This window comes from Sorex fumeus, unplaced genomic scaffold (genome assembly GCF_029834395.1).
Source record: "Sorex fumeus unplaced genomic scaffold, SorFum_2.1 ptg000034l, whole genome shotgun sequence".
Classification (NCBI taxonomy): domain Eukaryota; kingdom Metazoa; phylum Chordata; class Mammalia; order Eulipotyphla; family Soricidae; genus Sorex; species Sorex fumeus.
Window position 1 is genome coordinate 33946752 of NW_026606091.1, and position 142069 is coordinate 34088820.

The following is a 142069-nucleotide window of genomic DNA, read 5'->3' on the forward strand; positions in this document are numbered from 1 at the left end:
TCCCTGATTGTCAGGTCTGGGAAATAACGCCCTTCGTTCTACATAGTTTCACACCAGAAAATTCCCAACATCCTCACTGAGCCGCATGCTGAAAACCAAAGGAAACTTATGGGCTTTACCTGGAATTTGGGAGTCAACATCCTAGACCAAACAATGCCCTCAACCCCACATTAAAAGATCAATTCCAGAGTCAGTTTGGCGGGGACCCCACATTGTAGATGCAAGAGAGAAATTGTCACAGGCTAGGAAACAGCAGAGACCCGAGGAGGCCCGTGTTGGATCCTCACACTCCGCACTACGCTGACAGGCAGCTCCTGGGACACGGCCAGGGCAAGGCTGACTTCTCAGTGGGATACCAAGCAGGTCCCCTCTTCTGCCAACACTCTCTGGGACCCCTGTGTCTTCCTGAGTGTGGTGAGTCTAGGTCATGATACCTGCCGCTGTGAGAGCCTTGCAAGAGGGTCCGTTCCTGGGGCAGTTGAGGGGGCACGTGGAGGGCTTCATCCTTCCAGTCCTCACCCAACACTAGCCCACAGTTGGAAATTTTGTGCCTCAGCCCCGAAGGTCACATGGTATTTCCCCAGGGCTAGGAAATACATGTCATCTTGCACTTCCTGAAAGTCACGGGGTAGGTGGAAGGCTCCTCTTAGGGCAGAAAGGTGGCAGGGTGAGGGGGGTGCTGGACATGTGCCAGCCCTGACGTCCGGCAGCTAAGAAAAAGTAGCGGCCCTTGAGCACAGTTCCTGACCTCCCAAAGAACACCAGACCCCCACTCTGTTCTTCCAAGACTGTGGTGAGCCACCCTGGAGATACACGTATAATACTATGAGTATTTTACCTGTCATGTCATGTCACGGTTACCCAGGCCGGGCTATTGTGAAGATGAGAATCCAGGCCAGTTTAGTGAGCCCAGGTGGCCTGAGGACTTCATCCTCTGTAGGAGTGTCCTGGCAGGCAGGTGTCCATCCCATTCCGATCTGGGGTAGGGAGACCTCCCGGACTTCAGGACTTGTCTGGACACTGAGAGCAGGGCCCAGGGTGTGGTCAGTCATTGCAGATCTGCAGATCCCTGGTTGTCCATAGCAGAGACATTTCCAGTTCTCCCTTGGCCAACGTGCCTGAAACAACAATTTTATTTTTTGTCCAAATTTGAAATCCTTGAATGTTAAAAGTAGGTAAAGGGATATTCCTGATACCCTTTCAGTATCTATATTGTAAACCACAAAAAGGAAGACAGAGAGAGAGAGAGAGAGAGAGAGAGAGAGAGAGAGAGAGAGAGAGAGAGGGCAGAGACAGAGACAGACAAAGACAGGAACAAACAGAGAGAAAGATAGATAATAAAAACATCTTCCAAAAAGGCTGAACTGAATATCTGGAAAAAAAACCCAAGTGCCTGAGAACGGATGACTGGTTAAAAAACTTTGGTATATCTACACAATGGAATACAATGCAGCTGTTAGAAAGGATGAATTCATGAAATTTGCATACAAGTGATACTACATGGAAAGTACCATGCTAAGTGAAATGAGTCAGAAAGAGAGGGACAGACATAGAAAGACTGCATTTATCTGTAGAATATCAAGTAACAAAATAGGAGACTAACACCCAAGAATAGTCACGATAAGTACCAGGAGGTTTGCTCCATGGCTTGGAGGCCAGCCACACATGGTGGGGGAAAAGGCAGCTCAGATAGGGAAGGGAGCACCAAGTAAAGTGTATTGGGAAGATCCTCCCAGGATGGGAGATGCATGCTGGAAATAAACTATAGACCAAACTTGATTGCCACTCAATGCCTCTTTTGCAAACTCCAGCACCCAAAAGGAGAGAGAGAACAAAAGGGAATGCCCTGCCACAGAGGCAGGGTGAGATGAGGGGAAGGGGGGTGGGAAGGATACTGGGATCCGTGGTGGTGGAGAATGGGCACTGGTGGAGGGATGGGTACTCGATCATTGTATAACTGAAATCCAAACACAAAAATTTGTAAGTCTATAACTGTACCTTATGGTGTTTCACTAATAAATTTTTTTAAAAAAAGGCTGGCCTAGGTGGAGAGGTGGAGGGTGTTGGGAGGGAAACTGGAAACACTGGAGGTGGGAAATGTACACTGGTGGAGGGATGGGTGAACAATGATGACTGAAGCCTAATCATGAGCAGCTTTGTAAGGGTCTATCTTACATCGATTCAATAAAAAATTTTTAAGAGGAGAATGGATTATATTTGGATTTATAGAATTAGACGTGTAGTACATTTTCTGAGGTAAAATCTAGAGCTCAGCTGAGTCGCTGCGATCATTATAGAATTGGGGAAGTGTGATGCTGAACTTGACTTTAGAGACATTCCATGATGAGTAGATCAGTGGTTCAAATGTGTCCTGCTTTGAGCACCATTCAACATGTCATTACTTAATTTCTTTTTTAAAAATAATTATTTCATTTACTTTAAGGGGAAACTCTATATGGGCACTTATAAATGGCAAACAAATTATATTTGCATTAGATATGGAAGTGGGACTTCAGTCTATCTGACTTCAATCTCTGGCGTCCCATAGAGGCCCTTGAGCATGGCTGGGACTGATCCCTGCTGTGGTTCCAAAACCAAAGAAGCAAACAAACAAGGAAATGTAATATATCAAAAGCTAGAACAGGTGGTGAGGTGTCTGCTTTGCATACTTCTATCCTAGGCTGATTCCTGGCACCTCGTATGGATCCTTGAGCACCATTAGGGGTGATCCCTGAGCACAGGACAGGAGACAGGGTCCCCAGTCAAGGGAGGTCTCATCTCTTAGGCCCCTGGAGCAAGACCATGGGGGCCTGTGCAGGGCACAGATTGCCCAGGTGCTGCCAGCCTTGGGCCTGGGAGTCGGTGCTTGACCTCCACATCCCTGGACCCAGAGCAGGATGCCCTGGCTGCCTGTCCTCACTCCCAGCCTTGTGCCCACAGGTGGGACTGCAGGACAAACAGGTGAGTGTCTGCGGCAGCAACAAGACTGGGATCTCGGCCTCCCGCAGTAGGACGTGGCCTCTGACCAGTGTCGGTCTCTGAGAATAAGCAGGAGGAGGAGCAGGTGCTACTGCAGAGTCAGCTCTGGATCGGCTGCAAGGGGAGTGAATCAGGACAAGGTGGATATGGAGAAATGACAGAAGGTGCCGGGGGAGACCCACTGTGAGGGTAGGAGCCCGCCTGGGTTGGTGGGAGGAAGGACAGGCCAGGACGCCACCCACTATAATATATCAAAATCTAGAAAAGGCTAGAGGGGTTGTGGGGGTGTGGATTGGCCCTCACTGAACAGAGAGGGTCCTAGGAGCAGGGAGGCTGCGGGGTCGAGGTATAGGGAGGCCCCCTCTCTTAGGTCTTGGGAGAAAGACCCCCAGGGGAATGTGCAGGGGACAGGTAACCCCATGTGCTGTTTTCCTTGGGCCTGTGTGTGTGTGTCTGGGCCCTGAATGTTGTGGTGGGATCTGGACAGCCTTCGACCCTGTCTCATGACAGAGATGTGCATGCAAGACCAGAAGGTGCAGTGCCTGCAGCCTGGAATGCTTCTACTGGTGCCAAAAGCAGCACACAGCTGCAACCCCACACCTGAATGGCCCACTCACATGGCCTCCAAGGTTGAGCAGGTGCTGAGGCACAAGGAGCTCATGGACCAGCTGCAGCAAGTGCTAACAAGGCAGCAGGCCCTGCTGGAGGCCACCTTCAGGGAGCTGAGGGAAACCCAGGTGAGGGGATGGGCAGGGGCTCAGGGACAGGAAGGCGCATCAGGCCCTAGACCTGCCTACTCACCTGGTGCCTTCATCTTGAGGGGATCCTCAGTCCTGAAATCAGGAGCAACTGAGCCCCAGGCCTTGCTGGAATTCCAAGGGTACCCTGAAGAGGGTGAGTGGTGCGGTGGGTCTCCAGGAGGGAGAAGTTCCTGATGGGGATCTGGAGGTGGGGCTATATGGGAGGTGGAGCCAGGCGGGACCCCTGAGATGCCTCCACCTTCCTTGCTTGGCTGAGACCCTGGAGTGCCCCATAGCCAATCCAGTGTCGAAGAACACGGAGTTGGAGGTGAACATAGTGGAGGTTTGTGAGACCATGACCTCTATGGAACTCGAGGTGATGGTCATGAAGGACAGGCTGGTGGCGTGTGAGAAGACTAAGGATCTGGATGACTAAGGTCTGAGACTAAGGTCTGGTGTCCAGACCTGGGGAGCGGGATGATGGATTGTCTGTGAGGAACAGGAGGCCGCAGACCTCAGATCCGGATCCTGTAATGACCTGCCCACAAATAACCAGAATCCAGCTCGTCCGCTTGAGTTCAGCTGGCAAGCTTGTTCACCATTAATCCACTTTTTCTACCCTGATGATGTACTCTGTGTTCTTCAATTCCAACTAATCTAGCCCTGATCCAGTTCTTCCCACCCTCCTCCTTCCTCCCTCCTCCCCACTCTTCCACTTTCCCTCAGCACTAGACCCTAGGGATCAAGGGGGCAGAAAGGTCCCCCAACACTAGACCGCAGGGATCAGTGGGACAAAAATGTCTCCTACCTCTAGGCACCAGGGATGTTGGGAGCAGAAATTTAAACTGGGCCACACTCAAACTTCAGTCATGATAGCTCCAAAAGCCAAACAAGGGCTTGAGGTGGGAGCTCTCCCTCCCCAGTACACAGTCCCGTTTCTCCATATGGCAGCCCTGAAGCTAATGGGGGCTGGAAACATCAGAGCAACCAGTTCTAGACACTCTTTGGGGGCTGGTTGGGCACTAATGAATTGAGGAGAAGAGAGAGGAAGGAGGCATGCTGGGTCACTCTCTGACAGTCACTGTCCTATTTCCAAGCTTGTTTCAAGAAATGGATCCATCCCAGGCCGTGTGGGTATGTGTATCGGGCGAGGTGTGTCCTGCCAGCAGTTGGCAGTTGCTTCTAGATTGTGGGTGGCCCTTGCCATGGGATTCACCATGTCTAGAGCCTGTCATCTGCATGCCCCTGAGTACAATGTCAATGACCCCAGGAGAGTACCTCTAAGATTTGGAGTGGTAACATTCAAAATATGGTGGTTGGAAGGTACGATGGTGGTGGAATTGGTGTTTGCATATTAAATGTACTAAATTATTGTAAACAACTTTATAAAAACAAAATAAAAATTTGCAAAAAAGTCAGCAAAATATAAAGCATGAAAAGAGAACAGAAAAATCAAAGATACACCAATATAAAACTTTTATTTAAAAAAAAAAGCAATGGCGTCTAAGCTACTAAGATAGCCCACAGAATGGGAAAAATTATTTACCCAATACCTAGCTGATGAAAGGCTAATATCCAAGTTATATAGCACATTGGTAGAACTTTACCAAAAAAATATCTCCCAACCCCATCAAACAAATGCAGAGAGGAATAATGAACAGAAACTTCCTCCAAGAAGAAATTCAAGGGCTGGAGCGATACTACAGTGGTAGGTTGTTGCTTTGCACGTGGCTGATCTGGGTTTGATCCCCGCCATCCTACGGGCTACACCCGCCTTGGAACCCCAAGTGTTCTGTGAGAACCAGAAGGCAGTGTCCTTCCTAAAGACACCCCATGCACACCCCATCCTCCCTTTCACCTAGAGGTGGAAATCACACCCAGATCCAAGACAGACCTGAGCCAACAACCCGTCAAAGACAAATTGTGTTGGCAGAAGATCAGACAGACTGTGATGCCCGTGAGGTAAGGAGGCTGCAGACACCCATCCCAGGGCACAAAGTGACCTGCCTGAAAGTGATGTGTTCCCCCCAAGAGTCAGAAATGGTTCAACAGAATTCTTACTCACCTGTAATTCCATCTTTTACCTACCCTGTCAAAATCATATTCATTTACCCCAACCTTGTCTTTCTTCCCTCTTCCTTCCCGCCCTTCTCCTCTCCCCCTCCTCCTTCCTGCCCCCTCCCTTCTCCCCTCCTCTGCCCCTCCCATTGAGGAATGGGGCTATGGGACTATGAGGCTATGCGGCTACACAAAGCAATTGCAGACGTGCCCCCATGGCAGGGATGCTGCGTACTAGGAGTGGCGAGATGACCCAAACAGAACAACATTGAGACTCGTACTCTGCAATTAAAGAAGTTACACAGTCTCCAAGGAAGCTCAGCTAGAGAAGAGGGCACCAAATAAAGGGTGCTGGGAGGATCCTCCCAGGGTGGGAGAAACATGCTGAAAGTAGACTATAGACCAAACATGACTACCACTCAGTTCCTCTCTTGCAAACCACAGCACCCAAAAGGAGAGAGAGAACAAGGGGGAATCCCCTGCCACAGAGGTAGGGTGGGAAAGGAGGGGGAAGGGAGGTGGGAGGGATGCTGGGACCCGTGGTGGTGGAGGATGGGTACTTGATCATTGTGTGACTGAAACCCAAGCAAAAAATTTATGTCTACAACTGTACCTCATGGTGTTTCACTAATGAAAAAATAATAAAAAAATTATTGAATAAAAAAATAGTTACACAGCCTCCAACACATCCATATGTGCAGGAACAAACTCAAACATAAAATAAAGAACCAGTAAAAAATCCAAAGAAATAAATTTCAATTTTTAATATGAAAATTAAGAGATCATGGGGTCTCACCATGTTTTGCGCTTGTCCCTATCCCTCCCCGAGTGCACCCCTCCCCCCCCAGCCTTTCCAGAGGGATTCAGGGCTTCTTTATTATGGTCTTTACCCAGATGCCACTCAGGTTGGAAACTGTTCCTGAACTGTTCAGTGGTTCTGAGCAAGAGATGTAATCCACTGCTTCTTTTTTTTTTCCCTTTATTTTATTTTATTTTTTTTAAAGTTGTAGATTTACAATTTTTTGTGCTTTGGTTTCAATTATACAATGATCAGATACCCATCCCTCCACCAGTGCCCATTTTCCACCACCATGGATAATATCCCTCCCACCCCCATCCCCCCATCCCCCCTGTCTCTGTGGCAGGGCAATCCCCTGTGTTCTCTCTCTCCTTTTGGGTGTTGTGGTCTGCAAAAGAGGCATTGAGTGGCAAACATGTTCAGTCCATAGTCTACTTTCGACATGCATCTCCCCTCCTGGGAGGATCCTCCAAACATCCTTTATTTGGTGCTCCCTTCTCTATCTGAACAGCCCTTTCCTCTAGGATACCCGGCTGGCCTCTAAGTTATGGAGTAATCCTCCTGGTGCTGATCTCAGCTATTCTTGGGTATTAATCTCATACTTTGTTACTTTATATCCCCCAGATGAATGCAATCTTTCTATGTCTATCCCTCTCTTTCTGACTCATTTCGCTTAGCATGATACTTTCCATATTGTACCACTTGTATGTAAATTTCATGACTTCATCTTTTCTAAGAGCTACATAGTACTCCATTGTGTAGATGTACCAAAGTTTCTTTAACCAGTCATCTGTTCTTGGGCATTCAGGTTTCTTCCAGTTTCTGGCTATTGTAAAGAGTGCTGCAATGAACAAACAAGTGTAGATGTCACTTCGACTATACATTTTTGCCTCTCTTGGATATATTCCCAGGAGTGGTATTGCTGGGTCAAATGGAAGCTCAATTTCTAATTTTTTAAGAATCGTCCATACTGTTTTCCAGAAGGGCTGAACCAGTGGACATTCCCACCAACAGTGAAGGAGTGTCCCTTTCTCGCCACATCCACGCCAGCATCGGTTGCTTTTGTTCTTTTGAATGTGGGCCAGTCTCTGAGGTGTGAGATGGTATCTCATTGTGGTTTTGATCTGCATCTCCCTGATGATTAATGATGTAGAGCATTTTCTCATGTGCTTTTTTGCCATTCGGAATAACTTCCACCAAAAACTCCTAGAAACAATAGACTCGTATAGTAAAGTTGCAGGTTATAAAATCAATACCCAAAAGTCCATGGCTTTCCTATACGCAAACAGTGAGAGAGAAGAAAGCAACATGAAAAAAACAATCCCATTCACAATTGTGCCCCAGATAATCCACTGCTTCTTGCAAGTCAGAGGATGGGGTCCCATCCGACAGGCAGAAAGGCTAGGGGATTAATCTAGAGTTGCAAAAGTTAGATGTGGGTTTTCACATCATAATCACAGGGACTGTGCCATCTGGGCAATTGGTAGCCACTGGGGCCCTTTGTTAGTCATGAGTGTCACCCCTGAATGGGGACCTGGAGGTAGATAGTTTGTTTACCTCTGTGGCACAGCGAGAGATCAGAGCCCCCTGCCTCAGAGACAGGTATGCCCAGACCTCTGCCAATGGCCCTACCCTGGGTCAGGGCACCTAGAACCTGGTGCCCTTTCTCAGGCACTAAGAGGATCAACCTCTTTGCCTCTGGGTCCTACTGCTGATTAGAAAGGGTTTTTTGGGGTTATTTTTCTTTTTTTCACTTCTGAATGCTCATTCTTCCAGGAGGTCTGGTGCCCAGCCTCAACCAAGAGCTGGAGCAGTGCCTCTGAGGCTCTCTTTCAGTCCTCTTGGGCTTCTGACACTAAGACCTTATCATCTACAGAGTGCAGGATGGTCCATTCCAGGGCCCCAACGAGGATTTTCTTAAGTCCAGAGCCAGGGTCTTCCTGAAGAAGGTGGTCGAGTTTTTGAATCCTTGGGCAATGGGTCCACAGTAACTGAGGTTTCCTCCTGTCGCTGGATCCTTTGGCCCAAACGCAACCAGGGGTCTGCTTCCTGGAACAATTTGCAAAGGGGGAAACACATCTTTTGAGGTTCAGGCCGGTCAATCATTGGGCACTAGAGGAAGACAGACTCAAGAGAGTGGAAGGGCTGGGTACCACAAGGTGACCAGCAGGAGCGACCACACTGACTCGGCGCTGGTCATGACTTCTCAACTGAGGCCAATGGGTTGCTCCCAGTTGAGCTGCATCCCACCACTATTCCTGCCTCCCAGACCTGCGCAGTATCTTTCCCTATCCCTAGCCACACCTCACGGTCTACCTGACATTGTCGCTGTCTCTGGAGGCTCACTCCTAGCATGAGTTTACCAGCAGAGGGGCATGATACTGCCATTAGAGAGCGCCTGGAGAGGGTATTTTCCAAAGGGGGAATCCACAGTGTCAAGATGGACATTTATTTGCTCTTCTAGCTCTGTCGGGAGATCGAACGCCAATAAGATACTAAAGTGGGGAACAGGGAGAGCCTTGTTTTCCATATGGAACCCCCAGCATCTGCTGACACCATGGATTCTCAGGCCCAGCAAAAGCCGGGAAGGGCTGCACCTCCGATACCTTCATCGAGCTCTGCTTCCTATGTTGCCCTGTCTTGAGGTCATGGGGCGACCGTTTCCACGAGGCTCTTCTTGGGAGTGTAGGTACCAAGTTACCCTGCCTTCCCTGCCTGCCTGGGGACTCCCTGTGACTCTGTCAGACTGTCCTAGTGGCCCTGGTGTCAGTAGACATTTCTGGAAGCTACCCAACATTTAATGTCTGCCACTCCCATTCACAGAGGGTCACAGCTTGTCTGGTGTCATATTGGCACTTTGTTCTCTCCTGCAGCATGTCATGGCCCTCTGGGGCAATGATCTGGGGCCTGCCTTCTGCCCCTCCGCATCCTCCACCCCTGACTCCTGCTCCTGCTCTGGCTCCCCTCTTTCTCCCTGCCCCTTGTCTGCCCTGCCAGTTCTCACCTCCTCTAGACCAAGGGGCACACTGGAGGTGCTGGGGTCTGGCCTTAAGCACTTCACTGGGGTAGTGCTGTCTCCACTGGACGAGTGGCAGTGCCACCCAGCTGCCCTGATCTCTGCCAACTCCTCCTGGGCACCAGGTGCCACTGCTTGGGTGTTGCTCTTTTTCCTTTTGGTCTTGTCTTGCTTTCTCCCCTGCTTGGTAGTGAGTTTTGTTGTTTCACAAATGAGAATTGTAGCACTAATATAACTTTGAATTTTCAACGACTATGAACTCATACGAACTTTGCCAAAATTTCTGCCTGAAGCTAACTAAAAACCAAGCAGCAGGGACTGGAGTGATAGCACAGCGAGTAGGGTGTTTGCCTTGCACACGGCTGACCTGGATTTGATTCCCAGAATCCTATAAGGTTCCCTGAGTACCACCAGGAGTAATTCCTGAGTGCATGAGCCAGGAGTAACCCCTGTGCATCGCTGGGTGTGACCCGTAAAGGGAAAAAAAGCACATTTTGGAATGTGGGAGAACATGATGAGATAATAGTGCTAATGGAATGAACAGCTCCAAAGTCTGAACACCGCACAAGGCGAGAGATCAGTTTTACAGCAGATCTGATGGGCGACGGGGTATTAGCAAGCAGCTGACAGGAGAGTATGGAACAAGAAATGACCAAGCTTTCTTGGTGCAGAGAAGGATCTGGAGCATATCAATAACGTAGGAAAATTCGGGGGATTTTCCCAGGTTTCTATGTTGAACAGTGTGACAGACCACCTCTGGGCCATCCCGGGTGATTTCAGTGCCTGTCTCGTCTCTCCCAGACCCTGTGCCTCATTGCAGATCCTGCTCCCCAGGGTAGCCTGTCTGAAATTAGCCTGCAAAAAATGTGGGTAGAGGTGCACTCTCCTCTACAGCAGGGCTCAGGAGATCCTAGTATCAGGACTTGAACAGGGCTGGGCCGCATCAAGGCAAGCACCTTAAACCCTGCAATATCCCTGGGGCCCATTCTTGAAAAGTCTGAAAGTGCTCGGGAGTGGAAGCCTCGGGTTCCACGGGGCTGTCTCCCTGGGCACGGTGCCGTACAGAAGGGGGAGTGAGGCATCTTTAAGGGAGCCCAACTCTACAGGAAGGAGATTTAGGTGGGAAGCAGCTGAAAAAAAAAATACCGCTTGGAGCAGGGCATTAGTCCAGCAGATAAAGTGATCGTCTTGCACACTGCTGACGTTGGATCAATGGGCCCCCCTAGTTCCACTAGGTATGGTCCCTGAGCTAAGTCAGGGGTAAAGCCTGAGCATGTCTGGGTGTGATGCCAACACCCAAAGAAAAGTGCTGCAAGCAGACAGGGCCGGCCTTTTCCCAGTGCCCTAAGGAAGGACTGCTCAAATTCTTAGAGGCCATAAGAGGGATTTCCCTGTTAGGTGGTAGGGGTGAGGGAGGGGAAGGAGGTGACAGCACTGGGTCTCCAGTCGTGACTCTGCCTGAGCAGTGACAGTCCACTTGGACAGTCCATAGTGGCCTGACTCAGGGCAGGACTTGGCTGCTGCTTTGACAGAAAAGTGTCCTGAAAATGTGTGTCAGAGTCCTCAGGAGGAAGAAGCCCACAGTGGGGGTCAAGAGGCAGGACACCCGGGGGGGCAGAACCAGGCGGACCCTGCTCCCGAGCCCTCCACCTCCCTTGGTTGGCTGAGAGCCTGGGGCTGTCCCGCAGTCTATCCAGTTTCAGTCAATCCAAGGGCACTGAAGTGGAGGCGAACACAGTGGAGATCATAAAGCCTGAGGAGCTGGAGGTGGTAACAGTCAAGAAGGACAAGCTGGCGGTGTGGGGAAGACCGTGCATCTGGAGGCAGAAATGTCCCCCAACACTGGGCAATGGGGATGTGGGGGGCAGAAATGTCCCCTAGTAATAGACACTAGTGGTCTGGGAGGCAAAAACAGGCCCCAAGCAGTAGGCACCAGTGACATGGGGTGCAGAGGTTTCCCCTAACAATAGACAGCAGGGTTCCGAGGACAGAAATGTTCACAATTACTCGACACCAGGAATGAGCAGAGCTGAAATTTCCTCCAAAAAAAAACACACCAGGGATGTTGGGGAAAATTGTTTTCCAAACTAGACACAAGAGCTCTGGGGTAAGAAATATCCCACAACAGAGAACAGAGCTCAGATAAGAGACATGTCCTCCAAAACTACACAATAAGGAGTCCCAGGAGCAGAAATACTCACCCCCATAGAAATAGTTCAAAGAGTAGCAATAATAAATGACCACCTCCCCACCCCCCACCTTAGACTATATCCCAGGAGAGAGGAGTGGAGAATGCCTCTCACCCCTGCTTTCCCACCTAAATGTTGAGATATTTCCGGTTTGTGGGTTGTCCTTGCATGGTCCAGGGCATTTTCCACTTTTAGAGTAAAAATTCTGTCCAGAAGGCCAGAGAGAAGTCTCAGGAGACTCAGTACAGGCTTGGGATGCATGAGGTCAAGAACGTTCCCTGGCACCACAGGGTCTCCTGATCACAAAGGCTGGAGCAAATAGAGATCCCCACAAACCCCAAACCTCTCAGGTATGTACACAGGCCATGAGGGTCAATGAAGAAGTACTTGGAAGGATCTCAGTGCTTAGAGGAAACACTCATTCAGAGCATCCGATTTTCAAAACAGCACTTGGGTTCAACCATCTACCCCTCCTTAACCCAGGGAAAACGAGGCCACACTCAAACCTTTGGTTCATGGGCTACAGACCAAGCAAAAGTCTGAGCCGAGAGTTCCCCGTCCTCCTGTGCACATTTTTTCTATTCTGGGAAAGGACGTCCTGAAAAGGATGGAGGCTGGAACAGTCAGCAACTGATTTCTAGGCACTACCTGGGACAGTTTCGGGGATCATGAATTGGTGGCAGAGGAGAGAGAGGGGAGAGGGCTGAATCAGTCTCCCTGACAGCCACTGTCCTGTTTCCAAGATTGTTTCTACAAATGGATGCATCTCAGCCTGTGTGGGTGTGTGGCATTGGGTGTGTGGGTCCTGCCAGGGAACGGCTCATGCTTCTTGATGAAGCATGAGCTGTCCTGTGGGGGTCTCCCCATGGATCAGAACCTGACATGACATGCCCATGCCATGGTGCCTGTTGCGTCTAAACCCCCTCTGCAGTGCCCACCGGGAAGAGCCCCTACCTTGCCCCCAATGCTTCATGGGTGCCAGGCCCCTTAGTGGCCATATCATGCCTCAGGAAAAGGACCTGCAAACCTCCAGGTATTTCCCAAACCTCTCAAGGACTGGATGGACTTTCTCTGCCCAGAGCCTCACCCCAGTGTGGAACCCTTCACTGCCCACAGGCTCCCCAGACAGCACAAGCCAACAGTGACCCTGTGCCCCAACATCAGAGATGGATTTGATTCTCAGACCATTGAAAGTGAGAGGGGGAGATGTCAGAGCTACAGGAGACAGCCGCAGACCACTGGGGCCTGAATGTGCTCAGGGCAGGGAGAACAGGGGCACTCTGGGGTGCCATAGTGGGCACGGGCGATATGGGGAAGTTGGGGTTCCTTTTAGGCTGCAGGACTCATGAGGGCAGCGTGGCCAGGCTTAGTGGCCCTAGTTGGAAGTGTGTGTATTGAAAGGGATTTCCAGAACAGGCCGGGAGCAATATGAGAGAAGCGTCCAGCTTCCCCAAGGCCAAGTCTGGTGTCCAGCTCCCAATAGGATGGACTGAGTCTCAGAGAAAGGGGCAGAGCTGGGATAGGGAGGTTCTGTGGGGTCATTAAGAGCCCTCCAGGGCTCAGAAAGGGAAGTCTCTGTGCAACATGGGGAACTGGTCAGGGACTGACTGGGTCTGCGGGCTCAAAAGCCCCACAAAGTGGCTGCTGCTAGTCTGGGACGAAGCAGAGACAGGACAGAGAGAACGTGGACACCGGATAAGGCGGGAGCAAGAACTCTGCGGGCCTAGGAGAGGAGAGAGGAAGGGCAGGGAGGGCAGGGGCTCCAAGGAGAGAAAGGAGAGGGGCCTGGGGAGTGAGGGGCGGTGGGGTCAGCCACCAGGACAGCCCCTCTGCCAGGCTCGCTGGGCTCCCACAGCAGCAGCCAGGCCAGACATAGGGGTGCTCTGGGGCGAATCCTGGCAGCTGCACCCCATCCTGGGCAGGGGGAGACGTGGTCTCTGGGAATGAGAACGTCGTGGACTGAGCTACGGGAGACCGAAAAGGTCAGTGCTCCTGGCCCACCGTGGGGCCCACAGAGTTCCAAGCCACCATGGTCGGTAGGGGGCAGTGCCCGAGGGTCCGGGTGGGGGCGGGGAGGCCCGTCAGGCCCACCAGGGCAGAGGCTGGTGCAGCCTTCACTGTGAGGTTACCCCTGGGAGCTCTAGATTTCTCCCTGGCCAATGGGGTTGCAGCCCCGAGGACACACCCCCATCCCTGCCTATAAAAAAGCTCGTGGCCCCGCCCCTCGGGGACCCTCTCTCAAGGATGCTTGAGGGAGAAGTGGCCCCATCACACCTTTGCCGTTGACCCTTCGAGGGGTCATCTAGGGGTCACCTCCAGATGGTGACCCTTCTTCGGGTCATCTATGGGTCACCTCTAGGGGTCATCTCTAGGGGAACGTTGGAAATTGGCAGAGCGCAACGGACGGTAAGAAAAGGCCCTGCGTTGGTCCTGCACTGGTCAGTGTATGGCCCCGAGGGCACAGGATCAAGCCCGGGCCCATTTCCAGCAAGTCTTCCGGCAGTTTTGTCCCCAGCAGCCTCTGTCCTCGTCAGGGTCTCCCGGGACTCTGGGATGGGAGTCCCCAGAGAGCCCCTCTCCAGGACCTGTCCGTTCCTGTCCCCAGAATAGGACCACCTGGGCTCCTGCTGTCCAAAGACCTGAGTGGCTGGACACTGGTCCGCCCAGCTCAGGAAACAATGGGGGTGGGAGCTCAGGGCAGCACTGAGGAGCTGGGGAGTCAAAGCAGGGTCCCCGACTCCCAGACCCCTCATCACAGACCCTCCTGGCAGTGGGTCTAACTGTGCGAAAACACCCCTCCCCTATTGTTTGGGACAGAAAGAGCTGAAAGAACATAATTTTAAAACATCAAGTGAATCTTATAAAGGCGGAAGATTGCTTGGCAGAGCGTCATCCTTTAGGGGAGAGTGATATGGGCTGGTGCACAGCACCAGGAGCTTGAAGCCTGTGATGTCTGAGGAGGGCAAGGCGGGGAGGAGTGACTTCGAGTGTTGAGGGAGGGGCCCTGTGAATGGGTCACTGTGACAGGGGAGACAGGCTGGGAGCAGGAGCTGGGCGAGTCTCCCCATCCCTCCGCACCTGTGTCCTGCTCTGCGGGCAGCCAGAGGAGATGGGGTCTGCTGTACACTCCCCAGAATGATACGACCCTGAAAATGCAGAGAGGTCTAGGGCCGGGACATAGAACGCTTGTTTCTAGTTGTCCCTCGTGTCCCTGCCAGCACTGCCAGGAGGGCTCCAGTGGGTCCAAAGCAGGAAAGAATCTACTTAGCAAGGGGCCCGGAGCAGCAGATGGCGGTGAGAAATGAGCAGCCCCCGAGATGAGCAGGAGGAACCAAGAGTCGGGGCTGTGGACCATGAAGTTTGGGTGGGGTTGAAGGTCTGGGGTCCTTGACTGTCTGCTTCCTCTCAGGTTTACCGGCCTCTGGGTGCCCCCGAAACAGCCACATCGTTGAAAACATTTCGAAGGACAGGTGGAGGCAGGAGGTTCCAGGAACAACGGGTGAACCCGGAGAACAACTGCGGATGCGAGTGGGGGCTGAGGGGACTGAGCTGGGGTGAGAGAAGCGGGCACAGTGCCGCCTGGAGTCTGAGGGCTGTGGGGTGGCCGGCCGGGAGCCCGGCCAGGCTCGAGTTGTGTCTCTGTAACAGTGGAAGGGGTCTGGGTAACATTCCCCAGTCTTGGAGCTGAGCGAGTCTCCTATCATCTCCAATTATCACCTATCATTCCAACATGTCTTCACTGTGAGCCCACGAAAAGTTGCCGAACACGAAGAGTTTTGAGAGAGGGTGCAGGGGTTTGCTGGCCATCAGCTCCCCTCCACCCTGGGGTATTCTTGGGGCATAACAATTCAGTCTTCTGGGCTGTGACTTTCCTGGTCTGTGAAATGGGCTGGTGAGACCCCCTGTGAGGCCAAGAGCCTGCCTTGGGTGATGGCAGGAAGGACAGGTCAGAATGCCCTAACTGAGGGCTGTGGTGGCACTGACTGGCCCACACTACACGGAGGGGTCTGGAGTTGGCAGTTGCCAGGTAGGAGTCAGGGTCCGAGGCAGAGGAAGACCCAACTCCTAGGCTCTGGGACAAAGACCCCATGGGGGCCTGTGGCTGAGGGTCTGAGCCCTTCATCTCCTGGCTGGGAAGTAGTCGGCCCTGCTGCCTGTCCTCACAGACACTGTCCTACCTCCCACAGATGCCGGTGCACGACGAAAAGGTGCAGTGCCAGTGGCTTCCCGGGGGAATTTTCTGCTGGTACCTGGAAATGCACATAGCTGCTGACAAGAGCACCTGGATGCCCGCAGTCACCTGGGCTCCAAGGAGGAGCAGCTGTACCAGCGGATGCTGCGGCAAAAACAGCCCGTAGACCAGCTGCTGCAGGTGCCACCAAGGCAGCAGGCCCTGCTGGAGGCCGCCATCAGGGAGCTGAGGGAGACCAGGTGAGAGAGGGGCCATGGGCTCTGGGGCAGGAAGGCCCTAGACCTGCCTCCTCAGCTAGTGCCTTCACCCCAGGTGCTCTTCTGTGGGACTCAGCAGCAGAAACAGCAGCTGCAGAACCTGGTAAAGTGGAAAGGAGACCCGGAAAAGGGTGAGTGACAGGGAGAAGCCCCTGTGGGTCAGAGGGCGGGGCTACTGGGGAGGGGAGCCAGGCGGCCCCACCCCCAGCCCCCCACCTCCCCTGCTTGGCTGAGACCCTTATGCTACCCCACATCCCATCCACTCCAAAGGGATTGGCGTGGAGACGAACAACACACAGGTGCTCCTGGACACAAAACGTGAGGAGCTGGAGGCCACAGAGAAGGAGGAGGCACAGGAGGCCAGGCAGGAGGAGTGCCAGAGTCCAGGAGCTGGAGGAGTCAGTCAAGTCCCAGGGGGCAGGGACCATGGCCTGTGTGAGATCCAAAGACGCTCCTGTTGCTGTCCTTAAGGAAGAGGAGTCCACCCACATCGGACCCAGTTCCTGTAACGACCCGCCAAAAATCCAGAAAACGCAGCTGGTCAGCAAGAACTGCACTGGCAGCCTGACACCCCTCTGACACCTCGATTTTACTGCACCGACGCACGCTGCCGCTCTCACCCAATTGATCTAGCCCAGACCCGTCCTCCCCACGCCACCTGAGTTCTGCCTTCTGCCTTGGCCCTTTGCTCTTCTCCCTCCACTAGAACCAGGGATATCCCTCACTGCAAGACCAGGGATCAGGGCAAAGGAAAACTATTCTCCATCTCAAGAAACGGGAGATCAGGGGGACAGTAAACTCTCCATCCACTAGACCCCGAGATGTGGGGTAAGAAATGTCCCCATCCCAAGGCACCCCAGGGATCAGGGGGCACAGTTTCCCCCTCCACTAGACCCCAGGAAATGGGGGTGCCAGAGATGGCCCCCCACCACTAGACGCCAGGGATCGGGGGGGCCAGAGATTCCCCCCCCACTAGAGGGCAAGGATCAAGGGGGGGCCAGAGATCCCCCCAAGCACTAGACGCCAGGGATCGGGTGGGGGGGCAGAGATTCTGCCCCCACTAGAGGGCAAGGATCAAGGGGGGGCCAGAGATGCCCCCCACCACTAGACGCCAGGGATCGGGGGAGGCCAGAGATTTCCCCCCCCACTAGAGGGCAAGGATCAAGGGGGGGCCAGAGATGCCCCCCCACCACTAGACTCCAGGGATGGGGGGCAGAGATTTCCCCCCCCACTAGAGGGCAAGGATCAAGGGGGGGGCCACTGATGCCCCCCCACTAGATTCCAGGGATCGGGGGGGGCCAGAGATTCCCCCCCCACTAGAGGGCAAGGATCAAGGGGGGGCCAGAGATGCCCCCCCACCACTAGACTCCAGGGATGGGGGGGCAGAGATTTCCCCCCCCACTAGAGGGCAAGGATCAAGGGGGGGCCAGAGATGCCCCCACACCACTAGACGCCAGGGATCGGGGGGGGCAGAGATTCCCCCCCCACTAGAGGGCAAGGATCAAGGGGGGGCAAATATGCCCCCCCATCACTAGACACCAGGGATCAGGGGGCCAGTGATGCCCCCCCACCACTAGACACCAGGGATCGGGGGGGCCAGAGATGCCCCCCCACCACTAGACGCCAGGGATGGGGGGGCCAGTGATGCCTTCCCACCACTAGACACCAGGGATTGGGGGGGCCAGAGATGCCCCCCCACCACTAGACGCCAGGGATGGGGGGGGCCAGTGATGCCTCCCCACCACTAGACACCAGGGATCGGGGGGGCCAGAGATGCCCCCCCACCACTAGACGCCAGGGGTGGGGGGGCCAGTGATGCCTCCCCACCACTAGACACCAGGGATCGGGGGGTCCAGAGATGCCCCCCCACCACTAGACGCCAGGGATGGGGGGGCAAGTGATGCCTCCCCACCACTAGACGCCAGGGATCGGGGGGGCCAGAGATGCCCCCCACCACTAGACGCCAGGGATCGGGGGGGCCAGTGATGGCTCCACACCACTAGATGCCAGGGATCGTGGGGACCAGAGATGCCCCCCCAACCACTAGATGCCAGGGATGGGGGGTCAGAGATGCCCCCCCACCACTAGACACAAGGGATTGGGGGGGCCAGAGTTGCCCCCCCAACCACTAGACGCCAGGGATCGGGGGGGCCAGAGATGCCTCCCCCCACCACTAGAGCTATTGATCGAGGGGGGCCAGACATGCCCCCCACCTCTAGACGCCATTGATCAGGGGGGCAAATATGCCGCCCACCACTAGACGCCAGGGATCAGTGGGGCCAGAGATGCTCCCCCAATCACTAGACGCCAGGGATGGGGGAGCAGAGATGCCTCCCCCTACCAGTAGACGCCATTGATCGAGGGGGGGCCAGAGATGCCCCCCACCACTAGACGCCAGGATCGGGGTGTGCCGATGTGTCCCCTTACACTAGACCCCAGGTATTAGAGGGGCCGAGATGTCCCCCTCCACAAGGTCAGGGGGATCAGGATGGCAGTTATATCCCGCCAGCACTAGCAAACAATGATTTGGAGGTCAGAAGTTACAACTCAGCTCTCCCCTCCCCATTGTGGGGTCCTGTTTCTGCGCATGACAGCCCTGAAGCTTGGCCGCTGGTACCATCCAGTCACCGGATTCTACACACTCTTTGGGGCTGTTTGGGGACTTTGTATTGCTGGCTGAGAAGAGGGGAAGGAGGAAGGCGGGCTTTCTCCCTGACTGCCACTGTCTGATTTTCACGATTGTTACAATAAATGGATCTATCCCAGGCCTGTGTGGGTGTGTGTGTCACTGGGTGGGGCAGGTCTGGCCAGTAGCTGACAATTGCTTCTAGATTGTGGGAAGCCTTGGCCATGTCACCATGCCAAGACGCTTCACCTGCCTGCCCCTGTGTGAAGCCTGTCAATGACCCCAGGAGAGTCCACCCCAAGGGTTGAAGGTCTCAATCACGGATGCGTCCCCAGGAGGGAGGGCAGGATGCAGCACCCAGAGCCCTGCCTTCCACTGCAGCACCTCCATGGCCTCCCCTGCCCCTGGTGCCTGTTTCCCCATTCCCCTCTGCAGTGGCACCAGGGACAGACCCCACTTTGCTCCCTAGTGGCCACATCAGGTTTCTCAGGATGAGAACTTGAAAGTGCTCCTGCAGCAGGTGGGTCCAAGGTGCTGTCCCCTCAGCCAGGGTCCCTCTCCATGGCACCTGCCCTGGCAGGAAGACAGTGTGTTATCAGTGGAGCAGGATGGGGCCGTGGATGAAACATGTTTCTAGTGTCCCCGAGTCTGTACAGAGCTGATCCAGGAGAATAGCGCCCCACTTCTGTGTGGACCATCAGGTTCCCTAATACAAGTCCCACTGCCACCATCACAGCACGGTCAGACCCCATGAAATAGAGAACCAGACCCTGACTCCTCTTTGTTCCTGCACGCCTGGACCTGGTGGGACAGCCTTGGCTGAGTGACACTCTACTGGTGACAAGAATTGTGTCCAGATCCATGTGTCAGACCAGATGGCAAAGCCTCAGAAGGAAGAGCCATCCTGTTCCAGTCATTTCCAGGAATTTGGTCAGCCATGCCCCTTCCTGCCAGTCACATTTCTACTGGGAGTCACACTCCTGGTAAGGCAGCCCAGGGCAGGCACAGGCAGCTCCTGGTTTACCCCTTGGTGCCCAGTTCATAGCCCTGCCCCTCTACCTGCACCATGGGCCTGGGGTCGCCCATTCACTCTCACGGTTCTGCACACCTCACACATGTCCTGCACACCCTCTCGCAGCCTCTATGGGGCTCTGGGCTTAGCTCCCCGTGTCCTGCCTCTGGGTCCCTGGGCTCTGGAAACACCAAGTCAGGTTTGCCTTGAGGTTTGGGGAGCTGAGAGACTGTGGGGATCAGAGGCTCTCCCCTATCCACGCTTGCCGGTGGGGAGAGCTGTTCTCCCATTGAACGACTGTCTTGGGAGTTTTTCCTCTTAGAATCTGACAGAGTCTCACCCAGACACAGGTGGCACCCAAGAGTTTGCCAGAAGCATCCCAGTGTATTCCATGTGTGCAGGCTCTATCCAGCTACCCCCAAACGGGCATTAGCAGGTCAGAGCATAATTATGTAGGTTGTTAACAGGCTACCTCGATTCTGCATTAACAACTTTCATCTAACAAACAGTGGTGCCTACTGCTCTCAGGTGGTCCCACAGTAGTGACTCCAGTTTCTAAGCTCCATTGTTTGAGCGTTCCCGTGAGCCTCTTCCATTCCTGCTCGGGCAAACTGCTCTCACTCTCTTCCTCGGTGAGAGATTTGGGAACCCCGTCCGGGTCATACAGAGGGACAGAGACATATAAATAAAGTTAAGGAAATAGGAGAAGCTTGCTGGGGGCGCTCCCGGGTGGACCCTCCGAACCTCAGGTGAGGCAATGGTACACCCGCCCCCTGGGTTAGATGAAGGGGCCTTTGGAGTTGTCTTGGTCTGCTCCGAGTCATCTCTTCGTGGGTCAATGGTAAGGATCCTGGAATGAAGCTGGTGGCTTCCTGTCACCAGGTGGGCGATACGTCTTGTCTTCCTCACCTGGAACAAGGTGATCTCTGACTCCAGGAATGTTGCTGTCCACTCACCCGGTTGCCATTTGGTTTTGGTCACCATCTTGTCAGAGCAAACCTCACATTTGATTCTTGTCAAATTCGGTGATTCCTGACTCATCCATCTTCTCCACCTCCTAGAGTGGGTCTCTCAGAGGTCCTGCCTAGTATTTCTCTTCTGGCTCTTGTTGCCTGCTTGGTTCCCTCCCCTTAGGCTTGGCAGACAGAATCATGGGCTACAGACCAAGCAAAAGTCTGAGCCGAGAGTTCCCCCTCCTCCAGTGCACTTTTTCTATTCTGGGAAAGGAAGTCCTGAAAAGGATGGAGGCTGGAACAGTCAGCAACTGAGTTCTAGGCACTACCTGGGACGGTTTAGGGGATCATGAATTGGTGGCAGAGGAGAGAGAGGGGAGAGGGCTGAATCAGTCTCCCTGACAGCCACTGTCCTGTTTCCAAGATTGTTTCTACAAATGGATGCATCCCAGCCTGTGTGGGTGTGTGGCATTGGGTGGGGCGGGTCCTGCCAGGGAACGGCTCATGCTTCTTGATGAAGCATGAGCTGTCCAGTGGGGGTCTCACCATGGATCAGAACCTGACATGACATGCCCATGGTGCCTGTTCCGTCTAAACCCCCGCTGCAGTGTCCACCGGGAAGAGCCCCAACCTTGCCCCCAATGCTTCGTGGGTGCCAGGCCCCCTAGTGGCCAGATCATGCCTCAGGTAAAGGACCTGCAAACCTCCAGGTATTTCCCAAACCTCTCATGGACTGGATGGAATTTCTCTGCCCAGAGCCTCACCCCAGTGTGGAACCCTTCACTGCCCACAGGCTCCCCAGACAGCACAAGCCCACAGTGACCCTGTGCCCCCCCATCAGAGATGGATTTGATTCTCAGCCAGACATACGTTTTCCCGAACCTCCTCTCCCCACAAGGCTGCCCCGTGGTGTCCACCAGTGTCCCTAGCATTCTTGTGCCCCAGCCCCAAGCCTCGCATGAGTCAAACGTGTCTGTGAGGAGACTTGGGGCGTGGGAGGAGGGGATGAGTGGAGGGTACATGAGTTTGTGGTATGCAGGAATGGGAGACGGTTGGAGGGAGCGGACACCCCAGACAGGTGTTCTCCACACAGGGATTTTTCCAAGTGGTTCTGGAAGGAGGGCAGGGAGGGTGCCAGGCAGAGGAGGAGAGAGCTGAGTAGAAGCTGGGCAGTGGGGTTGAAGTGGGAGTGGACAGAGGTGAAACCTACACAGCCTGAGGATGGAACCGTCTTCCTGTCTTTGGAGCCTGCCTAGGTTTTGGGTGGCAAAACTGTGAACGTTGCTGCCCAGCTTAAATACACAACCTCAGAGCAGGGAAAGAGCTCAGGGTCAGGGGACCGTGTGAAAAGACACAAGTGCCTCCTTGGACACTGCCTGCCTCCTGGGCACCATCAAGTTTGGCTCTGGGGGATCCCATCCCAGCCCAGGGATGGCCCTGTAGCATTGGATCTGAGCCAGGTTCATCATTGGGCCATCTGGCCCTGGAGGCCATGTCAACAGTACGACTTATAGGGAGACCCAGCCTGCCCTTACCAGAGTGACTTCAGGCTTTTTGGGTGTCATTGTACAACCTTTCTTGGGAGCTACCGAGGCTTCCAGGAGGCTCCAGGGCAAAGCATTTCTAGAAGATGCGACCAAATTCTATGGCAGGTCTCAACTGTGATTGACGTTCCCTTCAGAGGTCCTTCGAAGCACCGTGCCAGGCCTGGGATGCCCCGGTGCAGGGTGTTCCCCGTCCCTGAGGCTGTGTTGCTTCTGCAGGTGCAGAGAGCAGAAGTACAATTATGAAAGTCTGCCAACGACGTCCGTGATCATCGTGTTTTATAACGAAGCTTGGTCAACCCTCCTTCGCACCGTTTACAGTGTCCTTGAGACGTCCCCAGACATCCTGCTGGAGGAGGTCATCCTGGTGGATGACTACAGCGATAGAGGTGCCCGGCCTCCCCTCTTCCCTCCCCTGGCCTCCCCTCCCCCCACCCCGCCCTCCCTTGACCCCCATCCTCCCCTCCCCTGCTCTTGACTCTGAGCTCTGTCTGGTTCTCGCTGTGGACGGGTTCTGATTGAAAGCTGTGCTGGGCTGTTCTCTGGGAGGCTCTAGATAACAGTGATTTACAGGAGATAACAGGGAACGTCTCCGTGCAGTTGGGGTATGGCTGTAGAGGGCAGGTGTGGGAGCAGGTGTGGGGGACAGGTGTGGGGGATAGGTATGGGCTATAGGCATGGGGGAACAGGTGTAGAGGGCAGGTGTTGGGGGGTGGGTGTGAGAGAGAGGTCTTGGGGACAGAGGTGGGGGAGAGGTGTTGGGGGCCAACTGTGAGGGAGGGTGTGAGGGCAGGTGTGGAGGCAGGTGTGGGGGCCAGGGGTGGGGACAGGGGTGAACACTCGCCTTCTTTGGAGTGCTGTGCTCCCTGGGATGCCCCAGCCTTGCCCCTCCCCTCTCTCTCTCACTCCCACCTGTACTGAAGGGTGTCCAGGGGACTTGGGCAGCACCTAGTAGGGGGTCTCACCTCCCACCCTGCAGAAGAACAGTCACCTGGCCACACCTGGCTGCAGGGGACGCTCAGGACTGTAGTCTCGCTTGTTTGTTCTGGGGGCCGCTGGGCGGTTCTCCGGGCTTGCTCCTGGCACTGTGCTCAGGGCTCACTCCTGGTGTGCTCAGAGGACCAGGTGGGGCGTTGGGATCACACATCTTAACCTGGGGGACTGATGTCTTTGGGGTGGTGGCCATGTACTCGGCTGGAAATCGTGGAGAGAGTATTCGGGGTCATTCAGCGTTGCCCATGACAGCGTTGCCCATGACAGAGTGCAGGGCAGGTGAGCGTGAGGCGATGCCGATAGAGCCAGCTGGGCACCAAGTCCTGACAGTCCTGAGACCTGGGCGTCTGGGTCCAAGGGGGGCACGTGGGAACGTTGCTGGTGGTTCTAGAGTTCTCCATCCCAGCCTTCCCTTGCCCGGGCAGGGCGGGAGTGAGCCGGCTGCCCCATTCTCCTCCCCAGAGCACCTGAAGGAGCGCCTGGAAGCCCACCTGCCCAAGGTGCACCTCATCCGCGCCACCAAGAGGGAGGGCCTGGTGCGCGCCCGGTTACTCAGGGCTTCGGGGGCCAAGGGCGACATCCTCACCTTCCTGGACTGCCACTGCGAGTGCCACGAGGGCTGGCTGGAGCCGCTGCTGCAGAGGTGCGTGGGCAGTGCCCAGTGGGAACACGGGAGACCCAGCTCCGTGGGCCTCGGGCTCGGCCTGGGTGCCCCGTCCCCCAGTCTCAGGCCACGGCTCCATCCCTGGTCACATGATCAGGGACCCTGGTCTGGGAGCCTTCGAGGGCATCAGGCGCTGCTGTACCCACGGCTTACTGGTGCAGGGGAGTTGCTTTTACTGCCGCTGGTCAGGTGCCTGAGTCGAAAAGTGCTGCCATGGGCAGAGAGGCCAAGAACAGGATGGTGTGGATCTTATCAGATCACAGCCCTAGGCAGCACATTTTGGTCGTCTTTCCTTCATGCTGGGCTGACTTTCCCAGGTCATCCAGTACCTGTGTTGCCTGGGGCTCCTCAAGTCTGAAGGGACCCACAGAAATGGTGATTCACAGTAATTTCTCTTATGTATTTATTTATTATTTATTTTTTGCTTTTTTGGGTCGCACCCGGCAATGCACAGGGAGTCACTCCTGGCTCATGCACTCAGGAATTATTCCTGGTGGTGCTCAGGGTATTATATGGGATTCTGGGAATCAAACCCGGGTCAGCCGCGTGGAAGGCAAATGCCCTACCCACTGTGTTATGGCTCCAGCCCCTGCATTTTATTTTTGGGGGGGGGGATTTGTGTGTGTGAAGGGGCTTACCCGTGAGTGCTCAGGGCTTACTCTTGGCTCTGCTCAGGGATCACTCCTGGTGGTGTTCAGGGGACCACATGGGGTGCCGGGGATTGAACCAGGGCAGCCACCTGTCGGGCAGGCACCTTCCCTGGGGTCCTGTGTCTCTGGCCCCCACCTTCCTTAGCGTCACTAGGAAACCATGAGCAGAATCATGGACAGGAAGCAGATGGCCCTCGCCTGGGTTATTTTTTATCTTCTTACCCCTGTAGTCTTAAACTATGCTTTTAAGTATCATTGTTTGAAAGGGTTTTAAATGCAGGGGGGAGGGGAACCACTCCAGGCTGCCCTTCCCCCAGACCCACCTTACTCCCTCCACTTCCTCCCTCCTGATGCTGCATCACTATTGTCAGCTACCCCCAGATTCCTCCGGGTGGGCTGTGCCCCCATGTGGCGTGGACAAGGATGCGGGGGGAGGGGTTCAGGGTCTGCGCAGCTGGCCTCTGGAGCACATGTACCCACTGTCTCCTCTCCCAGGCGTGGGTGTCCATCATCTGGCCCCCAGCCTCACCCTGCTGCTCTCTGCCCTCCCCATCTCTGTCCTCACCCACTCTGGCTCCCTTCATGGCTTCTTTCTCTTCCCCAGCTTCAAAGAGGGTCCCGGCAGCTGGACTCCCAGGGGCCCAGGCCAGTGCCAGGGGCTGAGAGCAGAGCCATCATCGTGTCTCGCTCTCCCTCTGAATCCCAGGCTGGAGGGTGGCATTGGGGACCGATGCCATGCAGGGTCCAGAAGCAGGGGACCTGAGGGCACACACTGGCCCTGAGTGGAGTGGGAGCGAGCACGGCTTGGATGGGGGGGCTGTTCCTGGTCACCCCGGTCCTGGTCACATCTGGGTGGTGTGCGTATGTGTGCGTGTGTGTGCGTGTGTGTGTGTGTGTGTGTGTGTGTGTGTGGTCACTGCAGGATCGGGGAGGAGGAGACGGCGGTGGTGTGCCCCGTGATCGACGTTATTGACTGGAACACTTTTGAGTACCTGGGCAACTCCGGAGAGCCTCAGATCGGTGGCTTTGACTGGCGGCTGGTGTTCACGTGGCACGTGGTCCCTGAGCGGGAGCGGAAGCGGATGCGGTCCCCCATCGTTGTCATCAGGTCAGGACTGGCTGGGAGCGTAACACCCCCCCCCCCAACAACTGCAGCAGACGCCCGGGGGGAGGGGAGGGATGCTTCGCTGGGGCCCCACCTGGTTTTGTTCTAAAGCATCTGCTGATTATTTTTTTACTCTACACCCACCCCGCTCTAAGTGTGGGGTTCATATTCATTGGCCTATTTTGTTTATTTAAAAACAAAGGTGAGGGGGCTGGAGAGAGAGTTCAGTGGGTAGGGCGCTTGCCTTGCAGGAGTTTGCCCTGGGTTCGATCCCCCAGGCACCCTGTTATGGTTTCCCGAGCACCGCCAGGAGTGATTCCTGAGTGCAGAGCCAGAAGTTGCCCCCGAGCATTGCCGGGTGTGGTCCCAAGCCAAAGCCAAAACAAGATAAATAAAAATAGGGTGAAGTATGTATCCTAAAATGTACTGCTCTGACCGTTCTTAAATATATAACTTGGGAGACTCAAGCGCGCTTTTCCCTCGACCTCGCAGAATCTCTCCAACCGTCAGGCGGTGCGTGTCAACCCCAGCCCCTAACGGCTCCATGGCCTCTAACACACCCCCACAAAAACTTTCCCCCTTCCAGACGCCTCACGCGAATGAGGCCACCACGCTTTGTCCCTTCGCGTTTGCCTTCTTGCCGGTCCCGAGATGTTTGCCTTGGGAACCCATAATTCTGCCTTGTGTCAACGTGGCCGGTTTTGTTGGCGCCTTCACCTCCGGTGGGTGTGTCCGCCGTCCAGGAGTTGTGTGCCGTGCCCCGGGGAGGACTGATATCACAGGTGCCCTGCCCCCTGGACTGGTGCCAGTCTCCAGGGCCCGAGGTGGCTGGCTGCCACTTCCGGCTGTCCAAGTGGGCGTGGGGTTCTGGGTCAGGTGGCGACTCCATGGTGACGACTCTGAGCACTTAGTGGCAGGCCTCTGTGGGACTGAAGCCAGTTAGGGGATGGGTGAGGGCGCAGGGTGAGGGCGGCCGAGAGCCAGCGTTGGTCAGTGGGTGAGCCTGGGTCTGAGCCCGGCTGCTCGCGTTCTGTTTCATTTGTTTGGCTTAGTTTTCGGGCCACACTTGCTGAGGCTCGGGGTTACTCCTGGCTCTGCACTCAGGAATTACTCCTGGTGCCTCGTGGTGAGGGAGCTGGTGGGCACAGGATGGGGTGCAGGGACCAGGCATGTGTTAGGAGGCTCTGCAGACTTCCCCGTCAGAAATGCGGGCGCAGGAGAAGACGGAGGCTGAGACTGGGGGGTGGGGGGACCTCAGGGGCGGTGGGGGGATTTGGAGAAGCTGATTGACCCTGCACCCCATCCTGTGCCCAGCAGCTCCCTCACCACGAGGCACCAGGAGTAATTCCTGAGTGCAGAGCCAGGAGTAACCCCGAGCCTCAGCAAGTGTGGCCCGAAAACTAAGCCAAACAAATGAAACAGAACGCGAGCAGCCGGGCTCAGACCCAGGCTCACCCACTGACCAACGCTGGCTCTCGGCCGCCCTCACCCTGCACCCTCACCCATCCCCTAACTGGCTTCAGTCCCACAGAGGCCTGCCACTGGGAAAAAGGACAGATTGAGGGTGGCACCCGGATTGCTGGAGTGGCCACTGGGGGGCCGCTGGCATTGCCGCTCACACAGCAGATTTAGAGACTGAGGCAGAGGAGGAGGGATCATGTGTCAGGTCACAGATGCAGCCTGTGATGTCGAGACGCACTCCCCCCCCAACCCCCTCCTCCAGTGCACACATATGAAGACATGTGCACACACCCACACACATGCACACATGCAGCAGCTTCATGGTCAGTTGCCTGCCCCCTCCCACCTCTCAGTTTTTGGTTGTTTTTTTTTTAATGTAGGAGTACTGCTATTTATTCAGCCACTGATTTGCTGATTGAATTGTGCATGAACTCCACACATCATCTCAGCTTTCTTGCATGTTTCAGTCACCCTGTTCCCTAGTCTTATACCCTAAAGCCATGTGAAAGTGCTCTCATGCTGGCATCCCTCCCTCCCTCCCTCCTTTCCTCCCTCCCTCCTTCCCTCCCTCCTTTCCTCCCTCCCTCCCTCCCTCCCTCCCTTCTTCCTTCCTTCCTTCCTTCCTTCCTTCCTTCCTTCTTTCCTTCCCTCCTTCTTTCCCTCCTTCCTTCCTTCCTTCCTTCCTTCTTTCCCTCGCTCCTTCTTTCCCTCCTTCCTTCCCTCCTTCCTTCCTTCCTTCCTTCCTTCCTTCCTTCTTTCCCTCCCTCCTTCTTTCCCTCCTTCCTTCCTTCCTTCCTTCTTTCCCTCCCTCCTTCTTTCCCTCCTTCCTTCCTTCCTTCCTTCCTTCCCTCCTTCCTTCTTTCCCTCCCTCCTTCTTTCCCTCCCTCCTTCCTTCCTTCCTTCCTTCCTTCCCTCCTCCCTTCTTTCCCTCCTTTCCTTCCTTCCTTCCTTCCTTCCTTCCTTCCTTCCTTCCTTCCTTCCCCTTCCTTCGTTCCTTCCTTCCTTCCCCTTCCTTCCTTCCTTCCTTCCTTCTCCTTCCTTCCTTCCTTCCTTCCTTCCTTCCCCTTCCTCCCTTCCTCCCTTCCTTCCTTCCTTCCTTCCTTCCTTCCTTCCCTCCCTCCCTCCCTCCTTCTTTCTCCTTCTTTCCTTCCTTCCTTCCTTCCTTCCTTCCTTCCTTCCTTCCTCTCTCCCTTTTCTCCTTCCTTCCCTTTTCTCTCTCTTCTCTCCCTTCCTTGGTCTTCCCTCCCTCCTGTTCTTCCATTCCCCATCAAGGAGTCCCACTGGCCTTTCCCAGTGTACTCTGAGCCTGCAATGCTGGGAGGGCCCCCCCAGTGGCACCGCAGGGACCCGGCTGCCACCAGTTTCCCACACCCACATCTGCACTCTGGGGTGCTTCCCTTCCAGCTTTCGACCTGAGCCACCTCTGGGGGCCGGGGAAGACGCCAGAATCGAGGGCTTCAGGGAAATGTGCTAGAATCATCTTTCATGGCCTCCAGCAGCCCCCAGCTGCATCTGTGAGTGCCTGGGCTCTGCTGTGAGACCACCACCACCGCCCACCCCGCCACCATCCCAGCCATGTGCTCTCTCCGCCCTCTCTCCGGGTCCATCTGCAGCTGCCGGGGTCCTCTCATGCTTAGACTTTGCCCATGCTGAGGCCTTCCCAGCACCGTTCATTCCTCTGTACTGGACACGCCCCGGGCCTGTACCCTCTCCGCCCTGGAACAGCTGTCCCTGCCCTTGACCCCTCGTGAGCACATGCATCACACTCAGTTCTCTGATTATCTGGAGGGGTCTGGGAGCTTCCCCAGCTAGGACTCCCAGCAGAGCCCCCCCACCACCAGTGCTCCCAGACTGATGAAGGCAGATCAGGCCTGGGTAAGGGTTCCTGCGGCCGGCACTGAGACGCAGGTGTTGCAACTCTTCCAGGTCCCCGACAATGGCTGGTGGGCTGTTTGCTGTGAGTAAGAAATATTTTCAGTATCTGGGGTCTTATGATACAGGAATGGAAGTTTGGGGCGGAGAAAACCTCGAATTCTCCTTTCGGGTCTGTCTCTCTTTCTGTAGCCGTGCTTGTCTGTCTGTCTGTCTGTCTCTCTCTCTCTCTCTCTCTCTCTCTCTCTCTCTCTCTCTCTCTCTCTCTCTCTCCCCATGCCTCTGTCTCTCTGGATTTCATGAAAACCTGTTGGGCTTTTCCCCGCCTTGGCCTTTTGTCCAGTGTCCTGAGAGTGGACACGTGGACAGCCTATATATGTGCTTCTCTCATCTGACCTTCTCACAGAACGTGCTTTTAAGTAGAAAAGCAGGAGGCAGGGAAGGAACCTCCTAGGTCCCCTGATTCTTTTCTTTCCCTCTGCTGCCCTGGGCCGAGGTTGGCCCCAGACACAGCATCCTGCCTCCTGGTCCACCTTTGGTCGCCAGGCTTGCTGAGTCTTTAGGAAGTCGCCTCTGTATGTAGATAGCAGGGTGACATTCAGAGTTTGACACCGAGAAGAATTCTCGGGAGAGCTTGTTAAAGGGGTCAGGTTCAGTGGCTGGACGTGCAGGCAGGAGCAAGAGTCACATTCTAAACGAGTGAACCCCCTGAGGCCGCCCTCTGCCCTCAGAATCCCCGAGTGACAGTTCTGTGAGAACCCCCGCCATTTCCGTGGGATTCCCAATGAACTTGTGTCTGGCATATTACATTTCAAGACCATATGCCATTGGTCTTGCTTTTTGATGATGTTAAAAATTTCTGTTTAAGTTTTTTTTTTGGGGGGCTATTTGGGTCACACCCTGCGATGCTCAGGAGTTCCTCCTGTCTCTGTGCTCAGAAATTACTCCTGGCGGTGCTTGGGGGGCCATATGGGATGCTGGGAATCAAACTTGGGTCAGCCTTGTGCAAGGGAAACGCCCTACCCACTCTGCTATCGCTCCAGCCCCTCTGTTTAATTTTTGTGAGAATTTTTTTCATCTTTTCTGATTGCTTGTTTTGTTTTGGGACCACACACAGTGGGGCTCAGGGGATACACCGGGCTCTACCCTCAGAGATGACTCCTGTCTGTGCTCGAGGGACCCTATGGGATGTCGGGGATTGAACCTGGGTTGGCCCCATGCCAGGCAGTATGCTCTACTCGCTGTACTAGTGTTCTGGCCCCTGGAATTTTTTTTTAAGTAACAGAACATCCCAGCTTTGCATAAAGAGTGAACCAAATAGAAATTTTATCTTCCACGCAGGGCTTTCCTTCTCCCATCGTAAGGTACTGTCCTTTTGGGTCTTATTTTTCAAAAAAAAATTTTCTTTTTGAATTTGGTTGAAACCCAAACTCAGGGCTCACTCCTGGCGGTGCTCAGGGGACCGTCGGAGCTGCCAGAAACTGAACCTGGGTCAGGTACATGCAAGGCAGGTGCCCAACCCCATTGTACTGTGTCTCCAGCCCTTCAGCTGCTTTTCTGGATGGTTCATCCTGGGGGCCAGTGGTGGGGTGTGGTGGTTCACACCCCTCTGCCCTTGCATGAGTCTACCTCGTTGGGTTTTGAGGTGTGCTTTTAATGGTCTTTCTGCCTCTCCTCCAGGTGCCAGGCTGCTCTTCCTGTGTCTGGCAGTTCCTCTTTCTCCCTTCCCAACTTCTCTCCTTCCTAGCTGCTTTCCTCTCTTCTCTGGCTAGGAGATCAGGTAATCCGCCCGTGTGGACTGTCACCCACCCACGAGCTCCTGGCCGGGCCCACTCTGGGCCCTGTGAGCCCCACGCATGAACAAACAGTGCATGGGCTTGTGGTCTTGGTTCTGATGGCTAGACCTTGGGCCGCTCCCTTGTTCTTTGGCTGCGCTCTGGAGCCCGTGTGTGCATGGGGGTGGGTGAGGCAGGGATGGGCGGTGGGGTGAGGAGTGGGGTGGAGGGGGCCGCCTGTTTCATGCCCTGGAGGGTGCGGTCTCGGCAGTGTCTCTTTGGGTGATGCTTGGTGCCCGGCCTCTGTACTCAAGGGACAGCCGTGCCGATGGACCCGCTCCCCTCACCCAGCCACTCCTCTGCCCTGCAGATCTGCCAGTGCGGCGGGACCCTGGAAACGCACCCCTGCTCACACGTCGGCCACGTCTTCCCCAAGCAAGCTCCCTACTCACGCAAAAAGGCTCTGGCCAACAGTGTCCGCGCTGCCGAAGTGTGGCTGGATGAGTTCAAGGAGCTCTTGTACCACCGCAACCCCCACGCACACCTGGTGAGCTCCTCCCACCCGCCCCGTCTGCCTTCACCCCTGCAGGCCTCCTCAGAACCAACCCCCCCTTCCTCCTCCGTCCTCCCTCTACCCTCCGTGCCCGCACATCCACTTCCGGAGGGAGAAGCTGCGGTGGGCCTTGGTGAGGCCAGTGGGGGACTGCTTGATTCCTCCATGGTTGTGATGACCCTCTGCTGATGTCTCTTGATGCCCACCCGGCCTTGAGAATCACACCCAGCAGCTCATGCTGCCCACCCCAGGTTGGGGGACCCTGAGCTTGTTGCTTCTAGGAAAATCAGGGCTGGGTTTCGGCTACCTCCAGCCACTGCATGTTCTTCAGATCGTGGGTATTTCTGTCGTGGAGGGGAGGTCAGGCCCCATGCCATGGTCGCCAGGGCCTCTTCCTGGCTCTGCACTCAGGGATCATGCCTGGTGATTTTTTTTCTGGGAACCAAATGAGGTGGCAGGGACCAGGGCAGGGTGGCTACCTGCCAGGCAAGCGCCCTGCCCTTTGCACGAGCTCTCTGGTTCCTGTTTACTTATGACCCCCACCTGGAGGTGCTTGGGTTCTACCCTTGACTCAGTGCTGGGGGTTCCCTGCCGTGCCGGGACTCGGACCTGGGCCTCCTGTATGTGCTCTTGACCATTGAGCTATCTCTTCAACACAGAGTATGTATGTGTGTGTGTGTGTGTGTGTGTGTGTGTGTGTGTGTGTGTGGTGCCGGGGATGGGTCATGCATATGTGCGCTATCTCATCTCATCCCAGCCCCGTCTCTTGGCTTTGCATGCGTGTCTACCTCAGCCAGCCTTCCTCAATCTGTCCCATTGAAGAAGTGCTGTGTGTCCAGGGATGCCCACAGGGCTGGGGTTTGGGGCTCCCATCATGTCCTAGGCGCTTCATGACCATCGAGGTGCACTGGGTCTCCCCAGGCTGGAGCTGGGCAACGGGGAACCCTGTGTGTGTGTGCGCGCGCATGTGTGTGTGTGGGGGGGTGGTACCCCGGCTGCCACAGCTCTCTCCCTAGGCACCCACCCACACCTGCACAGCTAGGGCTTGGGGGTATCATCACGCCCCAGGACTGGGGTGGGGTGGAGTGGGGGACTGTGGAGGGCCTTCAGGCTGACCGCATGGACCCCCCCTTAGGAGTCCTTTGGAGACGTGACCGAGAGGCAGCAGCTCCGTGAGAAGCTCAAGTGTATGGACTTCAAGTGGTTCCTGGAGAACGTGTATCCTGAGCTGCACGTGCCCGAGGACCGGCCCGGCTGCTTCGGGATGGTGAGAGGGCTGCGCCCGGGGGGGCTGCCGGCAGGGTCCCCACGCCCTGCATGAGGCAGGTCCTCGATGGGGTCCCTTGGGCTCCCCAGCCCCGGCCCTCTCCCCGGCTCTTCCCCTCCCCCGGCTGGGTTTGGCTCTCAGCTCGCTCACGTGGGAGCATGTGAACGAGAGTCAGGTTCTGCCTGTGATTTTGTGCATGAGGAGACTGAGGCTTGCCTGGACTCTCCACACCACCTCTACCCATCACATCACTTCACACCCGAGTCTCAGTGTCTGGGCCAGTCAGTCATTCCCACCGCAGGGGTCCTTGGGGACCAGTGGGGGGGTACAGGAGGATGGGGCAGGAAAAGGAGAGTCACTTCTGTTGTTCACCAAAAGAAAGAGAAAAGAAATCTTTGGGGGGGGGGGGGGCAGAGAGATAGTCCCGGGGTTAAGTTTAAGCTTTGCCCTCTGTGTGGCCAACCCTAGTTTGATCCCCGGTGCCAGACGTGGTCCCCTGAACACCGTCAGGAGTGGCCGTTGAGTATCTCGAAGTATGGCCTAAACACCCGTTCCGCTCCCCCCCAAACCCCTGCACACAAATGGGAAGTATTTGGGCTGTGGGGGTTGGGGTTGGGCTTCACCCGGTGGTGCTCAGTGGTGACTCATGATGGTGCTGGCATCAGACTGGGGCTTGGTTGCCTGCCTGGCAAGTGCCCTCACCCCCCAGACCCTCTCCGGCCCCAGTGCCATTCACTCTGGAGAGAAATCACGCCAAGGTAGAGACTCCCCTCTCCTGGGCTGCACGGCTGGGCGACGCTGCTTCCCCCATTCTGGAAGCCTTTTGTCAGCGCCCAGCGGGCTCTGAACACGTTTGAATCCTTGGCCACTGTGAAGTGTCCAGGTCTCCCGAGGTGCCGAGAGGATCAGGAGGCCGTCGTGGGCTGCCTGCCCCAGGGAGTGTGTCACTCTTGCTCGCCCTGCCTCTGTCTCCTGCATCCCCACCCCACCCCGTCCCACTGCATTTCTCTTTTGTCCAAGTGCAGCCCTGGAGGGGATGATGGAGCATGATGCTCTTCAGGCCTTTGCACGTGACCAAACTGGGCACTATCCCCAGCACCCCATAGGATTCCCCACCAAGCACCACCAGGTGTGATCTCTGAGCACAGAGCCAGAAGTAAGCCCTGAGCATTGCTAGATGTGATGGTCCCCTCCTCCCCCCCCAAAAAAAATCCAAAATGAATAAATTCATAATAGGTAAAAATATCAGAAGATCTTATTTATTTGTTTATTTTTGGGATGGGGGCCATGCCTGGCGGTGCTCAGGGATTTACTCCTGGCTCTGCGCTCAGGGATCACTCTTGGCGGTGCTCAGGAGGTCCTGTGGGGTGCTGGGGTTTGTCCATGTGCAAGGCCAGCCACCTGACCTGCTATACTGTCGCTCAGGTCCCAGAAGCTCTTACTTTTGGGCCTGGCTCTTGTGCCGGGCCCTCCTCACTCGCTGTTTCTCCTCCCGCAGCATCCTGGGTTGACTCAGTTGTGTGTAAACCTGAACTGGAAACTCCCGTTATGTTTCTTGGTAGCTCCAGAATAAAGGATTGCAAGGACTCTGCTTTGACTATAATCCTCCTGATGAAAACCAGATTGTGGGGCACCAGGTCATTTTGTACACCTGTCATGGCCTGGGCCAGAACCAGGTAGGTGACGCTTCTCTCTGGAAAAAGGCAGCAGGGGCCCCTGGGTTCAAGGTCTTGGGAGCCTCTTAAAGAGGAAAATTGGGGAAGATCTATGTGTGTTGTTGTTTTTTAATTTTAATTTTTTTTTTTGTTGAATCACTGTGGTATTCAGTTACAGGGCTTTCATGATTGAGTTTCAGTCATACAATGATCAGACACCCATCCCTCCACCAGTGCTCATTTTCCACCACCAATGTTCCCAGTGTCCCTCCTGCCACCCCCATCCCCTGCCTCTACGGCAGACAATTTCTTTCTTACTCTCTCTCTACTTTTGGGCATTATGGTTTGCAATACAGATACTGAGAGGCCATTATGTTTGGTCCTTTATCTACTTTCAGCACCTCTATGTGTGTTTTTTAAAAAGTGAATATTTGACCTCTTCAATTTATAAAGGTAATAGAGACTCATTGTAAAATATTTGAGAACTAGAAAGTGAAGCAAGTGTGCCCGAGAGGACCTGGAGAAACCGCCTTAGGATGAAGGTGAGTTTCTTGTCCCTCTTTCCTCTATGCACAGACTCTAGATTCTGTGTTTTAACTTAATCACTTAATCACTTAACTTCCCGTTAGTCGTCGATTTGCTCGAGCGGGCGCCAGTAACGTCTCCATTTGTCCCTGTCGCGTGCTAGTGTAGCCCAATGGCATCTGTTCGCTCCGGGAACATGAAGGGCTTCAAACCGATTGTTCATGATCTTGACGAAGAAGTCTGACCATCTGGTAGGTGGGCGGCCACGCGGTCTTTTGACATCCTGTGGAATCCAGTCGGTAACAGCTCTAGTCCAGTGGTCGTCTTTAAACCTCATTACATGACCAGCCCATCTGATTTTTGACACCTTGGCAAATGAGACAGTGTCCCTGATTCTTGATCGTCGACGGATGTCGGAACTCCGGATTCTTTCTCTCATTTGAGTGAAACGTGATATTCCAAGCATAGCTCTTTCTATTCTTCTTTGGGAGACCTGAATAGAGTTCTCATCCTGTTTGCGTAGGGCCCAAGTCTCTGAGGCATATGTTAATGCAGGAAGAACAGTGGAATCAAAGAGGTGTGCCCGGAGCTGGAGGTTCTTCATCCTCTTAGCTATTTCTTCGACGTTCTTGAAGGCGTTCCAAGCCGCTCTCTTCCTCCTGCGCAGCTCGGGTGCCAGGTCATTTGTCATGTTGATCTCTCGACCTAGGTACACATAGCTGTTGCATTCGGAGATGGTTGTTCCATTGAGAGCGATTAGGGCATCAGGTACGAGGCTGTTTCTCATAAACATTGTCTTCGTAAGATTCAGCTGTAGTCCTACCTTTCCACACTCACGGTCAAAGTCAGCCAGCATTTGTGCTGCTTGGCTGATGTTTGGTGTTACTAAAACAATGTCATCAGCAAAGCGGAGGTGGTGTAGTTGCCGACCATCTATCTTCACTCCCATTCCTTCCCATTCCAGTCGTCGCATGATGTTCTCGAGGGTGGCACTGAAGAGTTTCGGTGAAATGGTATCACCCTGCTGCACCCCTCTCTTGACATCAACGATCACTTCTTTGTAGAATGGTGAGATCCTGGTAGTGAATCCGCAATACAGCTCATGGAGGATCCTGATGTATTGGGCTTGAATGCCCTGATTGGCTAGGGCTTCAATGACTGCTTCCGTCTCAACAGAATCAAAGGTCTTCTTTAAATCAATGAACGTTAAACAAAGCGGCATCTTGAACTCCCGAGAAACCTCAATGAGCTTGGTTATCGTGTGGATATGGTCGATGGTGCTGAATCCTTTGCGGAACCCGGCTTGCTCGCATGGTTGTCCTTCATCTAGTGTTCTGCCAATCCTATTTAGGATGACTCGAGTGAACAACTTGTAGATGACAGACAATAGGCAGATCGGGCGATAGTTGCCAATGTCATGGATGTCTCCCTTCTTGAACAGTAGTACGGTCCTGCTGGTTTTCCATTGGGACGGAACCTTGCATTCAGACAGGTAGCGAGTGAAGAGCCGAGCCAGTGTATTGATGAGTACTGACGGCAGGTTTTTCAGGTGTTCAGGTCTGACCTTGTCTGGGCCAGGTGCTGTTTGTTTCTTTACCGACGAAATGGTGTGTCGGATTTTGGAAGGGAGAACATTGGGAACGACATATCCATCCTGTAGAATTTGGTATGTTGGCAAGTGGACATGGCTGTCGAAGAGATTTGAGTAGAAGTCATAGATAATCTTCTCCATTGCCGTTTTGGAGGATGTGATGGATCCATCAGGACATTGGAGGGCAGTCATCTTGGTCTTGTAGTTGGCGAAGGACAGGCGGGCGTTATGAATACTTTTCCCGGCTTCTGCCGCATCTCCCAGTACTTCTGCTCTTTTCTCTTTGAGGTCTTCCTTGATTGCATCTCTGCACTGCTTTGGGAGCTTGGACGTTAGCTTGCGGTTGCCTGAGGCATGCGCCAAACCACGCTGGCGAATTAGCTCAAGAGTTTTTGAAGATAGGTGATTTTTTGTGGCTATCTCTCTCTTGGCGTTCCTCGCACATTCATGGAGGTGCTGAACCAGTCGATCGTATTCCTCGTCAATGTTGTCAACAATGGCATCTTCCCATGTTGCCGCAATAGTACCAAAGAGTTCCCAGTTGGTGGTCATTCTGGGAGTTCTCTTTTTGAACTTTGCAGCCCTTTCTCCCCGCTCTGTGAAGTAGAATTTTGCACGAAGGAGACGGTGGTCCAATCCCGTTCGAAATTTTGGGACAACAGCGACATCAGTCAGGCAAAACCGTCGATTGAATATGATGTGGTCTATTTCGTTGTGGAATCGTCCACCGGGAGACTCCCATGTCCATCGTTTAGATTCTGCCTTCTGGAACTGTGAGTTACCATGAATGGTCTTGGTCGACATGATGAACTCAGACAGTCTCTCACCCTGTTCGTTCCATTCTAGGCCATGGGTCCCGATGTGAAGTTCTTCAGCTGATCTTCTCGGTCCTATCTTGGCATTAAAATCACCCACAATGATCTTGTAGAAGGTGTGGTCTTCTTTATAGAACTTCTCTAGCTCCATGTAGAACTTCTCGATTTCTCTTTCATCATAATGAGATGTTGGTGCATAGACAACAAAGATAGAAACTGCAGGCAGTGAGCCACATCATTCAAATGTAAACGTCCAATTCTGGTTGTTAGGCATTCGAATGAATCAATGCTCTTGGCCAAGTTTGTGTTGACAAGTTAAAATTAGTTTTAACTAATTGTCATCATTGTATGTTTATGGTTTATATTTGATTGTTTCCTCTTGCATGATCCATGCATGCTCAGATGTCTTTTTTGGGAATATTGTGCCTTTTGACCTCTTGGTGGTTCACATCATGTAGTTCTTTTTTTGTTTTTATTTTTGTTTTTGAGTCATACCTGGGGTTACTCAGGGGTTACTCCTGGCTCTGTACTCAGGAATCACTCCTGGCAGTGCTCAGGGGACCATATGGGATGCCAGGGATTGAACTCAGGTCAGCAAGGCTAACACCATCTCCACTGTATTATCCCTCTGGCCCTGCACCATGTAATTCTGGAGCGGTGAGATGAACTGATTCTCTGCCTGCAAAGGTAATACAGACTCATTGTAGCTCACAGTCACGGTCCTCCCGTTGTTCATCGATTTGCTCAAGCGGGCCCAGTAACGTCTCCATTGGAGACTTTATTGTTACTGTGTTTGGCATATGGAATACATCACGGGCAGCTTGCCAGGCTCTCCCGTGCAGGCAAGACATTGTAGAACATCTGGGAAATAGAAAATGAAGCAAGCAGTGCCCGATAGGACTCAGAGAAACCCGTTTGTGCAGTTATGACTAACTGTGCACCAATACCTACAGTTAGAGGAAGAAAAAGGAAAACCCTGCAGATCTGGGTCGGCTCAGGAGGGCACCTACTTGGCCGGAGAAGCTGGATTCCAGCACCCTGTCTCCCTGTGTGACCCAGGCCTGCCCTCTCCCTGGCAGTGCAATTCCTGCCTGCAAAGGACATTTTAGTGATTCTACAGTGCCATTGCTTTGGATCAAACTCCCTCAAGTTTGCCGGGAAGAGGCAGAAAAGCCCAGAGAAGAGAAAGGGCAGCTCAGGCCTCAGAGTTGCCCACTCAGCTACTGAGACCGTCCATTTTCTGGCCAGCTCAAGGGTAGGGACAGCGTGGGGTCTCAAACACCCAGGGAAGAAGCAGAGCATGAGAAGGGGGCCTTGGGGAACTCTGGCCAGACACTCACAGACCCTCAAGACTGGACACTCAGGCTCTCTGCCTGGCCTCTGTGCTCTGATCCTGCCTGGTGTCCGTCCATTCCTCCATGGCCGACAGTAACCGTTGCTCATGGACGGCTCCTTTGCAGTTCTTCGAGTATACATCCCGGAAGGAGATCCGCTACAACACCCACCAGCCCGAGGGGTGCTTGGCGGTGGAGGCGGGCGGGGAGAGCCTGGTCATGGAGCTCTGCCAGGACCCGGTCCCCAAGAACCACTACTTCCTCCTGCGCTAGGTGAGTGGGCAGTGTCATCTGTGCTGTCAATCTTGGGGCTGAAGTAGACCCCGGGAGTCTCAGGGAGGAGCAGGCCCCAGGCATGCTGTGATAAGGGACATGCTGGGAATGGGGGGGGGGGTGGGATGGGGAACTGTTGGTGCCTTTGTCTTGCAGGATCCCTAATGCTTGGCCTGTCTTGTTCACTTGGAGTTGCTGGGGTCTGGGCGGGGCTTGAGACCAGCCTGGGGGCTGCTGCTGCTGCTGCTGGAATGGGGTCTCCTTAAAGCAGATGTGAGGGCAGATCCTGCGGGGGGAGGGTTGGGGTGGTGGGGAAACTGTTTTACTTCTGTAAACCTCACCCCCATTTTCCCCAGCTCTGGAATCAGGGGGAGCGGAAGGGGAGATGGTCACAGGGGTCACCAAAGCACACACCCAGCCCTGGATTTATCCCACGTGGCCCCTCCTGAACTTCACCATTTACAGCCCTGGAGGTCCCGAGCATCACCGGGATGGCCCTGGTGGTCCCCAGCACCAGTGAGAACATACGTCTGACTTTTATGTTCGTGTGTAGACGTGAGGATGGCACTGTATGTACATGGTGTGTGTATGCATGTGTATAGATGTGTGGATTGTACTGTATGTGCATGTGTAAAAGTGTGCATTTTTATGTGTGTGCACGTGTATGTAAAAGTGAAGATGGACTATGTGTATGCATGTATGTGTGCACACTTTTGTTCACATATGTGTAGAAATAAGGGTAGCACTTTGTGTGAGCACCAGGCCTGGCTTCTTAAACTGTAGATCAAGACTACACACGGGGTTTGCATAACTTAAAAGATACTTGTTTTACTTTAAATTTATTTATGACGTAGGGGTCTGGAGCGATAGCACAGCAGGTAGGGTGTTTGCCTTTCAGGCGGCCAACCCAGGTTCAATTCCCAGCATCCCATATGGTCCCTCGAGCACTGCCAGGAGTAATTCCTAAGTGCAGAGCCAGGAGTAACCCCTGTGCATCGCTGGATGTGACCCAAAAAGAAAGAAAAAATCAAATAAATTTATTTATGATTTATCAAATAAATATTTGTATCCTTATTTTACATACCTCAAAATCAGGGGCCACGGAAAAAATTTCCTAACAAAAAGAGGTTGCTAATGGGAAACTTTAAGAAGCTCAGAGAGAGAGAGAGAGAGAGAGAGAGAGAGAGAGACAGAGAGACAGAGAGAGAGAGAGAAAGAGTGGGAGAGGAAGAAGGAGGAGAAAGAGAAACTTTATTATACATAATAGAGATTGAATAATAACAGTAAAACCTGAAAAATTGCCAGAAACAAGGACTAATAAGTTACTGTAGCATCAGACAGTAGAAGTCAGAGCAACTGAGTGGTAGGTATGTCTTGGGGAAGTTTAGGAAATCATAAATTGGTGGCAGAGGAGAGAGAGGAGGAGGACTGGGCCACTCTCCCTGACAACCACCATCCTGTTACCACGACTATTTCAATAAATGGATCCATCATAGTCTGTGTGGGTGTGTGGCATTGGGCGGGGCGGGTCCTGCCAGGAATGGCTCGTGCTTCTGGATGATGAGGAATCCGTGCCATGGGGTCTCACCATGTCCAGAGCCTGTCACTGCCCACCCATAGTGCCTATCCCGTCTATACCCCCTCTGCAGTGCCCCCCAGGAAGAGCCCCCCACCTTGCCCCAATGCTATGTGAGTTCCCACCCCTAGTGGCCAGTCGATGTTTCAGGATAAGGACCTACAAACCTCCAGGTATTTTCTAAGCCTCTCAAGGACTGGATGGACCTTTTCTGCCCAGAGCCTCACCCCAGTGTGGAACCCTTCACTGCCCACAAGCTCCCCAGACAGCACAAGCCCACAGTGACCCTGTGCCCCAACATCAGAGATGGATTTGATTTTCAGCCCAGCGAATGTGAGAGGTGGAGATGTCAGAGCTACAGGAGACAGCCGCAGACCACTGGGGCCTGAATGTGCTCAGGGAAGGGAGGACAGGGGCACTCTGGGGTGCCATAGTGGGCACGGGCGATATGGGGGAGTTGGGGTTGCTTTCAGGCTGCAGGACTCGTGAGGGCAGCGTGGCCAGGCTGAGTGGCCCTAGTTGGGAGTGTGTGTATTGAGAGGGATTTCCAGAACAGGCTGGGAGCAACATGAGAGAAGCGTCCAGCTTCCCCAAGGCCAAGTCTGGTGTCCAGCTCCCAATAGGATGGACTGAGTCTCAGAGAAAGGGGCAGAGCTGGGATGGGGAGATTCTGTGGGGTCATTAAGAGTCCTCCAGGGCTCAGAAAGGGAAGTCTCTGTGTAACACGGGGAACTGGTCAGGGACTGACTGGGTCTGGGGGCTCAAAGGCCCCACAAACTGGCTGCTGGCAGTCTGGGAGGAAGCAGAGACAGAAGGACAGAGCGAACGTGGACAACGGATATGGCGGGAGCAAGAACTCTGCGGGCCTGAGGAGAGGAGAGGGGAAGGGCAGGCAGGGCAGGGGCTCCAAGGACAGAAAGGAGAGGGGCCTGGGGAGGGAGGGGCGGTGAGGACAGCAACCAGGACAGCCCCTCTGCCAGGCTCGCTGGGCTCCCACAGCAGCAGCCAGGCCAGACCTAGGGGTGCTCAGGGGCTAATCCTGGCAGCTGCAGCTCAGCCTGGGCACGGGGGGACGTGATCTCTTGGAATGAGAAAGTCGTGGACTGAGCTATGGGAGACCGAAAGGGTCAGTGCTCCTGGCCCACCATGGGGCCCACAGAGTTCCAAGCCACCATCGTCGGTAGGGGGCAGTGCCCGAGGGTCCGGGTGGGGGTGGGGAGGCCCGTCAGGCCCACCAGGGCAGAGGCTGGTGCAGCCTTCATCCTGAGGTTGCCCCTGGAGCTCTAGGTTTCCCCCTGGCCAATGGGGTTGCAGCCCCGAGGCCACGCCCCCATCCCTACCTATAAAAAAAGCTCGTGGCCCCGCCCCTCGGGGCACCCTCTCTCCAGGATGCTTGAGAGGGAAGTGGCCCTAACACACCTTCCCCCTGTTGACACTTCGAGGGGTCATCTAGGGGTCACCTCCAGATGGTGACCCTTCTACGGGTCATCTACGGGTCACCTCTAGGGGTCATCTCTAGGGGATCTTTGGAAATTGGCAGAGCACAACGGACGGTAAGAAAAGGCCCTGCGTTGGCCCTGCACTGGTCACTGTATGGCCCCGAGGCCACAGGATCAAGCCCGGGCCCATTTCCAGCAAGTCTTCCGGCAGTTTTGTCCCCAGCAGCCTCTGTCCTCGTCAGGGTCTCCCGGGACTCTGGGATGGGAGTCCCCAGAGAGCCCCTCTCCAGGACCTGTCCGTTCCTGTCCCCAGAATAGCACCTCCTGGGCTTCTGCTGTCCAAAGACCTGGGTGGCTGGACACTGGCTCCCCAGCTCAGGAAACAATGGGGGTGGGAGCTCAGGGGAATGCTGAGGAGCTGCCTCAGTGGCGCTGGGGAGTCAAAGTAGGGTCCTCGGGTGCGCAGACCCCTCACCACAGACCCTCCTGCCAAAAACCTCTTAGCGTGTGACCACACTCTTCCCCCTAAGTTAGGACTGAAAGAGATGGAAGAACAGAATTTTAAAACATCAGATATATCTTGTAAAGGCGGAGAGTCACATGACACCGCGTCATCTGTTAGGGGTGAATGATTTGGGCTGGTGCTTGGCACGAGGAGTTTGAAGCCTGTGATGTCTGAGGAGGGCAAGGCAGGGAGGAATCACTCAGAGTGTCCCGAGGCCACGGCCACATCCCTGCCTATAGAAAAGGCTCCTGGCACGCCCCACGTGACACCCTCTCTCAAGGAGGCTTAAGGGAGAAGTGGCCCCAATGCACCTTCTGCATGTTGACCCTTTCCCTAGGGGATCATTGGAAATCGGCAGAGCATGAAAAGATGGTAATAAAAAGTGCTAGGTCGGTGCAAACCCGCAAGCCCAGGGCCATGCGCTGGTTCTGCACTGGTCAGTGTGTGGCCAGGAGGCCCAGGATAAAGCCCCCGGCCATTTCCAGCCAAGTTTTCAGGCATTCTTGTCCTCCAGCAACTTCTGCCCTCGCCAGGGTCTCTCGGGACTCTGGGATGGGAGTCCCCAGAGACCCTCTCTCCAGGCCCAGTTTCCTCCTGCCACCAGAATAGGATCTCCTGGGTTCCCACTGATCAAAGAACTGGGTGGCTGTACACTGGCCCACCCAGCTCAGGAAATGATGGGGGTGGGATCTCAGGGCAGCACTGAGGAACTGGGGAGTCAAAGCAGGGTCCCCGACTCCCAGACCCCTCATCACAGTCCCTCCTAGCAGTGGGTCTAACTGTGCGAAAACACCCCTTCCCTCTTGTTTGGGACAGAAAGAGCTGAAAGAACAGAATTTTAAAACATCAAGTGTATCTTATAAAGGCGGAAGATTGCTTGGCAGAGCGTCATCCTTTAGGGGAGAGTGATTTGGGCTGGTGCACAGCACCAGGAGCTTGAAGCCTGTGATGTCTGAGGAGGGCAAGGCGGGGAGGAGTGACTTCGAGTGTTGAGGGAGGGGCCCTGTGAATGGGGCACTGTGACAGGGGAGACAGGCTGGGAGCAGGAGCTGGGCGAGTCTCCCCGTCCCTCCGCACCTGTGTCCTGCTCTGCGGGCAGCCAGAGGAAATGGGGTCAGCTGTCCACTCCCCAGAATTTTACGACCATGAAAATGCAGAGAGCTCTAGGGCCGGGACATAGAACGCTTGTTTCTAGTTGTCCCTCGTGTCCCTGCCAGCACTGCCAGGAGGGCTCCAGTGGGTCCAAAGCAGGAAATAATCTACTTAGCAAGGGGCCCGAAGCAGCAGTTGGCGGTGAGAAATGAGCAGCCCCCGAGATGAGCAGGAGGAACCAAGAGTCGGGGCTGTGGACCATGAAGTTTGGGTGGGGTTGAAGTTCTGGGGTCCTTGACTGTCTGCTTCCTCTCAGGTTTACCGGCCTCTGGGTGCCCCCGAAACAGTCACATCGTTGACAACATTTCCAAGGACAGGTGGAGGCAGGAGGTTCCAGGAACAACGGGTGAACCCGGAGAACAACTGCGGATGTGAGTGGGGGCCGAGGGTGAGAGAAGCGGGTGCAGCACCGCCTGGAGTCTGAGGGCTGAGGGGTGGCCGGCCGGGAGCCCGGCCAGGATTGAGTTGTGTCTCAGCAACAGTGGAAGGGGTCTGGGTAACATTTCCCAGTCTTGGAGCTGGGCGAGTCTCCTATCATCTCCAATTATCACCTATCATTCCAACATGTCTTCACTGCGAGCCGACGAAAAGTTGCCGTACTCGAAGAGTTTTGAGAGAGGGTGCAGGGGTTTGCTGGCCATCAGCTCCCCTCCACCCTGGGGTATTCTTGGGGCATAACCATTCAGTCTTCTGGGCTGTGACTTTCCTGGTCTGTGAAATGGGCTGGTGAGACCCCCTGTGAGGCCAAGAGCCTGCCTTGGGTGATGGCAGGAAGGACAGGTTAGAATGCCCTAACTGAGGGCTGTGGTGGCACTGACTGGCCCACACTACACAGAGGGGTCTGGAGTTGGCAGTTGCCAGGTAGGAATCAGGGTCCGAGGCAGAGGGAGACCCAACTCCTACGCTCTGGGACAAAGCACCCATGGGAGCTTGTGGGTGAGGGTCCGAGCCCTGCATCTCCTGGCTGGGATCTAGTCGGCCCTCCTGCCTGTCCTCACAGACACTGTCCTACCTCCCCCAGATGCCAGGGCAGGACGAATAGGTGCAGTGCCAGTGGCTTCCCTGGGGCCGATCTGCTGGTACCTGGACATGCACATGGCTGCCGACAAGAGCACCTGGATGCCCGCAGTCACCTGGGCTCCAAGGAGGAGCAGCTGTACCAGCGGATGCTGCGGCAGAAGCAGCCCATAGACCAGCTGCTGCAGGTGCCACCAAGGCAGCAGGCCCTGCTGGAGACCGCCATCAGGGAGCTGAGGGAGACCAGGTGAGAGAGGGGCCACGGGCTCTGGGGCAGGAAGGCCCTAGACCTGCCTCCTCACCTAGTGCCTTCACCCCAGGTGCTCTTCTGTGGGACTCAGCAGCAGAAACAGCAGCTGCAGAACCTGGTGAAAGGGAAAGGAGACCCGGAAAAGGGTGAGTGACAGGGAGAAGCCCCTGTGGGTCAGAGGGCGGGGCTACTGGGGAGGGGAGCCAGGCGGCCCCACCCCCAGCCCCCCACCTCCCTTGCTTGGCTGAGACCCTAATGCTGCCCCACATCCCATCCACTCCAAAGGGATTGGCGTGGAGACAAACAACACACAGGTGCTCCTGGACACAAAACGTGAGGAGCTGGAGGCCACAGAGAAGGAGGAGGCGCAGGGGGCCAGGCAGGAGGAGTGCCAGAGTCCAGGAGCTGGAGGAGTCAGTCAAGTCCCAGGGGGCAGGGACCATGGCCTGTGTGAGATCCAGAGACGCTCCTGTTGCTGTCCTTAAGGAAGAGGAGTCCACCGTCATCGGACCCAGGTCCTGTAATGACCCGCCGAAAATCCAGAAAACGCAGCTGGTCAGCAAGAGCTCCACTGGCAGCCTGACACCCAGCTGACACCTCGATTTTACTGCACCGACGCACCCTGCCGCTCTCACCCAATTGATCTCGCCCAGCCCCGTCCTCCCCACGCCACCCGAGTTCTGCCTTCTTCCTCTGCCCTTTGCTCTTCTCCCTCCACTAGAACCAGGGATATCCCTCCCTGCAAGACCAGGGATCAGGGCAAAGGCACAACTATTCTCCATCTCAAGACACAGGATATCAGGGGGACAGTAAAATCTCCTTCCACTAGACCCAGAGATGTCGGGGGAAAAATATCCCCACCCCTGGGCCCCCCAGGGATCAGGGGGCACAGTTTCCCCTCCACTAGACCCCGGGAGCAGGGGGACAGAAATGTCTCACCCCCTAGACCCCAGGGATCGGGGGCTAGAGATGTCCCCCCCACTAGACGCCAGGGATCAGGGGGGCCCGAGACGCCCCCTCACTAGACACCAGGGATGGGGGGCCAGAGATGTCTCCCCCAAAACTGGACGCCAGGGAACGGGGGGGCCAGAGATGTCCCCCCACCACTGGACGCCAGGGGTCGGGGGGGCCAGAGAGGTCCCCCCACCACTGGACGCCAGGGATCGGGGGCGCAGAGAGGCACCCCCAGCACGGGACGCCAGGGATCGGGGTGGGGGCCAGAAAGGCCCCCACCAAACTGGACGCCAGGGATCAGGGGGACCAGAGAGAGAGATCCCCCCCCCCACTCTACGCCAGGGATTGGGGAGGGCCAGAGAGAGAGGCCCCCCCACTAGATGCCAGGGATCGGGGGGGCAGAGAGAGAGGCACCCCCCCACTGGACGCCAGGGATCTGGGGGAGCCAGAGAGAGAGGCCCCCACACTGGACGCCAGGGATCTGGGGGGCCAGAGAGAGAGGCACCCCCACCACTGGACGCCAGGGATCGGGGGGGCAGAGAGAGAGGCACCCCCACCACTGGACGCCAGAGATCGGGGGGGTGCCATTAAGAGAGGCCCCCCACCACTGGATGCCAGGGATTGGGGGACGCCAGAGAGAGGACCCCCCCACCACTGGACGCCAGGGATTTGGAGTATACAGATAGAGACTCCCCCCCCAATGGACGCCAGGGATCGGGGGGGCAGAGAGAGGCCCCCCCACCACTGGACGCCAGGGATCGGGGGAGCCAGAGAGAGAGGCACCCCCACCACTGGACGCCAGGGATCGGGGGGAGTCAGAGAGAGAGGCCGCCCCACCACTGGACGCCAGGGATCGGGGGGTGCCATTAACAGAGGGCCCCCCCCCCACCACTGGACGCCAGAGATCGGGGGACGCCAGAGAGAGGACCCCCACCACTGGACGCCAGGGATTGGGAGGAGACAGAGACTGCCCCCCACGACCACTGGACGCCAGGGATGGGGGGGCAGAGAGAGAGGCCCCCCCACTGGACGCCAGGGATCGGGGGAGCAGAGAGAGAGGTCCCCCCCACTGGGCGCCAGGGATCGGGGGGCCAGAGAGAGAGGACCCCCCACCACTGGACGCCAGGGATCGGAGGGGCCACAGAGAGAGGCCCCCCCACGAGTGGACACCAGGGATCGTGGGGGCCAGAGAGAGAGGCCCCCCCACCACTGGACGCCAGGGATAGGGGGGTGCCATTAAGAGAGGCCCCCCCCACTGGACACCAGGGATCGGGGGAGACCAGAGAGAGGCCCCCCACCACTGGAAGCCAGGGATCGGGGGGGCCGAGATGTCCCCCCCACTAGGCCCCAGGGACCGGAAGGGCCGAGATGTCCCCCTCCACACTAGGCCCCAGGAAAAAGTGGGGAAGAAATGTCCCCCTCCACAAGACCCGAGGGATCAGGATGGCAGATATATCCCCCCAGCACTAGCAAACAATGATTTGGAGGTCAGAAGTCACAACTCAGCTCTCCCCTCCCCATTGTGGGGTCCTGTTTCTGCGCATGACAGCCCTGAAGCTTGGCCGCTGGTACCATCCAGTCACCGGATTCTACACACTCTTTGGGGCTGTTTGGGGACTTTGTATTGCTGGCTGAGAAGAGGGAAGGAGGAAGGCGGGCTTTGTCCCTGACCGCCACTGTCTGATTTTCACGATTGTTGCAATAAATGGATCTATCCCAGGCCTGTGTGGGTGTGTGTGTCACTGGGCGGGGCAGGTCTGGCCAGTAGTTGACAATTGCTTCTAGATTGTGGGAAGCCTCGGCCATGTCACCATGCCAAGACGCGTCACCTGCCTGCCCCTGTGTGAAGCCTGTCAATGACCCCAGGAGAGTCCACCCCAAGGGTTGAAGGTCTCAATCACGGATGCGTCCCCAGGAGGGAGGGCAGGATGCAGCACCCAGAGCCCTGCCTTCCACTGCAGCACCTCCATGGCCTCCCCTGCCCCTGGTGCCTGTTTCCCCATTCCCCTCTGCAGTGCACCAGGGACAGACCCCACTTTGCCCCCTAGTGGCCACATCAGGTTTCTCAGGATGAGCACTTGAAAGTGCTCCTGCAGCAGGTGGGTCCAAGGTGCTGTCCCCTCAGCCAGGCTCCCCCTGGATGGCACCCACCCTAGCAGGAAGACAGTGTGTTATCAGTGGAGCAGGATGGGGCCGTGGATGGAACATGTTTCTAGTGTCCCCGAGTCTGTACGGAGCTGATCCCTGATAATAGCGCCCCACTTCTTTGTGGACCATCAGATTCCCTAATACAAGTTCCACTGCCACCATCACAGCACGGTCAGACCCCATGTAATAGAGAACCAGGCCCCGACTCCTCTTTGCTCCTGCACACCTGGACCTGTTGGGACAGCCTTGGCTGAGTGACACTCTACTGGTGACAAGAAGTGTGTCCAGATTCATGTATCAGACCAGATGGTAAAGCCTCAGAAGGCAGAGCCATCCTGTTCCAGTCATTTCCAGGAATTTGGTCAGCCATGCCCCTTCCTGCCTGTCACATTCCTACTTGGATTGGAACCAGGGTTCGGGGAGGCACCAGGGATCAGCCTGGTAGGGCTGTTCAGGGCAGGCACAGGCTGGTCCCGGTTTACCCCTCGGTGCCCAGTTCATAGCCCTTCCCCTCTAACTGCACCATGGGCCTGGGGCCGCCCGTTCACTCTCATGGATCTTCACACCTCACACATATCCTGCACACCCTCTCGAAGCTTCTACTGGGGCTCTGGGCTTAGTTCTCTGTGTCCTGCCTCTGGGCCCCTGGGCTCTGGAAACACCAAGTCCAGGTTTTCCTAGAGGTTTGGGGAGCTGGGAGACTGTGGGGATCAGGGGCTTGAGCCCTCTCACCCCTTGCCAGTGGTGAGAGCTGTTCTCCCATTGAACGACTGTCTTTGGAGTTTTTCCTTTTAGGATCATACAGAGTATCACCAAGACAGGTGGCACCCAAGAATTTGCTGGAAGCATCCTAGTGTATTCCATGTGTGCAGGCTCTACCCAGCTATCCCCCAAACGGGCAGTAGCAGGTCACAGCATAATTATGTAGGTTGTTTACAGGCTACCTTGATTCTGCGGAAACTACTTTCATCTAACATGCAGTGGTGCCTAGTGCTCTCAGGTGCTCCCACAGTGGTGATTCCCGTTTCTACGCTCAGTGTTCGAGCGTTCCTGTGAGCCCCTTCCATCCCTGCTCGGGTAACCTGCTTTCCCTTAGTCTCTTGCTCGGTGAGAGATTTGGGAACCCCATCCGGGTCAGACAGAAGGACAGAGATATATAAATAAAGTTAAGGAAATAGGAGTAGCTTACTGGGGGCGCTCCCGGGCGGACTCTCCGAACCTCAGGTGAGGCAATGGTACACCCGCGCCCTGGGTTAGACTAAGGGGGCTATGAAGTTGTCTTGGTCTGGTCCTAGTCATCTCTTCGTGGGTCAGTGTTAAGGAACATGGAATGAAGCCTGGTGGCTTCCTGTCACCAAGTGGGCATTAAGTCTTGTCTTCCTCACCTGGGACAAGGTGATCTATGACTCCAGGAATGTTGCTGTCCACTCAGCAGGTTGCCATTTGGTTCTGGTCACCATTTTGTCAGAGCAAACCTCACATTTGATTCTTGTCAAATTTGGTGATTCCTGACCCATCCATCTTGTCCACCTCCTAGAGCGGGTCTCTCAGAGGTCCTGCCTAGTTTTTCGCTTCTGCCTCTTGTTGCCTCCTTGGTTCCCTCCCCTTAGGCTTGGCAGACAGAATCATTTGCGAGCCCCCCTTAGCTCACCCCGCTGCGGCTGATCCTGACAAACTATCACCTGCAGGTTAATCTTCTGGCGATGCTCAGTGATGAGTTTGTCTGGGATTGTTTCCCATTTCTCTCCTGACTCTGAGAGATGTCCATTCTACAGTGAGGCCCTCAGGAGTGGCCAAACCTGACCACGGCTGGGCCTGACCAGCCTCCAGCTCCCTGGCCCTTCTCGAGTTCATTCTTTCAACTGGCTCAAAGCCCCCTCCCCCTCCTGACTGGTTTGAGTAGAGCAGCATTCAGTCCTCATTGGAGAAAACACCTTTTCCTCCCTGCTGGGCACTGAGCAGGCCCAGGGCCCATTGATTGAAGAGACAACTGCAGCCAGGGAGTCAGTTTGGTTCTGGACCCTTACTGCCCATGGCATTCTGGACCTGTAAGGTGTTTTTCTACCTGGGTGGCCAGTTGAGTCAGAGACCCTCTTCCTGTTCCCAATCACCACAGCCCCCATCTGGCCTCTGGGGCACACAGAGCAGTGAGGAGACCAGAATCAGCCCTGGGGATGGGGTGATGTTTTTTCACCCTGGAGGCTCAGCACAACTCCCCATTTCTATTACTGTTAGTATTTGTGACCAAGGAGACCAGGGCTAGTCTAGGTGCTGGCAGCAGTGCCGTTGGGGCAGACCCTCAGTGCCCGAGCGTTTCCTGCCCTGCTCACACCCAGCATGCCTCCAGCTCTCCCTGCCAGAAGACCCACGGTTCTACACTTGGACACGGTAACAAGTTGCTGATGCAGATGTTTCTGTTTCCTCACCTCTTTAAGTTAAACGTTTACAGCAATGGTGAAATTTTCTTCTCATCAATGTTGCCTGTCATCTTTCATAAGCTCAGTAAGAGAATTACAGATTCCTTTAATCTGCCGCTTCAAATTTAATTCAAGGTAAAGTCAGGCATGAAAGGTCAGATCTGTTGGCTTTTTCTGGCCCATGTCTTATTCTCCTCCTCCCCAGACTCCAGTCCTGGGGCCAGTTTTATTTTGTCTATCCCAGACCCAAGGGATCTGTGTCCATTCTTTTGGCCAGAGACTGTCCCATGATGTACTCTGGATCATCTCACATGTGGGACCTTAGGCCTTCCCTTGTCCAAATCAGGGTCACCTGGCGCCTGTCCGAGGTCCATCCAAGGCCCTCCATGCGATGCACATTTGGAATGTTTGAATCAAGGACAATCACTGGGAAACTGAAGCTTTAGTAAGATGAATGTCCAGGATGAGATCAGGACCCACCTGTGACTGCATCAAGCATCAAGCAGTGTCTGTGTGGCAGTCTCTTTGCCAGGAGCCCAAGAGCATACCAAGGCCATCAAGGAGAGAAAAACTAACATTTCCCTGATAGTCTGGTCTGGGAAATGATGCCCTTCAGTCTACATAGTTTCACAGCAGAAAATTCCCAACATCCTCACTGAGCCACATGCCGAAAACCAAAGGAAACATATGGGCTTTACCTGGAACTTGGGAGTCAACATCCTAGACCAATCAATGCCCTCAACCCCACATAAAAATTCCAGAGTCATTTTGGCGGGGACCCCACATTGTAGATGCAAGAGAGAAATAGTCACAGGCTAGGAAACAGCAGAGACCCGATGAGGCCCGCGTGGGATCCTCATGCTCCCGCACTGCACTGACAGGCAGCTCCTGGTACACGGCCAGGGCGAGGCTGACTGCTCAGTGGGATACCAAGCAGGTCCCCTCTTCTGACAACACTCTCTGGGACCCCTGTGTCTTCCTGAGTGTGGTGAGTCTAGGGCATGATACCTGCCGCTGTGAGAGCCGTGGGGTTCAGGGACCTTGCAAAAGGGTCCGTTCCTGGGGCAGGGGAGGGGGCATGTGGAGGGCTTCTTCCTTCCAGTCCTTACCCAACACTAGCCCACAGTTGGAAATTTGGTGCCTGAGCCCCCAGGGTCACAAGGCACTTCCCCAGAGGCTAGTAAATACATGTCATCTTGCACTTCCTGAAAGTCACGGGGTAGGTGGAAGGCTCCTCTTAGGGCAGAAAGGTGGCAGGGTGAGGGGAGTGCTGGACGTGTGCCAGCCCTGCCCTCCGGCAGCTAAGGAAAAGTAGCGGCCCTTGAGTACAGTTCCTGACCTTCCAAAGAACACCAGACTCCCACTCTGTTCTTCCAAGACTGTGGTGAGCCACCCAGGAGATACACGTATAATACTATGAGTAATTTACCTGTATATCATGTCACTGATACCCAGGCCTGGCCATTTTGAAGATGAGAAACCAGGCCAGTTTAGTGAGCCCAGGTGGCCTGAGGCCTTCATCTTCTGTAGGAGTTCCTGGCAGGCAGGTGTCCATCCCATCCCTATCTGGAGTTTGCAGACCTCCCGGTCTTCAGGACTTGTCTGGACACTGAGAGCAGGGCCCAGGCTGTGGTCAGTCATTGCAGATCTGCAGATCCCTGGTTGTCCATAGCAGAGAACATTTCCAGTTCTCCCTTTGGCCAACGTGCCTGGAAGAACAATTCTATTTTTTGTCCAAATTTGAAATCCTTGAGTGTTAAAAGTAGGTAAAGGGATATTCCTGATACCCTTTCAGTATCTGTATTGTAAACCACAAAAAGGGAGACAGAGAAAGATAAACAGAGACAGAGACAGAGAAAGAGAGAGAGAGAGAAAAAAGGCAGAGACAGAGACAGACAGGGACAGAAACAAACAGAGAGAAAGTTAGATAATAAAAACATCTTCCAAAAAGGCTGACCTGAATATCTGGAGAAAACCCAAGTGCCTGAGAACGGATGACTGGTTAAAAAACTTTGGTATATCTACACAATGGAATACAATGCTGCTGTTAGAAAGGATGAATTCATGAAATTTGCATACAAGTGATACTACATGGAAAGTACCATGCTAAGTGAAATGAGTCAGAAAGAGAGGGACAGACATAGAAAGACTGCATTCATCTGTAGAATATCAAGAAACAAAATAGGAGACTAACACCCAAGTCGCGATAAGTACCAGGAAGTTTGCCCCATGACTTGGAGGCCAGCCACACATGCTGGAGGAAAAGGCAGCTCAGATAGAGAAGGGAGCACCAAGTAAAGGGTGTTGGGAGGATCCTCCCAGGATGGGAGATACATGCAGAAAGTAGACTATAGACCGAACATGATTAACACTCAATGCCTCTTTTGCAAACCACAACACCCAACAAGAGAGAACAAAAGTGAATGCCATGCCACAGAGCCAGGGTGGGGTGGGGGGAAGGGGGGTGGGAGGGATACTGGGATCAGTGGTGGTGGAGAATGGGCACTGGTGGAGGGATGGGTCTCGGTCATTGTATAACTGAAATCCAAACAAAAAATTTGTAAGTCTATAACTGTACCTTATGGTGTTTCACTAATAAACATTAAAAAAAAAGGCTGGCCTGGGTGGAGATGTGGGGGGGGGGGGGCGGGTGTTGTGAGGGAAACTGGAAACATTGGAGGTGGGAAATGTACACTGGTGGAGGGATGGGTGAACAACGATGACTGAAGCCTAATCATGAACAGCTTTGTAAGGGTCTATCTCACATCGATTCAATAAAAATAAATTTTAAGAGGAGAATGGCTTATATTTGGATTTATAGAATTAGATGTATAGTACATTTTCTGAGGTAAAATCCAGAGCTCAGCTGAGGCGCTGGGATCATTATAGAATTCGGGAAATGTGATGCTAGACTTGAGTTTGGAAAGAGTCCATGACGAGTAGATCTGTGGTTCAAATGTGTCCTGCTTTGAGCACCATTCAACATGTCATTACTTAATCTCTTTTGTAAAAATGATTATTTCATTTACTTTAAGGGGAAACTCTGTATGGGCATTTATAAATGGCAAACAAATTTCATTTGCATTAGATATGGAAGTGGGAAAATGCTGCAGGGAAACTGCAGAGGCCTTTTGGGGTACAGAGATGGGGGTGGGGGACAGGCCCAAGGGACCTTCCCTAGTGGCAGTTTGTGATTGACAGGTACAGGCAGTTACTGGCCATTAGAAGTTAGGGGGAGTGGTCAGCTCTTTCAGCTCACATTCTGTTTTGAACACGTCCTCCCTTCACATCTTACTGAGTAAGTTTCTTTCAAGAAAAGTATCTTGAAGGATTGGAGAGGTAGTCCAGAGGGTAGGGCATTTGCCTTGTGGACCATCCAATTCAGATGTGAACCCGGGCACCCCATATGATCCCGAAGCCCCAGCAGGAATCGTCCCTGAGTACAGAGCCAGGAGTGAGGCCTGAGCAACACTGGGTATGTCCCTCCAAAAATGTCCAAGTATAGCAAAAAGAGAGCAGGGGAGAATTAGAGGGGTGGTTCTGATTGCAGTGGGACTCGCTGGAGCATTTGGGAATTTCACACGCACCATTGTAAACTGGTATTCCTTTTGGGATGCAATATAGCAAAATCAACGGTAAGTTAAAATTTTATTTTGAAAAAGATAAAAGAGGCCGGGTGATAGTAGAGAAGGAAGAGCACTTGGGCTATCTGACTTCAATCTCTGGCGTCCCATAGAGGGCCTTGAGCATGGCTGGGACTGATCCCTGCTGTGGTTCCAAAACCAAAGAAGCAAAGAAACAAGGAAATGTAATATATCAAAAGCTAGAACAGCTGGTAAGGTGTCTGCTTTGCATACTTCTATCCTGGGTGGATTCCTGGCACCTCCTATGGATCCTTGAGCACCATTAGGGGTGATTCCTGAGCACAGGACAGGAGACAGGGTCCCCAGTCAAGGGAGGTCTCATCTCTTAGGCCCCTGGAGCAAGACCATGGGGGCCTGTGCAGGGGACAGATTGCCCAGGCGCTGCCACCCTTGGGCCTCGGAGTCGGTGCTTGACCTCCACATCCCTGGACCCAGAGCAGGATGCCCTGGCTGCCTGTCCTCACTCCAGCCTTGTGTCCACCGGTGGGACTGCAGGACAAACAGGTGAGTGTCTGCGGGAGCAACAGGAGTAGGTTCTCGGCCTCCCGCAGTAGGACGTGGCCTCTGACCAGTGTCGGTCTCTGAGAATGAGCAGGAGGAAGAGCAGGTGCTACTGCAGAGCCAGCTCCGGATCGGCTGCAAGGGGAGTGAACCAGGACAAGGTGGATATGGAGAAATGACAGAAGGTGCCGGGGGAGACCCACTGTGAGGGAAGGAGCCCGCCTGGGTTGGTGGGAGGAAGAACAGGCCAGGACGCCACCCACTATAATATATCAAAATCTAGAAGAGGCTAGAGGGGTTGTGGGGGTGCGGACTGGCCCTCACTGCACACAGAGGGTCCTAGTAGCGGGGAGGCTGCCGGGTCGAGGTAGGGGGAGGCCCATCTCTTAGACCTTGGGAGAAAGACCCCCTGAGGAATGTGCAGGGGACAGGTTACCCAATGTGCTGTTTTCCTTGGGCCTGTGTGTGAGTGTCTGGGCCCTTAATGTTGTGGTGGGATCTGGACAGCCTTCGGCCCTGTCTCATGACAGAGATGTGCATGCAAGACGAGAAGGTGCAGTGCCTGTATCCTGGAATGCTTCTGCTGGTATCAAAAGCAGCACACAGCTGGAACCCCACACCTGGATATCCCACTCACCTGGGCTCCAAGGTCGAGCAGGTTCTGAGGCACAAGCCGCTCATGGACCAGCTGCAGCAGGTGCTAACCAAGCAGCAGGCCCTGCTGGAGGCCACCTTCAGGGAGCTGAGGGAAACACAGGTGAGGGGGTGGGCAGGGGCTCAGGGACAGGAAGGCGCATCAGGCCCTAGACCTGCCTACTCACCTGGTGCCTTCATCTTTAGGGGATTCTCAGTCCTGAAATCAGGAACAACTGAGCCCCAGTCCCTGCTGGAATTCCAAGGGTACCCTGAAGAGGGTGAGTGGTGCGGTGGGTCTCCAGGAGGGAGAAGTGCCTGTTGGGGATCTGGAGGTGGGGCTATATGGGAGGTGGAGCCAGGCGGGACCCCTGAGATGCCTCCACCTTCCTTGCTTGGCTGAGACCCTGGAGTGCCCCCTAGTCAATCCAGTGTCGAAGAACACGGAGTTGGAGGTGAACATAGTGGAGGTTTGTGAGACCATGACCTCTATGGAACTCGAGGTGATGGTCATGAAGGACAGGCTGGTGCTGTGTGAGAAGACTAAGGATCTGGATGACTAAGGTCTGAGACTAAGGTCTGGTGTCCAGACCTGGGGAGTGGGATGATGGATTGTGTGAAGAACCCAGAGGGACCCTCCTGTTCCTGTCTGTGAGAAACAGGAGGCCGCAGACCTCAGATCCGAATCCTGTAATGACTTGCCCCCAAATAACCAGAATCCAGCTCGTCCGCTTGAGTTCAGCTGGCAAGCTTGTTCATCATTAATCCACTTTTTCTACCCTGATGATGTACCCTGTGTTCTTCAATTCCAACTAATCTAGCCCTGATCCAGTTCTTCCCACCGTCCTCCTTCCTCCCTCCCCCCTGATCTTCCACTTTCCCTCAGCACTAGACCCTAGGGATCAAGGGGACAGAAGTTCCCCCAACACTAGACCGCAGGGATCAGTGGGACAAAAATGTCTCCTACCTCTAGGCACCAGGGATGTTGGGAGCAGAAATTTAAACTGGGCCACACTCCAACCTCAGTCATGATAGCTCCAAAAGCCAAACAAGGGCTTGAGGAGAGAGCTCTCCCTCCCCAGTACACAGTCCCGTTTCTCCATATGGCAGCCCTGAAGCTAATGGGGGCTGGAAACATCAGAGCTACCAGTTCTAGACACTCTTTGGGGGCTGGTTGGGCACTAATGAATTGAGGAGAAGAGAGAGGAAGGAGGCATGCTGGGTCACTCTCTGACAGTCACTGTCCTATTTCCAAGCTTGTTTCAACAAATGGATCCATCCCAGGCCGTGTGGGTATGTGTCTTGGGCGAGGTGTGTCCTGCCAGCAGTTGGCAGTTGCTTCTAGATTGTGGGTGGCCCTTGCCATGGGATTCACCATGTCTAGAGCCTGTCATCTGCATGCCCCTGAGTATGCTGTTAATGACCCCAGGAGAGTACCTCTAAGATTTGGAGTGTTAACATTCAAAATATGGTGGTGGGAAGGCACGATGGTTGTGGAATTGGTGTTTGTATATTAAATGCAATAAATTATTCTAAAGAACTCTATAAAAACAAAATTAAAATTTGCAAAGTAGTCAGCAAAATATAAAGCATGGAAAGAAAACAGAAAAATCAAAGATACACCAATCTAATGCTTTAAAAAAAACAAAAAGCAATGGCGTCTAAGCTACTAAGATAGCCCACAGAATGGGAAAAATTATTTACCCAATACCTAGCTGAGAAAAGGCTAATATCCAAGTTATATAGCACATTGGTAGAACTTTACAAAACAAATATCTCCCAACCCCATCAAACAAATGCAGAGAGGAATAATGAACAGAAACTTCCTCCAAGAAGAAATTCAAGGGCTGGAGCGATACTACAGTGGTAGGTTGTTGCTTTGCCCATGGCTCATCTGGGTTTGATCCCCGCCATCCTACGGGCTACACCCGCCTTGGAACCCCAAGTGTTCTGTGAGAACCAGAAGGCAGTGTCCTTCCTAAAGACACCCCATGCACACCCCATCCTCCCTTTCACCTAGAGGTGGAAATCACACCCAGATCCAAGACAGACCTGAGCCAACAACCCGTCAAAGACAAATTGAGTTGGCAGAAGATCAGACAGACTGTGATGCCCGTGAGGTAAAGAGGCTGCAGACACCCATCCCAGGGCACAAAGTGACCTGCCTGAAAGTGATGTATTCCCCCCAAGAGTCAGAAATGGTTAAACAGAATTCTTACTCACCTGTAATTCCGTCTTTTACCTACCCTGTCAAAATCATATTCATCTACCCCAACCTTGTCTTACTTCCCTCTTCCTTCCCCCTCTTCCCCTCTTCCCCCCTCCACCTTCCTGCCCCCTTCCTTCTCCCCTCCTCTGCCCCTTCCCATTGAGGAATGGGGCTATGGGGCTATGAGGCTATGGGGTACACAAAGCAATTGCAGATGTGCCCCCATGGCAGGGATGCTGCGTACTAGGAGTGGTGAGTTGACCCAAACAGAACAACATTGAGACTCACTCTGCATGTAAAGAAGTTACACAGTCTCCAAGGAAGCTCAGCTAGAGAAGAGGGCAACAAATAAAGGGTGCTGGGAGGATCCTCCCAGGGTGGGAGAAGAATGCTGAAAGTGGACTATAGACCAAACATGACTACCACTCAGTGCCTCTCTTGCGAACCACAGCACCCAAATGGAGAAAGAGAACAAGGGGGAATCTCCTGCCACAGAGGTAGGGTGGGAAAGAGGGGGAAGGGAAGTGGGAGGGATGCTGGGACCCGTGGTGGTGGAGGATGGGCGCTGGTGGAGGATGGGTACTTGATCATTGTGTGACTGAAACCCAAGTAAAAAATTTATAAGTCTACAACTGTACCTCATGATGTTTCATTAATAAAAAAAATAATAAAAAAATTCTTGAATAAAAAAATAGTTACACAGCCTCCAACACATCCATATGTGCAGGACCAAACTCAAACATAAAATAAAGAACCAGTAAAAAATCCAAAGAAATTCAATTTTTAATATGAAAATTAAGAGATCATGGGGTCTCACCATGTTTCGCGCTTGTCCCTATCCCTCCCGGAGCGCACCCCTCTCCCCCAGCCTTTCCAGAGGGATTCACGGCTTCTTTATTATGATCTTGACCCAGATGCCACTCAGGTTGGAAACTGTTCCGGAACTGTTCAGTGGTTCTGAGCAAGAGATGTAATCCACTGCTTCTTGCAAGTCAGAGGATGGGGTCCCATCCGATAGGCAGAAAGACTAGGGAATTAATCTAGAGTTGCAAAAGTTAGATGTGGGTTTTCACATCATAATCCCAGGGACTGTGCCATCTGGGCAATTGGTAGACACTGGGGCCCTTTGTTAGTCATCAGTGTCACCCCTGAATGGGGACCTGGAGGTAGGTAGATTGTTTACCTCTGTGGCACAGCGAGAGATCAGAGCCCCCTGCCTCAGCGACAGGTATGCCCAGACCTCTGCCAATGGCCCTAACCTGGGTCAGGGCCCCTAGAACCTGGTGCCCTTTCTCAAGCACTAAGAGTATCAACCTCTGTGCCTCTGGAGTCCTACTGCTGATTTGAAAGGGTTTTTTTGGGTTATTTTTCTTTTTTTCACTTCTGAATGCTCATTCTTCCAGGAGGTCTGGTGCCCAGCCTCAACCAAGAGCTGGAGCAGTGCCTCTGAGGCTCTCTTTCAGTCCTCTTGGGCTTCTGACACTAAGACCTTATCATCTACAGAGTGCAGGATGGTCTATTCCAGGGCTCCAACGAGGATTTTCTTAAGTCCAGAGCCAGGGTCATCCTGAAGAAGGTGGCCGAGTTTTTGAATCCTTGGGCAATGGGTCCACAGTAACTGAGGTTTCCTCCTGTCTCTGGATCCTTTGGCCCAAACACAAACAGGGGTCTGCTTCCTGGAACAATTTGCAAAGGGGGAAACACATCTTTTGAGGTTCAGGCCGGTCAATCATTGGGCACTAGAGGAAAACAGACTCAAAAGAGTGGAAGGGCTGGGTACCACAAGGTGACCAGCAGGAGCGACAACACTGACTCGGCGCAGGTCATGACTTCTCAACTGAGGCCAATGGGTTGCTCCCAGTTGAGCTGCATCCCACCACTATTCCTGCCTCCCAGACCTGCGCAGTATCTTTCCCTATCCCTAGCCAACCCTCACGAGTTACCTGACATTGAGGCTGTCTCTGGAGGCTCACTCCTAGCATGAGTTTACCAGCAGAGGGGCATGATACTGCCATTAGAGGGCGCCTGGAGAGGGTGTTTTCCAAAGGGGGAATACACAGTGTCAAGGTGGACATTTATTTGCTCTTCTAGCTCTGTCGGGAGATCGAACGCCAATAAGATACTAAAGTGGGGAACAGGGAGAGCCTTGTTTTCCATATGGAACCCCCAGCATCTGCTGAGACCATGGATTCTCAGGCCCAGCAAAAGCCGGGAAGGGCTGCACCTCCGATACCTTCATCGAGCTCTGCTTCCTATGTTGCCCTGTCTTGAGGTCATGGGGCGACCGTTTCCACGAGGCTCTTCTTGGGAGTGTAGGTACCAAGTTACCCTGCCTTCCCTGCCTTCCTGGGGACTCCCTGTGACTCTGTCAGACTGTCCTAGTGGTCCTGGTGTCAGTAGACATTTCTGGAAGCTACCCAACATTTAATGTCTGCCACTCCCATTCACAGAGGGTCACAGCTTGTCTGGTGTCATATTGGCACTTTGTTCTCTCCTGCAGCATGTCATGGCCCTCTGGGGCAATGATCTGGGGCCTGCCTTCTGCCCCTCCGCATCCTCCACCCCTGACCCCTGCTCCTGCTCTGGCTCCCCTCTTTCTCCCTGCCCCTTGTCTGCCCTGCCAGTTCTCACCTCCTCTAGACCAAGGGCACACTGGAGGTGCTGGGGTCTGGCCTTAACCACTTCACTGGGGTAGTGCTGTCTCCACTGGACGAGTGGCAGTGCCACCCAGCTGCCCTGATCTCTGCCAACTCCTCCTGGGCACCAGGTGCCACTGCTTGGGTGTTGCTCTTTTTCCTTTTGGTCTTGTCTTGCTTTCTCCCCTGCTTGGTAGTGAGTTTTGTTGTTTCACAAATGAGAATTGCAGCACTAATATGACTTTGAGTTTTCAACGACTATGAACTCATACGAACTTTCCCAAAATTTCTGCCTAAAGCTAACTAAAAACCAAGCAGCAGGGACGGGAGTGATAGCACAGTGAGTAGGGTGTTTGCCTTGCACACGGCGGACCTGGATTTGATTCCCAGAATCCCATATGGTTCCCTAAGCACCACCAGGAGTAATTCCTGAGTGCATGAGCCAGGAGTAACCCCTGGGCATCACTGGGTGTGACCCATAAAGGAAAAAAAGGCACATTTTGGAATGTGGGAGAACATGAGGAGATAATAGAGCTAATGTTATGAACAGCTCCAAAGTCTGAACACCGCACAAGGCAAGAGATCAGTTTTACAGCAGATCTGATGGGCGACGGGGTATTAGCAAGCAGCTGACAGGAGAGTATGGAACAAGAAATGACCAAGCTTTCTTGGTGCAGAGAAGGATCTGGAGCATATCAATAACGTAGGAAAATTCGGGGGATTTTCCCAGGTTTCTACGTTGAACAGTGTGACAGACCACCTCTGGGCCATCCCGGGTGATTTCAGTGCCTGTCTCGTCTCTCCCAGACCCTGTGCCTCATTGCAGATCCTGCTCCCCAGGGTAGCCTGTCTGAAATTAGCCTGCGAGAAATGTGGGTAGAGGTGCACTCTCCTCTACAGCAGGGCTCAGGAGATCCTAGTATCAGGACTTGAACAGGGCTGGGCCGCATCAAGGCAAGCACCTTAAACCCTGCAATATCCCTGGGGCCCATTCTTGAAAAGTCTGAAAGTGCTCGGGAGCGGAAGCCTCGGGTTCCACGGGGCTGTCTCCCTGGGCACGGTGCCGTACAGAAGGGGAAGTGAGGCATCTTTAAGGGAGCCCAACTCTACAGGAAGGAGATTTAGGTGGGAAGCAGCTGAAAAAAAAAAAATACCGCTTGGAGCAGGGCATTAGTCCAGCAGATAAAATGATCGTCTTGCACACTGCTGACTTTGGATCAATGGGCCCCACTAGTTCCACTAGGTATGGTCCCTGAGCTAAGTCAGGGGTAAAGCCTGAGCATGTCTGGGTGTGGTGCTAACACCCAAAGAAAAGTGCTGCAAGCAGACAGGGCCGGCCTTTTCCCAGTGCCCTAAGGAAGGACTGCTCAAATTCTTAGAGGCCATAAGAGGGATTTCCCTGTTAGGTGGTAGGGGTGAGGGAGGGGAAGGGGGTGACAGCACTGGGTCTCCAGTCGTGACTCTGCCTGAGCAGTGACAGTCCACTTGGACAGTTCATAGTGGCCTGACTCAGGGCAGGACTTGGCTGCTGCTTTGACAGAAAAGTGTCCTGAAAATGTGTGTCAGGGTCCTCAGGAGGAAGAAGCCCCCAGTGGGGGTCAAGAGGCAGGACACTCTGGGGGCAGAACCAGGCGGACCCTGCTCCCGAGCCCTCCACCTCCCTTGGTTGGCTGAGAGCCTGGGGCTGCCCCGCAGTCTATCCAGTTTCAGTCAATCCAAGGGCACTGAAGTGGAGGCGAACACAGTGGAGATCATAAAGCCTGAGGAGCTGGAGGTGGTAACAGTCAAGAAGGACAAGCTGGCGGTGTGGGGAAGACCGTGCATCTGGAGGCAGAAATGTCCCCCAACACTGGGCAATGGGGATGTGGGGGGGCAGAAATGTCCCCTAGTAATAGACACTAGTGGTCTGGGAGGCAAAAACAGGCCCCAAGCAGTAGGCACCAGTGACATGGGGTGCAGAGGTTTCCCATAACAATAGACAGCAGGGTTCTGAGGACAGAAATGTTCACAATTACTCGACACCAGGAATGAGCAAATCTGAAATTTCCTCCAAAAAAAACACACCAGGGATGTTGGGGAAAATTGTTTTCCAAACTAGACACAAGAGTTCTGGGGTAAGAAATATCCCACAACAGAGAACAGAGCTCAGATAGGAGACATGTCCTCCAACACTACACAATAAGGAGTCCCAGGAGCAGAAATACTCACCCCCATAGAAATAGTTCAAAGAGTAGCAATAATAAATGACCACCTCCCCACCCCCCACCTTAGACTATATCCCAGGAGAGAGGAGTGGAGAATGCCTCTCACCCCTGCTTTCCCACCTAAATGTTGAGATATTTCCGGTTTGTGGGTTGTCCTTGCATGGTCCAGGGCATTTTCCACTTTTTGAGTAAAAATTCTGTCCAGAAGGGCAGAGAGAAGTCTCAGAAGACTCAGTACAGGCTTGGGATGCATGAGGTCAAGAACGTTCCCTGGCGCCACAGGGTCTCCTGATCACAAAGGCTGGAGCAAATAGAGATCCCCACAAACCCCAAACCTCTCAGGTATGTACACAGGGCATGAGGGTCAATGAAGCAGTACTTGGAAGGATCTCAGTGCTTAGAGGAAACACTCATTCAGAGCATCCGATTTTCAAAACGGCACTTGGCTACAACCATCTACCCGTCCTGGCCCAGGGAAAACGAGGCAACACTCAAACCTTCGGTTCATGGGCTACAGACCAAGCAAAAGTCTGAGCCGAGAGCTCCCCCTCCTCCAGTGCACTGTTTCTATTCTGGAAAAGGAAGTCCTGAAAAGGATGGAGGCTGGAACAGTCAGCAACTGAGTTCTAGGCACTACCTGGGACAGTTTCAGGGATCATGAATTGGTGGCAGAGGAGAGAGAGGGGAGAGGGCTGAATCAGTGTCCCTGACAGCCACTGTCCTGTTTCCAAGATTGTTTCTACAAATGGATGCATCCCAGCCTGTGTGGGTGTGTGGCATTGGGTGGGTGGGTCCTGCCAGGGAACGGCTCATGCTTCTTGATGAAGCATGAGCTGTCCTGTGGGGGTCTCCCCATGGATCAGAACCTGACATGACATGCCCATGCCCATGGTGCCTGTTCCGTCTACACCTCCTCTGTAGTGCCCACCGCGAAGACCCCCCACCTTGCCCCCAATGCTTCGTGGGTGCCAGGCCCCCTAGTGGCCAGATCATGTCTCAGGTAAAGGACCTGCAAACCTCCTGGTATTTCCCAAACCTCTCAAGGACTGGATGGACTTTCTCTGCCCAGAGCCTCACCCCAGTGTGGAACCCTTCACTGCCCACAGGCTCCCCAGACAGCACAAGCCCACAGTGACCCTGTGCCCCACCATCAGAGATAAATTTGATTCTCAGCCCAGCGAAAGTGAGAGGGGGAGATGTCAGAGCTACAGGAGACAGCCGGAGACCACTGGGGCCTGAATGTGCTCAGGGCAGGGAGGACAGGTGCATTCGTGGATGCCATAGTGGGCACGGGCGATACGGGGGATTTGGGGTTGCTTTCAGGCTGCAGGACTCGTGAGGGCAGCGTGGCCAGGCTTAGTGGCCCTAGTTGGGAGTGTGTGTATTGAGAGGGATTTCCAGAGCAGGCCTGGATCAACACCAGAGAAGCATCAAGGTTCCCCAAGGCCAAGTCTGGTGTCCAGCTCCCAGTAGCATAGACTGAGTTTCAGAGAAAGGGGCAGAGCTGGGGTGGAGAGGTTCTATGGGGTCATTAAGAGCCCTCCAGGACTCAGAAAGGGAAGTCTCTGAGCAACAGGGGGAATTGGTCAGGGACTGACTGGGTCTGGAGACTCATGGCCCCACAAACTGGCTGCTGCCAGTCTGGGAGGAAGCAGTTAGAGGACAGAGAGAACGTGGACACAGGATAAGGTGGGAGCAAGAACTCTGCGGGCTTCAGGAGAGGAGAGGGGCAGGGCAGGGGGCAGGGGCTCCAAGGAGATAAAGGAGAGGGGCTGGAGTGAGGGGCAGTTGGGACAGCGACCAGGACAGCCCCTCTGCCAGGCTCGCTGGGCTCCCACAGCAGCAGCCAGGCCAGACCTAGGGGTGCTCAGGGGCTAATCCTGGCAGCTGCACCCCAGCCTGGGCAGGGGGGGACGTGATCTCTGGGAATGAGAAAGTCGTGGACTGAGCTACGGGAGACCGAAAGGGTCAGTGCTCCTGGCCCACCATGGGGCCCACAGAGTTCCAAGCCACCATCGTCGGTAGGGGGCAGTGCCCGAGGGTCCGGGTGGGGGTGGGGAGGCCCGTCAGGCCCACCAGGGCAGAGGCTGGTGCAGCCTTCATTGTGAGGTTACCCCTGGGAGCTCTAGATTTCTCCCTGGCCAATGGGGTTGCAGCCCCGAGGCCACGCCCCCTTCCCTGCCTATAAAAAAGCTCGTGGCCCCGCCCCTCGGGGACCCTCTCTCAAGGATGCTTGAGGGAGAAGTGGCCCCATCACACCTTCCCCCTGTTGACCCTTCGAGGGGTCATCTAGGGGTCACCTCCAGATGGTGACCCTTCCACGGGTCATCTACGGGTCACCTCTAGGTGTCATCTCTAGGAGATCGTTGGAAATTCGAACAGCGCAACAGACGGTAAGAAAAGGCCCTGCGTTCGCCCTGCACTGGTCAGTTTATGGCCCCGGGGCCACAGGATCAAGCCCGGGCCCATTTCCAGCAAGACTTCCGGCAGTTTTGTCCCCAGCAGCCTCTGTCCTCGTCCGGGTCTCCCGGGACTCTGGGATGGGAGTCCCCAGAGAGCCCCTCTCCAGGACCTGTCCGTTCCTGTCCCCAGAATAGGACCTCCTGGGCTCCTGCTGTCCAAAGACCTGGGTGGCTGGACACTGGCTCCCCAGCTGAGGAAACAATGGGGGTGGGAGCTCAGGGAAATGCTGAGGAGCTGCCTCAGTGGCGCTGGGGAGTCAAAGCAGGGTCCCCGAGTGCGCAGACCCCTCACCGCAGACCCTCCTGCCAAAAACCTCTTACCGTGCGACCACACCCTTCCCGTCTAATTTAAGACAGAAAGAGATGGAAGAACAGAATTTTAAAACATCAGATATATCTTGTAAAGGCGGAGAGTTACATGGCAACGCCTCATCCGTTAGGGGTGAATGATTTGGGCTGGTGCTTGGCACCAGGAGTTTGAAGCCTGTGATGTCTGAGGAGGGCAAGGCAGGGAGGAATCACCCAGAGTGTCCTGAGGCCACGGCCACATCCCTGCCTATAGAAATGCTCGTGGCCCCACCCCTTGGGACACCCTCTCTCAAGGAGGCTTAAGGGAGAAGTGGCCCCAATGCACCTTCTGCATGTTGACCCTTTCCCTAGGGGATCATTGGAAATTGGCAGAGCATGAAAAGATGGGAAGAAAAAGTGCTAGGTCGGTGCTAACCCGCCAGCCCTGGGCCATGCGCTGGTTCTGCACTGGTCAGTGTGTGGCCAGGAGGCCCAGGATAAAGCCTCCGCCCATTGACAGCCACGTTTTCAGGCAGTCTTGTCCTCCAGCAACTTCTGTCCTCGCCAGGGTCTCCCGGGACTCTGGGATGGGAGTCCCCAGAGACACTCTCTCCAGGCCCTGTTTCCTCCTGCCATCAGAATAGGATCTCCTGGGCTCCCGCTGACCAAAGACCTGGGTGGCTGGACACTGGCCCACCCAACTCAGGAAACAATGGGGGTGGGAGCTCAGGGCATCACTGAGGAGCTGGGGAGTCAAAGCAGGGTCCCTGACTCCCAGAAACCTCACCACAGACCCTCCTGGCAGTGGGTTTAACTGTGCAAAAACACGCTTCCCCTCTTGTTTGGGACAGAAAGAGCTGAAAGAACAGAATTTTAAAACATCAAGTGTATCTGATAAAGGCAGAAGTTTGCAATTTAGAGCGTCATCCTTAAGGGTTGAGTGATTTGGGCTGGTGCACAGCAGCAGGAGCTTGAAGTCTGTGATGTCCGAGGAGGGCAAGTCGGGGAGGACTGACTTCGAGTTTCCAGGGAGGGGTCCTGTGAATGGGGCATTGTGACATGGGAGACCGGCTGGGAGCAGGAGCTGGGCGAGTCTCCCTGTCCCTCCACACCTGTGTTCTGCTCTGCGGGCAGCCAGAGGAAATGGGGTCAGCTGTCCACTCCCCAGAATGTTACGACCCTGAAAATGCAGAGAGCTCTAGGGCCGGGACATAGAACGCTTGTTTCTCGTTGTCCCTCGTGTCCCTGCCAGCACTGCCAGGAGGGCTCCAGTGGGTCCAATGCAGGAAAGAATCCACTTTTTAAGGGGTCCAGAGGAGCAGATGGCGGTGAGAAATGAGCAGCCCCCGAGATGAGCAGGAGGAACCAAGAGTCGGGGCTGTGGACCATGAAGTTTGGGTGGGGTTGAAGGTCTGGGGTCCTTGACTGTCTGCTTCCTCTCAGGTTTACCGGCCTCTGGGTGCCCCCGAAACAGCCACATCATTGAAAACATTTCGAAGGACAGGTGGAGGCAGGAGGTTCCAGGAACAACGGGTGAACCCGGAGAACAACTGCGGATGCGAGTGGGGGCCGATAGGACTGAGCTGGGGTGAGAGAAGCGGGCGCAGCGCCGCCTGGAGTCGGAGGGCTGTAGGGTGGCCGGCCGGGAGCCCGGCCAGGCTCGAGTTGTGTCTCTGTAACAGTGGAAGGGGTCTGGGTATCATTCCCCAGTCTTGGAGCTGAACGAGTCTCCTATCATCTCCAATTATCACCGATCATTCCAACATGTCTTCACTGCGAGCCCACGAAAAGTTACCGTACTCGAAGAGTTTTGAGAGAGGGTGCAGGGGTTTGCTGGCCATCAGCTCCCCTCCACCCTGGGGTATTCTTGGGGCATAACCATTCAGTCTTCTGGGCTGTGACTTTCCTGATCTGTGAAATGGGCTGGTGAGACCCCCTGTGAGGCCAAGAGCCTGCCTTGGGTGATGGCAGGAAGGACAGGTCAGAATGCCCTGAGGGCTGTGGTGGCACTGACTGGCCCACACTACACAGAGGGGTCTGGAGTTGACAGTTGCCAGGTAGGAGTCAGGGTCCGAGACAGAGGGAAACCCAACTCCTAGGCTCTGGGACAAAGACGCCATGGGGGCCTGTGGCTGAGGGTCTGAGCCCTGCATCTCCTGGCTGGGATGTAGTCGGCCCTCCTGCCTGTCGTCACAGACACTGTCCTACCTCCCACAGATGCCAGGGCAGGACGAAAAGGTGCAGTGCCAGTGGCCTCCCTGGGGCCGATTCTGCTGGTACCTGGAAATGCACAGAGCTGCCGACAAGAGCACCTGGATGCCCGCTGTCACCTGGGCTCCAAGGAGGAGCAGCTGAACCAGCGGATGCTGCGGCAGAAGCAGCCCATAGAGCAGCTGCTGCAGATGCCACCAAGGCAGCAGGCCCTGCTGGAGGCCGCCATCAGGGAGCTGAGGGAGACCAGGTGAGAGAGGGGCCACGGGCTCTGGGGCAGGAAGGCCCTAGACCTGCCTCCTCAGCTAGTGCCTTCACCCCAGGTGCTCTTCTGTGGGACTCAGCAGCAGAAACAGCAGCTGCAGAACCTGGTAAAGTGAAAAGGAGTCCCGGAAAAGGGTGAGTGACAGGGAGAAGCCCCTGTGGGTCAGAGGGCGGGGCTACTGGGGAGGGGAGCCAGGCGGCCCCACCCCCAGCCCCCCACCTCCCTTCCTTGGTTGAGACCCTTATGCTGCCCCACATCCCATCCACTCCAAAGGGATTGGCGTGGAGACGAACAACACACAGGTGCTCCTGGACACAAAACGTGAGGAGCTGGAGGCCACAGAGAAGGAGGAGGCACAGGAGGCCAGGCAGGAGGAGTGCCAGAGTCCAGGAGCTGGAGGAGTCAGTCAAGTCCCAGGGGGCAGGGACCATGGCCTGTGTGAGATCCAGAGACGCTCCTGTTGCTGTCCTTAAGGAAGAGGAGTCCACCGTCATCGGACCCAGGTCCTGTAATGACCCGCCGAAAATCCAGAAAACGCAGCTGGTCAGCAAGAGCTCCACTGGCAGCCTGACACCCAGCTGACACCTCGATTTTACTGCACCGACGCACCCTGCCGCTCTCACCCAATTGATCTAGCCCAGCCCCGTCCTCCCCACGCCACCCGAGTTCTGCCTTCTTCCTCTGCCCTTTGCTCTTCTCCCTCCACTAGAACCAGGGATATCCCTCACTGCAAGACCAGGGATCAGGGCAAAGCCACAACTATTCTCCATCTCAAGAAACGGGAAATCAGGGGGACAGTAAAGTCTCCATCCACTAGACCCCGAGATGTGGGGTAAGAAATGTCCCCACCCCTAGACACCCCAGGGATCAGGGGGCACAGTTTCCCCCTCCAATAGACCCCAGGAAATGGGGGTGCCAGAGATGCCCCCCCACTAGACGCCAGGATTCGGGGGGGCAGAGGTGCCTCCCCACCACTAGACGCCAGGGATCGGGGGGGGGCAGAGATTCCCCCCCACTAGAGGGCAAGGATTAAGGGGGGGCAGAGATGCTCCCCCCACTAGACGCCAGGGATGGGGGGGGCCAGAGATTCCCCCCCCACTAGAGGGCAAGTATTAAGGGGGGGCAGAGATGCTCCCCCCACTAGACGCCAGGGATGGGGGGGGCCAGAGATTCCCCCCCCACTAGAGGGCAAGGATTAAGGGGGGGCAGAGATGCTCCCCCCACTAGACGCCAGGGATGGGGGGGGCCAGAGATTCCCCCCCACTAGACGGCAAGGATCAAGGGGGGGCCAGAGATTCCCCCCCCACTAGATGGGAAGGATCAAGGGGGGGGCCAGAGATTCCCCCCCCCACTAGATAGGAAGGATCAAGCGGGGGCCAGAGATTCCCCCCCCCCACTAGAGGGCAAGGATCAAGGGGGGGCCAGAGATTCCCCCCCACTAGATGGCAAGGATTAAAGGGGGGGCAGAGATGCCCCCCCACCACTAAACGCCAGGGATCGGGGGGGCCAGAGATTCCCCCCCCAGTAGAGGGCAAGGATCAAGGGGGGGGCAGAGATTCCCCCCCCTCTAGATGGCAAGGGTTAACGGGGGGCAGAGATGCCTCCCCACCACTACACGCCAGGGATCGGGGGGGCCAGAGATTCCCCCCCACTAGAGGGCAAGGATCAAGTGGGGGCCAGAGATGCCCCCCACCACTAGACGGCAGGGATTGGGGGGGGGCCAGAGATTCCCCCCCACTAGATGGCAAGGATTAACAGGGGGGCAGAGATGCCCCCCCACTGCACGCCAGGGATCGGGGGGGCAGAGATTTCCCCCCCACTAGAGGCCAAGGATCAAGGGGGGGCCAGAGATGCCCCCCCACTAGACGCCAGGGATTGGGGGGGGCCAGAGATTCCCCCCCCATTAGATGGCAAGGATTAACGGGGGGGCAGAGATGCCCCCCACCACTAGACGCCAGGGATGGGGGGGCCATATATGCCCCCCCACTAGACGCCAGGGATGGGGGGGCCAGAGATGCCCCCCCAACCACTAGACGCCAGTTATTGGGGTGGCCAGAGATACCCCCTCACCACGAGACGCCAGGGATCGGGGGGCCAGAAATACCCCCCAACCACTAGACGCCAGGGATCGGGGGCGGCCAGAGATGCCCCCCACCAATAGAAGCCATGGATTGGGGGGGCCAGAGATGCCCCCCAATTACTAGACGCCAGGGATGGGGGGGCCAGAAATGACCCCCGCCACCACTTGACGCGATTGATCGGTGAAGCCAGAGATGCCCCCCCCACCACTAGACGCCAGGGATCGGGGTGCCGAGATGTCCCCCTCCGCAAGGTCCGAGGGATCAGAGGGGCCGAGATGTCCCCCTCCACAACGTCCGAGGGATCGGCGGGAAGAAATGTCCCCCTCCACAAGGTCCAAGGGATCAGGATGGCAGATATATCCCCCAAGCACTAGCAAACAATGATTTGGAGGTCAGAAGTTACAACTCAGCTCTCCCCTCCCCATTGTGGGGTCCTGTTTCTGCGCATGACAGCCCTGAAGCTTGGCCGCTGGTACCATACAGTCACCGGATTCTACACACTCTTTGGGGCTGTTTGGGGACTTTGTATTGCTGGCTGAGAAGAGGGAAGGAGGAAGGCGGGCTTTCTCCCTGACCGCCACTGTCTGATTTTCACGATTGTTGCAATAAATGGATCTATCCCAGGCCTGTGTGGGTGTGTGTGTCACTGGGCGGGGCAGGTCTGGCCAGTAGTTGACAATTGCTTCTAGATTGTGGGAAGCCTTGGCCATGTCACCATGCCAAGACGCGTCACCTGCCTGCCCCTGTGTTAAGCCTGTCAATGACCCCAGGAGAGTCCACCCCAAGGGTTGAAGGTCTCAATCACGGATGCGTCCCCAGGAGGGAGGGCAGGATGCAGCACCCAGAGCCCTGCCTTCCACTGCAGCACCTCCATGGCCTCCCCTGCCCCTGGTGCCTGTTTCCCCATTCCCCTCTGCAGTGCACCAGGGACAGACCCCACTTTACCCCCTAGTGGCCACATCAGGTTTCTCAGGATGAGCACTTGAAAGTGCTCCTGCAGCAGGTGGGTCCAAGGTGCTGTCCCCTCAGCCAGGCTCCCCCTGGATGGCACCCACCCTAGCAGGAAGACAGTGTGTTATCAGTGGAGCAGGATGGGGCCGTGGATGGAACATGTTTCTAGTGTCCCCGAGTCTGTACGGAGCTGATCCCTGATAATAGCGCCCCACTTCTTTGTGGACCATCAGATTCCCTAATACAAGTCCCACTGCCACCATCACAGCACGGTCAGACCCCATGTAATAGAGAACCAGGCCCCGACTCCTCTTTGCTCCTGCACACCTGGACCTGTTGGGACAGCCTTGGCTGAGTGACACTCTACTGGTGACAAGAAGTGTGTCCAGATTCATGTATCAGACCAGATGGCAAAGCCTCAGAAGGCAGAGCCATCCTGTTCCAGTCATTTCCAGGAATTTGGTCAGCCATGCCCCTTCCTGCCTGTCACATTCCTACTTGGATTGGAACCAGGGATCGGGGAGGCACCAGGGATCAGCCTGGTAGGGCTGTTCAGGGCAGGCACAGGCAGGTCCCGGTTTACCCCTCGGTGCCCAGTTCATAGCCCTTCCCCTCTAACTGCACCATGGGCCTGGGGCCGCCCGTTCACTTTCATGGATCTTCACACCTCACACATATCCTGCACACCCTCTCGAAGCTTCTACTGGGGCTCTGGGCTTAGTTCTCTGTGTCCTGCCTCTGGGCCCCTGGGCTCTGGAAACACCAAGTCCAGGTTTTCCTAGAGGTTTGGGGAGCTGGGAGACTGTGGGGATCAGGGGCTTGAGCCCTCTCACCCCTTGCCAGTGGTGAGAGCTGTTCTCCCATTGAACGACTGTCTTTGGAGTTTTTCCTTTTAGGATCATACAGAGTCTCACCAAGACAGGTGGCACCCAAGAATTTGCTGGAAGCATCCTAGTGTATTCCATGTGTGCAGGCTCTACCCAGCTATCCCCCAAATGGGCAGTAGCAGGTCACAGCATAATTATGTAGGTTGTTTACAGGCTACCTTGATTCTGCGGTAACAACTTTCATCTAACATGCAGTGGTGCCTAGTGCTCTCAGGTGCTCCCACAGTGGTGATTCCCGTTTCTACGCTCAGTGTTCGAGCGTTCCTGTGAGCCCCTTCCATCCCTGCTCAGGTAACCTGCTTTCCCTTAGTCTATTGCTCGGTGAGAGATTTGGGAACCCCATCCGGGTCAGACAGAAAGACAGAGATATATAAATAAAGTTAAGGAAATAGGAGTAGCTTACTGGGGGCGCTCCCGGGCGGACTCTCCGAACCTCAGGTGAGGCAATGGTACACCCGCGCCCTGGGTTAGACTAAGGGGGCTATGAAGTTGTCTTGGTCTGGTCCTAGTCATCTCTTCGTGGGTCAATGTTAAGGAACATGGAATGAAGCCTGGTGGCTTCCTGTCACCAAGTGGGCATTAAGTCTTGTCTTCCTCACCTGGGACAAGGTGATCTATGACTCCAGGAATGTTGCTGTCCACTCAGCCGGTTGCCATTTGGTTCTGGTCACCATTTTGTCAGAGCAAACCTCACATTTGATTCTTGTCAAATTTGGTGATTCCTGACCCATCCATCTTGTCCACCTCCTAGAGCGGGTCTCTCAGAGGTCCTGCCTAGTTTTTCGCTTCTGCCTCTTGTTGCCTCCTTGGTTCCCTCCCCTTAGGCTTGGCAGACAGAATCATTTGCGAGCCCCCCTTAGCTCACCCCGCTGCGGCTGATCCTGACAAACTATCACCTGCAGGTTAATCTTCTGGCGATGCTCAGTGATGAGTTTGTCTGGGATTGTTTCCCATTTCTCTCCTGACTCTGAGAGATGTCCATTCGACAGTGAGGCCCTCAGGAGTGGCCAAACCTGACCACGGCTGGGCCTGACCAGCCTCCAGCTCACTGGCCCTTCTCGAGTTCATTCTTTCAACTGGCTCAAAGCCCCCTCCCCCTCCTGACTGGTTTGAGTAGAGCAGTGTTCAGTCATTGAAGAAAACACCTTTTCCTCCCTACTGGACACTGAGCAGGCCCAGGGCCCATTGATTGAAAAGACAACTGCAGCCAGGGAGTCAGTTTCGTTCTGGACCCTTACTGCCCATGGCATTCTGGACCTTAAGGAGTTTTTCCACCTGGGTTGCTACTTGAGTTAGAGACCCTCTGCCTGTTCCCAGTCACCACAGCCCCCATCTGGCCTCTGGGGCACACAGAGTAGTGAGGAGACCAGAATCAGCCGTGGGGGTGGGGTGATGTGTTTTCACCTCTGGGCTGCTCAGGTAAATGAGCAAAGCACAGTTAGCAGGTATATCCCCCCTGGTCCCCCCCCACCCTCGTCAGGATCCCACCATCCAGGGTATATTCTCAATGACACCATACTCATCAAGGGTCACTGTCAATCAAGATGAAACTAGCGCCCAGGTCAGCACTTCCTGATCACCTTTGTCAGGATTCCTGCCCTGCATCCCGCCACCCACCCAGACTCTGTCTCCTTCCCCTGCCTGGTCTCTGTGGGCACCTGCAGAGTTTGCATCTGCTTTGGCAGCCTCAGGCAATCCATGGTGTTTGCTCAGTGCACCAGAGAGTCGACCCTGGGGGCTCAGCACAACTCCCCATTTCTATTATTGTTAGTATTTGTGACCAAAGAGACCAGGGCTAGTCTAGGTACTGGCAGCAGTGCCGTTGGGGCAGACCCTCAGTGCCCGAGCGTTTCCTGCCCTGCTCACACCCAGCATGCCTCCAGCTCTCCCTGCCAGAAGACCCACGGTTCAACAGTTGGACACGGTAACAAGTTGCCGATGCAGATGTTTCTGTTTCCTCACCTCTTTAAGTTAAACGTTTACAGCAATGGTGAAATTTGCTTCTCATCAATGTTGCCTGTCATCTTGCGTAAGCTCAGTAAGAGAATTACAGATTCCTTTAATCTGTGGCTTCAAATTTAGGGCTGGAGCGATAGCACAGCGGGTAGGGCGTTTGCCTTGCACGCGGCCAACCTGGCCGACCCGAGTTTGATTCCTCCGCCCCTCTCGGAGAGCCCGGCAAGCTACCGAGAGTATCTCGCCCGCACGGCAGGGCCTGGCAAGCTCCCCGTGACGTATTTGATATGCCAAACACAGTAACAACAAAGTCTCCACTGGAGACGTTACTGGGCCCACTCGAGCAAATCGACGAACAACCGGAGGGCCTTTACCTTTACCTTTACCAAATTTAGCTCAACGTAAAGTCAGGCATGAAAGGTCAGATCTGTTGGCTTTTCCTGGCCCATGTCATCTGCTCCTACTCCCCAGACTCCAGTCCTGGGGCCAGTTTTATTTTGCCTATCCCAGACCCAAGGGGTCCTTGACCATTCTTTTGGCCAGAGACTGTCCCATGCTGTACTCTGGACCATATCACATGTTGGATCTTCAGCCTTCCCTTGTCCAAATAAGGGTCACCTGGCGCCTGTCCAAGGTCCATCCAAGGCCCTCCACGCGATGCACATTTGAGAATGTTTGAATCATGGACAATCACTGGGAAACTGAAGCTTTAGTAAGATGAATGTCCAGGATGAGATCAGGACCCACCTGTGACTCCTGCATCAAGCATCAAGCAGTGTCCGTGTAGGAGTCTCTTTGCCAGGAGCCCAAGAGCATACCAAGGCCATCAAGGAGAGAAAAACTAACATTTCCCTGATAGTCTGGTCTGGGAAATAACGCCCTTCGTTCTGCATAGCTTCACACCAGAAAATTCCCAACATCCTCACTGAGCCGCATGCCGAAAACCAAAGGAAACTTATGGGCTTTACCTGGAATTTGGGAGTCAACATCCTAGACCAAACAATGCCCTCAACCCCACATTAAAAGATCAATTCCAGAGTCAGTTTGGCGGGGACCCCACATTGTAGATGCAAGAGAGAAATTGTCACAGGCTAGGAAACAGCAGAGACCCGAGGAGGCCCGTGTTGGATCCTCACACTCCGCACTACGCTGACAGGCAGCTTCTGGGACACGGCCAGGGCAAGGCTGACTTCTCAGTGGGATACCAAGCAGGTCCCCTCTTCTGCCAACACTCTCTGGGACCCCTGTGTCTTCCTGAGTGTGGTGAGTCTAGGGCATGATACCTGCCGCTGTGAGAGCCGTGGGGTTCAGGGACCTTGCAAAAGGGTCCGTTCCTGGGGCAGGTGAGGGGGCACGTGGAGGGCTTCATCCTTCCAGTCCTCACCCAACACTAGCCCACAGTTGGAAATTTTGTGCCTCAGCCCCGAAGGTCACATGGTATTTCCCCAGGGCTAGGAAATACATGTCATCTTGCACTTCCTGAAAGTCACGGGGTAGGTGGAAGGCTCCTCTTAGGGCAGAAAGGTGGCAGGGTGAGGGGGGTGCTGGACATGTGCCAGCCCTGACGTCCGGCAGCTAAGAAAAAGTAGCGGCCCTTGAGCACAGTTCCTGACCTCCCAAAGAACACCAGACCCCCACTCTGTTCTTCCAAGACTGTGGTGAGCCACCCTGGAGATACACGTATAATACTATGAGTATTTTACCTGTCATGTCATGTCACGGTTACCCAGGCCGGGCTATTGTGAAGATGAGAATCCAGGCCAGTTTAGTGAGCCCAGGTGGCCTGAGGACTTCATCCTCTGTAGGAGTGTCCTGGCAGGCAGGTGTCCATCCCATTCCGATCTGGGGTAGGGAGACCTCCCGGACTTCAGGACTTGTCTGGACACTGAGAGCAGGGCCCAGGGTGTGGTCAGTCATTGCAGATCTGCAGATCCCTGGTTGTCCATAGCAGAGACATTTCCAGTTCTCCCTTGGCCAACGTGCCTGAAACAACAATTTTATTTTTTGTCCAAATTTGAAATCCTTGAATGTTAAAAGTAGGTAAAGGGATAATCCCGATACCCTTTCAGTATCTATATTGTAAACCACAAAAAGGAAGACAGAGAGAGAGAGAGAGAGAGAGAGAGAGAGAGAGAGAGAAGGCAGAGACAGAGACAGACAAAGACAGGAACAAACAGAGAGAAAGATAGATAATAAAAACATCTTCCAAAAAGGCTGAACTGAATATCTGGAAAAAAAACCCAAGTGCCTGAGAACGGATGACTGGTTAAAAAACTTTGGTATATCTACACAATGGAATACAATGCAGCTGTTAGAAAGGATGAATTCATGAAATTTGCATACAAGTGATACTACATGGAAAGTACCATGCTAAGTGAAATGAGTCAGAAAGAGAGGGACAGACATAGAAAGACTGCATTCATCTGTAGAATATCAAGTAACAAAATAGGAGACTAACACCCAAGAATAGTCACGATAAGTACCAGGAGGTTTGCTCCATGGCTTGGAGGCCAGCCACACATGGTGGGGGAAAAGGCAGCTCAGATAGGGAAGGGAGCACCAAGTAAAGGGTATTGGGAAGATCCTCCCAGGATGGGAGATGCATGCTGGAAATAAACTATAGACCAAACTTGATTGCCACTCAATGCCTCTTTTGCAAACTTCAGCACCCAAAAGGAGAGAGAGAACAAAAGGGAATGCCCTGCCACAGAGGCAGGGTGAGATGAGGGGAAGGGGGGTGGGAAGGATACTGGGATCCGTGGTGGTGGAGAATGGGCACTGGTGGAGGGATGGGTACTCGATCATTGTATAACTGAAATCCAAACACAAAAATTTGTAAGTCTATAACTGTACCTTATGGTGTTTCACTAATAAATTTTTTTAAAAAAGGCTGGCCTAGGTGGAGAGGTGGAGGGTGTTGGGAGGGAAACTAGAAACATTGGAGGTGGGAAATGTACACTGGTGGAGGGATGGGTGAACAATGATGACTGAAGCCTAATCATGAACTGCTTTGTAAGGGTCTATCTTACATCGATTCAATAAAAAAATTTTAAGAGGAGAATGGATTATATTTGGATTTATAGAATTAGACGTGTAGTACATTTTCTGAGGTAAAATCTAGAGCTCAGCTGAGTCGCTGCGATCATTATAGAATTGGGGAAGTGTGATGCTGAACTTGACTTTAGAGACATTCCATGATGAGTAGATCAGTGGTTCAAATGTGTCCTGCTTTGAGCACCATTCAACATGTCATTACTTAATTTCTTTTTTAAAAATAATTATTTCATTTACTTTAAGGGGAAACTCTATATGGGCACTTATGAATGGCAAACAAATTATATTTGCATTAGATATGGAAGTGGGACTTCAGTCTATCTGACTTCAATCTCTGGCGTCCCATAGAGGCCCTTGAGCATGGCTGGGAATGATCCCTGCTGTGGTTCCAAAACCAAAGAAGCAAACAAACAAGGAAATGTAATATATCAAAAGCTAGAACAGGTGGTGAGGTGTCTGCTTTGCATACTTCTATCCTGGGCTGATTCCTGGCACCTCGTAAGGATCCTTGAGCACCATTAGGGGTGATCCCTGAGCACAGGACAGGAGACAGGGTCCCCAGTCAAGGGAGGTCTCATCTCTTAGGCCCCTGGAGCAAGACCATGGGGGCCAGTGCAGGGCACAGATTGCCCAGGCGCTGCCAGCCTTGGGCCTGGGAGTCGGTGCTTGACCTCCAAATCCCTGGACCCAGAGCAGGATGCCCTGGCTGCCTGTCCTCACTCCCAGCCTTGTGCCCAAAGGTGGGACTGCAGGACAAACAGGTGAGTGTCTGCGGCAGCAACAAGACTGGGATCTCGGCCTCCCGCAGTAGGACATGGCCTCTGACCAGTGTCGGTCTCTGAGAATAAGCAGGAGGAGGAGGAGGTGCTACTGCAGAGTCAGCTCCGGATCAGCTGCAAGGGGAGTGAATCAGGACAAGGTGGATATGGAGAAATGACAGAAGGTGCCGGGGGAGACCCACTGTGAGGGTAGGAGCCCGCCTGGGTTGGTGGGAGGAAGGACAGGCCAGGACGCCACCCACTATAATATATCAAAATCTAGAAAAGGCTAGAGGGGTTGTGGGGGTGTGGATTGGCCCTCACTGAACAGAGAGGGTCCTAGTAGCAGGGAGGCTGCGGGGTCGAGGTATAGGGAGGCCCCCTCTCTTAGGTCTTGGGAGAAAGACCCCCAGCGGAATGTGCAGGGGACAGGTAACCCCATGTGCTGTTTTCCTTGGGCCTGTGTGTGTGTGTCTGGGCCCTGAATGTTGTGGTGGGATCTGGACAGCCTTCGACCCTGTCTCATGACAGAGATGTGCATGCAAGACGAGAAGGTGCAGTGCCTGCAGCCTGGAATGCTTCTGCTGGTACCAAAAGCAGCACACAGCTGCAACCCCACACCTGAATGGCCCACTCACATGGGCTCCAAGGTTGAGCAGGTGCTGAGGCACAAGGAGCTCATGGACCAGCTGCAGCAGGTGCTAACAAGGCAGCAGGCCCTGCTGGAGGCCACCTTCAGGGAGCTGAGGGAAACCCAGGTGAGGGGATGGGCAGGGGCTCAGGGACAGGAAGGCGCATCAGGCCCTAGACCTGCCTACTCACCTGGTGCCTTCATCTTGAGGGGATCCTCAGTCCTGAAATCAGGAGCAACTGAGCCCCAGGCCTTCCTGGAATTCCAAGGGTACCCTGAAGAGGGTGAGTGGTGCGGTGGGTCTCCAGGAGGGAGAAGTTCCTGATGGGGATCTGGAGGTGGGGCTATATGGGAGGTGGAGCCATGCGGGACCCCTGAGATGCCTCCACCTTCCTTGCTTGGCTGAGACCCTGGAGTGCCCCATAGTGAATCCAGTGTCGAAGAACACGGAGTTGGAGGTGAACATAGTGGAGGTTTGTGAGACCATGACCTCTATGAAACTCGAGGTGATGGTCATGAAGGACAGGCTGGTGGCGTGTGAGAAGACTAAGGATCTGGATGACTAAGGTCTGAGACTAAGGTCTGGTGTCCAGACCTGGGGAGCGGGATGATGGATTGTGTGAAGAACCCAGAGAGACCCTCCTGTTCCTGTCTGTGAGGAACAGGAGGCCGCAGACCTCAGATCCGGATCCTGTAATGACCTGCCCACAAATAACCAGAATCCAGCTCGTCCGCTTGAGTTCAGCTGGCAAGCTTGTTCACCATTAATCCACTTTTTCTACCCTGATGATGTACTCTGTGTTCTTCAATTCCAACTAATCTAGCCCTGATCCAGTTCTTCCCACCCTCCTCCTTCCTCCCTCCTCCCCACTCTTCCACTTTCCCTCAGCACTAGACCCTAGGGATCAAGGGGGCAGAAAGGTCCCCCAACACTAGACCGCAGGGATCAGTGGGACAAAAATGTCTCCTACCTCTAGGCACCAGGGATGTTGGGAGCAGAAATTTAAACTGGGCCACACTCAAACTTCAGTCATGATAGCTCCAAAAGCCAAACAAGGGCTTGAGGTGGGAGCTCTCCCTCCCCAGTACACAGTCCCGTTTCTCCATATGGCAGCCCTGAAGCTAATGGGGGCTGGAAACATCAGAGCAACCAGTTCTAGACACTCTTTGGGGGCTGGTTGGGCACTAATGAATTGAGGAGAAGAGAGAGGAAGGAGGCATGCTGGGTCACTCTCTGACAGTCACTGTCCTATTTCCAAGCTTGTTTCAAGAAATGGATCCATCCCAGGCCGTGTGGGTATGTGTCTCGGGCGAGGTGTGTCCTGCCAGCAGTTGGCAGTTGCTTCTAGATTGTGGGTGGCCCTTGCCATGGGATTCACCATGTCTAGAGCCTGTCATCTGCATGCCCCTGAGTACAATGTCAATGACCCCAGGAGAGTACCTCTAAGATTTGGAGTGGTAACATTCAAAATACTGTGGTGGGAAGGTACGATGGTGGTGGAATTGGTGTTTGCATATTAAATGTAATAAATTATTGTAAACAACTTTATAAAAACAAAATAAAAATTTGCAAAAAAGTCAGCAAAATATAAAGCATGAAAAGAGAACAGAAAAATCAAAGATACACCAATATAAAACTTTTATTTAAAAAAAAAAGCAATGGCGTCTAAGCTACTAAGATAGCCCACAGAATGGGAAAAATTATTTACCCAATACCTAGCTGACGAAAGGCTAATATCCAAGTTATATAGCACATTGGTAGAACTTTACCAAAAAAATATCTCCCAACCCCATCAAACAAATGCAGAGAGGAATAATGAACAGAAACTTCCTCCAAGAAGAAATTCAAGGGCTGGAGCGATAGTACAGTGGTAGGTTGTTGCTTTGCACGTGGCTGATCTGGGTTTGATCCCCGCCATCCTACGGGCTACACCCGCCTTGGAACCCCAAGTGTTCTGTGAGAACCAGAAGGCAGTGTCCTTCCTAAAGACACCCCATGCACACCCCATCCTCCCTTTCACCTAGAGGTAGAAATCACACCCAGATCCAAGAGAGACCTGAGCCAACAACCCGTCAAAGACAAATTGTGTTGGCAGAAGATCAGACAGACTGTGATGCCCGTGAGGTAAGGATGCTGCAGACACCCATCCCAGGGCACAAAGTGACCTGCCTGAAAGTGATGTGTTCCCCCCAAGAGTCAGAAATGGTTCAACAGAATTCTTACTCACCTGTAATTCCGTCTTTTACCTACCCTGTCAAAATCATATTCATCTACCCCAACCTTGTCTTTCTTCCCTCTTCCTTCCCGCCCTTCTCCTCTCCCCCTCCTCCTTCCTGCCCCCTCCCTTCTCCCCTCCTCTGCCCCTTCCCATTGAGGAATGGGGCTATGGGACTATGAGGCTATGCGGCTACACAAAGCAATTGCAGACGTGCCCCCATGGCAGGGATGCTGCGTACTAGGAGTGGCGAGATGACCCAAACAGAACAACATTGAGACTCGTACTCTGCAATTAAAGAAGTTACACAGTCTCCAAGGAAGCTCAGCTAGAGAAGAGGGCACCAAATCAAGGGTGCTAGGAGGATCCTCCCAGGGTGGGAGCAGCATGCTGAAAGTAGACTATAGACCAAACATGACTACCACTCAGTTCCTCTCTTGCAAACCACAGCACCCAAAAGGAGAGAGAGAACAAGGGGGAATCCGCTGCCACAGAGGTAGGGTGGGAAAGGAGGGGGAAGGGAGGTGGGAGGGATGCTGGGACCCGTGGTGGTGGAGGATGGGTACTTGATCATTGTGTGACTGAAACCCAAGCAAAAAATTTATGTCTACAACTGTACCTCATGGTGTTTCACTAATAAAAAAATAATAAAAAAATTATTGAATAAAAAAATAGTTACACAGCCTCCAACACATCCATATGTGCAGGAACAAACTCAAACAAAAAATAAAGAACCAGTAAAAAATCCAAAGAAATAAATTTCAATTTTTAATATGAAAATTAAGAGATCATGGGGTCTCACCATGTTTCGCGCTTGTCCCTATCCCTCCCCGAGCGCACCCCTCCCCCCCAGCCTTTCCAGAGGGATTCAGGGCTTCTTTATTATGGTCTTTACCCAGATGCCACTCAGGTTGGAAACTGTTCCTGAACTGTTCAGTGGTTCTGAGCAAGAGATGTAATCCACTGCTTCTTGCAAGTCAGAGGCTGGGGTCCCATCCGACAGGCAGAAAGGCTAGGGGATTAATCTAGAGTTGCAAAAGTTAGATGTGGGTTTTCACATCATAATCCCAGGGACTGTGCCATCTGGGCAATTGGTAGCCACTGGGGCCCTTTGTTAGTCATGAGTGTCACCCCTGAATGGGGACCTGGAGTTAGATAGTTTGTTTACCTCTGTGGCACAGCGAGAGATCAGAGCCCCCTGCCTCAGAGACAGGTATGCCCAGACCTCTGCCAATGGCCCTACCCTGGGTCAGGGCACCTAGAACCTGGTGGCCTTTCTCAGGCACTAAGAGGATCAACCTCTTTGCCTCTGGGCCCTACTGCTGATTAGAAAGGGTTTTTTGGGGTTATTTTTCTTTTTTTCACTTCTGAATGCTCATTCTTCCAGGAGGTCTGGTGCCCAGCCTCAACCAAGAGCTGGAGCAGTGCCTCTGAGGCTCTCTTTCAGTCCTCTTGGGCTTCTGACACTAAGACCTTATCATCTACAGATTGCAGGATGGTCCATTCCAGGGCCCCAATGAGGATTTTCTTAAGTCCAGAGCCAGGGTATTCCTGAAGAAGGTGGTCGAGTTTTTGAATCCTTGGGCAATGGGTCCACAGTAACTGAGGTTTCCTCCTGTCTCTGGATCCTTTGGCCCAAACGCAAACAGGGGTCTGCTTCCTGGAACAATTTGCAAAGGGGGAAACACATCTTTTGAAGTTCAGGCCGGTCAATCATTGGGCACTAGAGGAAAACAGACTCAAGAGAGTGGAAGGGCTGGGTACCACAAGGTGACCAGCAGGAGCGACCACACTGACTCGGCGCTGGTCATGACTTCTCAACTGAGGCCAATGGGTTTCTCCCAGTTGAGCTGCATCCCACCACTATTCCTGCCTCCCAGACCTGCGCAGTATCTTTCCCTATCCCTAGCCACACCTCATGGGCTACCAGATATTGCGGCTGTCTTTGGAGGCTCACTCCTAGCATGAGTTTACCAGCAGAGGGGCATGATACTGCCATTAGAGAGCGCCTGGAGAGGGTATTTTCCAAAGGGGGAATCCACAGTGTCAAGGTGGACATTTATTTGCTCTTCTAGCTCTGTCGGGAGATCGAACGCCAATAAGATACTAAAGTGGGGAACAGGGAGAGCCTTGTTTTCCATATGGAACCCCCAGCATCTCCTGAGACCGTGGATTCTCAGGCCCAGCAAAAGCCGGGAAGGGCTGCACCTCCGATACCTTCATCGAGCTCTGCTTCCTATGTTGCCCTGTCTTGAGGTCATGGGGCGACCGTTTCCACGAGGCTCTTCTTGGGAGTGTAGGTACCAAGTTACTCTGCCTTCCCTGCCTGCCTAGGGACTCCCTGTGACTCTGTCAGACTGTCCTAGTGGTCCTGGTGTCAGTAGACATTTCTGGAAGCTTCCCAACATTTAATGTCTGCCACTCCCATTCACAGAGGGGCACAGCTTGTCTGGTGTCATATTGGCACTTTGTTCTCTCCTGCAGCATGTCATGGCCCTCTGGGGCAATGATCTGGGGCCTGCCTTCTGCCCCTCCGCATCCTCCACCCCTGACTCCTGCTCCTGCTCTGGCTCCCCTCTTTCTCCCTGCCCCTTGTCTGCCCTGCCAGTTCTCACCTCCTCTAGACCAAGGGCACACTGGAGGTGCTGGGGTCTGGCCTTAACCACTTCACTGGGGTAGTGCTGTCTCCACTGGACGAGTGGCAGTGCCACCCAGCTGCCCTGATCTCTGCCAACTCCTCCTGGGCACCAGGTGCCACTGCTTGGGTGTTGCTCTTTTTCCTTTTGGTCTTGTCTTGCTTTCTCCCCTGCTTGGTAGTGAGTTTTGTTGTTTCACAAAGGAGAATTGTACCACTAATATAACTTTGAATTTTCAACGACTATGAACTCATACGAACTTTGCCAAAATTTCTGCCTGAAGCTAACTAAAAACCAAGCAGCAGGGACTGGAGTGATAGCACAGTGAGTAGGGTGTTTGCCTTGCACACGGCTGACCTGGATTTGATTCCCAGAATCCTATATGGTTCCCTGAGTACCACCAGGAGTAATTCCTGAGTGCATGAGCCAGGAGTAACCCCTGTGCATCGCTGGGTGTGACCCATAAAGGAAAAAAAAGCACATTTTGGAATGTGGGAGAACATGATGAGATAATAGTGCTAATGGAATGAACAGCTCCAAAGTCTGAACACCGCACAAGGCGAGAGATCAGTTTTACAGCAGATCTGATGGGCGACGGGGTATTAGCAAGCAGCTGACAGGAGAGTATGGAACAGGAAATGACCAAGCTTTCTTGGTGCAGAGAAGGATCTGGAGCATATCAATAACGTAGGAAAATTCGGGGGATTTTCCCAGGTTTCTACGTTGAACAGTGTGACAGACCACCTCTGGGCCATCCCGGGTGATTTCAGTGCCTGTCTCGTCTCTCCCAGACCCTGTGCCTCATTGCAGATCCTGCTCCCCAGGGTAGCCTGTCTGAAATTAGCCTGCGAGAAATGTGGGTAGAGGTGCACTCTCCTCTACAGCAGGGCTCAGGAGATCCTAGTATCAGGACTTGAACAGGGCTGGGCCGCATCAAGGCAAGCACCTTAAACCCTGCAATATCCCTGGGGCCCATTCTTGAAAAGTCTGAAAGTGCTCGGGAGTGGAAGCCTCGGGTTCCACGGGGCTGTCTCCCTGGGCATGGTGCCGTACAGAAGGGGGAGTGAGGCATCTTTAAGGGAGCCCAACTCTACAGGAAGGAGATTTAGGTGGGAAGCAGCTGAAAAAAAAAATACCGCTCGGAGCAGGGCATTAGTCCAGCAGATAAAGTGATCGTCTTGCACACTGCTGACGTTGGATCAATGGGCCCCCCTAGTTCCACTAGATATGGTCCCTGAGCTAAGTCAGGGGTAAAGCCTGAGCATGTCTGGGTGTGGTGCTAACACCCAAAGAAAAGTGCTGCAAGCAGACAGGGCCGGCCTTTTCCCAGTGCCCTAAGGAAGGACTGCTCAAATTCTTAGAGGCCATAAGAGGGATTTCCCTGTCAGGTGATAGGGGTGATGGAGGGGAAGGAGGTGACAGCACTGGGTCTCCAGTCGTGACTCTGCCTGAGCAGCGACAGTCCACTTGGACAGTCCATAGTGGTCTGACTCAGAGCAGGACTTGGCTGCTGATTTGACAGAAAAGTGTCCTGAAAATGTGTGTCAGAGTCCTCAGGAGGAAGAAGTCCACAGTGGGGGTCAAGAGGCAGGACACCAGGGGGGGGGCAGAACCAGGCGGACCCTGCTCCCGAGCCCTCCACCTCCCTTGGTTGGCTGAGAGCCTGGGGCTGCCCCGCAGTCTATCCAGTTTCAGTCAATCCAAGGGCACTGAAGTGGAGGCGAACACAGTGGAGATCATAAAGCCTGAGGAGCTGGAGGTGGTAACAGTCAAGAAGGACAAGCTGGCGGTGTGGGGAAGACCGTGCATCTGGAGGCAGAAATGTCCCCCAACACTGGGCAATTGGGATTGTGGGGGGCAGAAATGTCCCCTAGTAATAGACACTAGTGGTCTGGGAATGAGAAAGTCGTGGACTGAGCTACGGGAGACCGAAAGGGTCAGTGCTCCTGGCCCACCGTGGGGCCCACAGAGTTCCAAGCCACCATCGTCGGTAGGGGGCAGTGCCCGAGGGTCCGGGTGGGGGTGGGGAGGCCCGTCAGGCCCACCAGGGCAGAGGCTGGTGCAGCCTTCTTTGTGAGGTTACCCCTGGGGGCTCTAGATTTCTCCCTGGCCAATGGGGTTGCAGCCTCTAGGGGTCATCTCCAGGGGATCGTTCGAAATTGGCAGAGCGCAACGGACGGTAAGAAAAGGCCCTGCGTTGGCCCTGCACTGGTCAGTGTATGGCCCCGAGGCCACAGGATCAAGCCCGGGCCCATTTCCAGCAAGACTTCCGGCAGTTTTGTCCCCAGCAGCCTCTGTCCTCGTCCGGGTCTCCCGGGACTCTGGGATGGGAGTCCCCAGAGAGCCCATCTCCAGGACCTGTCCGTTCCTGTCCCCAGAATAGGACCTCCTGGGCTCCTGCTGTCCAAAGACCTGGGTGGCTGGACACTGGCTCCCCAGCTGAGGAAACAATGGGGGTGGGAGCTCAGGGAAATGCTGAGGAGCTGCCTCAGTGGCGCTGAGGAGTCAAAGCAGGGTCCCAGGGTACACAGACCCCTCACCACAGACCCTCCTGCCAAAAACCTCCTACCGTGCGACCATACTCTTCCCGTCTAATTTAGGACAGAAAGAGATGGAAGAACAGAATTTTAAAACATCAGATATATCTTGTAAAGGCGGAGAGTCACATGGCAGCGCCTCATCCATTAGGGGTGAATGATTTGGGCTGGTGCTTGGCACCAGGAGTTTGAAGCCTGTGATGTCTGAGGAGGGCAAGGCAGGGACGAAACACTCAGAGTGTCATGAGGCCACGGCCACATCCCTGCCTATAGAAATGCTCGTGGCCCCGTCCCTCGGGACACCCTCTCTCAAGGAGGCTTAAGGGAGAAGTGGCCCCAATGCACCTTCTGCATGTTGACCCTTTCCCTAGGGGATCATTGGAAATTGGCAGAGCATGAAAAGATGGGAAGAAAAAGTGCTAGGTCGGTGCTAACCCGCCAACCCTGGACCATGCGCTGGTTCTGCACTGGTCAGTGTGTGGCCAGGAGGCCCAGGATAAAGCCTCCGCCCATTGACAGCCACATTTTCAGGCAGTCTTGTCCTACAGCAACTTCTGTCCTCGCCAGGGTCTCCCGGGACTCTGGGATGGGAGTCCCCAGAGACCCTCTCTCTAGGCCCTGTTTCCTCCTGCCACCAGAATAGGATCTCCTGGGCTCCACCTGACCAAAGACCTGGGTGGCTGGACACTGGAAACTCAGGAAACAATGGGGGTGGGAGCTCAGGGCAGCACTGAGGAGCTGGGGAGTCAAAGCAGAGTCCCTGACTCCCAGAAACCTCACCACAGACCCTCCTGGCAGTAGGTTTAACTGTGCAAAAACACCCTTCCCCTCTTGTTTGGGACAGAAAGAGCTGAAAGAACAGAATTTTAAAACATCAAGTGTATCTGATAAAGGCAGAAGTTTGCAATTTAGAGCGTCATCCTTAAGGGTTGAGTGATTTGGGCTGGTGCACAGCACCAGGAGCTTGAAGTCTGTGATGTCTGAGGAGAGCAAGTCGGGGAGGACTGACTTCGAGTTTCCAGGGAGGGTCCCTGTGAATGGGGCATTGTGACACGGGAGACAAGCTGGAGCAGGAGCTGGGCGAGTCTCCCTGTCCCTCCACACCTGTGTCCTGCTCTGCGGGCAGCCAGAGGAAATGGGGTCAGCTGTCCACTCCCCAGAATGTACGACCCTGAAAATGCAGAGAGCTCTAGGGCCGGGACATACAACGCTTGTTTCTAGTTGTCCCTCGTGTCCCTGCCAGCACTGCCAGGAGGGCTCCAGTGGGTCCAAAGCAGGAAAGAATCCACTTTTTAAGGGGCCCGGAGCAGCAGATGGCGGTGAGAAATGAGCAGCTCCCGGGATGAGCAGGAGGAACCAAGAGTCGGGGCTGTGGACCATGAAGTTTGGGTGGGGTTGAAGGTCTGGGGTCCTTGACTGTCTGCTTCCTCTCAGGTTTACCGGCCTCTGGGTGCCCCCGAAACAGCCACATCGTTGAAAACATTTCGAAGGACAGGTGGAGGCAGGAGGTTCCAGGAACAACGGGTGAACCCAGAGAACAACTGCGGATGCGAGTGGGGGCCGAGGGGACTGAGCTGGGGTGAGAGAAGCGGGCGCAGCGCCGCCTGGAATCTGAGGGCTGTGGGGTGGCCGGCTGGGAGCCCGGCCAGGCTCGAGTTGTGTCTCTGTAACAGTGGAAGGGGTCTGGGTAACATTCCCCAGTCTTGGAGCTGAACGAGTCTCCTATCATCTCCAATTATCACCTATCATTCCAAGTTGTCTTTACTGCGAGCCCACGAAAAGTTGCCGAACACGAAGAGTTTTGAGAGAGGATGCAGGGGTTTGCTGGCCATCAGCTCCCCTCCACCCTGGGGTATTCTTGGGGCATAACCATTCAGTCTTCTGGGCTGTGACTTTCCTGGTCTATGAAATGGGCTGGTGAGACCCCCTGTGAGGCCAAGAGCCTGCCTTGGGTTATGGCAGGAAGGACAGGTCAGAATGCCCTGAGGGCTGTGGTGGCACTGACTGGCCCACACTACACAGAGGGGTCTGGAGTTGGCAGTTGCCAGGTAGGAGTCAGGGTCCGAGGCAGAGGGAGACCCAACTCCTAGGCTCTGGGACAAAGACGCCATGGGGGCCTGTGGCTGAGGGTCTGAGCCCTGCATCTCCTGGCTGGGATGTAGTCGGTCCTCCTGCCTGTCCTCACAGACACTGTCCTACCTCCCACAGATGCCAGGGCAGGACGAAAAGGTGCAGTGCCAGTGGCCTCCCTGGGGCCGATTCTGCTGGTACCTGGAAATGCACATAGCTGCCGACAAGAGCACCTGGATGCCCGCTGTCACCTGGGCTCCAAGGAGGAGCAGCTGAACCAGCGGATGCTGCGGCAGAAGCAGCCCATAGACCAGCTGCTGCAGGTGCCACCAAGGCAGCAGGCCCTGCTGGAGGCCGCCATCAGGGAGCTGAGGGAGACCAGGTGAGAGAGGGGCCACGGGCTCTGGGGCAGGAAGGCCCTAGACCTGCCTCCTCAGCTAGTGCCTTCACCCCAGGTGCTCTTCTGTGGGACTCAGCAGCAGAAACAGCAGCTGCAGAACCTGGTAAAGTGAAAAGGAGTCCCGGAAAAGGGTGAGTGACAGGGAGAAGCCCCTGTGGGTCAGAGGGCGGGGCTACTGGGGAGGGGAGCCAGGCGGCCCCACCCCCAGCCCCCCACCTCCCTTCCTTGGTTGAGACCCTTATGCTGCCCCACATCCCATCCACTCCAAAGGGATTGGCGTGGAGACGAACAACACACAGGTGCTCCTGGACACAAAACGTGAGGAGCTGGAGGCCACAGAGAAGGAGGAGGCGCAGGGGGCCAGGCAGGAGGAGTGCCAGAGTCCAGGAGCTGGAGGAGTCAGTCAAGTCCCAGGGGGCAGGGACCATGGCCTGTGTGAGATCCAGAGACGCTCCTGTTGCTGTCCTTAAGGAAGAGGAGTCCACCGACATCGGACCCAGGTCCTGTAATGACCCGCTGAAAATCCAGAAAACGCAGCTGGTCAGCAAGAGCTCCACTGGCAGCCTGACACCCAGCTGACACCTCTATTTTACTGCACCGACGCACCCTGCCTCTTTCACCCAATTGATCTAGCCCAGCCCTGTCCTCCCCAGGCCACCGGAGTTCTGCCTTCTTCCTCTGCCCTTTGTTCTTCTCCCTCCACTAGAACCAGGGATATCCCTCACTGCAAGACCAGGGATCAGGGCAAAGCCACAACTATTCTCCATCTCAAGAAACGGGAGATCAGGGGGACAGTAAAGTCTCCATCCACTAGACCCCGAGATGTGGGGTAAGAAATGTCCCCACCCCTAGGAACCCCAGGGATCAGGGGGCACAGTTTCCCCCTCCACTAGACCCCAGGAAATGGGGGTGCCAGAGATGCCCCCCCAACTAGACGCCAGGATTCGGGGGGGGGCAGAGATGCCTCCCCACCACTAGACGCCAGGGATCGAGGGGGCAGAGATTCCCCCCCACTAGAGGGCAAGGATTAAGGGGGGGCAGAGATGCTCCCCCCACTAGACGCCAGGGATCGGGGGGGGCCAGAGATTCCCCCCCCACTAGAGGGCAAGGATTAAGGGGGTCAGAGATGCCCCCCACCACTAGACGCCAGGGATCGGGGGGGCCAGAGATTCCCCCCCCACTAGAGGGCAAGGATTAAGGGGGGGCAGAGATGCCCCCCACCACTAGACGCCAGGGATCGGGGGGGGCCAGAGATTCCCCCCCACTAGAGGGCAAGTATTAAGGGGGAGCAGAGATGCCCCCCCACCACTAGACGCCAGGGATCGGGGGGGGTGCCAGAGATTCCCCCCCCACTAGAGGGCAAGGATCAAGGGGGGGCCAGAGATGCCCCCCACCACTAGACGCCAGGGAACTGGGGGGGGCCAGAAATTCCCCCCCCACTAGAGGGCAAGGATCAAGGGGGGGCAGAGATTCCCCCCCACCACTAGACGCCAGGGATCGGGGGGGCCAGAGATTCCCCCCCCACTAGAGGGCAAGGATCAAGGAGGGGCCAGATATGCCCCCCCACCACTAGACGCCAGGGATTGGGGGGGCCAGAGATTCCCCCCCACTAGAGAACAAGGATCAAGGGGGGGCCAGAGATGCCCCCCCACCACTAGACGCCAGGGATCGGGGGGGCCAGTGATGCCCCCAGACCACTAGACGCCAGGGATCGGGGGGGCCAGATATGCCCCCCCAACCACTAGACGCCAGGTATTGGGGGGGCCAGAGATGCCCCCTCACCACTAGACGCCAGGGATCAGAGGGGCCAGAGATGCCCCCCCAACCACTAGACGCCAGGTATTGGGGGGGCCAGAGATACCCCCCCCACTAGACGCCAGGGATCGGGGGGGCCAGAGATGCCCCCCAACTACTAGACGCCAGGGATCGGGGGGGCCAGTGATGCCCCCCCACCACTAGACGCCAGGGATCGGGGGTGCCAGAGATGCCCCCTCACCACTAGACGCCAGGGATAGGGGGGCCAGAGATGCCCCCTCACCACTAGACGCCAGGGATCAGGGGGGCCAGAGATGCCCCCCCCCACTAGACGGCAGGGATCGGGGGCAGCCAGAGATGCCCCCCCACCACTTGACGCCACGAATCGGGGGGGCCAGAGATGCCCCCGAACTACTAGACGCCAGGGATGGGGGTGCCAGAGATGCCTCCACCACCACTGGACGCCAGGGATGGGGGGCCAGAAATGCCCCCCCACCACTAGACGCCAGGATTGGGGGCTGACAAGATGTCCCCCCACCACTAGACGTCAGGGATCGGGGGGGGGCCGAGATGTCCCCCTCCACAAGGTCCGGGGGATCAGAGGGGCCGAGATGTCCCCCTCCGCAAGGTCTGAGGGATCGGAGGGAAGAAATGTCCCCCTCCACAAGGTCCAAGGGATCAGGATGGCAGATATATGCCCCCAGCAGTAGCAAACAATGATTTGGAGGTCAGAAGTCACAACTCAGCTCTCCCATCCCCATTGTGGGGTCCTGTTTCTGCGCATGACAGCCCTGAAGCTTGGCCGCTGGTACCATCCAGTCACCGGATTCTACACACTCTTTGGGGCTGTTTGGGGACTTTGTATTGCTGGCTGAGAAGAGGGGAAGGAGGAAGGCAGGCTTTGTCCCTGACTGCCACTGTCTGATTTTCACGATTGTTGCAATAAATGGATCTATCCCAGGCCTGTGTGGGTGTGTGTGTCACTGGGCGGGGCAGGTCTGGCCAGTAGTTGACAATTGCTTCTAGATTGTGGGAAGCCTTGGCCATGTCACCATGCCAAGACGCGTCACCTGCCTGCCCCTGTGTGAAGTCTGTCAATGACCCTAGGAGAGTCCACCCCAAGGGTTGAAGGTCTCAATCACGGATGCGTCCCCAGGAGGGAGGGCAGGATGCAGCACCCAGAGCCCTGCCTTCCACCGCAGCACCTCCATGGCCTCCCCTGCCCCTCTGCAGTGCACCAGGGACAGACCCCACTTTGCCCCCTAGTGGCCACATCAGGTTTCTCAGGATGAGCACTTGAAAGTGCTCCTGCAGCAGGTGGGTCCAAGGTGCTGTCCCCTTAACCAGGGTCCCTCTCCATGGTACCCACCCCAGCAGGAAGACAGTGTGTTATCAGTGGAGCAGGATGGGGCCGTGGATGGAACATGTTTCTAGTGTCCCCGAGTCTGTACGGAGCTGATCCCTGATAATAGCGCCCCACTTCTTTGTGGACCATCAGATTCCCTAATACAAGTCCCACTGCCATCATCACTGCACGGTCAGACCCCCTGTAATAGAGAACCAGGCCCTGACTCCTCTTTCCTCCTGCACACCTGGACCTGTTGGGACAGACTTGGCTGAGTGACATTCTACTGGTGACAAGAAGTGTGTCCAGATTCATGTATCAGACCAGATGGCAAATCCTCAGAAGGCAGAGCCATCCTGTTCCAGTCATTTCCAGGAATTTGGTCAGCCATGCCCCTTCCTGCCTGTCACATTCCTACTTGGATGGGAACCAGGGATCGGGGAGGCACCAGGGATCAGCCTGGTAGGGCTGTTCAGGGCAGGCACAGGCAGGTCCCGGTTTACCCCTCGGTGCCCAGTTCATAGCCCTTCCCCTCTAACTGCACCATGGGCCTGGGGCCGCCCGTTCACTCTCATGGATCTTCACACCTCACACATATCCTGCACACCCTCTCGAAGCTTCTACTGGGGCTCTGGGCTTAGTTCTCTGTGTCCTGCCTCTGGGCCCCTGGGCTCTGGAAACACCAAGTCCAGGTTTGCCTTGAGGTTTGGGGAGCTGGGAGACTGTGGGGATCAGCGGCTTGAGCCCTCTCACCCCTTGCCAGTGGTGAGAGCTGTTCTCCCATTGAACAACTGTCTTTGGAGTTTTTCCTTTTAGGATCATACAGAGTCTCACCAAGACAGGTGTCACCCAAGAATTTGCTGGAAGCATCCTAGTGTATTCCATGTGTGCAGGCTCTACCCAGCTATCCCCCAAAGGGGCAGTAGCAGGTCACAGCCTAATTATGTAGGTTGTTTACAGGCTACCTTGATTCTGCGGTAACAACTTTCATCTAACATGCAGTGGTGTCTAGTGCTCTCTGGTGCTCCCACAGTGGTGACTCCAGTTTCTACGCTCAATGTTCGAGCGTTCCCGTGAGCCCCTTCCATCCCTGCTCGGGTAACCTGCTTTCCCTTAGTCTCTTGCTCGGTGAGAGATTTGGGAACCCCATCCGGGTCAGACAGAAGGACAGAGATATATAAATAAAGTTAAGGAAATAGGAGTAGCTTACTGGGGGCGCTCCCGGGCGGACTCTCCGAACCTCAGGTGAGGCAATGGTACACCCGCGCCCTGGGTTAGACTCAGGGGGCTTTTAAGTTGTCTTGGTCTGGTCCTAGTCATCTGTTCGTGGGTCAATGGTAAGGAACCTGGAATAAAGCCTGGTGGCTTGCTGTCACCGGGTGGGCGATAAGTCTTGTCTTCCTCACTTGGACCAAGGTGATCTCTGACTCCAGGAATGTTGCTGTCCACTCAGCCGGTTGCCATTTGGTTCTGGTCACCATGTTGTCAGAGCAAACCTCACATTTGATTCTTGTCAAATTCGGTGATTCCTGACTCATCCATCTTCTCCACCTCCTAGAGTGGGTCTCTCAGAGGTCCTGCCTAGTTTTTTGCTTCTGCCTCTTGCTTCCTGCTTGGTTCCCTCCCTTAGGCTTGGCAGACAGAATCATTTGCGAGCCCCCCTTAGCTCACCCCGCTGAGGCTGATCCTGACAAACTAGCACCTGCAGGTTAATCTTCTGGCGATGCTTAGTGATGAGTGACTCTCTGGGATTGTTTCTCATTTCTGGCCTGACTCTGAGAGATGTCCATTCTACAGTGAGGCCCTCAGGAGTGGCCAAACCTGACCACGGCTGGGCCTGACCAGCCTCCAGCTCCCTGGCCCTTCACAAGTTCATTCTTTCAACTGTCTCAAAGCCCCCTCCCCCTCCTGACTGGTTTGAGTAGAGCAGCGTTCAGTCCTCATTGGAGAAAACACCTTTTCCTCCCTGCTGGACACTGAGCAGGCCCAGGGTCCATTGATTGAAAAGACAACTGCAGACAGGGAGTCAGTTTGGTTCTGGACCCTTACTGCCCATGGCATTCTGGACCTGTAAGGTGTTTTTCTACCTGGGTGGCCAGTTGAGTCAGAGACCCTCTTCCTGTTCCCAATCACCACAGCCCCCATCTGGCCTCTGGGGCACACAGAGCAGTGAGGAGACCAGAATCAGCCCTGGGGATGGGGTGATGTTTTTTCACCTCTGGGCTGCTCAGGCAAAGGAGCAGAGCACAGTTAGCAGGCACATCCCACCCCCTGCCCCCCGCCCCCCTCGTCATGATCCCACCATCCAGGGTATATTCTCAATGACTCCATGTTCATCAAGGTCAACTGTCAATCAAGATGAAACTAGCACCCAGGTCTGCACTTGCTGGTGTCCTTTGTCAGGATTCCTGCACCGCACCCCGCCACCCACCCAGACTCTGTCTCCTTCCCCTGTCTGGTCTCTGAGGGCGCCTGCAGAGTTTGCATCTGCTTTGGAAGCCTCAGGCAATCCATGGTGTTTGCTCAGTGCACCAGAGAGTCGACCCTGGGGGATCAGCACAACTCCCCACTTCTATTACTGTTAGTATTTGTGACTAAGGAGACCAGGGCTACTCTAGGTGCTGGCAGCAGTGCCATTGGGGCAGACCCTCAGTGCCCGAGCGTTTCCTACCCTGCTCACCCCAAGCATGCCTCCAGCTTTCCCTGCCAGAAGACCCATGGTTCGACACTTTCTGTTTCCTCACCTCTTTAAGTTAAACGTTTACAGCAATGGTGAAATTTGCTTCTCATCAATGTTGCCTGTCATCTTGCATAAGCTCAGTAAGAGAATTACAGATTCCTTTAATCTGCCGCTTCAAATTTAGTTCAATGTAAAGTCAGGCATGAAAGGTCAGATCTGTTGGCTTTTCCTGGGCCATGTCATCTGCTCCTACTCCCCATACTCCAGTCCTGGGGTCAGTTTTATTTTGTCTATCCCAGACCCAAGGGGTCTGTGACCATTCTTTTGGCCAGAGACTGTCCCATGCTGTACTCTGGCACACTGGAGGTGCTGGGGTCTGGCCTTAACCACTCCACCGGGGTAGTGCTGTCTCCACTGGAGGTGCTGGGGCCTGGCCTTAACCACTCCACTGGGTTAGTGCTGTCTCTACTGGATGAGTGGCAGTGCCATCCAGCTGCCATGCTCTCTGCCAACTCCTCCTGTGCACCAGGTGCCACTGCTTGAGTGTCGCTCTTTTTACTTTTGGTCTTGTCTTGCCACTTTCTCCCCTGCTTGATAGTGAGTTTTGTTGTTTCACAAATGAGAATTGCAGCACTAATATAACTTTGAGTTTTCAACGACTATGAACTCATACGAACTTTGCCAAAATTTCTGCCTAAAGCTAACTAAAAACCAAGCAGCAGGGACTGGAGTGATAGGACAGTGAGTAGGGTGTTTGCCTTGCACACGGCTGACCTGGATTTGATTCCCAGAATCCCATATGGTTTCCTGAGTACCACCAGGAGTAATTCCTGAGTGCATGAGCCAGGAGTAACACCTGCGCATTGCTGGGTGTAACCCATAAAGGAAAAAAAAGGCACATTTTGGCAAGTGGGAGAACATGATGAGATAATAGTGGTAATGGAATGAATAGTTCCAAAGTCTGAACACCGCACAAGGCGAGAGATCAGTTTTACAGCAGATCTGATGGGCGTCGGGGTATTAGCCAGCAGCTGACAGGAGAGTATGGAACAAGAAATGACCAAGGTTTCTTGGTGCAGAGAAGGATCTGGAGCATATCAATACCGTAGGAAAATTTGGGAGATTTTCCCTGGTTTCTAAGTTGAACAGTGTGACAGACCACCTCTGGGCCATCCCGAGTGATTTCCGTGCCTGTCTTCGTCTCTCCCAGATCCTGTGCCTCATGGCAGCTCCTGCTCTGTCTGAAGTTAGCCTGCGGGAAATGTGGGCAGAGGTCCCCTCTCCTCTTCAGCAGGGCTCAGGAGATCCTAGTATCAGGACTTGAACAGGGCTGGGCCGCATCATATCAAGCACCTTAACCCCTGCAATATCCCTGGGGCCCATCCTTGAAAAGTCTGAAAGTGCTCGGGAGTGGAAGCCTCGGGTTCCACGGGGCTGTCTCCCTGGGCACTGTGCCGTACAGAAGGGGGAGTGAGGCATCTTTAATGGAGCCCAACTCTACAGGAAGGAGAGTTAGGTGGGAAGCAGCTGAAAGAAAAGTACTGCTTGCAGCAGGGCATTAGTCCAGCAAATAAAGTGATCGTCTTGCACACTGCTGACGTTGGATCAATGGGCCCCCCTAGTTCCACTAGGTGTGGTCCCTGAGCTAAGTCAGGAGTAAAGCCTGAGCATGTCTGGGTGTGGTTCCACCACCCAAAGAAAAGTGCTGCAAGCAGACAGGGCCGATCTTTTCCCAGTGCCCTAAGGAAGGATTCCTCAAATTCTGAGAGGCCATTAGAGAGATTTCCCTGTTAGGAGGAAGGGGTGAGGGAGGGGAAGGGGGTGACAGTACTGGCCCTCCACTTGTGACTCTGCCTGAGCAGTGACAGTCCACTTGGACAGTCCACAGTGGCCTGACTCAGGCCAGGACTTGGCTGCTGCTTTGACACAAAGGTGTCCTGCAATTGTGAATGTCAGTGTCCTTAGGAGGGAGAAGCCCCCAATGAGGGTCAGGAGGCAGGATACCCGGGGGGGGGGGTGCAGAACCAGGCTGACTCTGCCCCCAAGCCCTCCACCTCCCTTGGCTGGCTGAGAGCCTGGGGCTGCCCGTCAGTCTATCCAGTTTCAGTCAATCTAAGGGCACTGAAGTGGAGGCAAACACAGTGGAGATCATAAAGCCCGAGGAGCTGGAGGTGGTAACAGTCAAGAAGGACAAGCTGGCGGTGTGGGGAGGACTGTGCATCTGGAGGCAGAAATGTCCCCCAACACTGGGCACAGGGGATGTGGGGGGCAGATATGTCCCCTTCTAATAGACACTAGTGGTCTGGGAGGCAAATAAAGGCCCTAAGCAGTAGGCACCAGTAACAAGGGGTGCAGAGGTTTCCCGTAACAATAGACAGCAGGGATCCAGGGACAGAAATGTTCACAATAACTTGGCACCAGGTATGAGCAAAGCTGAAATTTCCTCCAGAAAATAAAACTAGGGATTTTGGGGAAATTGTTTTCCAATACTAGACACAAGAGCTCTGGGGGGGTTGAATTGTCCCACACAGAGAACAGAACTCAGGTAGGAGACATGTCCTCCAACACTTCGCAATTAGAAGTCCCCAGAGCAGAAATACTCACCCCCAGAGAAATAGTCCAAAGAGTAGCAATAATAAATGACCACCTCCCCACCCCCCACCTTAGACTATACCCCAGGAGAGAGGAGTGGAGAATGCCTCTCACCCCTGCTTTAGTACCTAAATGTTGAGATATTTCCGGTTTGTGGGCTGTCCTTGCATGGTCCAGGGCATTTTCCACTTTTTGAGTTAAAATTCGGTCCAGAAGGCCAGAAAGAAGTCTCAGGAGACTCAGTACAGGCTTCGGATGCATGAGGTCAAGAAAGTTCCCTGGCACCACAGGGTCTCCTGATCACAAAGCCTGGAGCAAATAGAGGTCCCCACAAACACCAAACCTCTCAGGTATGTACACAGGGCATGAGGGTCAATGAAGCAGTACTTGGAAGGATCTCAGTGCTTAGAGGAAACACTCATTCAGAGCATCCGATTTTCAAAACGGCACTTGGCTACAACCATCTACCCGTCCTGGCCCAGGGAAAACGAGGCAACACTCAAACCTTCGGTTCATAGGCTACAGACCAAGCAAAAGTCTGAGCCGAGAGCTCCCCCTCCTCCAGTGCACTTTTTCTATTCTGGAAAAGGAAGTCCTGAAAAGGATGGAGGCTGGAACAGTCAGCAACTGAGTTCTAGGCACTACCTGGGACAGTTTAGGGGATTATGAATTGGTGGCAGAGGAGAGAGAGGGGAGAGGGCTGAATCAGTCTCCCTGACAGCCACTGTCCTGTTTCCAAGATTGTTTCTACAAATGGATGCATCCCAGCCTGTGTGGGTGTGTGGCATTGGGTGGGTGGGTCCTGCCAGGGAACGGCTCATGCTTCTTGATGAAGCATGAGCTGTCCTGTGGGGGTCTCCCCATGGATCAGAACCTGACATGACATTCCCATGCCCATGGTGCCTGTTCCGTCTACACCCCCTCTGCAGTGCCCACCGGGAAGAGCCCCCACCTTGCCCCCAATGCTTCATGGGTGCCAGGCACCCTAGTGGACAGATCATGCCTCTGGTAAAGGACTTGCAAACCTCCAGGTATTTCCCAAACCTCTCAAGGACTGGATGGACTTTCTCTGCCCAGAGCCTCACCCCAGTGTGGAATCCTTCACTGCTCACAGGCTCCCCAGACAGCACAAGCCCACAGTGACCCTGTGCCCCACCATCAGAGATGGATTTGATTCTCAGCCCAGCGAAAGTGAGAGGGGGAGATGTCAGAGCTACAGGAGACAGCCGCAGACCACTGGGGACTGAATGTGCTCAGTGCAGGGAGAACAGGGGCACTCGGGGGAGTCATAGTGGGCACGGCGATATGGGGGAGTTGGGGTTCCTGTCAGGCTGGAGGACCCGTGAGGGCAGTGTGGCCAGGCTGAGTGGCCCAAGTTGGGAGTGTGTATATTGAGAGGGATTTCCAGAACAGGCCGGGAGCAACACCAGAGAAGTGTCCAGCTTCCCCAAGGCCAAGTCTGGTGTCCAGCTCCCAGTAGGATGGACTGAGTCTCAGAGAAAGGGGCAGAGCTGGGGTGGGGAGGTTCTATGGGGTCATTAAGAGCCCTCCAGTACTGAGAAAGGGAAGTCTCTGAGCAACAGGGGGAATTGGTCAGGGACTGACTGGGTCTGGGGGCTCATGGCCCCACAAACTGGCTGCTGCCAGTCAGGGAGGAAGCAGTGAGAGGACAGAGAGAACGTGGACACAGGATAAGGCGGGAGCAAGAACTCTGCGGGCTTCAGGAGTGGAGAGGGGCAGGGCAGGGGGCAGGGGCTCCAAGGAGTCAAAGGAGAGGGGCAGGGAGTGAGGGGCAGTTGGGACAGCGACCAGGACAGCGCCTCTGTCCGGCTCGCTGGGCTCCCACAGCAGCAGCCAGGCCAGACCTAGGGGTGCTCAGGGGCTAATCCTGGCAGCTGCAGCCCAGCCTGGGCATGGGGGGACGTGATTTCTGGGAATGAGAAAGTCGTGGACTGAGCTACGGGAGACCGAAAGGGTCAGTGCTCCTGGTCCACCGTGGGGCCCACAGAGTTCCAAGCCACCATCGTCGGTAGGGGGCAGTGCCCGAGGGTTCAGGTGGGGGTGGCGAGGCCCGTCAGGCCCACCAGGGCAGAGGCTGGTGCAGCCTTCATTGTGAGGTTACCCCGGGAGCTCTAGATTTCTCTCTGGCCAATGGGGTTGCAGCCCCGAGGCCACGCCCCCTTCCCTGCCTATAAAAAGCTCCTGGCCCCGCCCCTCGGGGCACCCTCTCTCAAGGATGCTGGAGGGAAAAGTGGCCCCAACACACCTTCCCCCTACTGACCCTTCGAGGGGTCAGCTAGGGGTCACCTCCAGATGGTGACCCTTCCACGGATCATCTACGGGTCACCTCTAGGTGTCATCTCTAGGAAATCCTTGGAAATTCGCAGAGCGCAACGGACGGTAAGAAAAGACCCTGCCTTGGCCCTGCACTGGTCAGCGTATGGCCCCGAGGCCACAGGATCAAGCCCGGACCCATTTCCAGCAAGACTTCCACAGTTTTGTTCCCAGCAGCCTCTGTCCTCGTCAGGGTCTCCCGGGACTCTGGGATGGGATTCCCCAAAGAGCCCCTTCTCCAGGACCTGTCCGTTCCTGTCCCCAGAATAGGACCTCCTGGGCTCCTGCTGTCCAAAGACCTGGGTGGCTGGACACTGGCTCCCCAGCTCAGGAGCTCAGGGAAATGCTGAGGAGCTGCCTCAGTGGCGCTGGGGAGTCAAAGCAGGGTCCCCGGGTGCGCAGACCCCTCACCACAGACCCTCCTGCCAAAAACCTCTTACCGTGCGACCACACCCTTCCCGTCTAATTTAGGACAGAAAGAGATGGAAGAACAGAATTTTAAAACATCAGATATATCTTGTAAAGGCGGAGAGTCACATGGCAGCGCCTCATCCGTTAGGGGTGAATGATTTGGGCTGGTGCTTGGCACCAGGAGTTTGAAGCCTGTGATGTCTGAGGAGGGCAAGGCAGGGAGGAATCAGAGTGTCCCGAGGCCAAGGCCACATCCCTGCCTATAGAAATGCTTGTGGCCCCGCCCCTCGGGACACCCTCTCTCAAGGAGGCTTAAGGGAGAAGTGGCCCCAATGCACCTTCTGCATGTTGACCCTTTCCCTAGGGGATCATTGGAAATTGGCAGAGCATGAAAAGATGGGAAGAAAAAGTGCTAGGTCAGTGCTAACCCGCCAGCCCTGGGCCATGCGCTGGTTCTGCACTGGTCAGTGTGTGGCCAGGAGGCCCAGGATAAAGCCCCCGGCCATTGACAGCCAAGTTTTCAGCCATTCTTGACCTCCAGCAACTTCTGCCGCCGCCAGGGTCTCTCGGGACTCTGGGATGGGAGTCCCCAGAGACCCTCTCTCCAGGCCCTGTTTCCTCCTGCCACCAGAATAGGATCTCCTGGGCTCCCGCTGACCAAAGACCTGGGTGGCTGGACACTGGCCCAGCCAACTCAGGAAACAATGGGGGTGGGAGCTCAGGGCATCACTGAGGAGCTGTGGAGTCAAAGCAGGGTCCCCGACTCCCAGAAACCTCACCACAGACCCTCCTGGCAGTGGGTTTAACTGTGCAAAAACACGCTTCCCCTCTTGTTTGGGACAGAAAGAGCTGAAAGAACAGAATTTTAAAACATCAAGTGTATCTGATAAAGGCAGAAGTTTGCAATTTAGAGCGTCATCCTTAAGGGTTGAGTGATTTGGGCTGGTGCACAGCACCAGGAGCTTGAAGTCTGTGATGTCCGAGGAGGGCAAGTCGGGGAGGACTGACTTCGAGTTTCCAGGGAGGGGCCCTGTGAATGGGGCATTGTGACACGGGAGACAGGCTGGGAGCAGGAGCTGGGCGAGTCTCCCTGTCCCTCCGCACCTGTGTCCTGCTCTGCGGGCAGCCAGAGGAAATGGGGTCAGCTGTCCACTCCCCAGAAAGTTACGACCATGAAAATGCAGAGAGGTCTAGGGCCGGGACATAGAACGCTTGTTTCTAGTTGTCCCTCGTGTCCCTGCCAGCACTGCCAGGAGGGCTCCAGTGGGTCCAAAGCAGGAAAGAATCCACTTTTTAAGGGGCCCGGAGCAGCAGATGGCGGTGAGAAATGAGCAGCTCCCGAGATGAGCAGGAGGAACCAAGAGTCCGGGCTGTGGACCATGAAGTTTGGGTGGGGTTGAAGGTCTGGGGTCCTTGACTGTCTGCTTCCTCTCAGGTTTACCGGCCTCTGGGTGCCCCCGAAACAGCCACATCGTTGAAAACATTTCGAAGGACAGGTGGAGGCAGGAGGTTCCAGGAACAACGGGTGAACCCGGAGAACAACTGCGGATGCGAGTGGGGGCCGAGGGGATTGAGCTGGGGTGAGAGAAGCGGGCGCAGCGCCGCCTGGAGTCTGAGGGCTGTGGGGTGGCCGGCTGGGAGCCCGGCCAGGCTCGAGTTGTGTCTCTGTAACAGTGGAAGGGGTCTGGGTAACATTCCCCAGTCTTGGCTCTGAGCGAGTCTCTTATCATCTCCAATTATCACCTATCATTCCAACATGTCTTCACTGCGAGCCCACGAAAAGTTGCTGTACACCAAGAGATTGGTGAGAGGGTGCAGGGGTTTGCCGGACATCAGCTCCCCTCCACCGTGGGGTATTCTTGGGGCATAACAATTCAGTCTTCTGGGCTGTGATTTTCCCGGTCTGTGAAATGGGCTGGTGAGACCCCCTGTGAGGCCAAGAGCCTTCCATGGGTGATAGGAGGAAGGACAGGTCAGAATGCCCTATCTGAGGGCTGTGGTGGCACTGACTGGCCCACACTTCACAGAGGGGTCTGGAGTTGGCAGTTGCCAGGTAGGAGTCAGGGTCCGAGGCAGAGGGAGACCCAACTCCTAGGCTCTGGGACAAAGACGCCATGGGGGCCTGTGGCTGAGGGTCTGAGCCCTGCATCTCCTGGCTGGGATGTATTCGGCCCTCCTGCCTGTCCTCACAGACACTGTCCTTCCTCCCCCAGATGCCGGTGCACGATGAAAAGGTGCAGTGCCAGTGGCTTCCCGGGGGAATTTTCTGCTGGTACCTGGAAATGCACATAGCTGCCGTCAAGAGCACCTGGATGCCCGCAGTCACCTGGGCTCCAAGGAGGAGCAGCTGATCCAGCGGATGCTGCGGCAGAAGCAGCCCATAGACCAGCTGCTGCAGGTGCCACCAAGGCAGCAGGCCCTGCTGGAGGCCGCCATCAGGGAGCTAGGGAGACCAGGTGAGAGAGGGGCCAGGAGCTCTGGGGCCGGGAGAAGCCCCTGAGGGTCAGAGGGCGAGGTTACTGGGGAGGGGAGCCAGGCGGCCCCACCCCCAGCCCCCCACCTCCCCTGCTTGGCTGAGACCCTTATGCTGCCCCACATCCCATCCACTCCAAAGGGATTGGCGTGGAGACAAACAACACACAGGTGCTCCTGGACACAAAACGTGAGGAGCTGGAGGCCACAGAGAAGGAGGAGGCACAGGAGGCCAGGCAGGAGGAGTGCCAGAGTCCAGGAGCTGGAGGAGTCAGTCAAGTCCCAGGGGGCAAGGACCATGGCCTGTGTGAGATCCAGAGACTCTCCTGTTGCTGTCCTTAAGGAAGAGGAGTCCACCGTCATCGGACCCAGGTCTTGTAATGACCCGCCGAAAATCCAGAAAACGCAGCTGGTCAGCAAGAGCTCCACTGGCAGCCTGACACCCCGTTGACATCTCGATTTTACGGCACCTACGCACCCTGCTGCTCTCACCCAATTGATCTAGCCCAGCCCCGTCCTCCCCACGCCACCCGAGTTCTGCCTTCCGCCTTGGCCCTTTGCTCTTCTCCCTCCACTAGAACCAGGGATATCCCTCACTGCAAGACCAGGGATCAGGGCAAAGCCACAACTATTCTCCATCTCAAGAAATGGGAGATCAGGGGGACAGTAAAGTCTCCATCCACTAGACCCCGAGATGTGGGATAAGAAATGTCCCGACCCCTAGGCACCGAGGGATCAGGGGGCACAGTTTCCCCCTCAGCTAGACCCCAGGAAATGGGAGTGCCAGAGATGTCCCCCCACCACTAGACGCCAGGATATGGGGGGGGCAGAGATGCCCCCCCACCGCTAGACGCCAGGGATCGGGGGGGCCAGAGATTCCCCCCCACTAGAGGGTAAGGATCAAGGGGAGGCAGAGATGCCCCCCCACCATTAGACACCAGGGATCAGGGAGGACCAGAGATTCCCCCCCACTAGAGGGCAAGGATCAAGGGGGGGCCAGAGATGCCCCCCACCACTAGACGCCAGGGATCGGGGGGGGGCCAGAGATTCCCCCCCCACTAGAGGGCAAGGATCAAGGGGGGCAGAGATACCCCCCCACCACTAGACGCCAGGGATCGGGGGGGCCAGAGATGCCCCCCCACCACTAGATGCCAGGGATCAGGGGGGCCAGAGATGCCCCCTCAACCACTAGACACCAGGGATCGGGGGGGGCCAGAGATGCCCCCTCACCACTAGATGCCAGGGATCAGGGGGGGGCCAGAGATTCCCCCCCCACTAGAGGGCAAGGATCAAGGGGGGGCAAACATGCCCCCCATCACTTGACGCCAGGGATCGGGGGGGCTGAGATTCCCCCCCTACTAGAGGGCAAGGATCAAGGGGGGGCCAGAGATGCCCCCCCACCACTAGACGCCAGGGATCGGGGGGGCCAGAGATTTCCCCCCCACTAGAGGGCAAGGATCAAGGGGGGGCAAACATGCCCCCCCATCACTAGACGCCAGGGATCGGGGGGGGCAGAGATTCCCCCCCCACTAGAGGGCAAGGATCAAGGGGGGGCCAGAGATGCCCCCCCACCACTAGACGCCAGGGATCGGGGGGGCCAGAGATTTCCCCCCCCCACTAGAGGGCAAGGATCAAGGGGGGGCAGAGATGCCCCCCCACCACTAGACGCCAGGGATCTGGGGGGCCAGAGATGCCCCCTCACCACTAGACGCCAGGGATCGGGGGGGCCAGAGATGCCCCCTCACCACTAGACGCCAGGGATCGGGGGGGCCAGAGATGCCCCCCCACCACTAGATGCCAGGGATCGGGGGGGGCCAGAGATGCCCCCCCAACCACTAGACGCCAGGGATCGGGAGTGCCAAAGATGCCCCCCACCACTAGATGCCAGGGATCGGGGGGGCCAGAGATGCCCCCCCACCACTAGACGCCAGGGATCGAGGGAGCCAGAGATGCCCCCCAACCACTAGACGCCAGGGATCGGGGGTGCCAGAGATGCCCCCCAACCACTAGACGACATGGATCAGGGGGGCCAGAGATGCCCCCTCACCACTAGACGCCAGGGATCGGGGGGGCCAGAGATGCCTCCCCACCACTAGACGCCATGGATCGGGGGGGACCAGAGATGCCCCCCAACCACTAGACGCCAGGGATGGGGGTGCCAGAGATGCCCCCCCACCACTTGACGCGAATTATCGGGGGGGGCAGAGATGCCCCCCACCACTAGCCTCCAGGGATTGGGGGGGCCGAGATGTCCCCCTCCACAAGGTCCGAGGGACCAGAGGGACCGAGATGTCCCCCTCCACAAGGTCCGAGGGATCGGAGGGGAGAAATGTCCCCCTCCACAAGGTCCAAGGGATCAGGATGGCAGATATATTCCCCCAGCACTAGCAAACAATGATTTGGAGGCCAGAAGTTACAACTCAGCTCTCCCCTCCCCATTGTGGGGTCCTGTTTCTGTCATGACAGCCCTGAAGCTTGGCCGCTGGTACCATACAGTGACCGGATTCTACACACTCTTTGGGGCTGTTTGGGGACTTTGTATTGCTGGCTGAGAAGAGGGGAAGGAGGAAGGCAGGCTTTGTCCCTGACTGCCACTGTCTGATTTTCACGATTGTTGCAATAAATGGATCTATCCCAGGCCTGTGTGGGTGTGTGTGTCACTGGGCGGGGCAGGTCTGGCCAGTAGTTGACAATTGCTTCTAGATTGTGGGAAGCCTCGTCCATGTCACCATGCCAAGACGCGTCACCTGCCTGCCCCTGTGTGAAGTCTGTCAATGACCCCAGGAGAGTCCACCCCAAGGGTTGAAGGTCTCAGTCACGGATGCGTCCCCAGGAGGGAGGGCAGGATGCAGCACCCAGAGCCCTGCCTTCCACTGCAGCACCTCCCTGGCCTCCCCTGCCCCTGGTGCCTGTTTCCCCATTCCCCTCTGCAGTGGCACCAGGGACAGACCCCCTTTGCCCCCTAGTGGCCACATCAGGTTTTTCAGGATGAGCACTTGAAAGTGCTCCTGCAGCAGGTGGGTCCAAGGTGCTGTCCCCTCAGCCAGGGTCCCTCTCCATGGCATCTGCCCTGGCAGGAAGACAGTGTGTTATCAGTGGAGCAGGATGGGGCCCTGCATGGAACATGTTTCTAGTGTCCCCGAGTCTGTACGGAGCTGATCCCTGATAATAGCGCCCCACTTCTGTGTGGACCATCAGGTTCCCTAATATAAGTCCCACTGCCACCATCACAGCACGGTCAGACCCCATGTAATAGAGAACCCGACCCTGACTACTCTTTGCTCCTGCACACCTGGACCTATTGGGACAGTCTTGGCTGAGTGACACTCTACTGGTGACAAGAAGTGTGTCCAGATCCGTGTGTCAGACCAGATGGCAAAGCCTCAGAAGGAAGAGCCATCCTGTTCCAGTCATTTCCAGGAATTTGGTCAGCCATGCCCCTTCCTGCCAGTCACATTCCTATTTGGAATCACACGCCTGGTAAGGCTGGCCAGGGCAGGCACAGGCAGCTCCTGGTTTACCCCTCGGTGCCCAGTTCATAGCCCTGCCCCTCTACCTGCACCATGGTCCTGGGGCCGCCCATTCACTCTCACGGTTCTGCACAGCTCACACATGTCCTGCACACCCTCTCGCAGCCTCTACTGGGGTTCTGGGTTTAGCTCCCCGTGTCCTGCCTCTGGGTCCCTGGGCTCTGGAAACACCAAGTCCTGGTTTGCCTTGAGGTTTGGGGAGCTGAGAGACTGTGGGGATCAGCGGCTCACCCTTATCCACCCTTGCCGGTGGGGAGAGCTGTTCTCCCTGGACATTGAAAGACTGTCTTGGGAGTTTTTCCTCTTTGGATCTTACAGAGTCTCACCAAGACATAGGTGGCACCCAAGAGATTGCCAGAAGCACCCCAGTGTATTCCATGTGTGCAGGCTCTATCCAGCTACCCCCAAACAGGCATTAGCAGGTCACAGCTAATGACCGGGTAACCTGCTCTCCCTTACTCTCTTGCTCAGTGAGAGATTTGGGAATCCTATCCAGGCCAGACAGAGGGACGGAGACAGATAAAGCTAAGGAAATAGAAGTAGCTTACTGGGGGCGCTCCTGGGCAGACCTCAGGTGAGGCAGTGGTACACCCATGCCCTGGATTAGACCAAGGGGGCTTTTAAGTTGTCTTGGTCTGGTCCTAGTCATCTGTTCGTGAGTCAATGGTGAGGAACCTGGAATGCAGCCTGGTGGTTTCCTGTCACCAGGTGGGCGATAAGTCTTGTCTTCCTCACCTGGGACAAGGTGATCTCTGACTCCAGGAATGTTGCTGTCCACTCAGCCGGTTGCCATTTGGTTAAGGTCACCATTTTGTCAGAGCAAACCTCACATTTGATTCTTGTCAAATTCGGTGATTCCTGACCCATCCATCTTGTCCACCTCCTAGAGCGGGTCTCTCAGAGGTCCTGCCTAGTTTTTCGCTTCTGCCTCTTGTTGCCTGTTTGGTTCCCTCCCCTTAGGCTTGGCAGACAGAATCATTTTCGAGCCCCCCTTAGCTCACCCCGCTGCGGCTGATCCTGACAAACTAGCACCTGCAGGTTAATCTTCTGGCGATGCTCAGTGATGAGTGTCTTTCTGGAATTGTTTCTCATTTCTGACCTGACTCTGAGAGATGTCCATTCTACAGTGAGGCCCTCAGGAGTGGCCAAATCTGACCAAATTTGGGCCTGTCAAGCCTCCAGCTCCCTCCCCCATCTTGAATTCATTCTTTCAACTGGCTCAACCCCCCCCCCCCCCCTGACTGATTGGAGTAGAGCAGCGTTCAGTCCTCATTGGAGAAAACACCTTTTCCTCCCTGCTGGGCACTGAGCAGGCCCAGGGCCCATAGATTGGAAAGACAACTAAGGCCAGGGAGTCAGTTTTGTTCTGGACCCTTAGTGCCCATGGCATTCTGGACCTTAAGGAGTTTTTCTACCTGGGTGGCCAGTTGAGTTAGAGACCCTCTGCCTGTTGCCAGTCACCACAGCCCCCATCTGACCTCTGGGGCACACAGAGCAGTGAGGAGACCAGAATCAGCCCTGGGGGTGGGGTGATGTGTTTCCACCTCTGGGCTGCTCAGGCAAAGGAGCAGAGCACAGTTAGCAGGCACATCCCCCCCTGCCCCCCCACTTCAGGATCCCACCGTCCAGGGTGTATTCTCAATGACACCATGCTCATCAAGGGTCACTGTCAATCAAGATGAAACCTGCGCCCGGGTCTGCAATTGCTGGGGACCTTTGTCAGGATTCCTGCCCCGCACCCCGCCTCCCCACCCAGACTCTGTCTCCTTCCCCTGCCTGGTCTCTGCGGGCCCCTGCAGAGTTTGCATCTGCTTTGGCAGCCTCAGGCAATCCATGGTGTTTGCTCATTGCACCAGAGAGTCGACCCTGGGGGCTCAGCACAACTCCCCATTTCTATTACTGTTAGTATTTGTGACCAAGGAGGCCAGGGCTAGTCTGGGTGCTGGGAGCAGTGCCATTGGGGCAGACCCTCAGTGCCCGAGCTTTTCCTGCCCTGCTCACACCCAGCATGCCTCCAGCTCTCCCTGCCAGAAGACACACGGTTCTACAGTTGGACACGGTGACAAGTTGCTGATGCAGATGTTTCTGTTTCCTCACCTCCTTTATGTTAAACGTTTACAGCAATGGTGAAATTTGCTTCTCATCAATGTTGCCTGTCATCTTGCATAAGCTCAGCAAGAGAATTACAGATTCCTTTAATCTGTCACTTCAAATTTAGTTCAATGGCTCCTGTAACGTCAGGCATGAAAGGTCAGATCTGTTGGCTTTTCCTGGGCACACGTCATCTGCTCCTACTCCCCAGACTCCAGTCCTGGGGCCAGTTCTATTTTGCCTATCCCAGACCCAAGGGGTCCTTGACCATTCTTTTGGCCAGAGACTGTCCCATGCTGTACTCTGGGACATATCACATGTGGGACCTTAGGCCTTCCCTTGTCCAAATCAGGGTCACATGGCGCCTGTCCGAGGTCCATCCAAGGCCCTCCACGTGATGCACTTTTGGGAATGTTTGAATCAAGGACAATGACTGGGAAACTGAAGCTTTAGTAAGATGAATGTCCAGGATGAGATCAGGACCCACCTGTGACTGCATCAAGCATCAAGCAGTGTCTGTGTGGGGGTCTCTTTGCCAGGAGCCCAAGAGAATACCAAGGCCATCAAGGAGACAAAAACTAACATTTCACTGGTAGTCTGGTCTGGGAAATGATGCCCTTCTGTCTACATAGTTTCACAGTAGAAAATTCCCAACATCCTCACTGAGCCACATGCCGAAAACCAAAGGAAACATATGGGCTTTACCTGGAACTTGGGAGTCAACATCCTAGACCAATCAATGCCTCAACCCCACATAAAAAGATCAATTCCAGAGTCAGTTTAGCGGGGACCCCACATTGTAAATGCAAGAGAGAAATAGTCACAGGCTACGAAACAGCAGAGACCCGATGAGGCCCGCATGGGATCCTCACGCTCACACACTGCGCTGACAGGCAGCTCCTGGGACACGGCCAGGGCAAGGCTGACTGCTGAGTGGGATACCAAACAGGTCCACTCTTCTGCCAACACTCTCTGGGACCCCTGTGTCTTCCTGAGTGTGGTGAGTCTAGGGCATGATACCTGCCGCTGTGAGAGCCGTGGGGTTCAGGGACCTTGCAAAAGGGTCCATTCCTGGGGCGGGGAGGGGGCACTTGGAGGGCTTCTTCCTTCTAGTCCTCACCCAACACTAGCCCACAGTTGGAAATTTGGTGCCTGAGCCCACAGGGTCACAAGGTACTTCCCCATGGGCTAGGAAATACATGTCATCTTGCACTTCCTGAAAGTCACGGGGTAGGTGGAAGGCTCCTCTTAGGGCAGAAAGGTGGCAGGGTGAGGGGAGTGCTGGACATGTGCCAGCCCTGACCTCCGGCAGCTTAGGAGAAGTAGCAGCCCCTGAGCACAGTTCCTGACCTCCCAAAGAACACCAGACCCCCACTCTGTTCTTCCAAGACTGTGGTGAGCCACCCAGGAGACACACATATAATACTATGAGTATTTTACCTGTCATGTCATGTCACGGTTACCCAGGCCTGGCCATTGTGAAGATGAGAAAACAGGTCAGTTTAGTGAGCCCTGGTGGCCTCGGGCCTTCATCTTCTGTAGGAATGTCCTGGCAGGCAGGTGTCCATCCCATCCCTATCTGGGTTTGGGAGACCTCCCAGTTTTCAGGACTTGTCTGAACACTGAGAGCAGGGCCCAGGCTGTGGTCAGTCATTGCAGATCTGCAGATTCCTGGTTGTCCATAGCAGAGACCATTTCCAGTTCTCCCTTGGCCAACGTGCCTGAAACAACAATTTTATTTTTTGTCCAAATTTGAAATCCTTGAATGTTAAAAGTCGGTAAAGGGATATTCCTGATAACCTTTCAGTATCTATATTGTAAACCACAAAAAGGGAGACAGAGAGAGACAGAGAGAGAGAGAAAGAGAGAGAGAGAGAAAAGAAAGGCAGAGACAGAGACAGAGACAGAAACAGAGAGAAAGATAGATAACAAAAACATCTTCCAAAAAGACTGACCTGAATATCTGGAAAAAACCCAAGTGCCTGAGAACGGATGACTGGTTAAAGAAACTTTGGTACATCTATACAATGGAATACAATGTAGCTCTTAGAAAGGATGAATTCATGAAATTTACATACAAGTGGTACTACATGGAAAGTACCATGCTAAGTGAAATGAGTCGGAAAGAGAGGGACAGACATAGAAAGACTGCATTCATCTGTAGAATATAAAGTAACAAAATAGGAGACTAACACCCAAGAATAGTCGCGATAAGTACCAGGAGGTTTGCTCCATGGCTTGGAGGCCAGCCACACATGCTGGGGGAAAAGGCAGCTCAGATAGGGAAGGGAGCACCAAGTAAAGGGTGTTGGGAGGGTCCTGCCTGGATGGGAGAAGCATGCTGAAAGTAGACTATAGACCAAACATGATTGCCACTCAATGCCTCTTTTGCAAACCACAGCACCCAAAAGGAGAGAGAGAACAAAAGGGAATGCCCTGCCACAGAGCCAGGGTGGGGTGGGGGGAAAGGCGGGGGGAGGGATACTGGGATCCGTGGTGGTGGAGAATGGGCACTGGTGGAGGGATGGGTCTCGATCATTGTATAACTGAAATCCAAACACAAAAATTTGTAAGTCTATAACTGTACCTTAAGGTGTTTCACTAATAAATTTTTTTTTTAAAAAAGGCTGGCCTGGGTGGAGAGGTGGGGGTTGATGGGAAGGAAACTGGAAACATTGGAGGTGGGAAATGTACACTGGTGGAGGGATGGGTGAACAACGATGACTGAAGCCTGAGCATGAACAGCTTTATAAGGGTCTATCTCACATCAATTCAATAAAAAAAATTTTAAGAGGAGAATGGCTTATATTTGGATGTATAGAATTATATGTGTAGTACATTTTCTGAGGTAAAATCCAGAGCTCAGCTGAGTCGCTGGGATCATCATAGAATTGGAGAAGTGTGATGCTGGACTTGAGTTTGGAGACAGTCCATGATGAGTGGTTCAAATGGGTCCTGCTTTGAGCACCATTCAACGTGTCATTATTAATTTCTTTTTTAAAAATTATTATTTCATTACTTTAAGGGGAAACTCTGTATGGGCATTTATGAATGGCAAACAAATTTCATTTGCATTAGATATGGAAGTGGGAAAATGCTGCAGGGGACCTGCAGAGGCCTCTCGGGTACAGAGATGGGGGTGGGGGACAGGCCCAAGGTGCCTTCCCTAGTGGCAGTTTGTGATTGACAGGTACAGGCAGTTACTGGCCGTTAGAAGTTAGGGTGAGTAGTCAGCTCTTTCAGCCCACATTCTCTTTTGAACACATCCTCCCTTCACAACTTACTGAGTAAGTTTTTTTCACGAAAACTATCTTGCAGGATTGGAGGGATAGTCCAGAGGGTAGGGCATTTGCCTTGTGGACCAGCCAATCCAGATGTGACCCCGGGCACCGCATATGATCCCCGAAACCCCACCAGGAGTTGTCGATGAATACAGAGCCAGGAGTGAGGCCTGAGCAACACTGGGTATGTCCCTCCAAAAATGTCCAAGTATAGCAAAAAGAGAAGGGGGAAGAGTTAGAGGGGTGGTTCTGATTGCAGGGGGACTCGCTGGAGTATTTGGGAATTTCACACGCACCATTGTAAACTGGTATTCCTTTCGGGATGCAGTGTAGAAAAATCAACGGTAAGTTAAAATTTTTATTTTGAAAAAGATCAAAGAGGCCGGGAGATAGTAGAGCGGGAAGGGCACTTGGGCTATCTGACTTCAATCTCTGGCGTCCCATAGAGGCCCTTGAGCATGGCTGGGACTGATCCCTACTGTAGTTCCAAAACCAAAGAAGCAAACAAACAAGGAAATGTAATATATCAAAAGCTAGAACAGGTGGTGAGGTGTCTGATTTGCATACTTCTATCCTGGGCTGATGATTCCTGGCACCTCCTATGGATCCTTGAGCACCATTAGGGGTGATCCCTGAGCACAGGACAGGAGACAGGGTCCCCAGTCAAGGGAGGTCTCATCTCTTAGGCCCCTGGAGCAAGACCATGGGGGCCTGTGCAGGGGACAGATTGCCCAGGCGCTGCCAGCCTTGGGCCTGGGAGTCGGTGCTTGACCTCCACATCCCTGGACCCAGAGCAGGATGCCCTGGCTGCCTGTCCTCACTACCAGCCTTGCGCCCACAGGTGGGACTGCAGGACAAACAGGTGAGTGTCTGCGGCAGCAACAGGACTAGGATCTCAGCCTCCAGCAGTAGGACGTGGCCTCTGACCAGTGTCGGTCTCTGAGAATGAGCAGGAAGAGGAGCAGGTGCTACTGCAGAGCCAACTTCGGATCAGCTGCAAGGGGAGTGAATCAGAACAAGGTGGATATGGAGAAATGACAGAAGGTGCCAGGGAGACCCACTGTGAGGGTAGGAGCCCGTCTGGGGTGGTGGGAGGAAGGACAGGCCAGGACGCCACCCACTATCACTTAATCACTTAGTCATTTAATCCCCGTTATTCATCGATTTACTCGAGCGGGTGCCAGTAACGTCTCCATTCATCCCGGTTGCGTGCTAGCGTAGCCCAATGGTATCTGTTCGTTCTAGGAATATGCAGAGCCTCAAACCGATCATTCAGGGTCTTGACGAAGAAGTCTGACCATCTTGTAGGTGGGCGTCCACGTGATCTTTTGATGTCCCGTGGAATCCAATCAGTAATGGCTCTAGTCCAGCGGTTGTCTGTAAACCTCATTACGTGTCCAGCCCATCTGATTTTTGATGTCTTGGCAAATGAGACAGCATCCCTGATTCTTGAGTGTTGACGAAGATCAGAACTCCAGATTCTATCTCTCATTTGAGTGAATCGTGATATTCCAAGCATAGCTCTTTCGATTCCTCTTTGAGAGACCCGAATAGCGTCCTCATCCTGTTTTCGTAGGGTCCAGGTCTCTGAGGCAGAGGCATATGTTAATGCGGGAAGAACAGTGGAATCAAAGAGATGTGCTCATAGCTGGAGGTTCTTTGTCCTTTTAGTTATTTCTTCAACGTTCTTGAAGGCTTGGAATAGCCGCTCTCTTCCTCCTGTGCAACTCAGGTGCCAGGTCATTCATCCTGTTGATTTCTCGATCTAGGTATATATAACTGTTGTATTCGGAGATGGTGGTTCCGTTGAGAGCGAATGGAGCGTCAGGAACAAGGCTGTTTCTTATAAACATTGTCTTCATAAGATTCAGCTGTAGTCCGACCTTTCCACATTCACGGTCAAAGTAGTTCAGCATTTTTGCTGCTTGGCTGATGTTTGGTGTTATTAGAACGATGTCATCAGCAAAGCGGAGGTGGTGTAGTTGCCGACCATCTATCTTCACTCCCATGCTTTCCCATTCCAGTCGTCGCATGATGTTCTCGAGGGTGGCACTGAAGAGTTTTGGTGAAATGGTATCACCCTGCCAAACCCCTCTCTTGATATGGATGATTACTTCTTTGTAGAATGGTGAGATCTTGGTAGTGAATCCGCAATAGAGCTCACGAAGGATCCTGATGTATTGAGTTTGTATGCCCTGATTGGCTAGGGCTTCCATGACCGCTTCCGTCTCAACAGAATCAAAGGCCTTTTTTAAATCAATGAACGTTAGACAGAGCAGCATCTTGAACTCCCGAGAAACCTCAATGAGCTTAGTAATCATGTGAATATGGTCGATGGTACTGAATCCTTTTCGGAATCCGGTTTGTTCACATGGTTGTCCTTCATCTAGTGTTCTGCTAATCCTATTCAGGATGACTCGAGTGAACAGTTTGTAGATGACAGACAATAGGCAGATTGAGCGATAGTTGCCAATGTCGTGGATGTCTCCCTACTTGTATAGTAGTACAGTCCTGCTGGTTTTCCATTGGGATGGAACCTTGCATTCAGACAGGTAGCGTGTGAAGAGCCGAGCCAATGTATTGATGAGTACTGATGGTAAGTTCTTCAGGTGTTCAGGTCTGATCTTGTCTGGGCCAGGTGCTCTTTGTTTCTTTACCGACGAGATGGCATGTTGGATTTCGGAAGGGAGAACATTGGGAACGACATATTCATCATGTGGTATGTGGTATGTGGGCAAGTGGACGTGGCTATTAAAGAGATCTGAGTAGAAGTCATGAATAATCTTCTCCATTGCCCTTCTGGAAGATGTGATAGATCCATCATGATGTCAGAGGGCAGTCATCTTGGTTTTGTAGCTGGTGAAGGACAGGCAGGCATTACGAATGCTTTTCCCAGCTTCTGCCGCATCTACCAGCACTGCTGCTCTCCTGTTTTTGAGGTCATCCTTGATGACTTCTCTGCACTGTTTTGCCAGTTCGGATGTTCGCTTGTGGTTGCCTGAGGCATGTGTGAAGCCACACTGGCGAATAAGTTCAAGAGTGTTCGAAGAAAGGCGGTTTTTTGTGTTTATCTCTCTCGGCATTCCTTGCATAATCATGGAGGTGCTGAATCATTCGATCGTATTCCTCATCAATGTTGTCAATGACGGCATCTTCCCATGTTGCCGTAACAGAGCCAAAGAGCTCCCAGTTGGTTGTCGTTCTAGGAGTCCTCTTCTTAAACCTTGCATTCTTTTCTCCTTGTTCTGTGAGGTAGAATTTTGCACAAAGAAGACGGTGGTCTGATCCCGTTTGGAATTTTGGGACAACAGCAACATCAGTTAGGCAAAACCGCCAATTGAATATGATGTGGTCTATTTCATTGTGGAACCATCCATCGGGAGACTCCCATGTCCAATGTTTAGATTCAGCCTTTTGGAACTGTGAGTTACCATGGAAGGTTTTGGTTGACATGATGAACTCAGACAGTCTGTCACCCTGTTCGTTCCATTCTAGGCCATGGGTCCCGATGTGGAGTACATTGACTGATCTTCTTGGTCCTATCTTGGCATTAAAATCACCGACAATGATCTTGTAGAAGGTGTGATCTTCTTTATAGAACTTCTCCAGCTCCATCTAGAACTTCTCAGTTTCTCTTTCACCATAACTGAATGTTGGGGCATAGACAACAAAGATAGAAACTGCCGGTAGTGAGCCACATCTATTCAAGTGTAATCGTCCGATTCGGGTTGTTAGGCATTCGAATGAATCAATTCTTATGGCTAAGTTTGTGTTGACAAGGATACCGACACCACTGATGCCTCTTTTATCACATGTTCCAAGAAACAGTTCTTCTCCAGTGTCGAAAACGGCATGATGTGATTGATGTCTTCTCGTTTCAGTCAGACCAATGATGTCGTACTTGATCTTTCGCGCTTGTACCATAAGGTCTTCAATGGATGCAGCAGATGCCAGCGTACGAGCATTAAAAGTACAGACAATCATTTTTGTTTTCCTTCGTTTTGGCAGCCTATTTCGGCCTTGGTATTTTATCAGCCTCTCCTTCCATATCCTTCTCGACTCTGCCGTATTCAGGGTTAGGGGAATGAGATCCATTTATTACTGGATTTGGCATATCAATTTGGTCTATTTGGCATAGACCACGGATAGCTTGCCAGGCTCTGCCGTGTGGGTGGGATATTTAAAGGTACCCTGAAAACTTAGAGAAAAGTAAATAAATAGTCGCACGGCCTGGAGGTCTTCAGCTGTTGGGCCCTGGCGAGGATATTCAGGCACAGGGTAGGAGACTCTGCCTTGTGCTCTCCAGGGAGCTTGTTGTGATAATATCTGGATCCTGGCCGTTGTTGGGGTTACACGGCAGTTGGAGGGTGTAACTGTCTAGCTACTGACAGGTCCAGTCCCAAACCATGCAGGCTTGGAGATCTCAGCCCCGGGTCCCACACACCTGGGTTCCTCTGCCAGTTCTGTTATGCCTGAGGCTTATCCAAGTGTGTGGAGAGTGGCCCCAGTATGGCCTTGGCTGGGGCCTGGAGGTCTTCAATTATACAATGATCAAATACCCATCCCTCCACCAGTTCCCATTTCCCACCAACATGGATCCCAATACTCCCCCTACCCCTCATCCCCCCCCCCCCATCCCACCCTGCCTCTGTGGCAGGGCATTCCCTTTCGTTCTCTCTCTCTTATTGGGTATTGTGGTTTGCAAAAAAGGCAATGGGTGTCAATCATGTTTGGTCTATCTACTTTTAGCCTGCTTCTCTCATCCTGGGAGGATCCTCCCAACACCCTTTATTTGGTGTTCCCTTCTCTATCTGAGCTCCCTTTCCCCCTAGCATGTGTGGCTGGCCTCCAAGCCATGGAGTAAAATTCCTGGTACTAATCTTGGCCAATCTTGGGTGTTAGTCTACTATTTTGTTACTTTATATTCCCCAGATGAATGCAATCCTTCTATGTCTATCCCTCTCTTTCTGACTCATTTCGCTTAGCATGATACTTTCTATGTTGTACCACTTGTATGTAAATTTCATGACCTCATCTTTTCTAACAGCTACATAGTACTCCATTGTGTAGATGTACCAAAGTTTCTTTAACCAGTCATCTGTTCGTGGGCACTCAGGTTTCTTCCAGTTTCTGGCTATTGTAGAGTGCTGCAGTGAACAAACAAGTGCAGATGTCATTTCGACTATACTTTATTGCCTCTCTGGGATATATTCCCAGGAGTGGTATTGCTGGGTCAAATGGGAACTCAATTTCTAATTTTTTGAGAATCGTCCATACTGTTTTCCAAAAGGGCTGAACCAGTCGGCATTCCCAACGGCAGTGAAGGAGGGTCCCTTTCTCGCCACATCCGTGCCAGCACCGGTTGCTTTTATTCTTGTGAATATGGGCCAGGCTTTGTGGTGTGAAATGATATCTCATTGTGGTTTTGATCTGCATCTCCCTGATGATTAATGATATGGAGTATTTTCTCATGTGCCTTTTAGCCATTCGGATTTCTTCTTTGTGAAAGTTTCTATTCATTTCATCTGCCCATTTTTTTAATGGGGTTGGATGTTTTCTTCTTGTGGAGTTCAACCAGTACTTTGTATATCCTTGATATCAACCCCTTATCGGATGTGTATTTGGCAAATATCCTTTCCCATTCTGTAGACTGTCTTTGTATTTTGGTCACCATTTCTTTTGAGGTGCAGAAGTTTCTTAGTTTAAGATAGTCCCATTTGTCTATCTCCGCTTTCAATTGCTTGGCCAGTGGCGGGAATGACTAAATTTGACAAGAAACAAATGTGAGGTTTGCTCTGACAAAATGGTGACCAGAACCAAATGGCAACTGGCTGAGTGGACAGCAACATTCCTGGAGTCAGAGATCACCTTGTCCCACGTGAGGAAGACAAGACTTATCGCCCACCTGGTGACAGGAAGCCACCAGGCTGCATTCCAGATTCCTCACCATTGACTCACGAACAGATGACTAGGACCAGACCAAGACAACTTGAAAGCCCCCTTAGTCTAACCCAGGGCGCGGGTATACCACTGCCTCACCTGAGGTCCGCCCAGGAGCGCCCCCAGTAAGCTACTTCTATTTCCTTAGCTTTATCTGTCTCCATCCCTCTGTCTGGCCTGGATAGGATTCCCAAATCTCTCACTGAGCAAGAGAGTAAGGGAGAGCAGGTTACCCGAGCAGGGATGGAAGGGGCTCACGGGAACACTCAAACACTGGAGCTTAGAAACTGGAGTCACCACTGTGGGAGCACCTAAGAGCATTAGGCACCACTGTATGTTAGTTGAAAGTTGTTGCTGCAGAACCCAGGTAGCCTGTAAACAACCTACATAATTATGCTGTGACCTGCTAATGCCCGTTTTGGGGATAGCTGGGTAGAGCCTGCACACATGGAATACATTGGGGTGCTTCCAGCAAACTCTCTGGTGCCACCTATGTCTTGGTCAGACTCTGTACCATCCTAAGAGGGAAAACTCCCAGGACAGTCGTTCAATGTCCAGGGAGAACAGCTCTCCCCACCGGCAAGGGGGATGGGGGTGAGCCGCTGATCCCCACAGTCTCCCAGCTCCCCAAACCTCAAGGCAAACCTGGACTTGGTGTTTCCAGAGCCCAGGGACCCAGAGGCCGGACACGGGGAGCTAAGCCCAGAACCCCAGTAGAGGCTGCGAGAGGGTGTGCAGGACATGTGTGATGTGTGCAGAACCGTGAGAGTGAACAGGCGACCCCAGGTCCATGGTGCAGGTAGAGGGGCAGGGCTATGAACTGGGCACTGAGGGGTAAACCAGGAGCTGCCTGTGCCTGCCCTGGCCAGCCTTACCAGGAGTGTGACTCCCAGTAGCAGTGTGACTGGCAGGAAGGGGCATGGCTGACCAAATTCCTGCAAATGACTAGAACAGGATGACTCTTCCTTCTGAGGCTTTGCCATCTGGTCTGACACATGGATCTGGACACACTTCTTGTCACCAGTAGCGTGTCACTCAGCCAAGGCTGTCCCACCAGGTCCAGGCGTGCAGGAACAAAGAGGAGTCAGGGCCTGGTTCTCTATTTCATGGGGTCTGAAGGTGCTGTGATGGTGGCAGTGGGACTTGTATTAGGGAACCTGATGGTCCACACAGAAGTGGGGCGCTATTATCAGGGATCAGCTCTGTACAGCTCGGGGACACTAGAAACATGTTCCATCTCACAGCCCCATCCTGCTCCACTGATAACACACTGTCTTCCTGCCATGGCAGGTGCCATGGAGAGGAACCCTGGCTGAGGGGTCAGCACCTTGGACCCACCTGCTACAGGAGCAATTTCAAGTCTTTTGCCTTGCATGCAGCCAACATGGCCAACCCGAGTTCGATTCCTCCGCCCCTCTCGGAGAGCCCGGCAAGCTACCGAGAGTATCTCGCCCACACGACAGAGCCTGGCAAGCTCCCCGTGACGTATTCGATATGCCAGACACAGTAACAACAAAGTCTCCAATGGAGACGTTACTGGGCCCGCTCGAGCAAATTGATGATCAATGTGAGGGCCGTCCTGAGAAACCTGATGTGGCCACTAGGGGGCAAAGTGGGGTCTGTCCCTGGTGCCACTGCAGAGGGGAATGGGGAAACAGGCACCAGGGGCAGGGGAGGCCATGGAGGTGCTGCAGTGGAAGGCAGGGCTCTGGGTGCTGCATCCTGCCCTCCCTCCTGGGGACGCATCCGTGATTGAGACCTTCAACCCTTGGGGTGGACTCTCCTGGGGTCATTGACAGGCTTCACACAGGGGCAGGCAGGTGAAGCGTCTTGGCATGGTGACATGGCCAAGGCTTCCCACAATCTAGAAGCAATTGTCAACTACTGGCCAGACCTGCCCCGCCCCATGACACACACACCCACACAGGCCTGGGATAGATCCATTTATTGCAACAATCGTGAAAATCAGACAGTGGCAGTCAGGGAGAAAGCCCGCCTTCCTCCTTCCCCTCTTCTCAGCCAGCAATACAAAGTCCCCAAACAGCCCCAAAGAGTGTGTAGAATCCGGTGACTGGATGGTACCAGCGGCCAAGCTTCAGGGCTGTCATGCGCAGAAACAGGACCCCACAATGGGGAGGGGAGAGCTGAGTTGTGACTTCTGACCTCCAAATCATTGTTTGCTAGTCCTGGGGGGATATATCTGCCATCCTGATCCCTCAGATCTTGTAGAAGGGGACATTTCTTCCCTCCGATCCCTCGGACCCTATGGAGGGTGACATCTCGGGCCCCCCGATACCTGGCATCTAGTGGTGGGGGGGACATCTCGGGCACCCAATCCCTGGACTCTTGTGGTGGGGGGGACATCTCGACCTACCGATCCCTGGCGTCTAGTGGTGGAGGGGATATCTCGGCCCCCCGATTGCTGACGTCTAGTGGGGGGGGGGGCATCTCTGACCCCCCCGATCCCTGGCATCTAGTGGTGGGGGGGCATCTCTGCCCCCCTCAACCCTGGTGTCTTGTGGGGGGCATCTCTGCCCCCCCCGATGCCTGGCGTCTAGTGGTGGGAGGGGCATCTCTGGCCCCCCCATCCCTGGCTTCTAGTGGTGGGGGGAGGCCTCTCTGCCCCCCCAATCCCTGGCATCTAGTGCTGGGGGGAGGCATCTCTGGCCCCCCCCCATATCCCTGGCGTCTAGTGGGGGCGGGCCTCTCTGGCCCCCCGCGATCCCTGTTGTCTAGTGGGGGAGGGCATCTCTGGTCTCCCCGATTCCTGGCGTCTAGTGGACGGGGGCATCTCTGGCCCCCCCGATCCCTGGCGTCTAGTGGGGGGGGGCATCTCTGGCCCCCCCGATCCCTGGCGTCTAGTGGTGGGGGGAGGCATCTCTGGTCCCCCCGATCCCTGGCGTCTAGTGGTGGGGGGAGGCATTTCTGGCCCCCCCTCCCAATCCCTGGCGTCTAGTGGTGGGGGAAGGCCTCTCTGCCCCCCCCGATCCCTGGCATCTAGTGGTGGGGGGAGCCATCTCTGGCCCCCCCATTCCTGGCGTCTAGTGGTGGGGGGAGCAATCTCTGGCCCCCCCATACCTGGCGTCTAGTGGTGGGGGTAGGCATCTCTGGCCCCCCCCGATCCCTGGCGTCTAGTGGTGGGGGGAGGCATCTCTGGCGCCCCCCCCGATCCCTGGCGTCTAGTGGTGGGGGGAAGGCATCTCTGCCCCCCCCGATCCCTGGCGTCTAGTGGTGGGGGGAGGCATCTCTGGCCCCCCCCCGATCCCTGGCGTCTAGTGGTGGGGGGAGGCATCTCTGGCCCCCCCCGATCCCTGGCATCTAGTGGTGGGGGGAGGCATCTCTGGCTCCCCCCCGATCCCTGGCGTCTAGTGGTGGGGGGAGGCATCTCTGGTCCCCATGATCCCTGGCATCTAGTGGTTGGGGGAGGCATCTCTGGTTCCCCCGATCTCTGGCGTCTAGTGGTGGGGGGAGGCATTTCTGGACTCCCCTATCCCTGGGGACTAGTGGGGGGCATCTCTGGCCCCCCCTCGATCCGTGGGGTCTAGTGCAGGAGACATTTCTGCCCCCCTGATACCTGAGGGGTCCAGGGGTGGGGACATTTCTTCCCGCACATCTCTGAGTCTAGTGGAAGGAGACTTTACTGTCCCCCTGATCTCCCGTTTCTTGAGATGGAGAATAGTTGTGGCTTTGCCCTGATCCCTGGTCTTGCAGTGAGGGATATCCCTGGTTCTAGTGGAGGGAGAAGAGCAAAGGGCAGAGGAAGAAGGCAGAACTCGGGTGGCCTGGGGAGGACGGGGCTGGGCTAGATCAATTGGGTGAGAGCGGCTGGGTGCGTCGGTGCAGTAAAATCGAGGTGTCAGCTGGGTGTCAGGCTGCCAGTGGAGCTCTTGCTGACCAGCTGCGTTTTCTGGATTTTAGGCAGGTCATTACAGGACCTGGGTCTGATGACTGTGGACTCCTCTTCCTTAAGGACAGCAACAGGAGCGTCTCTGGATCTCACACAGGCCATGGTCCCTGCCCCCTGGGACTTGACTGACTCCTCCAGCTCCTGGACTCTGGCACTCCTCCTGCCTGGCCTCCTGTGCCTCCTCCTTGTCTGTGGCCTCCAGCTCCTCACGTTTTGTGTCCAGGAGCACCTGTGTGTTGTTCGTCTCCATGCTAATCCTTTTGAACTGGATGGGATGTGGGGCAACATTAGGGTCTCAGCCAAGCAAGGGAGGTGGGGGGCTGGGGGTGGGGCCGCCTGGCTCCCCTGCCCAGTAGCCCCGCCCTCTGACCCACAGGGGCTGCTCCCTGTCACTCACCCTTTTCCGGGTCTCCTTTCCATTTAACCCGGTTCAGCAGCTGCTGTTTCTCCTGCTGAGTCCCCACAGAAGAGCACCTGGGGTGAAGGCACTAGCTGAGGAGGCAGGTCTAGAACCTTCCTGCCCCAGAGCCCGTGGCCTCTCTCTCACCTGGTCTCCCTCAGCTCCCTGATGGCGGCCTCCAGCAGGGCCTGCTGCCTTGGTGGCACCTGCAGCAGCTGGTCTATGGGCTGCTTCTGCCGCAGCATCCGCTGGTACAGCTGCTCCTCCTTGGAGCCCAGGTGACTGCGGGCATTCAGGTGCTCTTGTCGGCAGCTATGTGCATGTCCAGGTACCAGAAGAATCGGCCCCAGGGAAGCCACTGGCACTGCACCTTTTCGTCCTGCCCTGGCATCTGGGGGAGGTAGGACAGTGTCTGTGAGGACAGGCAGGAGGGCCGACTAGATCCCAGCCAGGAGATGCAGGGCTCAGACCCTCACCCACAGGCCCCCATGGGGTCTTTGTCCCAGAGCCTAGGAGTTGGGTCTCCCTCTGCCTCGGACCCTGATTCCTACCTGGCAACTGCCAACTCCAGACCCCTCTGTGTAGTGTGGGCCAGTCAGTGCCACCACAGCCCTCAGTTAGGGCATTCTCACCTGTCCTTCCTCCCATCACCCAAGGCAGGCTCTTGGCCTCACAGGGGGTCTCACCAGCTCATTTCACAGACCAGGAAAGTCACAGCCCAGAAGGCTGAAGTGTTAGGCCCCAAGAATCCCCCAGGGTGGAGGGGAGCTGATGGCCAGCAAACCCCTGCACCCTCTCACAAAACTCTTTGTGTACAGCAACTTTTCGTGGGCTCGCAGTGAAGACATGTTGGAATGATAGGTAATAATTGGAGAGGATAGGAGACTCGCCCAGCTCCAAGACTGGGGAATGTTACCCAGACCCCTTCCACTGTTGCTGAGACACAACTCAATCCTGGCAGGGCTCCAGGCTGGCCACCCCTCAGCTCTCAGACTCCAGGCGGCGCTGCGCCCGCTTCTCTCACCCCAGCTCAGTCGCCTCGGCCCCCACTCGCATCCGCAGTTGTTCTCCGGGTTCACCCGTTGTTCCTGGAACCTCCTGCCTCCACCTGTCCTTGCAAATGTTGTCAACGATTTCGGGGGCACCCAGAGGCCGGTAAACCTGAGAGGAAGCAGACAGTCAAGGACCCCAGACCTTCAACCCCACCCAAACTTCATGGTCCACAGCCCCGACTCTTGGTTCCTCCTGCTCATCTCGGGGGCTGCTCATTTCTCACCGCCATCTGTTGCTCTGGGCCCCTTACAAATTGGATTCTTTCCTGGTTTGGACCCACTGGAGCCCTCCTGGCAGTGCTGGCAGGGACACGAGGGACAACTAGAAACAAGCGTTCTATGTCCCGGCCCTAGACCTCTCTGCATTTTCATGGTCGTAACTTTCTGGGGAGTGGACAGCTGACCCCATTTCCTCTGGCTGCCCGCAGAGCAGGACACAGGTGCGGAGGGACAGGGAGACTCGCCCAGCTCCTGCTCCCAGCCTGTCTCCCCTGTCACAGTGCCCCATTCACAGGGCCCCTCCCTGGAAACTCGAAGTCGCTCCTCCCCGCCTTGCCCTCCTCAGACATCACAGGCTTCAAGCTCCTGGTGCTGTGCACCAGCCCATATCACTCTCCCCTAAAGGATGACGCTCTGCCAAGCAATCTCCCGCCTTTATAAGATACACTTGATGTTTTAAAATTCTGTTCTTTCAGCTCTTTCTGTCCCAAACAAGAGGGGAGGGGTGTTTTCGCACAGTTAGACCCACTGCCAGGAGGGTCTGTGGTGAGGTTTCTGGGAGTCGGGGACCCTGCTTTGACTCCCCAGCTCCTCAGTGCTGCCCTGAGCTCCCACCCCCATTGTTTCCTGAGTTGGGTGGGCCAGTGTCCAGCCACCCAGGTCTTTGGTCAGCGGGAGCCCAGGAGATCCTATTCTGGTGGCAGGAGGAAACAGGGCTGGGAGAGAGGGCCTCTGGGGACTCCCATCCCAGAGTCCCGAGAGACCCTGGCGAGGGCAGAAGTTGCTGGAGGACAAGAATGCCTGAAAACGTGGCTGTCAATGGCCGGAAGCTTTATCCTGGGCCTCCTGGCCACACACTGACCAGTGCAGAACCAGCGCGTGGCCCTGGGCTTGCGGGTTAGCACCGACCTAGCACTTTTTCTTCCCATCTTTTCATGCTCTGCCAATTTCCAATGATCCCCGAGGGAAAGGGTCAATATGCGGAAGGTGCATTGGGGCCACTTCTCCCTTAAGCCTCCTTGAGAGAGGGTGTCCCGAGGGGCGGGGCCACGAGCATTTCTATAGGCAGGGATGTGGCCGTGGCCTCAGGACACTCTGGGTGATTCCTCCCTGCCTTGCCCTCCTCAGACATCACAGGCTTCAAACTCCTGGTGCCAAGCACCAGCCCAAATCATTCACCCCTAACGGATGAGGCGCTGCCATGTGACTCTCCGCCTTTACAAGATATATCTGATGTTTTAAAATTCTGTTCTTCCATCTCTTTCTGTCCTAAATGAGACGGGAAGGGTGTGGTCGCACGGTAAGAGGTTTTTGGCAGGAGGGTCTGTGGTGAGGGGTCTGCGCACCCGGGGACCCTGCTTTGACTCCCCAGCGCCACTGAGGCAGCTCCTCAGCATTTCCCTGAGCTCCCACCCCCATTGTTTCCTGAGCTGGGGAGCCAGTGTCCAGCCACCCAGGTCTTTGGACAGCAGGAGCCCAGGAGGTCTTATTCTGGGGACAGGAACGGACAGGTCCCGGAGAGGGGCTGTCTGGGGACTCCCATCCCAGAGTCCCGGGAGACCCTGACGAGGACAGAGGCTGCTGGGGACAAAACTGCCGGAAGACTTGCTGGAAATGGGCCCGGGCTTGATCCTGTGGCCTCGGGGCCATACACTGACCAGTGCAGGGCCAACGCAGGGCTTTTTCTTACCGTCCGTTGCGCTCTGCCAGTTTCCAAAGATCCCCTAGAGATGACCCCGAGAGGTGACCCGTAGATGACCCGTAGAAGGGTCACCATCTGGAGGTGACCCCTACATGACCCCTCGAAGGGTCAACAGGGGGAACGGGGAATGAGGCCACTTCTCTCTCAAGCATCCTTGAGAGAGGTTGCCCCGAGGGGCGGGGCCACGAGCTTTTTTTATAGGCAGGGATGGGTGTGTGGCCTCGGGGCTGCAACCCCACTGGCCAGGGAGAAATCTAGAGCTCCCAGGGGTAACCTCACAATGAAGGCTGCACCAGCCTCTGCCCTGGTGGGCCTGACGGGCCTCCCCACCCCCACCCGGACCCTCGGGCACTGCCCCCTACCGACGATGGTGGCTTGGAACTCTGTGGGCCCCACGGAGGGCCAGGAGCACTGACCCTTTCGGTCTCCCATAGCTCAGTCCACGACTTTCTCATTCCCAGAGACCACGTCCCCCCATGCCCAGGCTGGGCTGCAGCTGCCAGGATTAGGCCCTGAGCACCCCTAGGTCTGGCCTGGCTGCTGCTGTGGGAGCCCAGCGAGCCTGGCAGAGGGGCTGTCCTGGTCGCTGTCCCCACTGGCCCTCACTCCCCAGGCCCCTCTCCTTTCTCTCCTTGGAGCCCCTGCCCTCCCTGCCCTTCCTCTCTCCTCTCCTCAGGCCCGCAGAGTTCTTGCTCCCGCCTTATCCGGTGTCCATGTTCTCTCTGTCCTGTCTCTGCTTCTTCCCAGACTCGCAGCAGCCACTTTGTGGGGCCTTTGAGCCCCCAGACCCAGTCAGTCCCTGACCAGTTCCCCGTGTTGCACAGAGACTTCCCTTTCTGAGCCCTGGAGGTCTCTTAATGACCCCACAGAACCTCCCCATCCCCGCTCTGCCTCTTTCTCTGAGACTCAGTCCATCCTACTGGGAGCTGGACACCAGACTTGGCCTTGGGGGAGCTGGACGCTTCTCTGGTGTTGCTCCCGGCCTGTTCTGGAAATCCCTCTCAATATACACACTCCCACCTAGGGCCGCTCAGCCTGGCCACGCTGCCCTCACGGGTCCTGCGGCCTGAAAGGGACCCCAACTCCCCCATATCGCCCCTGCCCACTATGGCACTCCCGAGTGCCCCTGTCCTCCCTGCCCTGAGCACATTCAGGCCCCAGTGGTCTGCGGCTGTCTCCTGTAGCTCTAACATCTCCCCCTCTCACTTTCGCTGGGCTGAGAATCAAATCCATCTCTGATGTTGGGGCACAGGGTCACTGTGGGCTTGTGCTGTCTGGGGAGCTTGTGGGCAGTAAAGGGTTCCACACTGGGGTGAGGCTCTGGGCAGAGAAAGTCCATCCAGTCCTTGAGAGGTTTGGGAAATACCTGGAGGTTTGTAGGTCCTTATCCTGAGACATGGTCTGGCCACTAGGGGTGGGAACCCACGTAGATTGGGGCAAGGTGGGGGGGTCTCCCTGGGGGGCACTGCAGAGGGGGGATAGACGGGATAGGCACCATGGGTGGGCAGTGACAGGCTCTGGACATGGTGAGACCCCATGGCACGGATTCCTCATCATCCAGAAGCAGGAGCCATTTCCTGGCAGGACCCGCCCCGCCCAATGCCACACACCCACACAGCCTAGGATGGATCCACTTATTGAAATAGTCGTGGTAACAGGACGGTGGTTGTCAGGGAGAGTGGCCCAGTCCTCCTCCTCTCTCTCCTCTGCCACCAATTTATGATTTGCTAAACTGCCCCGAGACATGCCTACCACTCAGTTGCTCTGACTTCTACTGTCTGCTGCTACAGTAGCTTATTAGTCCTTGTTTCTGGCAATTTTTCAAGTTTTACTGTTATTATTCAATCTCTATTATGTATAATAAAGTTTCTCCTTCCTCTCCCTCTCTCTCTGAGCTTCTTAAAGTTTTCCATTAGCAAAACCTTTTTGTTAGGAAATTTTTTCCGTGGCCCCTGATTTTGAGCTATGTAAAATAAGGATACAAATATTTATTTGATAAATCATAAATAAATTTATTTGATTTTTTCTTTCTTTTTGGGTCACATCCAGCGACGCACAGGGGTTACTCCTGGCTCTGCACTTAGGAATTACTCCTGGCAGTGCTCGAGGGACCATATGGGATGCTGGGAATTGAACCTGGGTTGGCCGCGTGCATGGCAAACACCCTACCTGCTGTGCTATCGCTCCAGACCCCTACATCATAAATAAATTTAAAGTAAAACAAGTATCTTTTAAGTTATGCAAACTCCGTGTGTAGTCTTGATCTACAGTTTAAGAAGCCAGGCCTGGTGCACACACAACGTGCTACCCTTATTTCTACACATATGTGAACAAAAGTGTGCACACATACATGCATACACATAGTCCATCTTCACTTTTACATACATGTGCACACACATAAACATGCACACTTATACACATGCACATACAGTACAATCCACACATCTATACTCATGCATACACACACCATGTACATACAGTGCCATCCTCACGTCTACACACAAACATAAGAGTGAAACTTCGGGCAGGAAATGCAGGTCAGGGATGGGGCCGTTACCTTCCAGGTGTGACACCCTAGATTCAATCCCCCATACTGAAGGGAAAATTGCAAGTTTGATAGAATGCTGTTGGTATATAGCTCCAAATATTTTAGACGTTTGCCTTGCACGTGGCCGACCCGGGTTCGATCCCCAGCATCCCATATGGTCCCCCAAGCACTGCCAGGAATAATTTCTGAGTGCAAAGCCAGGAGTAACCCCTGAGCATTGCTGGGTGTGACCCAAAAAGAAAAAAAAAGCCTGTATGAATTCCCAAGAACATTTTCGGGGACTGAGGGTAGGGAACCATTCCCGGTAGTGCTTGGGGGTTACTCCCATCTCTGTATTGAGGGGTTGCTCCAGGGGTGTTGGGATCAACCTTCATGCAAAGCAGGTGCTCAGTCTCCCAGGAAACTGAACCTTTGTTGCTGGACAAGCCCCTTTGTGTCAGCTGGGCAGGATTCATTTCATTTAAATGGGCCACTTGCATGTTTCTTGATGGTCGAATATGGATGAAACATTACATTCCCAATTCACTGGCTTCCTTTTTCTCCTTCGGCAAAGCAGTTATTTTCAGGCTTATTACGATGTGCACAGACTTAGCTATACCTTGTGAAGAGGCAGGATCCGGCCCAGGAGGGGAGATGCTGCCACCTCACAAGCTCCAGGTGGTGCCAATCTCATGGACCAGGGATGGTGTTTGAGGAACAGCATATTCCTGTGGGACTAAGGGAGAGGCATCAATCAACCCTGGGTCTGACCAGTCCCTACTGTATTACTCTGACGTGCCCACGAGATGGTGCTGTCCACCTAGGAAACCTAATCCCCTTAGCCATCAAATCTGTAGCACTGTAGCACTGTCCTCCCATTGTTCATTGATTTGCTGGAGTGGGCACCAGTAACGTCTCCATTGTGAGACTTGCTGTTACTGTTTTTGGCATATTGAATATGCCATGGTAGCTTGCCAGGCTCTTCCGTGCGGGAGGGATACTCTTGGTAGTTTGCTAGGCTCTCGAGAGGGACAGAGGAATTGAACCCGGGTCGGCCACTTGCAAGGCAAACACCCCACCTGCTGTACTATCTCTCTGGCCCCTCAAACCTATTGGCAGAAAATTCCTCTGAATCCTAGGCCCAGGGATTCAGATCTGGAAGGCACCAGAAACCTGTGCTGGTGTAGCCGGCGGGATCAGCGGGAGGCCAGCGAGGGAAGAGAGTTGGCCTGAAATATCATAGCAAGGTTGAGACAGCTTCCTCCTAGTTAGCATCCTCCACATGGGTTAGGGACCTGGATTCTAAAATAGCCAGCGTGTTCTCTACTTAAAGGGTGCCGTCAGCTGTCTCCATGGGAAATCCCCCTTTCCTCTATGGCACTGGACTAGACTTTAAAGTCAAGCTACTCACCTCAGGGCCAGAGAGACAGTCCAGTGGGTAAGGTTTTTGCCTTGCATGCGGTTGATGAGTGTTTGATCTCCATACCCCATTTGATCCCTGGAGCCTCCAGGAGAGAACCCTTGAGTGCAGAGTCAGCTGTGAGTCCTCAGCACCCCCTGGTGAAACAAAAGGAGAAACAAATAGAGTAAATGACCCCTCTTGAGAAAAAGCCTCTAAAGGCTTTGCCACTTGCCTTGTTGTGTCTGAGTCACAGTGTATACTGGGCCCAGGGCTGGACACTGCCTTGCTCCGGGCCCCTGAGGTTTGTGAGATCTCATGCAGCATCCTATCAAACTCGCGATTGTCCCTTCAGTACGAGGGATGGAATCTAGGGTCTCACACATGCAGAGGGTCACGGCTCCATTGCTGGGCTCCATCCCTGGCCCAAAGTCTCACTCTATGTCCAGCTTCTGAGTTTTGTTTTCAAGAGCATTTCTTTGCTCATGTGATGCAGCTGGCTGAGAATTCCTCCTGCTGGCAGCAGCTTGCAATGATAACAGGGACGATAGTTATTCTATGTGTGGGCTATTTAAGAATTTCAATTCAATGAGCTAAGTTCACTTTCAAAACACCCAGAGAGGTAGATGCCGGTGCTCTACTATATTTGGACATGGGGGCCAGGTAGAGGGCACCTCATGTGTAATTCTGGAGGCCTGGGGACCCTCCTGGTGGTCTGTTGCAAGGGCCTGGGGTCCTGAGGATTGAACTGGGGTCAGTCACATGAAAGACATGCGCCTTAACCACTGGAGTTTCATTCTGTTCTCTACCCCACCCTATTTCAAGGCGAGGATACCAAGACTCAGAGAGGGTAGGGAACTTGTCTGAGGCCCCACAGCTTACCAGAGGCAGTGGTGAGAACTGAACACCTGGTCTTAGTCCTGGAGCTCAGGGCTGTCTGTTCTGTCCTCCAGCCTCTTGGAGATGAGGGGTGGTGGCTCCCCAGCACAGGGCTCCTGCACACAGATCTCCACCCTTCCCCTCACTTAATCCTGTTCCCCCCACGCTGTGAGAGGCGGCCTGGGAAGTAATGAGAGTCTGTCCTGCTTGGCGAGGACATGAGGTCGCTGCTGATGCTGGTCTAGCATGTTTATTTCCCGAGTGCCATGTCTGGGAGCCACACACGGACAGTGCTGGACATGGATCCCCAAGGGTCCCTGCTGCGACCCTCCGCCCCATCCGGCACAGATCTCCAGGGCTGAGGGCGTTTGGGATACCCCCACACCCCGCCGGGTCTGTCTTTTAAACGAAGGCGGAGGGGAAGGCAGGGTGGGGGTGGGTGTATTTTTTCCACTTTTCCCTTGGAGAGTCTGGCTGGAAGGCAGGGAGGCCCGCCGTTTAGAGCCAAATCATCTGCAATTGCTCCATCAGGCCTGACCTGCCAGAGCTGAAGCCCTGGGGCGGGAGGGCTGCCCATCTGCGTGTCAGGAATCCTCTGGGAGTCCTCCTCTGGGAAGGCAGGGGTCACCGGAACTGATGGCTCAGCAGAATTTTTCAGAGACGTTTCAGCATCCTCCAAAGGACCTGGGTGTGGTGGCTGGACAGCCTCCTCTGGGACTGGGGCAAGGGCAGAGTGCTGTGGGATTCCAGCTGCCCATGCTGAAGTGGACAGGGAGTGACCCAGATATAGCACTGGCAGGGGCTTTGAAGTCATGTGCTCACTGCCAGTGTGTTTGTCCCTGACTAGCCGTGAGCCCACCCTGTCTTGCCCATTGCTCCACGCGGGGAGCCTCCGGGGAGAGGCCATCTTTCCGTTTTGGGGGAAGGTGGCCTCAGCTTCCTGGAAGCCCCTCGGAGACCACCCAGTGTGTGTGCTCCTCCTGCCCTGGGAGACGAGCCGAGGGAGGGTTTGTCCGTCTGCATCTTCTCTGCCCCAGGCAGGCCGACCCACCGAGCCTCCACCCCTTGTAACGGGCTGTGGTTTTCGCTGGAGGTCGGAGGGAGGGGACTGAGCGCCTCTACCCCGGCAGCCTCTGCTCCGCGCCCTGCAGAGAGAGCCAGGCCGGCTCCGCTGACCCATGCTCTGAGAGCCATGGGATTGCACGGGAGTGTGGGGTGAGGTGGGGGCAGCGTGCATGTGTGTGTGGATGGTACTGTGCGTGCATGTGTCTATGTGTGCGTGTTTATGCATGTGTACACGTGAGGATGATATGGTGTGTTCATGTGTCACGTGTATGTGTGCATGTAAATGCATGTGAAGGTAAGGATGGCACTGTGTGTGCTTGTGCGCATGCATATGTATGTGTGTGTATATTTGTGGAAGAGAAGGTAGCACTGCATGTCCATCCACGTGTGCATGTGTGTGTGTGCTGGCTGACCCAGTGCTCTGAGAGCCATGGGATTACATGAGAGCATGGGGTGAGGAGGGGTGGTGTGTATGCGTGTGTGTAGACGTGAGGATGATATATATGGAAGTGAGGTTTGCACAGTGTGTGTGTGTGTGTGTATTTGTGTGCATGCCAGAGCATGACTTCTTCTTATTTCTTTTTTTTTTTTTTTTTGCTTTCTGGGTCACACCCAGCGATGCACAGGGGTTACTCTTGGCTCTGCACTCAGGAGGAATTGCCCCTGGCGGTGCTCAGGGGACCAGATGGGATGCTGGGAATCGAACCCGGGTTGGCTGACTGCAAGACAAACACCCTACCCGCTGTGCTATTGCTCCAACCCTCTTCTTATTTCTTAAAAATGTCTATTTAGTTTTGGTTTTTGGGCCACACCCAATGGTGCTCAGGGCTTAGTCCTGGCTGAGTATTCAGGACTCACTGCTGGTGGACTCAGGGAACCATAGGGTGTCATGAATGGTATCCGAAATGGAACCTAGGCTGAGCACATGTGGGGCAAGTGCCCTACCCACTGTTCTATTGCTCTGGCCCCGAGCCTTGCTTCTAAACTATAGAGCAAGAGTCATGCATAGTGAGTGCCTGAGAAAAAAGAAACAATGGCACATCTGCACAATGGAATACTATGCAGCTGTTAGGAAAAATGAAGTTATGAACTCTGTCTATAAATGGATGGGCATGGAGAGTATCATGCTGAGTGAAATGAATCAGGAGAGGGACAGATGTTAATTATTGCATTCATTTGTGGTATATAAAATATGTATATAGTAAAGGTAAAAGGTAAAGGCCCTCCCGTTGATCGTCGATTTGCTCGAGCAGGCCCAGTAACGTCTCCATTTGGAGACTTTGTTGTTACTGTGTCTGGCATATCAAATACTTTCGGTAGCTTGCCGGGCTCTCCGAGAGGGGCGGAGGAATCGAACTTGGGTCGGCCATGTTGGCCGCGTGTAAGGCAGACGCCCTACCCGCTGTGCTATCGCTCCAGCCCTAGAAGACGAATACCCAAGGCCAGGGAAAATAGGGGCGAGGAGAACCGGTCAATGGTTGGAATCTACCACAAGTGTGTGTAGATTGGAGGGTATCTTCTCTTACGATAGAGAAGGGACCAGTATGACAATAATAATTCGAAACGATCACACTGGACAAGAGCTGAGTGTTAAAAGTAGGTAAAGGGATATACACAATAATCTTTCAGTATCTGTATTGCAAACCACAATGCGAGGAGGAGGAGGAGGAGGAGGAGGAGGAGGGGGGGGGGGAGGGGGAGGAGTGGGGGGAGGGGGAGGAGTGGGAGGAGGGGGAGGAGGGAGGAGGAGGGAGGGAGGGAGGGAGGAGGAAGGGAGGGATGGAGGAGGAGGGAGGGAGGGAGGAGGAGGGAGGGAGGGAGGAGGAGGGAGAGAGGGAGGAAGGAGGGAGGGAGGAGGAGGAGGAAGAAGAAGCAGCAGCAACAGCAGCAGCAGCAGCAGCTGCCATAGAGGCAGGCTGGGTGAGGTGATGGGAGGGAAACTGGGGACACTGGTGCTGGGAAATATACCCTGGTGGAGGGATGGGTGTTGGAACACTGTAATCATGAACAGCTTGTAAGCATCTATCTCACAGTGATTCAATAAAAAAATATTTTTAAAAAAATCTATCCATGGGATTGTGTAACTTTAAATAAATTTGTTTTACCAAAAATTTCTTATGATTTATTATCAGTAAATATTTGATTAGGAACCCTATTTTATATACCAAAAAACCCTGGGTTTAGGTGAAAATGTCTCCCATAGAAAATAACTGCAAATGAAAAAAGTCTAAGAAGCATTTGAAGTGTGTATGGGAGAAGAATAAGGCGGAGGAAGTGGATGAGGAAGAGAAGAACCTCCATTTCCCATAGAGATACTCAGTAGTAGTAATAAAACCTGAAAGTTCCCCAGAAACAAGGGCGAATGAGTTACTTGAAGGACTCCCTGGAAACGTGGCGCCCGCTGCCTTCCTTAGATCTCACTAGGGAGGTGTAGAGAGGAGCAGGACAGGGAATCGCTGACTTTATAATAAACACTGAGCACTATCAGGCTTTCAAAGTTAAGTACACGTACTTAGACTAGCTTTCAAAATGATCTTTAAGGACTCCCTCCAACAGAGTCTGAATCCAACTTTTTGTTCATGAGAAAACAATTAGGGCCTGAGGTTTGGCCGGGCTCCGCAGCAGAGCTTTAAAGGGGTCAAGATTTGTTGAAGGCCAGACCTGGATGTCCATTTTGATTGGTTAGTTGGCAGCTGTGTGACTTTGGGCAAGCCAGTCAACCCCTCTGTGCTCCTCTGTCCATCCCTCCTCTGTAAAACAGAGGCAGTGCTCGCGCCCGACGCTAGTGGGGTGGGGGTGGTCCTGATAGAGTGGTGAGATGAAGTGGGTGGGTCAGAGCTCCCTGAGAAACCCATGATGAGGGCTGTTGCTGATGCAAGATTCTGAGTGGCTGAAAGTAGCCAGGGGGAACAACCAGGGCTACCTTGGGCCTTCCTCCTGCGGGTTGTCCTGTACCACGCAGCCCTGGCTGGCATGTGTTGCATTGCTGTGTGGCAGAACCAACAGGCAAATGCAGTCCAGAGAGGGTCCGGGCCTTCCTTTCTCTGCCTCGCTGGGAAATTCTGACTCTCCTCTCACTTATTTTTTTTTTCCCCTCATCTCTGGGAAAATGCTGAACCGCAGCCGAGAGCAGCTGGGGATTCGAAGGTCCTTTCAGTCCAATCCCTTCCCTGTCGAACGGGGGCGCGGCTCCCTGGGAGGGGCCTGGGAGGGGTCCCCCTTCCCCCGGGGGGGGGGGCGCGGGTTCATTCCCCGTGCCCTCTGCTGGGGTGCTCGGTCACTCTGCAGAAGCCTGCCTGACACAGGGTTTGTACGCTCTGCACAGCATGTCCTGGAATGGACTGGGTTCCCTTTGGAAGCTCAAATCGAAGGGAAATAAAACTGCCTTTTCTGGGTAAGATTGTGGACAGTTCTGGGAACTTGTCTGCAGAACAAATTGATTAATGGGGCTCCAGCTGTGAAGAACTGTACGGCGCAGGGATGGGAGGAGATACACTCCAGATGTGGCGGCCACTGGGGGGGGGGGGAGGGATTGTGGAGGAACAATGGGCCCTTCTGGGCCACGGAGACTTGGATTGGACAGAGGGTGACCCAGGGCTGTGGCTTGCAGCTGTGGATTTGGCACGGGAAAATCACCCAGAAGTCCTTCTGTGCAGCTCCCTGACATTGTCAATGGGGAATCTCAAGGCCCGGAGAGGGAAGGGGCTTTGCTGGCCTCTCACAGCAAGGAAGGTGGGGCTAGGGCCAGGAGCCACAGCTGTGGCCACCATGTTAGGATCGCTCTGTCCCCTGCCCTTGCCTCTCACTACTGTCCAACAGAATCTAACTCATGGCCATTTCCTTCTTTTCTTTATTAGGGTTGGGCCTCACTTGACCAGATGCTCAGGGGTCGTTCCTAGAGTTAGCTTTGTGTGTGTGTGTGTGTGTGTGTGTGTGTGTGTGTGTGTGTGTGTGTGTGTGTATGTGTGTGTGTGATAGAGAGTGTGAGAGAGACAGAGAGAGAAAAAAAGAGACAGCGAGTGCATGTGGTATTGGGGAACAAACCTGGGCCCCATGCATGCAAGGCATACTCCCCTTCTCTCTGAGCCACTTCCTCAGCCCTCACAGTTATGTCTTAATGAGGAGCTGCCCGAGGGCTGGCTTACCTCTGCCATACTGCTGGGGGATTTCCCAGAAACACAAGACTGGGCACAGGGGAGGTGAATTTGCAAGACTATTTTTACTCCTTTCAAGCAGTGTTTCTCAACTGGGGCTCATTGGTGAAAATTGTGTAAAAGGGGGCCATAGCTCAAGACTAGGAGTCAACCGGTAGGGCAGGGGTCCACAGGAAGAAACAAGGTCGGAAGGGGCCATGGTTGGGAAAAGGTTGAAAACTTCTCTGAAGGAAAGAGGCCCTTCTTCTCTTTAAAGTTCTTTTTTTCCCTTTTAAATGTTTTTTGGGGCATACCCAGTAGCACTCAGGACTTACTCCCAATTTTGTGCTCGGAGATCACCCCTGGCAGGCTCAGGGGACCATATGGGATGCTGGAGATCAAATCTGCCTGGCATCATACAAGGCAAATGCTTATCTACTGTACTATCTCTGGCCCTCAACCCCTGTCTTTAAATTTTTTTTAAATTTTTATCAGTGAGACATCATGAGGTACAGTTGCAGACTCACAAAGTTTTGTGCTTGGGTTTCAGTTATACAATGATCAAATACCCATCCCTCCACCAGTGCCCATTTCCCACCACCACGGATCCCAGTATCCCTCCCACCCCCCATCCCACCCTGCCTCTGTGGCAGGGCATTCCCTTTTGTTCTCTCTCTATTATTGGGTGTTGTGTCAACCCCTGTCTTTAAATTATTTTTAAGTTTTTTTTTCTTTTTACTTTTTGGGTCACACCTGGCAGTGCTCAGAGGTTACTCCTAGCTCTGCACTCAGGAATTACTCCTGGCAGTGCTCAGAACCGTATAGGATGTCAGAGATCAAACCTGGATTGGCCACGTACAAGGCCCTATATTCATCTAGCCCCTAAGGGCAGTTTTTATTTATTACTTTTTAAAAAAACTTTATTAGTGAAACACCATGAGGTACAGTTGTAGACTTACAAATTTTTGTGCTTGGGTTTCAGTAATACAATGATCCACTACCCATCCCTCCACCAGTGCCCATTCTCCATCATTTACCATTTTTTTAAAATTTTTGTTAGTGAAACACCAGGAGATACAGTTGTAGATTTACATTTTTTTGTGCTTAGGTTTCAATTGTACAATGATCAAACACCCCTCCCTCCATCAGTGCCCATTTCCCACCACCACGGGTCCCAGTATCCCTCCCACCCCGCCATCTCCCCATCCCACCCTGCCTCTGTGGCAGGGCACTCCCTTTTGTTCTCTCTCTCCTTTTGGGTGCTGTGGTTTGCAAAAAAGAAATTGAGTGGCAGTCATGTTCGGTCTATCGTCTACTTTCAGCATGCATCTCCCATCCTGGGAGGTCCTCCCAACACCCTTTATTTGGTGCTCCCTTCTCTATCTGAGCTGTAAGGGCAGCTTTTAAAACTCAGCTCCATTATGCTGTTCTTTTCCCATCAAGAGAGAATCCCACCGCCCAGAGGCAGCCATTCCCCTGACCGCACCTTTGGTCCTGGAGCGAGTACAGTGGGGCTCTGTCCAGGTGCCTGGCCTGCCCTTGGTGGTTCGAGAAGGCCCAGGGTGATTCTCCTGCCACATCACCTTTGTGGGGAGACAATTCTGGGTTTTGAAGCTTGGCAGGGGGATTCACACTGGTAAAATTGTTAGCGTGAAAGCGAATTTATTCCTGAGCTCGTGGGTTTAGGATCATATGCAAGATGGGCAGATGAAACTCAGATGCTGAAGGAGTTAAAGTTTATTGTGTTGTTTAAGTAGATGCATCCAGAACTCTCCCCAGTGTCCAGGCCTCTCCTTTTACTTGATACCTGGTCAAGTAAATGATACCCCAAGTCCTGTCCTGCACCACCTGGCCCTATCTTGTTCCTTTACTGTTCTCTATGCAGTGGATGCTTTATTGACCTGGAGTCTATAGCTAGAACCCCATCTCCTGTGTGTCCCTTGCTGGCCTCGCTGCTCTGTGACCTGCCGCTGGCTTCTCTTCAACTGTACCCCAAAGATTCCCTATTCCCTTGGCTTTTCTTTAAAAAAGCCATGGACAGGGCCAAGCTATAGTATGAGTGGATGGGGTGTTTCCCTTGCACACAGCCAATCCAGATTCGATTTCCAGCATCCCATATGGTCCCCCAAGCACTGCCAGGAGTAATTCCTGAGTGCAGAACCAGGAGTAACCCTTGAGCATCGCTGGGTGTGACTCCCCCCCCCCAAAAAAAAAGAGCCATGGCCACAGTGTGTGGAAGATCTCTGCTGCCTGTCCAGTATAGCAGTAAGGGGGCTCCCTTTAATCTGTGGATGTCTCCCAACCCCAGCCATCCCAATTTCTATTCTGACCAATCAGATGAAGTTTCACCTGCTGCTCCACCCTCTGCCCCACTGTATCAAAACCTCAAGTCAGATCTTGCGTCCATAGACTCCTCCAACATTAGTTTTGATGCACTTTTCTAGTCCTCTTTTACATATTATGGTTTCAGATGATTAAAAAGTTTATGTGCCACTGGAAAAAAAGTGGAAGGGACATTGGGCCACAGAGAAAAGGAATCAATGAAGTTCTTCCTGTCCCAGTTTTACAGACACCCAGGTTCTAGCTCTGGAGAACTAGGAATCTATAAGCTGCGGAGTCTCTTCCCTCTATCTGAGCACCAGGGAGCCAGCTCCGGCCTCAGCAAGGCTGAAGGGAGCCTAGGCAGGAGGTGAAGCTCTTTCTTGCATCTGCAGAGTAACAGTACTGGTACTCCAACACCCATCCCTCCACCAGTGTAACTTCCCAGTACCAGTGTCCTCAGTTTCCCTCCCACTCCTTCAAGCCACCCTCCATCCCAGCCTGCTCCCACCAGCCTTGCTGAGTCCTCTATGGCAGTCACCTCTCTTCTCTTCTCTCTCTCTCTCTCTCTCTCTCTCTCTCTCTCTCTCTCTCTCTCTTTCTCTTAAGAAGAAAAATTTAAGAGTACCCAGAGTACCTGGGCTGGAGTGATAGCACAGCGGGTAGGGTGTTTGCCTTGCACGCAGCCAACATGGCCAACCCAAGTTCGATTCCTCCGCCCCTCTCGGAGAGCCCAGCAAGCTACCGAGAGTATCTTGCCTGCACCAAAAAGCCTGGCAAGCTACCTGTGACGTATTTAATATGCCAAACACAGAAACAAGTCTCACAACGTTACTGGGCCCGCTCAAGCAAATTGATCAACAGGACAGTGACAGTGACAGTGACCCAGAGTACCAGGAAATGGGATTCTGGGCGCCGAGAATGGATCAGTGCATGCATGGTTGGGGCTGTGCATGCTGGGTGATTAATGGTACAGGCCTAAAGATTGGGGGAGCCACCCTGGGAGGTCAGCCCCAGGACAATGAGGCAAGACCCAGGACAATGAATTTTCCCTGCCCTGCAGGAGAGGAAATTTGTCATGAGAAACTGTTTCGTTTCCAGAGGATTGTAGGTCTGGGGGTGTTTTGCCTTGAAGCAAGTTCTCCAGGCATTTTCAGGTTGGGTTTCTAGACTGGTTGAGGGCCCAAATCCGGTGTTGCTTCTGCCTCACCTAGACAGCGCCAGTTTATAAGTGTTTCCTTCCAGTCTTTTTCCCTTGTCACAAGGCCTCATATTTGGCTGCAGTTGGCTCAATATTAGCTTTAACTGAATGCGTATGGTTCTGTCCTTCAGGGAGATGCAGAACAGTCTCTTCTGCCCACATCAGGGGGTCCAGGTGGAGGAAGGCAAAAATTGATGAGCAGATTCTTCCACTTTGGGGAGAAAACCTAAACTCCATTATAAATACCAAGCTTTAAACAGTTCTGGTCATGGCACTACCAAGAAGATTCTACTTACAAAGCACCACGTTAAACGATTTTTTTCATCTTAAGAGAAAGAGAGAGAAAGAAGAGAGGTGCCTGCTACAGAGGACTCAGCAAGGCTGGTGGGAGCAGGCTGGGGTGGGGCGTGACTTGAAGGGGTGGGAGGGAAACTGAGGACACTGGTGCTGGGAAACTACACTGGTGGAGGGATGGGTGTTGGAACATTGTGTGACAAACGCAACCATGAACAATTTTGTAATGCTCTATCTCATGGTAATTCAATAAAAATAATTTTAAAAAGATTTCTATCTTCTACCTAGATGATGATGATGGTTTTTTGTAGTGGGGGGCGGGGTCACATCCAGTAGTATGTGGGGGCTACTGGGAGGTAGTCCAGTAGTGAGGGGACCAAGAAGAATCTAGGTCTCTGCATCAAAGCACACATTCCAGCCACTTCCCTGGCTCACCTTGATCAACTTGTAGAACAACCTTTCACAACTTCCTACACCACCAATAAAGGAGATTTTTTTTCTAGCTCCTGATGTAGAGGGAAGAAACAAACTTAGAGAGCAGGGGCTAATTCGGGCCTGCTGGGAACTGGGTCCAACAGAGATTATCACCTCCCTTGATCTGGCTTCTTTATCTTTATTAGTGTTGCCAGACACCAAAGTAGCTTTCCCGAAGATCTCATTAAAGCTACTCTTGAGTACTTGTTCCTGACAAATTCATCTTCCTCCTGGCCCACGAAATCCTTTAGTTTTTTTTCCCCTTATGATATCTCTCAGAGGCAGCATGACTCACATAGAATTCCTGATAGCATTGAAAAAATAAATTCATTAGAGCCTCCAACACGATGGCTGGAACGTAGCCCACCCCCAGTATCTGGCTACTATTGTTTTCATATGGTGTGGGCAACTCTGTTTGGTTCCCTGGGTTTCCTCCTGCTGCTCACAAAACATGGCTGAGCAATGTGCTAAAAGTAGCATTGGTTCTAAGGCGGGGCCCTGCGCCAATGCAGCTTCGAGAAGCATCCTTTCTCTCCAGTTTTGGGCACAGGCAAGCAACGGGGAAGATGCTTCCTGAATTGAACCCTTCTGTCTGCGGCCTGGCCCTTCCCCTCCTTTCTTCGGTTTCTCGTTAATTGCTGGTGTGGAGGGTTCCGTCTGTCTTGGGTGAGAAGACCCTCCCTCCTCCCCACACCAGCCTCCAAACCCATGTCATCGCTTCCGCCTCCTGGTTCCTGATCCTGCACCCACAGGGCTCCGAAGAGACATTCCTTTGGGTGGGGTGGAGCTGTCAAAGGCGCTTTTTAAAAAAAAAATATGGGTTGTATTTTATTTTAATTTTTGGTTGTTTTCTAAGTTTGGTCATAATCGTGTCTCTCTGGGCTAAAATGAGAGAGAGGAAGCAGCTGCTGTCCCAGCCGGCTCCGGAGGGGCGAGGGGAGAGTCCTCACTTGCTCGCTTGCTCCCTGAGCTCCTCTGCAGATTGTTCTTCTTCCTTCCGGAGCTCTTGGACGCCTGTGGGCGGTTGGGGAGTGGGAGGGAAGAGGGCAGGCATGAACCTGAAGATGCCCACGTGGTTGTCCTGAGTCCGGAGTGCCTGTGGGTCACCTGCCATAGACACTGTACCCAACTGCAGACTCAGGACCATTGTGAGTTCAGGCAGATCAGGGGAAGGGGGGAGGAGAAGGCTGGCTCTTGTCCTCATGGTGGAGGGTGAATGGTGAAAGGCAGGCAGACAGAAGGGTGAGGGGCCTCTGAAAAGTGGGGTACTGCAAGGTGGGAAAGGGAGAGAAGGTAGTAGGGCGTGGGGGTGGGTGAGGCCAGGCTCCAGCCAGGTCCCCATATTGGAGGGATTGGATGCCAAGCAGAGAAGTTTTAGCTGGATCCTGGAGGGGGGCAGGGCGGACAAATGGTCTTTGCCGTCAGGACAAGCCGGCAGCTGGTTTCCTCCCATTGCATCATCCTTCCTCGGGCGGGCGTCCACCCCACCCCACGTGTGAGCTGCAGAGGGCTGCGATTCAATCACACTGTGTGGTTTGGCTTCTGTCCCCAGCCCTGCGCTGGGCCTCTCCTCCAAGGTCAAGGACCTCTTGTTTCCCAAATCCCCTGAAAAATGGTCTTGCTCGTGGTCCGGCCGCTGGCCACTGTGCTTAGCCCTGCCCGGCCCTGCTAGCACTCGCCCCTCTTGCGGCTTCCGGCTCACCACATTGCTTAGGGCTCCATCCACTCTGGTCGACTCGAAACCACTCCTAGGGGCTTCCTGTCCCACATGCTCGAGCCACGTTCCCTAGGGATTCTGTGGGAGCTTCTGGTGAGCTTTCTTGTTTGTCCCTGGGTTATATAAATCCCAGGTGCAGCGCTTTCTTGCCAACGGGAACCTGTGTCTATCAGCCGGGAACTGAGTTTTGCTACGGGTCCCAGAAATCTACGAAGTGATGGCCTTGCCTGCCAGTGGTGAATTTTGCTTACTCAGAGCCTTTCCCAGATGTTTTATGTGTGTTTGGAGGTGTGTGTGTGTGTGTGTGTGTGTGTGTGTGTGTGTGTGTGTGTAGTGGGATGGGTGATGGGTTGCATGGTGCCTTGAGGCAGAGACTCATTCTGGCTCTATGTGCAGCTGTGCTAAGGTGAGAGGATGTCACAAGGTGGCTACCCCCTTCCAGGCAATGAGTGTGAGTCTTCATGCAAGAAGAAGAGGGTGACAAGGTAACAACATGGCCAGCCCTGAGTGTGAGTTTGTCCTCTTTTGTAAAAGAGCCTTCAGAGGAAACAGTTTCCCATCCACAAGGGCCCTGGCGGTGCTGCTTAACAGCCATGTCCAAACGCAGCATCCCGGGGTGATTTGGGCCGGATGTGACCAGCAGCTCCTCAGCCATGCTCAGCTGCTCCTGGCTCTGGGCTGGCTCTGAGGGGCCTGGATCAGGGCCCAGGTGAGGGAAGCTGCAAAGACCACCACAAGTCTCCTTGGGGCAGGGGGTGCATCAAGCCGTAGGCACATAGGCGTTGCCTCTGCCTCTTCCCTGTGCCTCCCACAGCCGCCCCCGTCCTGACGCCCGCCGCTGTGGCGGGAACTCAGACCTGTTGAGCAATCACCTCCAGGAACAGACCTCACTGCCCGGCCCTGCGTCACATCATGCCTCCCCCGAAAAGGAGGCTGAGAGGTCTGGCTTTGGAGGATGGCACGCGGCCATCCTAAACAAATTCCGGGTTGGATGACAAGGAAGGGGTGGGGGCATGAGGACCCGGGGGGGAGACACCCGAGGCGAGGACCTTTCTTGAGAGTGGTGACCTGGGACCCACCAGGGCAGAGTTTTCCAAGGATGGTGACCCCACAAGTCCTCCCCTCTCTGCTGAAGCCACCAGATCCCAGTTAGAGGGGGCCAGCAAGTCCCTGTCACCCCCTGCAAGGTCTCGCAGACCTGCCCCCTCTGGGTCCACACCCGGCACTCTCCTACATGCCTGGGGCTCAGTTGTCGGTCATCCTTGTCTTGCATCCCTATTTGGACTTGCCTGTCCTTTTCTTGGGCCCGTGGCTCAGAGGGGGTAAAGCCAATGCCCCGTGGTGCCTGACCCTGAGTTTGTTCCCCAGCCACAGTCCCCCGGCATCTGTCCCAGCACTGCGGCCATGAGCAGCCCTGTTCCCTGAGCACTGCCACATCTGCCCCTCACAACCAACAACGTTAGCAAGGAGAGTCTGGTACAATGTGAAGTGCTGGCCAGGGTGAGAACCAGTTGGGCCTGTCAGCCCCAAGGGACCCTGACCAGATGCAGGACCGGGCACCAAGGCTATGGCATTCTCATTTCTGTAATCCACAACCCCCCACCTCCTGGGGGTTGCCCACCTTTCATACCTTCCATCCCCTTGTTCTGTCAGTCTGTTCCCATAGACCAGTGAGAACATCTGGAACTGGTCCTTGTCCTTCTGAGTGATCTCCTTTACCCTGATGTCTTCAGTCTAAATGTCCATCAGCATCAGAGGAGTGGGTAATGAAATGGGGTGTAGACAGTCCGCAAGGGAATGCCGTGAAGGATGAAATCATGCCACTGGGGTGAACCAGTGGATGCTAGAGTGAATGAAGTCTGATCTTCCTTGAGGTGGATCTGACGGGGGCACCATGTTCCCGCCCTCTCCAGCTCTGTCCGGTCACATGACCAGGGGCCCAGGGAGAAGGTGGGAAGATCATTGGTTGGCAGAGCTTGGGCGGGTGCTGCGTCTCTCGCCTGCTCTGACAGTATCACCAGCCGTGGTGAGAGCCCTCAGCGAAAGAGACCTCAGGGTTCCCCCCCACTCTGTCACACCCACCACACCTGCTCCAACTGCCACCCGGGTCACATTTGCTCATCTGCCACATCACCACACTCACCAGCCCTGCTGCCACACTTGCTCCACCCACACACCCAGCATGCCCTGCCCACCCGCCACACACTGCCACACACCGCCACAGGACACTACAACCTGCTGCTCTGTGTCATGGCCCTTCTCTCATGGCCTCTGAGATGACTCAGCCTGTCAGTGACTTCTTCTCGCTGGCCTTTGTCCCCTTTGTGGCCCTGGATGAATGGAGATTCTATCTTCTTGCTGTGACAGAGATGAGCAGGCACGGAATTGTATGTCCAGAGCCTCACCAACTTTGCAGTGTCCAGCTGCAGCTCTCTCCTCTCAGGTCAGACCCTCCACGACCATCACAGTGTCTCCCTGCTATCCTGGGGATAGCAGCAGGACCCTGCAGCCTGGTGGCCACTCCCAGAGCAGGTGGCCACTCGCAGCTCTGGAGAGGGTGGGGCCCACTGGACTAGGGCTCACTGAGGACCCCGGAGCCCCCTCCCTACACGCAGCAGCCCCCTCCAAGCATCCTCCCTCTCTCAAGTGCCACAGATGCTTTTCTGGAACCCAGGTTTCTGCCCTGAGCCTTCTCCGCTGGCCAAGCTCTACAAGGTAAGTCCCGGGATTTTGAAATGCAGAAAAGCCATTCCTGTCCTTGTTC

General features: G+C 54.3%; 1 protein-coding gene across 1 annotated transcript; it reads left to right on the forward strand.

Annotated features, from left to right (window-relative positions):
- The first annotated feature begins 18686 nt into the window (after positions 1-18686).
- Positions 18687-81906, forward strand: LOC130026638 (polypeptide N-acetylgalactosaminyltransferase 12-like). Its single transcript, XM_056117470.1, has 11 exons — positions 18687-18703; positions 22585-22754; positions 23821-24001; positions 25595-25780; positions 29165-29282; positions 31256-31432; positions 32574-32705; positions 34268-34381; positions 38752-38891; positions 39452-39467; positions 81853-81906. The coding sequence occupies exons 1-11, from the start codon at positions 18687-18689 to the stop codon at positions 81904-81906; spliced, it is 1305 nt and encodes a 434-aa protein (XP_055973445.1).
- The last annotated feature ends 60163 nt before the right edge of the window (positions 81907-142069 follow it).

Bases quoted from the DNA above. Each gene is read 5' to 3' on its own strand.
- LOC130026638 (XM_056117470.1), top strand. The intron at 31,433-32,573 runs GTGAGCTCCTCC...ACCCCCCCTTAG, and splicing joins GCAACCCCCACGCACACCTG to GAGTCCTTTGGAGACGTGAC. The intron at 34,382-38,751 runs GTAGGTGACGCT...GCTCCTTTGCAG, and splicing joins ATGGCCTGGGCCAGAACCAG to TTCTTCGAGTATACATCCCG.